General features: G+C 35.7%; 2 protein-coding genes across 8 annotated transcripts; both read left to right on the top strand.

Annotated features, from left to right (window-relative positions):
* Window positions 1–16,336: 16,336 nt before the first annotated feature.
* On the top strand, window positions 16,337–41,918 carry LOC138691616 (zinc finger protein 235-like). Of its 4 annotated transcripts, none has more exons than XM_069813767.1 (5): window positions 16,337–16,498; window positions 18,370–18,483; window positions 19,340–19,501; window positions 25,533–25,615; window positions 32,009–39,646. In XM_069813767.1, the coding sequence occupies exons 2-5, from the start codon at window positions 18,388–18,390 to the stop codon at window positions 33,135–33,137; spliced, it is 1,470 nt and encodes a 489-aa protein (XP_069669868.1). In that variant the 5' UTR covers window positions 16,337–16,498; window positions 18,370–18,387; the 3' UTR covers window positions 33,138–39,646. The 4 variants fall into 4 exon arrangements, with proteins under 4 accessions (XP_069669868.1, XP_069669867.1, XP_069669869.1 ...); XM_069813766.1 differs by having other exon boundaries at window positions 16,341–16,498; window positions 19,316–19,501; XM_069813768.1 differs by lacking the exon at window positions 32,009–39,646 and adding an exon at window positions 40,113–41,918 and having other exon boundaries at window positions 16,344–16,498; window positions 19,316–19,501.
* A 20,442-nt stretch (window positions 41,919–62,360) lies between these two features.
* LOC138691615 (zinc finger protein 235-like) lies at window positions 62,361–135,723 on the top strand. Of its 4 annotated transcripts, XM_069813762.1 has the most exons (8): window positions 62,361–62,541; window positions 88,834–88,971; window positions 93,706–93,788; window positions 104,605–104,690; window positions 107,457–107,594; window positions 111,882–112,019; window positions 123,663–123,745; window positions 130,801–135,723. In XM_069813762.1, the coding sequence occupies exons 4-8, from the start codon at window positions 104,610–104,612 to the stop codon at window positions 131,906–131,908; spliced, it is 1,548 nt and encodes a 515-aa protein (XP_069669863.1). In that variant the 5' UTR covers window positions 62,361–62,541; window positions 88,834–88,971; window positions 93,706–93,788; window positions 104,605–104,609; the 3' UTR covers window positions 131,909–135,723. The 4 variants fall into 4 exon arrangements, with proteins under 4 accessions (XP_069669863.1, XP_069669866.1, XP_069669864.1 ...); XM_069813763.1 differs by lacking the exon at window positions 62,361–62,541 and having other exon boundaries at window positions 88,734–88,971; XM_069813764.1 differs by lacking the exons at window positions 62,361–62,541; window positions 88,834–88,971; window positions 93,706–93,788 and adding an exon at window positions 102,252–102,799.
* Window positions 135,724–135,923: the final 200 nt, after the last annotated feature.

The following is a 135,923-nucleotide window of genomic DNA, read 5'->3' as shown; positions in this document are numbered from 1 at the left end:
GTTGAATACAGTGCATGCAGTTCTGCGGTGTGTAACTTTCTCCATTCTACCAGACATATTATCAATTGTAGGGTTCTTTTCATCATTAGTATCTTCATCACTTACGTTACCACACGCATTTGTTGGTGGTAAAATGGTGATATAAATGTCATTGCATTTAGGTATTGCAAGTTGGTCGTCCTGAATCATTTGTAAGGCTTCATTTAGTGAAAATCCCCTATAATAAAATGAATACTATCAGTCTCACGAAATGTTCCCTCTTATGAGTGACGTACTACATGTAGTACCGTAAACTGAGGTTCCTTTTAACACAGAGGAAACTTTGACCATTTTTTCAGAAAATCATATTTAGGTTTCTACATGCTGCACTTATTATAGATGGAGGTAATTTTGGTATGAGAATGATTTTATGATAATTTACCTCCATCTATAACAAATGCTGTATGTAGAAACCTAAATATGATTTTCTGAAAAAATGGTCAAAGTTTCCTCTGTATTCAAAGTAACCCCAGTTTACGGTACGCCTCACTTTACCATGATATGGCATAACCCCAAATTATAAACTGAATCTAATTATGCATTATTATAGACGAAGTTCATCATATGAGTATGCCCTATCAAGATCGAAAACATACCTATAACATGTGATATATACTGACCTCGAGAAGAACACGTCCTGCTCCACAGCCATGACTCACACACATATGTTCACAATGACTACGACAAACTGAACATAAGAACAAAAATTGGAGGCAATTTACAAATAACTCGTAAGGATTTTCGTATCATGGTTGCCAAACTATGAAAACTTACACAACAATATTAGAAAAATAAAACATCCATATGTAGGACGTCAGTCTTATCTCGGTTTTAATTAATCGAACTACTGTAATTTCTTGGGATATCAAATTCAATAAGAATATTATATATAACGTCTCTCCTAACCGAGTTATAGGCCTATGCCTTTTTTCTAAATCTATGAATAACTGAAGTACTGTCCCGTTATACTCCCAATCTTTCTCTAAAGTCTGTCGAATACAAAAAATCTGATGAATAGTCGATCTATTACGCTTAAAACGACACCGATTATGCCCAATAATATCATCTGCATATGGAGTTAATCTTCTCAAAAGAAAATTGGACAAAATGTTGTACGTCAACAGAAGTGTTATTCCGCGAAAGTTAGTGTCCACAGCTAGTCTTAACCCCCTTTTTAAGATAGGTGCAATTATGGAATCCTTCCATTGTTCTGGTACAATTTCCTTTTCCCAAATATTAAGTACAAGCTTATAAATTTCGCTAGATAATGCGCTTCCACTCTCTTATATTAATTCTACTGAAATTTGATCGATTCCTGGAGACTTGTAATTTTTCAGCCTTTCTATCGCAATTTCGACTACAGAAAGTGTGGGTTCGGGTATAAATGGCTCAGCAGTTTGTATTTGAATTTCGTCCCGATCATTTCTATTTGGCCTTATGTAGATTTAGTAGTCGCCCAAAATAGTTTTGCTGTTGTGCCAGAGAATGAGTCCCATTCCGAGGCTTATTTTGAAGTTTCGTAACAAGCTGTTCTTTACGGTGATGGGTTGTTAGCCCTTAGCCGAACTCCCAAGCTGGAGGACCAACTCCGAGAAGCCTAGAACAAAAGAAGCATGTGACTTGCTACATCAGAATTGAATCCTATATAAAGACAACTTGCTATGAGGGATACTTCCTTTTGCTCTTCACCAGTGTCAAGTTTGGCAGTGGAAAGTTCTCTATCAGATTATATTCATTATAGTATTCTTTTTGATTGCATCTTGTGTGTGCATTCAATTCTCATTGGAATGAAGGTTCCAACGAATCCTTTCACCGTTTCCTTATTTGGTTTCTGATCCAGTCATTATACCACATAAATTTGGTGGCAGCATGAGGGGATAATCATCACGAAAATTGAAGCCGATTAATATAAACAAGCAGAGGGAATATTCTTTCAATTACTACTTGTCGCTGGACTCCGTGATTGTTTCCTGAGCCAGATCAACGTCGGCCCTGGTTGTTCCAGTGTGACTGTTGCCTGGTTGTTCCTGTGTGACGCCTTCCTCTGCCCATTACTCACCAAGGTTTCCGGTATCTCCAGCCATCACTGATCCGCATAGAACCTCACTGTTCGACTGCTGGTAGAAGATCCAGGGATAATTGCCACAGTGCACCAGTCGACAACAAGTCCTTCATTTGGGTGAGTTATTCTATTAGTCCCGAGGGATATCAGTGATTCTTCTAGTTTTTTCTTTAATAGTGAATTAATTCTGAGCAGACAAGTATCCATGAGATCATAGCCGAGGCTAGGCTAGAAGGAGAAGATGTGAATCAAAGACTGCAAATATTAGATCTGATAACAACCCTTCGAGACAACGAATTTTCAATGAACTGTCAGTGATTTCATCAGCTAAATTGTTTGTAAAAGTTTTTTCAGGTAACTTGTCAACTTTGACTCAATTCTTGGATAATGTTGAGTCAGCTAAATCCTTAAATGATTCAGATTAAGAAGAAATTTTAGTTGAATACATTTTGGCAAACATTACAGGTAATGCTAGACGTACTTTAAATACGGTATGCATGCAAATCCTGAAAAAACTTGGGCTGATATCAAGGAGAAATTGAGACCGTTTTTGCAAAACTTGCTAACTGAAAAAACTAAATTTTACAGGAGAGACAAAAAACTGAATGAAGACAAATAGATTATAGGTGCAACCATCATACTTTGACTCACTACAATGATGAGAAATAATTCAATTTTACTAAGATAACTTTAACATCGTGTAGAGGCCTGCTTTATGTTAACGAATCCACCAAAATCTCAATTTTGCAAATCTTCCAGTTGGCAAGTTTTGCAAAAACGGTCCGCAATTAGATTTTTCGGTGCAGAGAACTTTTATGCATTACACTACTCAGTTATGTCTAGTTAGGCAAAAACTGATGGAAAGTATAACGCAGTGGGCTGCTCGAGTTGAACAGCTGATACTATTAACTCTAGATAGTAGCCTACATCTCGTTTCATGGATTCATGGTCTGAAGGAGAACAAAAAGGGGTCAAAAGATAATACTCAAATTAGATAAAAATGTTACTGTAAGTGGAATTGGAAACGATTGTGTAAGGGAAGCAGTAAAAACTACATCAGAAAACATGTCTCTGAAAAAAAAGTGATAGATTAAGCAGTAGTAGACGACTGTGATAGGCGATCTAACGTTAAAAAGGAGTTTAACTGTACCCACAGTAAGATAAAGAGAGAACAATTACATGCTGTGGATACAGTACGATGTTATAGATGTAATAGTATGGGGCATTATATGAAAGAGTGCAAAGTTCCAATATGTGACAAATGTAAAAGAGTACCGTAGGGCATGCAACAAGGGACTGTCAAGTTGGAAATAGAGGTAGAAGCAGAGGGAATATGGCAATAGGTATTAATGTTTTAAGTATGGAAAACTAAATCAAAACACTCCTGAGCAGTCGAGGTTGTGTTGTTGTACAAGTGTTGATTGCATTCAAGATCACAATTTTATGATTAAGTTTAAAAAAGAAAACTACAAGGGGTATGTAATACATTAATTGATACCGGGTCGCGTATATCATTAATAAGTAGAGATAAATTGAGAAATTAAGTTAGTATAGAAAGAGAAAAAATAAAATATGTAGGTGTGACAGGAAACACACTTCAATATTGATATGATTTTAGGAATAGATTAGATAGAGCATTTTCCATATTGCGAGTAGGACAACATATCATTACAAAGTCAAGTGAAACAGTTTGTTCATTTCTAACCAATGAAGTAGGTATACGGTACTGTCCAAAACAGCAATTGTCAGATAATACCTTTGTTGCGGAAACATAGTGAATTGTCAGAATATTCAATTTATGGTTAGTGTAATAAATATGTCTGAGAGTGAGGAAACTTTAACAGAAATACTGCTATTGGATAAATTGTTATGTGCTGGAAATTTAGAAATACAGAAAGGCCCAGCTAGAAATCAAACGTTGAAACAAACATTACGAATATAGTTCTATGGTTCTACTTTAGTACCGGTACTATTTTTGGTGTAATTTTAGTAATGTGTATTTGCTGTTGTAGTAGTTGTTGAAAATGTGGTCTATGGGCCCTTTGACAATTTAAATGGAGACAGACTTGTTCAGAATATAGAAAAAGTTGTGTTGCTTGTTGTCACCACATTATCAATAAAACAATCAATATAACCGAGTCCACACCTGTGGAGTAACGGTCAGCGCGTCTGGCCGCGAAACCAGGTGGCCAGGGTTCGAATCCCGGTCGGGGCAAGTTACCTGGTTGAGGTTTTTTTCCGGGGTTTTCCCTCAACCCAATACGAGCAAATACTGGGTAACTTTTGGTGCTGGACCCCGGACTCATTTCACCAGCATTAGCATCTTCATATCATTCAGATGCTAAGTAACCTAGATATTGATACAGCATCGTAAAATGACCCAATAAAATAAATAAAAAAAATATATACATATATATATATAACCGAAGCACAAAGGGTGAAATGAAACAGAACAGGGATGATGTTTCAGCTGAAGAAATGGAAACGATTCAGTTACCGGTATAAAGATAATGGTAGTGAAAATCTAGCACATGACAGACTAAAAGCTGAATCCTTGAAATCTTCAGCCTTAAAATAACATTGTAAATCCAAACCCAAACCAGGCTTGGATTGAGGAAAAGTAAAAGTTAAACTTCTTGAAGAAGTATTCAAACTTTTATAAAGGGGGGAAATGTGAAGTAACTACTATTCATGTTCATGTATGTATGTATGTATGTATGTAGGCATGCATGCATGTATGTATGTATGTATGTATGTATAATTATAATGTAGGTACAGCGAATATCATGTCTCTCATTAATATTCAGTTATATAATGTATGTATCTGTAACCAGTGTATATATGCCAGTCTTTTGTGAACCTCATGCATGATGCAAGTCTCTGGACCTTTCGAACAAAGCATTGCCTCGTGTCAATGAGTCATCATCACTTGGTAGCTTCTCCAAACTTCCAGAACGTTGCAATGATGGCATCATATGGAATAATCGAACCTTCGAGAAGCCCAAAACAAAAGAAAAGCCCAAACTATATCCTATATAAAGACATGCATCTTTTTATGAAGGATATTTGTTTCTACACTTCACCACCGTCAAGTTGGGCAGTGGGAAGTTCTGTATCAGATGAATTTCATTATAGTATTGTCTTTGATTGCGTCTTGTGTGTGCATTCAATTCTCATCAGAATCGTTTCCAACGAACCCTTCCACTCCGTATCTCTATGTGCTTCCTGATCCAGTCATAATACCACATTGTTATATCAAAGTGACTAAAGCGTAACACAGAGGATTGGTATGTAAATATAACTTTGATATCTTCTCACACTACACTCGGGAGTGAAAGCATACTGAAATCATTAAAACCTTTTCACATTCCTCGTCCTGGTAAAACTAGCGCTGAGGTAATTCTGGTGATTTCGGAAGTGAAAATCGTTGAATTTATAAGGAATTTTTTGTGGCGATGCACTTGATCGTATATACAAGGCATAGCAAAAACCTAAACTAACCAGACCTGACCTGTTGCAGATTCTTATGTGCAAGGTGTATAAGCGAAGTACGAAGTAAACTATCTCAGCGCTAGTTTAGACTCTATCCTCTCATTTAACCCATCTAACTCATAACGAAACGCAAATCAGACGTCAGCCCCGTGTGTTGTGTGAGGAGATATCGGTAACACTAGCGCTGAGTTAGCCTATGAAGGTAGTTGAGTTTTCGTCGTAAGTATACCTGTACAGTCCCGCGCCGTGGCGTCGCGGTCTAAGGCATCCCGCCTAGGACTCGCGTTACGGAATGCGCGCTGGTTCGATTCCTCATGGGGGAAGAAATTTTCTCATGAAATTTCGGCCATTGTATGGGACCGGTGCCCACCCAGCATCGTGTTGCACTTGGAGAGCTACGATAGGTAGCAAAATCCAGTTGCGAATACCAGCCATAACGGCTGGGGGGATCATCGTGCTAACCACACGATACCTCCATTCTGGTTGGATGATCGTCCACCTCTGCTTCTGCATGTGGGCGTGAGGCCAGCAGCCGGCTGGTCAGTCTAGGCCCTTCACGGGCTGTAGTGCCACGTATTATATACCTGTACTAAAGATGTTCATATGTTCATGTGACATTATTACTAGCTACAGACAGGTTTAGAAATTTAAATTATAATAGGGTATGTAATAGCAAATTGAAATCATTTTTTTGCTCTCCGCTCAGTTTCTGTCAATTACGCAACCTTTCCTGTCAGTTGTGATGGATGTGATCAAGAAGGAATCTGACGTTGTCCCATGCCATAGCTGCATGGTATAAGGTGCCATTGTATGGACTGGGGATATGAAATGTGAGTTGGTCTAGTCTATCTTTTATCACCCTATGCATCTCCTTCTCCTCTCCTCTCTCTCTCTCTCTCTCTCATATATAGATATATACTTTTATCTATTCTTTATCTTGCTTGACCTATTCCTTACGTACTTTTTCCTTTAATATTTAATTCCAGTACGTATATTGTATGTTACCTTACACGCAGCTGCCAGGATTTGATCGAAGAATTTTTCTATTCATAGTCAAGATGCTTTAGCACTATGCTATGAACCAATTTGAAAGTTTTACATTAAACTACCGTATTTCACTTAATATTAGGTAGTTGTTCACATCGATTTGGTATTCCTAATCAGTACTTTGTTATAGTTTTTAGTTTCTCTCAGTGTAGTCCCTACGGAACTAATCTAAAATCTGCAATCCCTGTAACCTTGGACAATTCTGTTCAATATATACTGAATATACCTCATCTTTGGAATGTGCCTGCTGAAATATACAAGCATCGTGCATCATTTGTAAGAAGAGGAAATTCATAGTGAAACATAGTGGAACACGTTTTGTCAGCAAATAGCTGGGATACACTAAGAAGATAGATAGAATAGTTCACATCGATGGATGACGCGAAATTAAAGGCCACTTTCTGGAATAAGTAAGGTGAGTAGAAAATGTTTCTCAGTCTAAATCGGAATGTAATTTTTTTGTTGCGGTACTAATGTCCCTTATATTTCAAGTTTAATTATAAGCTAAAGAGGCATATCCGCCATTGCATATGAAATGCAACAGAAAATGGGGGGGGGGGGAAACGCAATTCTTTAATTTCAATATCGTACATAAATGGTGTGAACACAAAAATAAATTTCTCCACAACATTTAGGGCCGAATTCGTAGTCAACACTTATCGTAAGGAAAACCTTTAGAGTTGCTTTTATAATCATTTCCAATTCATAAATCTCACTGAAGTGAACACATAAGCTTGCCAGCTTACTCAAATGGTTCCTCATATGCATTGTAATCAATTGATTCGCTATACAATGGATGATGATTATGATTTTATTGAGTTCTATAATGAAAATGAAAATGTGTTTCGGCAAAACAAAAGATATACCTATCAGAGATATGGAAAACTCTTTAGAGATGTATAATGATGAACAATTTAAGACGAGATACCATTTCAACAAGAACACTGTTGTGGATATTCTGGTGCCTCTCATGAAAATCACAGTACAACCATGAGAAGCTTACCAATTTCACCACTGTTGAAAATACTGGATGCTACAGCATCATTTCAGGTAGGTTTATGTAACAATAAAGCAATAACTGATAATAATGTAATAATTTTTGGCAACACATAAATCTATTCTGGTTTTGTTATTATTTTGCAGTTAATTTGTGCAGATTTATATTTATTTATAATTCATAACTAGTTCTCCTAGCTCACTTCTTTCTTCTTCTATAAAATGATTTGTCGACATTTTGTATAACTTTGAACTCTATAGTTTTACATCTGTATTTGTCTACGATAATAATGCCATTTTAACAATTTGAAAGAGCTGGAAAGCAATTTAATGTACAATAGGGCTCACATCTAGCCATGTTGCCATATTTCTCTCGAAGTCAAGGGAATGCTCAGTGGATATCAAAGGGTAACGTCTCTGCAATACAATCTAAAATAAGTGTTAAGGAAATGCTCGTTACTTGTTTCCTCATTTTATAAGTGATGACTATGAATTCGACCCTAATTTTCTTTGTGTAATCCATGATATTAAATTTTGAACGTAATATATATTTCTGTCAATCGACTTTCTAAGAAAAGCTTTCTAATATATTAAAGATATGATGCCCGTTTTTTGCCATTGGAAAGTTAATTTTATATAAAATAAAATAGTAAGTGACTGAATAATTCAGATGTTATTTACAAATATTTGAAATATTTTTATAAAATTTTACCTAGGTACTTCCCCAAATGAGAAAATTACTTTCATAGTCACTATTGTTCCCTCTTTGATGCAGAAGACGAAATGCGTGTTCAAAACTTACGATAGCCTACATTTCTGTAATTGTAGTAAAAATCTATTTTTCGGAAGTTGCGCTTAATTTCATGCAACCATCCACGGGCTGCACTGACTGGTTCGATCGCATGTTCACTCAACTCAAATGATCACTTGCCACTGTTGAATGAATTGATAACAGTGGGCTCTGCACTTCTTGTTGAAATGTCACTCTCATCACCATCACTATAGTTCGTTATTTTTATTATTATTATTATTATTATTATTATTATTATTATTATATTATTACTTTTAGGAGTAATATATCGACTATTGATCAGATTTTTCTATTCAACAGATATTGGAGTAAAAATGGAATATAAGTAAACAGCACATCAGTTATTCATAGATTTCAAAAAGGCATATAACTCGGTTAAGAGAGAAATTTTATACAATATTCTTATTGAATTTGGTATTCCCAAGAAACCAGGTCGATTAATTAAAATGTGTCTCAATGAAAATTACAGCACAATCCGTATAGGCCAGTTTCTATCTGATGCTTATCCATTTCACTGCGGGCTAAAGCAAGGAGATGCACTATTACCTTTACTTTTTAACTTCGCTCTAGAATATTCCATTAAGAAAGTTCAGGATAACACAAAGGGTTTGTAATTCAACGGGTTACATCAGCTTCATGTCTGTGTGAATGATGTGAATATGTTAGGAGAAAATCCACAAACGATCAGGGAAAACACGGAAATTTTACTTGAAGAAAGTAAAGCGATAGGTTTGGAAGTAAATCCCGAAAAGATAAAGTATATGATTATGTCTCATGACCAGAATATTGTACGAAATGGAATTATAAAAATTGGAGATTTATCCTTCGAAAAGGTGGAAAAATTCTAATATCTTGGAGCAACAGTAACAAATGAACGCAGAATAAATATGAGAAATGCCTGTTATTATTGAGTTGAGAAGTTTTTGTCATCTAGTCTGCTGTCAAAAAGTATGAAAGTTAGAATTTATAAAACAGTTATATTACCGGTTGTTCTGTATGATTGTGAAACATGGACTCTCACATTGAGAGGCGAACAGAGATTAAGGGTGTTTGAGAATAAGGTTCTTAGGAAAATATTTTCGGGTAAGAGGGATGAAGTTACAGGAAAATGGAGAAAGTTACAGAACGCAGAACTGCGCACATTGTGTTCTTTACCTTACATAATTAGGAACATTAAATCCAGACGTTTGAGATGGGCAGGGCATGTAGCACGTATGGGTGAATCCAGAAATGCATATAGAGTGTTAGTTGGGAGACCGGATGGAAAAAGACCTTTGGGGAGGCCGAGATGTAGATTGGAGGATAATATTAAAATTGATTTGAGGGAGGTGGAATATGATGATAGAGAGTGGATTAATCTTGCACAGGATAGGGACTGATGTGAGGGCGGCAATGAACCTGCAGGTTCCTTAAAAGACATTTGAAAGTAAGTAACTAATATTAATCATTCATTGATCTCAGTGATCGCAGTGTTCAATTATATGTTTATCAGTTACTTTAGTATGAAAAAAAAAAAGAAGAAGAAGAACGGCGTACTGTGTCCATGAAAATCAAATAGGTTTTTCAAGTGAATACTGTACATGCAGTTAATATAAATATTATAAGTTACTGAAAGAAAAGTGTAAATTTACGCCTATATTAGTGCAATAACTTCCTGCATCATTTCTGTAGTTTGTTTTGAAAGATGGGGACTGATTTTATGGAAGTGATCGAACCTTAAATCCATTTGAACGTCGTCATAAATTGTTATCTCTTAGGGAGTTAAGGAAAACCACAGTTTCTATTTGTCACTAGTTATGGATTCCTGAGAGAAGGAGGCAAGACTCAAGATTTTATTTCTAGGAAGAAACTGTTGGGTTCTGAAGTACTTGCTGCTCCTATGCAAGAGAGTGTCACCAAAGCAGTGTAACCCATTTGTAGTGGCAGTGACGTGCAGCCCTGCTGTAGTTCAATTGTGGCATTGAAGTTACTGAACTAGAAAAAAAATGAAGCAATCAGTCATTTGAATGAAACATTAAAATTTGTCGGAAATACCAGTAGTCCACCGAAAAAGAAACAAATTGTTCAAAAGAAGTATTCGAAGACAAAAGTTTCAAAATGTAAGCATATCAGAGATACCGGTATATAAAATTTTTGAATAAAGGGAAAGTACCGAGTTGGAAAAAGACGATGTACAGGAACTTTTGGACGACTTAAAGAAAAATATTTCTAATGCAAAAGATAGAAGTTATGAAATTCAAATTTTAACTTTACAGCCTTTGTCTTGAACGATAAAGGAAATTTTAGACATGTAAATGTAAGTAAACACAAGATACAGATCGCTAAAGGGCTAGCAAGAGAAGGAGAAATATTGGGTACTACACATAAGAAGAAAGGGAAATATCTGCCACAATCCATTATAAAAGTAGTGACATATTTCTAAGGTATCAGGTCAGCTGCTCGATGCAGGGAAGAAGGATTTCGTCACAGAAAGGCTGTTTTGACGATGAAAGTTAAACGAAGTTAGTGCTTTTTATTTATTTATTTATTTATTTTCTTGGGTTATTTTACGACGCTGTATCAACGTCTAGGTTATTTAGCGTCTGAATGATATGAAGGTGATAATGCCGGTGAAATGAGTCCAGGGTCCAGCACCGAAAGTTATCCAGCATTTGCTCGTATTGGGTTGAAAAAACCTCAACCAGATAACTTGCCCCGACCAGGTTTCGAACCCGGGCCACCTGGTTTCGCGGCCAGACGCGCTGACCGTTACTCCACATGTGTGGACAGAGTTAGTGCTGTGGAATAGGGTGGAGTGAATCTATACATAAAATTGTTTTTTATCTGCTTTCTAAATGTAATAGGTGCAAAAATCTGTGTTTCTTAAAATTATAATTTTTTTGTCTCTTTGTACATTTGTTCTATTATTTCGTTTTTCATTAGATAGCTAATGAATTGCTGGAAAATATATTTAAACTTTATTTCGAAGATTTTAAATTGGGGTTGCAATAGAGGCCCTGCAGTATTTTTTGAGGGGATCCAAATGGACAAAATAAAGGATATAGTAATTTACGTAGAATACGGTATGACAAAAATTCCATTTCAGCCCATTTATGTTTTTTAGTTGGAATTTATTTTTGTTGTCTTTTTCATTTATTTCTGAGTGGTAACTAATTCAACAGGTCCAATTACCATCTTTCTTTCTCTTCTTTGCTCTAATAAAATATTCTTTCTTGTTTTGGAACACGGCAGTCTTTATTATAATTAGGCCTACAGAATTAAATTTCTTTGCATTTGCAACTGCATATATGAAATAGTTTGTTTGCCTCTTGTTTGAATTTTCAATGGTGTCATTTTAGTTGTCATCACTATGTCGTTTGTGACAAGGCTTCATTAAGTTTGTGTATTGATCATGGTAAGCACGAATCTCCAATATTGTAATATTCTTGTATTGACTTTCGGAATTTATGCCTTTACCTGGATTTCCCTAGTTTTGATAGGAACTTTTTCTGAAATCTCCCCAACAGTAGATTCCTTTGATTTGAAGTCAGTTTTTAATTCATTTTTGACTCATGGATAACATTTCATTACGTCATGATAGATAAGTAATTGTGATGGGTTCAACCCCCCTGGAATTGCGAATACAGGTTAGAAGGTCAGATTTCTTGTCTTAATAATGGAGAAATTCTGATTTAAATACCCTGAAACATAAGACGAATGAATTTTCATTAATTTTATTATATTAATTATATCATACCTAAGAGTTTTGTGATTATTCCCAATTTTCTTATAAATTGAGATTTCCGTGACACTTCATAATGAAACAACAGGGGACCAAAAATATGCAGAGTCTTTTAACATGTTCCTGGTATCCTGTTCAGATTAAATCACTGGAGAATGTTCTCTTGCTAAAAAATCTGAACCTAAAAATTTTGTGAAAATTTCAAAATATTAATCTAGAAAATATATACTTTGCATTGTTCTTTATATCGTCACCCCACAACTTTTCCCTGGTATTACATTTTGATTCCATAAGCTTCATATTTTCACTCCATCCTACTTGTGTAGACAAATATCCGACCTGTGAAATAGGATTTTCGAAGTTGACAGTAGGCCTACTAAGACCGGTGTATTGTGTGTAAGCTGGCTCCCTTGGTATCCATAATCTCTGTATGTAATTCACAAAACTAATGATAAAGTGAGTTAAATTACCCGATGCAAATGATAAGCAAGACTTTCAAGTAATTATAGTTAACTACAAAGATTGCATAGCTAGAAAATTTGCAATCTTTCACTACCATCTTCCAATCTAAGCAACTGCAATGAGTGCTCCAGAACACCTGAGTATAAAAAATGAACTACGCACCGCATTGGAGGAAGCAATGATGGATAACGTGACATACAAAGTGTGGATTTTATTTGACAAAACAAGTTTAAAAACTTTAGAAAAAGAACACAAAAGGATTCATACGTAGATGTGGTCAATGAAGAAATAGTTTGATTAAAAGTGCATGCTTTTAAAGTGAATAAGCAGAACCATTACTACAACAAAACTAAAAACAAACTAAATATTGAACAACGAAGACTTAGTTCTCTGAAAAATCTACAATTAGGGGTGATTCTGGTGGGATATCAAAAATTCTTCTGTTACAGAGAAAAACACTCCTCATATTGACAGGCTCGGCATACGACGCACATTGTAGACCTTTATTTTTCAGAGAGTAAATTTTAACTGTAATGAACTTGTATGTGTACAAATGCCTCTTAAATTTAAGGGATTAGGTATAGCTTACAGCAGTAAAATTTTTGGAAATATTCAAATTTTTTTTCCTCCATTACTGTATCTTGTACAATAATTGAAATCAGTATGTGTAAAACACTGTCCTCCTGCTATATGAAAAAAAAAAATATATATTTTTACGATTTAAAAAAATTATTCACATATTTTTTTTCAAAATTCAAATTGGTGGCAGTTCACTGTGCAATGATGAAGCATTTCCCTCATAACTCATAAACTTGTTAACTTCTTCATATTCTCTCTGTTTTATTTTATTGCTGAAACTCATGTTGACAATATCATGCTCCTTCAACTACATTTCTTAATAAATAATATTTTTTTTATTTTGCGTTAGAAGAAAATACTTATATTTGACCATTTTTTTAAATGAATTTATTTTTATCAGACAATCTATCAAAGGTAGGGAAGTGATCTTGCATCATATTGTAGATATTGCATGGATAAATAGACACAAACAATTTCATCACAGAATGTTGGATAGTTTTTTAGTTATGTGCTAAATGCTTCATCATTGTACAGTGAACTGAATTTTGAAAAAGGAAATGTAAATAATTTTTTTAAATCGTAAAAATATTTTTTTTTAAATAGCAGAAGGATAGTGTTTTACACATACTAACTTTCATTATTATACAAGATACAGTATTGGAGGAAAAAATGTTGAATATTTCCAAAATGTTACTGCTGTAAGCTGTACCTAACCCCTTAAAGGATATTAATGAAATTATATTTAATTGCTATCTAAAGTCTCATGATCATTGTTAACTTAAACATAAAAATTCACTGACAGAACCAAATGTTGGACTAAACTAAACAAATAATTGTTTATTTCTATTGGCACAATATTGTTTAACAAGTTACCATTAGATGCACACAAACTAGCCTACATTATTTCAGGTTGAAATCTGTGATTTATGGGTGTTTAATTCGCAATCTTTTCTATAGTGTAAATGAATATCTTGTTTCGCATGTATTCATATCTATAGGCCTACTTAAGTAAATTATAATTTTATCTACTAATGTAAAATTTGTACCTAATGCCAACTTAAAGCCATAATATTTGTAGTCTAATTCTGAATGTTCCTCACTGTATTATGTTAATTGTATTTTCGTTTGCCATTGAGTAATTCTAGGTGCAGTGTGCTAATTCCAGAATTTAAATACAGAATCCTTACCATGGAACGTTCAAGTCATTACTCACGTTGCAGGTATAGAAAGTTATACTGAGTGCTGTAGTGATCATAGTTCATTTTTCAACTTGGAGAATTAAGTGAACATCTGCCATGTATTTATTTTTATAAGTGACAAATACAAGAGATGGAATATCATTTACCTACCAGTGTTTGGAAATGGTCCCTGGCAATCTGTTGCCATCCCACACCATACATTCTTTCAAGTGACGGAAGCTGTCAAAATTACTCTTCGCAACATTGACTGCAGCTCTGATGCAGTCCTTCAATTCCAAGATGGTGGTATGACATGTTTGGAAGACTTTTTTCTTGGAAAAACTATGTTATGTTCAAATGAGACACATTAGCCGAACTGGGCACATAAGGAGTGTTTATTTATTTAATGGAAATGTGAACATTTCATTTAGCTGCATTTATAATAAAGTTGTCTGATAGAAGCGTTTGAAATAAAGTAATATTATACATATTGGTTAACGGTACACAACTTTTAATACTATATCACTTCCGAATATAAAGTAACTATATGCTTTCACGTGTTAATTAACTAGATTACCTTGTTGACTAGTTTCAGCCCGTGGGCTATAATCAGAACTGGGTGTCTTCGCACTTTCTAATTGCGTTTCCTCAAAGACGTTTTATAGTTTAACCTAGACTCACTACGAGCGCTGTTCCTCGACCAAAAATTCAACACTTTCGTGCATCTCCATCTTGGGGCAGAGAGCCATGTGATTACAATATGTTTACATCACAATTCCGCTTAATTTGAAATAACATAGAAGGTTATTCAGTATTATTGAATGTGTTGGGAGTAAGTGCGTATTAATTTAATCAATAGTGTGTGTGTGTGTGTGTGTGTGTGTGTATAGTGTTTATATAGTTCAAATGAATCGTTCTCCTGTGATATACGTGAAATCACAGTGTAGGCTTACTATTGTGCTACATATGAGGCCTTTATATAGTATTTTAATCATGTTATAAGTGAAACCATCGTGTGCTCTTGTGCTGCATACAACTGTACAAATAGTGTTCTTTTATCATTTATTTTCATCGTACTCCTATATAAATTCTGCAAGTGGAATCATGGTGTATAGTTGTGCTGCATACAACTGTACGAATCAACGTAAGAAGGATTCGGAAATTTCTTTTCACAAGTTAGTTACATATATTGTATTAGGATATTGTAAAATGACTGAGAACAGTAGTACATATTTATTGTGTTAATAGAAGAGAATGTTTTATAGGAGTAAGCGCAAACTTTCTTTTTAGGTTTCCATTGCAAAAGCCTGAGCTTCTTAGTAAATGGTTATCTGCTGTTAAACGCGATAAATTTATACCATCAATTCACCACAGGCTTTGTTCAGTTCATTTCATAGAATCTTGTTTCTGGAAGAGTAATGGTAATAAGTTACTGAAACCTGACGCAGTTCCATCAGTTTTTAATTTTCCAGAGATCCATGTCTATATTTTGCAAATCATAAATAAAATTAATTTATTTATGAATCAATAGGTGAGTGCAAAATAAATCTTGTTAAGTATTTTCATACTATCTAGATATGGCCTAGTTACGTTATTTAGGCTAGATGTGTTAAATGAGGCGATAAACCGAGTGTATGGCAAGGTTAGTGAGTTATTTGAGAGGATATTTAAGTGAAATGAGGCCGAGGAATGTGAAAAGATTTAAATGATTTAAGTACGTCTCCTCTCACTCCTATCGAAGTTTCACAGGATTTTCTTTTTCATTTTTCATAAACTTTTTTTTTTTTTTAGCTATCATAAAGCAAGTGTTTCGCATTATAAATTCTGAAAAGTAGGGCGTATGAAGGAAGTATGCTTTTTTTTCTTTCTTTAAAAAGAAAAAGAAGATAGAATAGTGGCTAACACGACAGCACATCTCTAGAATATATTGTCATCACATTCACGGCAGCATTGATCTGTTTCGTTGCCGTAAGTCCAGACACAATAAATACATTTTTCAATTTAGGTCGATAAATAGGCCTACGCACGTAGTTCGATATTTGTTTTATCCGACGAGTTAGAAAATCTCTGTTCTAACGCGTTGTTTTTGTCGGATTGCAATTGTGAATGAGGTAAGTTGAAATTTTTAACGTCAACGTGTATAACTCAACACGAACTTGATACTCAAATATAACCGTAATTCTGTTTTCATTACATCTGTTTACCACTGTTCCGTGGCATGTTTTAGTTTGTGCAATTATAATATTAAACGAGGGGGAAAAGAACAGGCCAGCCTACTCCATTATCTCCTTGCCAATTGCCTTATAAATGTTGCCTAATATGTGTCATAAGATTCCAATCTGTTTTGGGACAGTTGACGAAAAAACAACAAACCATATTAGTCAGTGATGAAAGTTCAAAAACGTTTATAATTGATTATATAAGTATTGAAAGAGTGGGTTTAGTAGAGAACGGACTTATCCTCTATTTCGCCTCGTAGTTCTTCTAAGTAGCCATAATATTTATGTAGGGGAGGTATGTTACAATCCTACATATTTTGCCTATGTAAGAAGGAACACACTACACAGTTGTTTCTTGTTGACAAGCCTGAAACTCATATTTACGTAGCCTGTGTATTAGTAATTTAGAAGTCCATGTGAACCACTATTCCAATGACTGTTTTGTAATTACAGCAGTATTTATTTGGTGTTATGTGTATAGCAATTGTAGATTTTTGCTATAAATAGGCATATTAGTTTCCCCACAGGTACCTATAATCATAATTTGAGTTAATATACTGTAGTTCATTTATTGTTCCACGAAAAGTCTGATATCGTTACAATGTCCACATGGGGTTATACAGTGTGTCCGCAGAAACATTTCGGAGTTATAAACTGTTATAGCGTCGCTGTCAGTTGCCGGATTTATACGAAACTGGTATCATTAGAAAGAGAAACACAAAAATTTTTGTACCTACCTCAAAGACACTCGATGTGTGCTCCAGTTATATTACCGATTGTCCTTTATGGTTGTGAAACTTGGACTCTCACTTTGAGAGATGAACATAGGTTAAGGGTGTTTGAGAATAAGGTGCGTAGGAAAATGTTTGGAGCTAAGAGGGATGAAGTTACAGGAGAATGGAGAAAGTTACACAACACAGAACTGCACGCATTGTATTCTTCACATGACATAATTAGGAACATTAAATCCAGACGTTTGAGATGGGCAGGGCATGTAGCACGTATGAGCGAATTCAGAAATGCATATAGGGTGTTAGTTGGGCGGCCGGAGGGAAAAAGACCTTTAGGGAGGCCGAGACGTAGATGGGAAGATAATATTAAAATGGATTTGAGGGACGTGGAATATGATGATAGAGAGTGCATTAATCTTGCTCAGGATAGGGACCAATGGCGGGCTTATGTGAGGGCGACAATGAACCTCTGGGTTCCTTAAAAGCCAGTAAGTAAGTAAGTATTACTGCTACATCTGAAACCAACGAGTTTTATCTTCAATTTATAGAGTACGGTACCTCTTTTGTGACAATGTTTGAATGCAATGTTTATATGTTTTAGTGATGTATCTGATTTTGCAACTAAACGCCTCATATATTTTGTATCACACGTCTTACAAATAACACAGAGAACTGACTAGCATAGTTTGACAAGTTCAAATGGTCAAGAAAGTAGGGTTACAGTTTAGGAAAAGAAGTACAAATATTTTTTTTGCTTCAGAGCTGAGACCTTTTTTTTTTTTTTTTGCCGCTAAATCTGGCAAACATCATTAGCGAAACTTCTACAAGGCGCGCGTGCAAATTTGAATTTGCCAACTGGAATGCCTTTGGTTAACTGTTGTTTCGTTGATCGGTATTCGCATAATCGATGCTCTACTGTATGTGTAAAAGTATGGAACCTAAGAACGAGTATTGGGGAAAGCGACTTTTGACCCACATTGTAGTTCACAGCAACTTGTAATAAGTGTTTCTTTAAATCATTTTCAATTACAGGACACTTTTTCACTTGTGATGGATGCGATCAAGATAGAACCTGAGGCTGACCCATTGGGCTTACAACCACATGATAGCACACATGAAACAGAAGATAACAAGGCTTTATTAGAGGTAAACTGAAAAGTATTAGATTACATTAGATTAGATTGACTTGAAGCAGGAGTCAGGTTAGCTATACTCTAACACTGAAGCCTATCGGCTTATTTTATTTCTCCTGTCTTTATTATTCCTATGTAAAAAGTTTTGTAAGTGCATGCATCTACAAATTATAGGTAGTTCTGACGTATAAGCAGGCATTCCGAATCTTCAACAAAACTGCAACATATATATGATCACAAAACAGCTGTTTGCAATGAACTTGAAAATCAATGGCGTAACTTTATTGATATAGCAGGTGAGACCCAACAATTTGGTCAGAATTCTGATACACCACAAATCACAAGTAAGATCATAATAATATAGTTTATACAATATTTAATATTTAGAAAAATTGTCAATCACTTTATCATTATTAATAACCGTAAAAATTGCTAAACACTGCAGCCATATTTTCATGTATTGTCTTGCTTTTATCGCCAACACACACTTAGTTTATAATACATCAAAAATTAATGTTTGGTACGACCGTGAACATAATTCCCTCGACACACACTTATATGTTGTTGTTGTTATCTAATGCTGGGCTTTGGCAATGAAGCCATTAGCGTTCTTGCTCTCCAATATTTTTCTGACACACACTTATATTGTAACATTAATTTACATTGAAAATCGGCATTTGCACAAACACATGTTCTGGAATGTAGGCCTCCGCTTGACAGTTAATTACAGTGTTGCCGACGTATGGCTCCGGCTTGTAACTGAAGAAGGCTCTGCTAGTGTACATGAAGCCAACTTTAAAATAGCTAAATGAAGTTATATCTTGTGATGCCTTTATGTTCTGTAGGAAAGAAATTTATTGAATCTGCAGGTAGAGGGCATGAAGACAGAATGCGTGAACCACAGCTGTGATCTCACATCAGACATAAATGTTGAAGACACACCGATGCCTTTTAGCTTTGCTGCAGTGAAGTGTGAAGTTGAAGACACTCCAGTGGGTATCAGCTCTCCTGTGTTGAAGTCTGAAGTTGATGTAAGTAGTTCAATATCAGTTTACAGATATACTGACAGTGCATTTTGAAGTATATCAGAGGCATTAATTAATTTAGAATACTTTTAATTCTTCTCATTTTTTCGATATTTCCTCAACTTAAATTGGGTCATCCCATGTCAAACCAACTAAAAAAATAAAGAATTCAACCTGACCATCTTGGGTTTTAATTAAGTTTTCAGGAATCTTTCTCCCTGAAGGTCTAAATTACAATACATTTTTAGAAAAATCGTCATTTGTTAAGTTTTGATGTAATTCATTTTTAAAACTAGCAAAAAACACGTTTTTTGCGTTTACAGTGAAAAAGTAAGTCTTTAATTCCTGCAGAGTTTTTTACATCTTATTTGGCGAGCTTCAGTTTGATATGTAACTAGACTATCTTTGCTATAATAAAAAGAAAATTTAGGAGTTCAAAAAGTTTTTTCAAAACATTTTTGAAATAGAGTTTTCTTTTGTTTCGAAAAAAAAAATATATATATATATATATATTGTTTACAAAACCTGACACATTTAGAATGGGATCACGAGATAAAAAATTTGTTCTAGGCGTAATGTTAGAATACAAGGCTCCTACCAAACATCTATCCATGTTTGAATACATGTAATTTACTTTCTATGAAGCTGAGGTGGATGAATATAACACCAATGAAAAGAGAAACTCAAAAAGTTTAGTTGTGCCAACATTGTTTTCCTAGTTGATAACACTACCTCATAATAGTGCATAAACAAATTTGTTCATTATTGAGGCGAAATGGCTGCTATAGAGGTTAGAAATCTTTTTTGTGTGCTTGATTTCAATGTGAACCAGTCAGTCAGTAATATGCAACGGCATTATCAAACAAAGTTTGATTCCGATCCACCCAATCCGTAAATGGTATACTGATTTTAAGGCAAGATTCTTCGCAAATGGTTGCGATTTCATCTGTACCGACTACAGTTGCTGCAAGCCCTAAAACCAGAGGACAGAGTGCTAGGAAAAAATTTCTGCATAAGTATGCAGACTTTAATTGAAAACAATGATGAATTAATTCCTTCTGTGGTGTTGTCTGACAAAGTCACTTTTCATCTTTCTCGTAAGGTGAACAGACATAACCTCAGGATCTGGGGGTCGGAAAATCCGCGAATCTACTTTGAACTTGACTGTAGGCTTGATATGTACAATATTATCAAGGAGGGCACTTCGACATCTTTAAGGTACCGATACCGTAAGGAACATTTTTGGTTTCTCTTTCTAGTGGTACTATTTTTCGTACACCTCAGATTCATAGAACATAAATTACATGTGTTCGAAACCAGTAAGGCCTTTTGTATAAGCCCTGTACTTTAAAATTTTAATTGAGGTAATTTACCAAGTGTTATATGCCATAAACTTACAAAACACATATTATAAACCAAACATAAAACAAGCGTACATACAACTTCCTTATTAAATAGTAAGTTTTCTAGCACTGTATACTGTACTTATATTATTCAACCTCTCATTTCTTCTCTGTTGATTTTAAAAGTAATTTCTTGTTTGCTCTTTGAGTTTCAGATTCTGTTGGCCAGTAAATTCTTCCTGTTGTTGTAGGATCCACTTTGGCACAATACCGCAGTTTTGTGCACAACTAATATATCATAAAATTGAGATTTGAAGGACCGTGAAGGTCCATGTGATTCCAAAACACTTTATATTACTTCCTTCCTTCTACCCCTAATACACACTTATTCAACATTAATTCCAGTTTTGCCGTGTAACAAAACGAACAATGTCATTGATATCCACATCATCATGAATGTCATCAACTGTTATCATTATTTTAAACTCTTCTGAAATGAGGAGCTAAAACTCTAGTCTTATTTACAGAACTTAAGTGTGGAATTGTTCAATACCTCTTATTGCTTTTGCTGATTGAATCCTATTCTTCAAGATCTTAGCCTCTGTCTCGTGGTCATCCTTTATAGAAAATAAAAAATTAATGTTTGTGATATTCTCTTTAGACCAATTATACAGTTGGCAAGGGGTCATGATTTATTCATTATAGACCAGTTTCTGTCAGATGCGTTTCCAATTCACTGTGGGCTAAAGCAAGGAGATGCACTATCATCTTTACTTTTTAACTTTGCTCTAGAGTATGCCATTAGGAAAGTCCAGGATATCAGAGAGGGCTTGGAATTGAACGGGTTACATTAGCTGCTTGTCTATGCGGATGACGTGAATATGTTAGGAGAAAATCCACAAATGATTAGGGAAAACACGGGAATTTTACTGGAAGCAAGTAAAGTGATAGGTTTCGAAGTAAATCCCGAAAAGACAAAGTATATGATTATGTCTCGTGACGGGAATATTGTACAAAATGGAAATATAAAAATTGGTGGAGAAGTTCAGTTATCTTGGAGCAACAGTAACAAATATAAATGATACTCGGGAGGAAATTAAACACAGAATAAATATGGGAAATGCCTGTTATTATTCGGTTGAGAAGCTTTTTCATCCAGTCTGCTGTCAAAAAATCTGAAAGTTAGAATTTATAAAACAGTTATATTACCGGTTGTTTTTTATGGTTGTGAAACTTGGACTCTAACTTTGAGAGAGGAACATAGGTTAAGGGTGTTTGAGAATAAGGTGCTTAGGAAAATATTTGGGGCTAAGAGGGATGAAGTTACAGGAGAATGGAGAAAGTTACACAACACAGAACTGCACGCATTGTATTCTTCACCTGACCTAATTAGGAACATTAAATCCAGACGTTTGAGATGGGCAGGGCATGTAGCACGTATGAGCGAATCCAGAAATGCATATAGAGTGTTAGTGGGGAGGCTGGAGGGAAAAAGACCTTTAGGGAGGCCGGGACTAGATGGGACGATAATATTAAAATGGATTTGAAGGGGGTGGGATATGTTGATAGAGAATGGATTAATCTTGCTCAGGATAGGGACCAATGGCAGGCTTATGTGAGGGCGGCAATGAACCTCCGGGTTCCTTAAAAGCCAGTAAGTAAGTAAATAAAACCACAGGAAGACTTGTGAGTGTTGCTAAACATTTTACTGTCCCTCCCACACCATCACACACATTGTTCCCATGTGAGGAAGCAAGAAAAAAAAATTCTACTCAGCCTTGATGTTAAATTTTTTCTTATGTTGACAAAGATTAAGGAAGTTGAATCTATTTTTGTACTGTGATGCTGCTTCTTCAAAAAAGTAATGAAGCTTTTCAGCTTTTCGATGCTGTGTCAGCTTTAAGTCAATCATGATACAGTGGAATTAATGAACAGCAACAGTGTCATGAGTCATATAATCACAGGTAAAAACCAAGCTAAAGTGCACCAGACTTTTGCTTACCTCGTCTACATAGCATATAACAAACATAATGTATAGTCGCTTGACCATTGTTCCAGTGAAATCCTTGTGCAGCTTCTTGAAGTATAGTGTGTTCGTAGCTCGGCCGGACCGTTATAACATAACCTAAATAATATAAACAAAGTGTTAGTAAAGTTTTAATTAGGGATGATGAAATAAACAAGAAAACGCTTAATTAAGATGAAATAAAAAATACACATTAATAACTTTAAAAAGGAAGTACAGTACAATTTTCAAATTTGAATGTTTCAGTGGTCTGGCCGAGCTACGAATGCAGTGTATAAATTAATAATTCTCAGAGAAATCACAAAGTACATTAGGCCTACATTCATTTTTGATGTTCATTTTCTTCCAGATGTTGCAAATGGATAGATTGTTGAATAATGATAAATGAATGTCTTAATAGTTTTGGTAAAGTCTCAAACAAGTCATCTAAAAATTATTGTTGTAATAGTTTTCACTACAGACTTATTATCAATCTGCATCCTTTGTTTGAGAATCACATTTTCAATACTGTTCACCTCAAAAGTTCTTCAAATCTTATAACTACCGTACCAATATCAGAAACTGAAATTAAATAGTCATGTTAATGTAGGTCTACAACATTACATGTTTGATCAAACCCGAATCACGCAAATGAAGTGGGTAGGCATTAGATACAAACACATTTTTGATCACTACGTCATTGGGATCCCACTCTTAAAAATTTCAGGCTTTGTAGTTTGTAACAATACTGTTTTTTTTTCTTTCACAATTTAAAAGAAAACACTATCACTTACAGTGGTGCAAAGAAAGGACCAAATCCATAATAGCGTACAGCAGGGAAACTTAACGTGTGCAGTGTGGGCGACATATGAGAGACATAAAGATATTTAGTTTCTATTGTGACATTGTACACTATAGAGGGTCCCTCACACGTTAGAGGTTCTTTCGCTCTGCATTTTTGCCCATTGGGCGCTTTACATATTAATAATAAAAGAAAACACAATCTTAAAAATTTTTGATCTCATCAAGTTTCTTTTTATTTATCATGGATATTCAAGTTGCATATCAAATTGGAGCTCGTGAAATTCTCTTTTAAAATAAATGTAGAAGAACTCTGTACGACCTACAGAATCGGAGTTATTCAAGATTAAAAATATTAGCGCCAATGGAAAAAACGTGTATTTTTGTAGATTTTAAAAACGAATTACATCAAAACCTAACAAGATACAAATTTTTCAGCCCCTGGCGTGGCTCAGTCGGTTAAGGCGCTTGCCTGCCGGTCTGAAGTTCAGTTCGGGCGCAGGTTCGATTCCCGCGTGGGCTGATTACATGGTTGGGTTTTTTCCGAGGTTTTCCCCAAATATAATGTGAACGCAAGGTAATCTATTGCGAATCCTCGGCCTCATCTCGCCAAATATCTCTCGCTATCACCAATCTCATCGACGCTAAATAATCTAGTAGTTGATACAGCGTCTTTAAATAACCAACTAAAATAAATAGAAAGAAGGTAAAGGTATCCCAGTAACATGCCATGGAGTTAGAGCCCCATGATTTATTTTTCTAAAAATGTATTTCAATTTAGACCTTTATGAAGAATGATTTCTGATCCCATTCAGATCCCACTCTAAAAGTTTCAGGTTTTGAAGTTTGCAACGATACTGAAAATATTTTTCTTTTTTCAGAATTGTCCACATCTGTGGAGTAATGGTTAGCGCGTCTGGCCTCGAAACCAGGTGGCCCGGGTTCGAATCCCGGTCCGGACAAGTTACCTTGTTGAGGTTTTTTCCGGGGTTTTCCCTCAACCCTATGTGAGCAAATGCTGGGTAACTATCGGTGCTTGACCCTAGACTCATTTCACTGGCATTATCACCTTCATCTCATTCAGACGGTAAATAACCTGAGATGTTGATACAGCGTCGTAAAATAACTAACTTTTTTAGAATTAAAAGAAAAAACACTATCTCAAAAATCTTATTTTAGATAAGTTTTTTGATCTCGGCAGTTTTTTTTTTATTTTATTTTACCAATAATATTCAAGTTACATATGAAATTGAAGCTCGCGAAATTCCCTTTAAAATGAGAAGCAAATCAACTCTGTAGGACTTACGGAATGGGAGTTATTTAAGGTATGAATAACTACTAACTTTTTTAGAATTAAAAGAAAAAACACTGTCTCAGAACTTTTTTGATAGAAGTTCTTTGATCTCGTCAACTTTCTTTTTATTTTACCAATAATATTCAAATTACATATGAAATTGATGCTTGTGAAATTTCCTTTAAAATGAGATGCAAATCAACTCTGTAAGACTTACGGATTGGGAGTTATTCAAGGTTGACTATGTTAGCGCAAACGAGAAAACGTGTTTTATTGCCGATTTTAAAAATGAATTACATCAAAACCTAACATGATACAATTTTTCTAAAAATATATTTCAATTTAGACCTTTGGAGGAAATGATTCCTGAAAATTCAGTTTCATACAAATCTGAGATGGTGAGGTTGAGTGACTGGTTGGTTTCACATGGAATGACCCAACTGTTTTCATTTTAGATTTGAAAGAAGCTAGTAATTCGCAAACATATACTTCTGATAGGCAACAGGCAATAATCCCGAAAGCATGGAGAAAGTTATTGTTGCTAGGAAGAGGATATCATTATAACTTTGCAATATATATGACTCACTTTTGCAGGAAGATTTGTTCCATCTGGACAGAGTTAAGCGGGAACAGAAAGTGGAAGTGTCCTCACAGGAGGATGAAGTGCTCTCTGAGAGGTGAGTGTAATGTACTGGTTATGCTTCTTGCAGTCTTTCATAGCTTCATGTAATGCTTACATAGGACAAATTTCATAATGTATAATATGGTTTTGTTTCTAATATACCTACCTGTATGGTTATTCGTATTGACGCCTCAACAAATCTTGGTCCTGAAATGACAAAAGATTCAGTAAAATTAACATTACGATGGCAATTGACATACTACAACTCCTACCATATCTCCTGCTTGACGTATTATTCTGCTGTCCTTTGAGAATCATGATGTCTTTTAGTGTGCCGTCATATGTCACTGTTTTCATTGGTAACATTTCTGTTGCATCTGGAATCCTTGTGCATTTTGCTAGTTCATTGCTTTATGTGCTGCGCAGTTTGAGTGCTGTGAAAGTTGTTTTTATTTTTATTATAACGCGAACATAAACTATATCCCTAAGCAATGTTGGCAACTTTCCTGTATGAAATTATGCTATGGAAAGTATAAAAATTACTTGTATCTTCACCACATATACAAGTATACATCTTTACTTTAGTACTACTTCATAAAGTCCACGCCTGTGGATTAACTGTGAGCGTGTCTGGCCGCGAAACCAGGTGGCCCGGGTTCGAATCCCGGTCGGGGCAAGTTACCTGGTTGAGGTTTTTTCCGGGGTTTTCCCTCAACCCAATATGAGCAAATGCTGGGTAACTTTCGGTGCTGAACCCCGGACTCATTTCACTGGCATTATCACCTTCATTTCATTCAGACGCTAAATAACCTAGATGTTGATACAGCGTCGTAAAATGACCCAATAAAAAAATACTTCATAAAACCTCTTCAGTGGCTGAATGGTCAAACCTTCAGACTGTCACGCAGGCGGCCCGGGTTCGATTCCCGGTCAGGTCTGGGATTTTTTCATTGAAAAAGTGACACTTGTGGCGGACAAGATCGCAGTTGAGGTTTTTCTCGGGGTTCTTCCGTTTTTCCCCAAATTAGGTATTTGCATTATTCCGTCAGCATTTCTCCATTTTATTATCATTCCGTAGCATTCCCCAAATGCCCGCCGGCGACGCATGGAGGAGGTTGGCCTAGGGATGAATGGGATTGCTTGCTCGAAACCTGGACCAGAGAACCTTAGTGTGGTCGGCCGGTGTGGGTTTAGGAATGCGTCACCAGAGGGCTACCCAATAGATCTGAACAAGGTCGCAGTGCTCGACCATAGTGCCCCCCTCCGTTAAATTCACTTCAATTAAAAAAACTGCTTCATAAAAGAAAATATGAAGCAGGAGTTTTGTTAGCTGGTAGTTTCAGAGTTGCACTGTTGTTCACATGTTGCGGTATGCGCAGAAGAATGAAGGTTCCATTTCCAATTTCCTTAGAGATCTCCTTCATTTCTTGGGATTTGTTCGTTTTAGAATGAATATATTTAATTTTTAGCTATCTTACTTGACTTTATGACTGGTTGTGTGCTGTCTGCTTTGAAATTACATGTCATCCATCCTTACCATTTGACTTACTATTCCAGTGTTCTTTTCTATTTTTGTTAGGCAACACCATTTGAATATAATTTGTTCAGCCCATTATTTGGTCTTTATTCACCAGGAATATTTTTGTATATTTTCGTTCTAATTGTATCTTTTTTTACCCTTTCATTCCATTTTCAATCATTAGAAACCTTTAATTGTTATGCTGTCTAAATACATTATTTAATTTTGCCTATCTACAATGAACAATTGTAGATATTTAAATTAATTACAGTAACCGGAAGTTCACTTGTATCCTCATTTGATTAGCGTCTTACATTTCTTTATCTCCTTCACTTGATATCTGTGTCATTTAACTCCTCTAGCATCGTAAGCATCACCACGACATCAACATGAGAAAAATAATGCTTCTTGGTCTGCAAACATATTTCTGTTAGATTATTCACTAAATTTATCGTTGTTTCTGTGTAACACTGAACATCATATGAGTGTATCATGTGTAGATTACAAAATGGTAACGTGGATGTGCAAGAATTTATAGTTTTATTCACAACAAAATATGATAAGTTTGGGAGAATATTGTTTAAGCTGTTCTCGGTATGAAAGATCTTAAGGAAATTGATTCGGATTATGAGCCACTATTATCATTGCTATTTTAATAGTCGTAAGATTTAAGCATTCATAATTCTAATTCACCTTATTGACTCATAGCCAAAATATTTGAATTTCTACATAGTAGTGGTAAACAAATGTTATTGTCGTTGAAGTTGATCCTTGCAGTATTTTTTAAGTGTAAGATCTAGGGTATGAATGTAATATCTAATTCTTGATGTATGACACCTTTTGCTATGTGATCTCTTACAATGTTTGTGTGAGAAACCGTGCAACGATGGGACAGCATCCCTAAGGTTTCTCCCTCAACCTTGTTAGTATTAGGCCCTATAGGCAGGATTGTCTCTTCTGCGTGTGTCACATTATAGATGCTTGATTCTTTCACTGCTTCAGCTGTTGAGGTCTTCACCTGTATCCCTCAGCAGTGGCCCTCATTATACCCTGAGAAACTTGGTCCTTGATAGACCTTAGATATTAATTAATTAGTGTTCACTCCCGCGACAGAAACTCGTCTGTGAAGAGTTGGTCAGTGTGAATGCACATATACAAAACCTTCTTCAGTTACAAGCCGGAGCCATACGTCAGCAACACTGTAATTAACTGTCAAACGGAGGCCTACTATCCAGAATGTGTGTTTGTGCTAATGTCGAATTTCAATGTAAATTAATGTTGCAATATAAGTGTCTGTCGATGGAATTATGTTCGCGGTGGTACCAAACGTTAATTGTTGATGTATTATAAACTAAGTGCGTGTTGACGAGAAAAACAAGACAATACATGAAAATATGGCTGCAGTCTTTTGCAATTTTTACAGTTCTTATTAATGGCAAAATGATTGACAATTCTTCTAAATATTAAATATTGTATAAACTACATTTTTATAATCTTACTTGTGGTGTATCACCATTCTAGCCGAATTGTTGGTTCTCGCCTGCTATGTCAATAAAGTTACGCCATTGACTTTCAAGTTCATTGTAAACAGCTGTTTTGTGATCCCATAAATGTTGCAGTTTTGTTGAAGATTCGGAATGCCTGCTATACGTCAGAACTACCTATAATTTGTAGATGCATACACTCACTTTGTTGGTTTTCAAGGTTTATTTATTAATATTGCTTCTTTTGTAATAAATTAGTTATAAACATGTTTCTTTTCTCTTCGTATTTACAGGATTTAAAGTTCATTGAGTTTACACTAATTGGCACATACTTAATGGATAATGATATGTTTTGTTACGTATTATGTTGAAGGTATGTTCATTTTTTTTATAGATCTTTATACTTGGCCTTAGCCTATTTAAAATTATATTTTAGAAAATTTATAACAAATAATTTAGGATAACAGTATTGTTATGGTGACTAGCGAGGTTCAAACTAAAACTGGCTTCCTGGGCATCTGAAATATTTATAGAAAAGCACGACAGATAAACACATGAAATTAAAATGTATATGATATCCTAGATATTTCATGTCAGAGGTGAAACAATATAAAGCGGCAAAACATTGTCAATTTACTACCCACATAATGGTTAATTGATTGGAATAGGGTATTGCTAAAGTACGTCGTTATTTTATTTATTTTTGGTACAAGTAACATTTCTTTAAGTATTTATTTATTTTCCCTTGCACCATCAATAAAAAACACGTATGCTTTTAATTTTTTTAAGTTATAATTGGCTGTATGCAAGTACTTACGTGGTATTCTGAAACTTTAATAAAAGACCATTTCGGATTCCATAATAAATTACGTACATCAATACACTGAATCTTGATCATATGCACTTAGTTATGTGTCAATGTCGAAAATGTACATGTGACAACGAAATCAAAGCACTAAAATTTCAAACCATTTGCCTTTATTTCGCCTCCGCCCGCCTCCACTCAGCGTTGCCAAACCTACCAATGCTCCTGCTTGTAACTGAAGATGGTTCTGACATATACCAATTGGTCCCTTTATACAATGGGCCGGGTTAATAGCTTAGTGTGATGCAAAGCTAAATGCATCCAGTACAATATTCCAATTTTTCAGAGTGATATGAAATAAAACAAGAGGTATGTAAAATACAGAATACCTATTGATAACGAAAGTAACAGAAAGTAACTAATTTATAGAATTGGTAAAGAAAGTAACCAAGTGTAACGAATGTAATCTACTCGAATGATCGTGAGTAGCGAAATCATGCGTATTGTTCTGCTTCACTTATTTATTGTTGGTGCCACTACCTGAGCTGAGTGTTTGTAAGTCAGAGATCACTTATGCTAGTGTAATACAGTGTAGGACGCTGGGAGAGAAGTTGCTGCACATTCATTGCAAAGAATATCAGTGAACTTAAGAAACGCTAATGCTTGTTTCTACTATTCCAAAGACATGGAAAACAAGGATATTTTTGTTGTCACTCTGTAGGAAAGTTTACCATGTTTAAGTCTACACAGATGATTCATTGATGTTCCTGGTAATCTATCTTTTCCAGGACGAGAGATGGCTTTTTACTTTTCTCTCATCCTGGTGGAGTGACCAAATTGGAATGGAAGTTTATTTGTTGCCACTACTTAAAGAACACACACAAATTAATCCAGCAGTATTTGGTAGATCAGTATTGTCTGTAGGAAGCCCAAAAATTACAATCCCTAAGAAAAGACCGAAAGGTATTACTTAGTGAAGAAATAAGAGACCTACAAGATTTTGTAGTCTCTTGATCATCTCAGCAATATCTCTTAATGGGAAAAAGTGATTCTGCCCTCTACATTTCAGGGTAGTTCACGAAACATGGAGCAGCTACACCAAGATGTTAGTCTTTTGTTCAAAGCATGACAAACCTTACATTTTCTTAACTTTCAGCTATAATCGGCAATGACCTGCAATAGCTACTGCAATACTCCAACATGAAAAACTCGCTGATCGTCCTGACGTTGTTACTTGCGATTTCGCATTGTAACTCAAGAAGTGAAGACAGATAGGTTCAGGGAAAAGTATTTTGCAAAAAAGAAACAATCAGAGGGAGTATTTTTCACTATTATGGAAGCAAATAACTTTCAAAATGGCTGGTATTGTTCATTGAAAATTAATCTGAACAATTTTTATTTGAACTTCTTATGGACTTGTTATATAAATTCTACAATACCTAAGAAAATAGCGCTGGTATGGTCCATCCAACGCCACTTTCTGAATCAGGGTCTTCAAATAACCGCAACAAAAATTCATTCGCTTGTGTTATTATTATCTTATGTTGGAAAGTAGGATGTATCTTAAAAATTCTTTAGATAACTGGGACACTTACAGTAGCATCTACACTTTGAAACTGGCGAATGGCCATTCAATTGTGATTTGATTGGAAAGTCTTTTTTACAGATTCCGGAGTATTAAGTAGACATGCACGAATATTTCACATTCACATACACATATAATCATCATCATCATCATCATTGGCTCAACAACCCATAGAGGGTCCTAGCCTTCCACAGTGTTTTATTCCAGCCATCTCTACTTCTTGCCTTGACTGTCCACATTCGTCCACCAATAAAGTTGGCATCTTCGTATACATTATCCCCCATCTGCTCCTTGGTCTTCCTTTGGATCTGCTTCCTCCAGGATTGGATGTAAAGGCTGTTTTAGCGGGTCTAGTATCGTCCATTCTCACCAGGTGTCCAGCCCACTGCAATCGACCAATTTTAATAACTGTTATAATATCTGGCTCCTTAAACAGGTCGTATATTTATTATATCTAATTCTCCATTCATTATTTATTTTTACGGGTGCATAAATTGCTCTCACAATTTTCCTCTCGAAGATACTAAGTCTTCTGGTGTCCTGTTTGTTCATAGTCCAAGTTTCCCAGGCATACGTCAACACGGGCCTAATAAGCGTCTTCTAAATTCTTATTTTTGTTGAGATGGTTAAGAATTTCGATTTAATATATTTCAGTAATTCAAAGTAACATTTATTTGTTATAGATATTCTTCTCTTAATTTCAAGACTGGTGTCGTCATTATTGATCATGGAGCCAAGATATATAATTTTTTTTACATACTGTATTCAAATTTGTAGTTTTCAATTGTAAGATAAGTTGGTGCTTTATTAATTAGGTTTCCTTTGCGGCTCGAGATCATGTATTTAGTATTGCTCTCATTAACTCTCAATCCTATTATCTTTGCTGCCTTTTCCAGGGAGATAAATGCCTCTTCTAGTGCTTTCTGTGACCTAGCAATAATATCTAGGTCGTCTGTGAATGCCAGAACTTGAACAGACTTATACACATATAATATTACATATATATAAATCTACATGTAATGCTTAATATATTTTGATCTTGCCATTCATTTTAGCATTGTGGATAATGTTGAGAAGCCTGTGTTAGAAGAACGCGACGGTTTTGATGGTGAAGAAGATAAATTGACACAGTGTGGTAGCAACAGACCACACGGTTCAGTCCCACACACAGGCGCAATGGCATTTAATTGTGATGTGTGTGGGAAAACTTTCAGAAAAGCATGGGATTTGAAGAGACATGCACGCATACACACAAAGGATAGGCCATTCAAATGCAAGTTGTGTGGAAAGTGTTTCTCAGAACCTTCACATTTAAAAACCCACGCACGCATACACACAGGAGAATTACCATTTAAGTGCCAAGTGTGTGGAAAGTGCTTCTCTGTATCCGGAAATTTGAACAAACATATACGGATACACACAGGAGAATTGCCATTCAAATGCGATGTGTGTGGAAAGTGTTTCTCAGATTCGTCAGTTTTGAAGAGACATATTCGCATGCACACCGGCGAAAGGCCATTCAAATGCGACGTTTGTGGAAAGTGTTTCTCTGAATCGTCAGCTTTAAGCAGACATACAATCATACACACAGGCGAAAGGCCATTTAAATGCGAAATGTGTGGAAAGTGTTTTTCACGAGTGGCATGCTTAAAGCAACATGTACGTATTCACACAGGCGAAAAGCCATTCAAATGCAAGGTGTGTGGAAAGTGTTTCTCAGATGCTTCGGTTTTAAGCAGACATGCACGGATACACACCGGAGAAAGGCCATTCAGATGCGATATATGTGGAAAGTGTTTCTCTCGAGTGGGACACTTGCAGCAACATATACGCATTCACACAGGCGAAAGGCCCTTCAAATGCGAGGTGTGTGGAAAGTGTTTCTCGGAATCGGCAATTTTAAGTAGACATGCACGCATACACACAGGTGAAATGCCATTCAAGTGCGAAATGTGTGGGAAGTGTTTCGCACGATTGGGATACTTACAGCAACATGTACGCGTTCACACAGGCGAACGGCCTTTCAAATGTGAGGTATGTGAAAAGTGTTTCTCAGAATCGGCAGATTTAATCAGACATGCTCGCATTCACACAGGGGAAAGGCCATTCATATGCAATAGGTGTGGAAAGTGTTTCTCACAATTGGGACACTTAAAGAAACATGTACACATTCACATTGGCTAAAGGCTATCAAATGCTATGTCTGTGAAAAGTGTTTCCCTTGTCTCGTCAGCTCAATATTCATTGTCGCCTAGAGTGAAGCCAGAAACCATTTAAATGCGATGTGTTGAGTTATGTGAAATCGGGAAGCCTAAAGAAAAAAGTTGTTCATACAGGTGAAATGCTTTTCAAATGTGATATCTGTGGAATATGTTGTATATATAAAATAAGAACAAAAATTGGAGTCCACAGCAAGAATGATGGATGTTACTTCCCTGTCGAAATTGAACCAAGACTGTCAATGCATAGCTTAAGACATATAGAATGTACAGCGGGAGATATATGGCATTAACACTGATAGTCACCGTCCAGTAATGATCGGAAAATCACAGTTAAGCTTTGACCGCTAAGCATTTCAAACTTTCAATTGCTTCTTCTGAAAAATGTATTCCAAATGACATCCATCATTCTTGCAGTGGACTCTTCAATTTTTTTACACCTAGACTGGCGTTAATATACATTTATTGTCTATAAATTTCTGCGGAGAATTAGGAGATTTTATACTCAAATACGGTGAGAGTTTTGTGTTATGGGCTGTCTGATCGCGACTGTTTATTGTGGAAGTGGTGCAGTGATAAGCGGAAAAAATTAAGCTAGTGTCTCTGCCGCAAAGTTACTATTTTTGATTTAGTGTTTATATGTTATCTGAAAACGTGAAATTACACTGTATTTAAAACTGAGCATAACAGTCACGAACATTTCTCAGAAGCAATATACAAGGTGGCCCACATGAACAGTTACTAGCTAATATCTTTCAAATGGATCAATGTAACTAAATGCTGATTTCTCACATTTTTTGGAAGGAGGCCTTCATGATAGTGTCATTGACAACATTTCAGTGTGCTGGATTGCGATACAGATTTATATCATTAAATGATTTCACTGCCTCTCAAAGAGATTGTTGTCTGTCTCCAATGTGAACCGTAAGCTCAATTAAAATTCATTACCATTCACTCAACATGAAATAGAAGCTCACACCTGTGGAGTAACGGTCAGCGGGTTTGGCCGCGAAACCAGGTGGCCCGGATTCGACTCCCGTTTGGGGAAATTTACCTGGTTGAGGTTCTTTCCGGGGATTTTCACTCAACCCAATACGAGCAAATGCTGGGTAACTTACGGTGCTGGATCCCGGACTCATTTCACCGGTATTATCACTTTCATTTCATTCAGACGCTAAATAACCTTAGATGTTGATACAGCGTCGTAAAATAAGCCAGTAAAATGAATCAAATAGATTTATTTAACGCACTAGATATCAGATTCAATTCCTTAAATATTATGTTACTGTATCAGTAAACATGATGCCATGGACATAAACAAATAACAGTCAAATCACAGTAAACAAAAGCGTTTTACTCGTAATAGTTGTTAGATCTACAATTTCTGTTCTTAATGTAGGAACATTAAATTTTGTACAGAAGTATGAAGTGTGGGAACGTTTTGAAAAGCTCTTAATGCGCATTATTCGGAAATATAAAAACATATTGGATATTCCATTTAAAATAAAAAAGTTGGCATTACTTCCGGTTAAACCGGAAGCAGAAAGACTCTGTAATACCATTATTGAGTTCTCAATGTACGCCTATCCCCACTCATTGAATTTCATTTCAATGAACCACATACTAGAAAAGTTATTTAGGTGGTACGGGACATTTTATTAATCAGTATATACAGCACCTTCAACTTAAGACGCAACCCAGGCACCGGCAGGTGGGCCATACTCTCAAGCGGTAACATCCAGCAGTGTTGTGCGGTAACTGAACTGCTAAATGGCCCAGCATGCATTCTTTCTACCCGTATTTAGTGTTTATCTTCAGTAAAATTAATTTAACTTAATGGTGTTTGTTTCCATACATTAAGACATAAGATGTTCAAAATGACCTCAGCCAGCTTCAATACAACGCTCACACCGGCGAAAAAAATGCTAAAATTTTAATCATAAATATATTTACAGTGCGGTCCAAATCTCCTGACCTTTGGATCGTGTTTGCTTGTATGGCAATAGCCAATAGGAACAGCACTGTGTTGCCACATACGAATATTGGTTGATGGCACTTGTAAAAATAATAAGTGCGGTCGTATAAGTTCTTCATGACAGGTTGTCTGCATGTGATTTTTCTGAATATGTAGAAACAAGAATCTCATTTCTGCGCCCAGTATTTCGCATTTTATGCATCTTAATTGCGTGCAACTGCATTTTATGGTCTTCCACAAGTGATGTATACACAGCTGCATGCCGATAAGACAGCCTTTCGAAGAACCAAGACTATTAACTGTAAATAGTAGCTATCCATTCAGCGTCATAAGCATTAGATAATAGTACATTATGCAACGAGCCTATAATGAAGGTAATTAAGAAGCGAGTATGGATATTTATGAAACGAGCGCAAGTGAGTTTCATCATTTTCATACGAGCTTCTTAATTACCATTATAGGCGAGTTTCATACGACTTTTTATGCTTGACCATATTTCTAACTTGATATTATTAATTTTCTTTATATCTGACCTTGGCCAATGTCCCGTATGTTGTGAGATGTGCGCAGACGCGAAAGTATTGATTTTTTCCGAGGAACAGATGTTCACAATGACCTTGCTAGGCCATAAGAACCTACAGAGATAACATTAAAAATAAATTAGACATTGAAAAACGAGATGACAAATTGAATTTATTTGAATATTATTTACAATTAACGCTAATTATTATAGTAACAGAACATAACCTTCTCCGACAGTTGGATTTCCAGCCTCCGTGACTTTTCGCTAATTCTCTTTCGATTGCATATCCGAGAATAATCGATAGTTGCGGTTTTATAACGGTACAAAGCTGACCTCTCATTGGCTGAACAGTTGTAACCTGAGTCGTCATTGGCTGAAAGACCTGACCTTTAATGAGTAGGTGTACTTTAATGAGGTCCATTAAAGGTCTGCTACCAGGGGCCTGTTTCTCAAAAATACTAGTTTAGTAGTTCACCAGTTACTAGTTACCAGAGCATATTTCACAAGCTCTAGTAGATTCTGTTTCTCAAACTATTTTACCAGTCTAGTAACTTGTGACAATTTTTCACTAGTCACATGATCTCTTTCACTAGTCGGCTAATTGAGTTCATTTGTTTACAGCCATTGGTAGGTATTGTTATTTGAGTTTAGAAGGCTAAGTTGTTTGTGTTTTGGTTCTTACTTCTCTCTTCTCTTGAAATTCCATCAATTGAAAGCAAATTAACTATACTCAATATGATTAATGAATCTAAGGATATATCATTCGGTGCTTTTTCAAGCATAATAACAAAAAATGATAAAGTAAACGAATGGACAAAAGATTTGTAATATGCGAGGCTATGGAACTGCTACCTCAGAACAAAGATTATGCATACATTAGGGACACTTACTGGCCCAACATTAACCCCTTTACTCTCACTGTTCCCAAATGGGAACATGCATTATTTAGGGCGTAAATGATTTGAGAGGACCAATAATCATCTTATTTTGTTTCTTATGTGTCAATAAGTAGGAATATATAAGAATCACCAACATTTTTAATTAAAAATAATTTGGGCATAAATAATTTGGGCAATTCTGAAATATATTCGAATCATTGAAAGTGTCTTGGGATCAAATGGGTTAAGAAAGCATCTTTGACGAGTACCAATTCAAGTTCACAGTATCATAATATGAACACATTATGTAGCTAGTGGGTCTACTGGCGACATGAATGCCACTTATGACTTGAAAAATTACCTAATTTTTTTTTTTTGAGTTTTACGTTTGGTCTATTCGTAAATTAGTGTCGTTTTGTATTTAATCTGTAGGCTAAAGTTGACAATGTCAGAAGAACTGGCAGTGGAGGAGGAAAGCCAGCAAAAATTGCTGCAGTTGATGATTTGGTATCAGATTATTAGGAAAAAAATTCTGCATGTGTTGCTGGTCTAGGGCAGAAAAACCAGATGGCATTGGAAAATAATCAACATCCCGATTTGTAGAGCAATTTGTATTTGAAGCTTTGCTGATAATGCATGACTTCTATTTGTTTGTCTTATTATGGCAGGTCCCAATATATTTAACAACTCTCCAAGCTTTTAAGCACTTTATTTAAACCGTTCATTATATTTAAACAATGCTCCTGTAAAGGAATAATAATTGTTCCTTCTCGATATAGTTTTAGCTCTTCTCACAACAACTTCTTTACTACTTCAATCGGAATCACTAAACCACATATTAAAAAAATAACTACAATATTTTGTTTTGATCATCTGAGAAAGATTGCCACTGGTAACTGATAATATAGAAATCACCAGTCTTTAGAGTCTTGTAGGAATATTCCTGTTGAATACTAGTATAATCAACTAGATTAGCGTTTTGAGAAACAGAATCTCTTAGGAACTGGTGAAATCGACCAATATTACTAGTCTGTGAACTGGTAACTACTACTTTACCCTTGTAGTTTCTAGAAACGCAGACTTGTAAAACAAACTATTGTTACTACTGTACAGACTAGTATTACTAGTCCGTGAGTTTTGAGAAACAGGCCCCAGGTGTATAATTACTACATTTCGGCATGGTCGAGCATAAAAATAATTATGAAGCGAGAGCCGAAAATGCCAGCTCTATTTCTGTTTCCTTTGTGTACAGGTACTCGACTTGCTTTGTGTCAGTCAGTGAAATCAATAATTCGTTTGTAGTAAACATTTTCTGTGTGTTTTTATCAGTTTGTTATTTTATTTGTTTATTAGTAGTATAAAATGAAATTATGCCATTCAGCAAGGCCAGTAGGAGTGAAGGTAATAGATCCAGTGGCTTTAGTAGCAAAGTTTGGAAAATTATATTTAATGTCTACAATTTCTTCAGATAATATTCCTTGGAAGAAAAATGTAAAAATCATAACTTTTCTAAGTGTCAAGAACTACCGATGTGTGTTCAACAAATGCATCAACCGTGTCACGTGTGTGCAGATAAGTGCAAAAAGCAGAAACACAGGATGCTAAAAAAATTGTTTGTCTCGTCTAGAAAACATTAATATACGACACCAAAAGAGTCACGAACTTAAAAGACTTCGAAAACACACTATTGGCTTTTCTGTGGAATTGCAAACATTAATTTAAAGGTATGATTTGTTAATACATTATCGCCATACTGGAGAATTAGCACGGCCACTTTGAACCGTGCCGTTACGTTTACCACCAAATTTAAGTAAATACACAATGTCACCAACATAAGAACATGACGTTGGTGTGTGGCGTAGTTGGCGGGAGAAATTTTTTCTCTCTCTGTCTACCTCCTTCGTTCTGAACATTATTGAGAGATAGCACCACTGTTAGCGACAATGTGTATTTGCGTAAATATTGCGAGTAAATTATGACGAGTGCCTTAGATGAGAGGCTCGGGACAGAAACAGTTTTGCTGTAGCGCATGCGCGGACCTCTCATGCAGTGGGAGCGTGATCTTTACTTGAATTTATTTTTGCGTGTACTTGCAGATTAAATGATTGAGATCCCTTCTTGCTCCGGTTACAGGCCTTGCATTTACGAAGGTTATGTTATGTTAGCTTAGATTAGGTTAGGTTAGCTTAGGTTAGGTTAGATTAGATTAGCTTTGGTTAGGTTAGATTAGCTTTGGTTAGGTTAGATTAGTTTTGGTTAGGTTAGCTTAGCTTTGGTTAGGTTAGGTTAGCTTTGGTTAGGTTAGGTTAGGTTAGGTTAGCTTTGGTTAGGTTAGCTTGATTTGATTCGTCCATGTAGTAGTTAAAATTATATAATATGACAGTTTTTGATTCGTAATATTGTTAAAAAATAATAGGCCTATAATGAAAGCGGTGAATAATTTCATGGTCCTTAAATTTTTTTTCGTAAAAGGCTAGGTATTTTTCGATAGGCCAGAAATAAAACAGCAACGCCGTCATAATTACGTACTTTACGCTTTGGCGAACATTAACCGGAAATTTACTTTCCGTCATTTTAATTGTATTCCGTGAAACACACCTTTTTTCCTGTTAATTTCCTTGTGATAACCTAGTTTATTATCTTATTACATCTTCATTTTCTTTTAATGCATTCAAAAAACCGCCATTGTAATACATAAAACCTTGAACTAGACTAATGGAGTGAATTATTTAAGAATATAGTCGCGAATTTGACTACCACCATTTCGATTATATTTTGTTTGATACGGCTCGGTACGGCCCGGTGACTAGTGGCCAGCGAGTAGAGTCGACTATCGATATTGGTCTGCCGTGCGTATTATCCAGTTGTTCCTACATTATTTATTATAATTTATGAATATACATATTATTAATTTATCATCCTCTGATTGAGCTTCTGGCTGATATGTACATCAATTATCAGGCAGTAGATCTCACTTAATGATGTGTGCCAGAGGAAGAACAATGTTTTATCAACATACCTATATTGTATTCCTAAGTAAAACGTTATTGTATATGGCCTATTTAAAGTAAATATGATACTCTTTATTATTTTATGAATCTCCTATTTGTTATTTTAATTTTTTCTGCAACTGCTTCTGCATATTCTTAGGCTTGCAAAAGAGTAGTAAAGTAGATTCTTGATTTATTAATCGCCTAATAATACAAATTTGATTTAAGTTAAACGAGCTTAAAGGAACAGCATCTACTTTTCTCCCAGTGGCTAAAACTAGACTGTCGAATTTTATTGGACATTCGACAGTTTGAAAAAATCATGACATATGAAGCAAAGAAATAATGAATATTTTGCATATCAAAGTAGGTACTGTAGTTCATAGTTTATTTGAGTGATTATGAAAGAGGTAAGAAGTGGAGTTCCTGTGGTTTACAATTTTTAAGGACAATCTTATTTCCCTCCATTTCTTCGCCTCTTCAGAACGTTTTTCTTCTCCAATTATTCGGGATCGTACAATAATTTGTATTTTCATCTCCCTTTTGTAATTTTTCTGTCTCCACGTCCTACTAGAACACAGCGGTGAACAGACTGAAACTAGCCCGCTGCGGTAGGATGGTGCATGTGTGACAGGGATGATGAACAATTCAGCATCCTTACCGCTACGGGGTAAGATTGCAGGACGCTGCGGTATCTCGCATTCTGGGTGAAGCCATGATATTCTGGACTGTTCAAACAACACAGGTACCCGTAGGTATTGATAAAATTAGTTTGTTACGTTTACTAATTTTCAGTGGAAAGAACTACACATAAAACAAATGTTGAAAGGAATTAATTTTCAGGAATATACGTACGCATGGAGAAAATTCCCTATGTGATTATATTAAATAAATGACCTTGGCAACAATATGAGATAATGATTAATTTTTCGATGATTTCCGATATCACGGCTCATTAGATCATAATAGAATATTTTTTCTTTCACTGGAAATATTTATTCTATGTTCTGAACGTAGAAGTGAGAAAATTGTGGTTCATTTTCATGTTAAATTCTCATAGAGGAAAACTATATCGGTAAATATTGCCAGTTTTGCCTTACCTATAATTTCAGTTGTATTGAATTGTCCATTTGTCCAGTTCTTTATCAATTACTTCACAATTTTACAATTCATGCAAGGTGGATGTATTATCACAGTCTAGTATATACAGTTACGAAGGTCAATACGTAGTAAATATGCATCCATAGATAGTTGCTAAACACAAGGCTCATTAATATCGCCTCATTACTGACAATGTGAAATATAACCGGCACAGTCTAGCACCCTCACAACTCAAACTTCGTGACTGTATATACTAGACTGTGGTATTATTTTGTGGGGTACCTACTTGCAGAAATAAAAATTAGAGATAGTTTGCAAATAGTTAATAGGAAGTCAGTTGTAAATGCAATATGATATTGTCCAAGAGGAACCAGTGCACAGGTATTTCTGAAGATTTTGGAAGTGAAATTCGTGGAATGTATAATTAAGTTTGAAATGAGATGTACGTCATAACAGAGTGATTATGTGGTGGTTCCTACTGAAAGAAGGAATCGTAGCAATGTGAAACATATCATACGACGTTATGTGAAATAATATAATTAGTATTGATGGAATCAGTACTAAAATAATAAAACAGAACAAATAGCGTAATAATGAAAGAAGCACATAGGGCCGATTGCAGAAACAATATTTACACAGTGGTTAAGGTTAAACAACACTTATGTATGGTTGCCTCGTTGCGTAGACGATGTTTAATAATAGACACATTCTAAAACCGATGTTTGAACATTCTCGAGGAGCTATTTAACCTCAATCTCATACAAGAAACGAGCTTATCAGTATAATTTATGAAGAACGTTAATTATATTGATGTGTTGAGACTGGGGTTACCAGGTTTGGTTTAGGAAGAAGAAGATAATTAAACAAAGAATCAATTATATGTAATTGTATTGTACATTATAGATATGTAAGACTATTACTAGCGCAGGGAATGATTGCTACGGAAAAACAGCAGTGGCGTTACTCTCTGTTTTGACAGCATATAGATAAATACAGTATGGATACTTCGCTTCGGTACCTTTGATGTAACAGGACTGATTTTAATGACCGTCAAACCAGTCTGAGCGTGAGATTCTACTTTCTCCCTGGAGTTGGCACTGACATCACACCAGCTAGCAGTCGATGTAGCAGAAATAGAACACATACAATTAATACATCTAGGTACATTTTGTACCCAAATAAAATAAATTGGTCCGATGAAATAATAAATCCGTCATTATCTATAATGTCTAGATACTAGAGTCCCTTTATAATGAGAGATGAGACGTTGGCCCCATCAACAATTAAAATATGTACATATTTCCATTTTCTTCGCTAACCAAATCATTATGTAATGATTTGGTTAGCGAAGAAAATGGAAAAACAAAACTCCTATGAGAAGTTAAACCATATGCTTATACATTGTATACAAATATTAAACGAATTTGATACATAATTTTATAATGAATTATATATAATTTATTATACATAAATTCATAAAAATTTATTCTTACAACTAGTTTATCACTGACAAATAAGGAAAAGCTGTTAACTTGAACCTATATGACGCAAAATGTTACTGGATTATGTAGACGATGTTTGGATACTGTGTCTCATCTCTTATATTCAATCATTATCTTTGCCTGCGCTTGATTACACTAATCTCTAGCACTTGAAAGTGGAACCACAATCTAGTATATACAGTAACGAAGCATGAGTTGTGAGGGTGCTAGGAACAATAGACTGTGCCGATACTATTTCGCATTGTCTGTAATGAGGCGATATTAGCGATCCTAGTGGTTAGCAACTATCTATGGATGCATATTTACTACGTATTGAGCTTCATGACTGTATATACTAGACTGTGGTGGAAATAAACACTGGCGCACAGGGAAACAAAACAGTAAAATTCGCTCAGTGTCCATTTTATGTATATTCGCTGGTTTTGATGTGTGTATGTAGGCACACTGAGGGAGTGAGAGGTGCAAGACGACGCACAGTGGGTATCTGACCGATTTAGGCAGTTAGAATTATTTTTTCACTTCACTTGAGGCTAAACGTGCTGTCTTACTAATTGATTCTATATTTAGCATTATGAAATACTTTTTATGAAGAAAAATATTACTTTTACATTATCAAGCCATTTAATTATTCATTAAAATCAAAACATAAGTTTAACCTATTTTATCATTACTTCAAATTTGACTCATATTGATCAGCCGGATGGTGGTGGTGGCGATTGTGAGAGCCATTATTGATCAGAAACTTTATTTGTTATGTCAGTAGCTTCTTTGACAAATCAATAGCGGGACAATAACATGGCTGAGAAGAATCAACTTTTTATTTTACTGCAAATTTCGTTGACGTGGTACAAAAGAATTGTAAGAAATGTTTGTATCGGGATCTAATAATTCTGAAATCTTTGTTAATATTGAGCTTGTTGTGATTCGTCACATCCCTACTTACTCATGGCTTTTAAGGAACCTGGAGGTTCATTGCCACCCTCACATGAGCCTGCCATCAGTCCCTATCCAGAGGAAGATTAATATAGCCTGCACAATCATTTCATCACCCTAAAGTCCATTTTAATATTATCCTCCCATCTACGTCTCGGTCCCTTCAAAGGCATTTTTCCCTCTGGCCTCCTAACTAACACTCTATATGTGTTTCTGCATTTGCCCATACGTGCTACATGCCCTGACTATCTCAAACGTCTGGATTTAATGTTCCTAATCATTTCAGATGAAGAAAACAATACGTGCAGTTCTGCGTTGTGTAACTTTCTCCATTCTCCTGTAACTTCGCTCCTCTTAGCCCAAACGTTTTCTTCCCAAACACCCTTAAAATCTATTCCTCTGTCAAAGTGAGAGTCCATGTTTCACAACCATATAGGTTTATTTTGGACTTTCGTAACAAGCTGTTTTCTGCAGTGATGGGATGTTAGCCCTTCGCCAAACACCCAAGTTGGAGGACCCTCATCGACTGTCGACGACTGCTTATTCAATATATTCGCAGCTACCCTCTATATCTGGAGGCCGTCTCCCATATCCATAACCTGAGGACCCATTTGCAAATTAACACAAAAATGTTGTTGTCACTGTACTGAGGGTCATTGCACCACGAGTGCAAGAAAGAACTTTCCAGTTCCTCCAAGAGGAAAATGGGTACAGTCTAATTCGACCACAAAATGAAAAGAATTGTCTGATGTAGCTAGAAACGTCGTTTCCACTTCGGCCATATATGAAATATGAAGTTGTATTCACAGCCACATAGACCTATGTCTAGGTCACTTAGCAACTTGAAGAAGTGAACTCCATACTTCATGGTATGTTTTTGACACTATTTTCATATTATTACAATATTTATGAGAAGTTTATTTTTGACATTACTCTCTAAAATCTACTTATGGGAACTTCAGTTCTATGAAAGAATAGAATGCATGCAATTACTTTTTATCTTTCTGATTTTTATTGTCTGAGTTGATTTCTGTACATGTGTAATTTAGGACTTTTATTAATGAATCCATAAATTGAAAAATATTTGGGTGCGAGCTGTAAAACTGGAATTGAATATCTGGAATTACTAAAGAGCATTATTTTGTAGTGTGGAACATGATGCTTGACATGCTAACACATAGACAAGAGGGAAATTGTGCTGATTCGCTTATGTAACTATCACAGACATAATACTTTCCTTCCTTTCTCGCCGGTTAGCGCGTCTGGTGGCCCGGGTTCGATTCCCGGTCTGGACAAGTTATCTGGTTGAGGTTTTTTCCGGGGTTTTCCCTCAACCCAATATGAGCAAATTCTGGGTAACTTTCGTTGCTGGACCCCGGACTCATTTCACCGACATTATCACCTTCATCTCATTCAGACGCTAAATAACCTAAGATGTTTATAAAGCGTCGTAAAATAACCTACTTAAAAAAAAACTCGTTTCTCGCTTAACATTGACTGGAGGATAGACATGGCAGACAATAAGTGAAGCACTGATTTGGTCGAATTGGAAAGGAATTTTGTGTTAGTTACTTCTCCCTAATCAATATTTTTATTAGCAGAAGAGGATATGATACTACAGGTTATGCTACTGGAGCTAAATGACAGCTGTGAGCAGTATTGGATGAAGATAAGACGAAGACCATGGTTGTCGCAAGAAAAGTAAAGAAGATAAACTTGCGAATTCTAAATGAGGCAGTAGAGCAAGTGAACAGCTTCAAATACTTGGGGTGTACTATAAACAGTAACATGAGCTGCTGCCAGAAAGTCAAAAGGAGGATAGCAATGGCAAAGAATGCTTTTAATAGAGAAAGGAGCACTTTCTGCGTACATCTGGAAAAAGGAAGAGACTAGTGAAGTGCTTTGTGTGGAGTGTAGCATTGTATGGGTCAGAAAATTGGACATTACGACGAAGTGAAGTGAAGTGACTAGAAGCACTTGCAATATGGTTATGGAGAAGAATGAAGCGTGTGAAATTTACAGACAGAATAAGAAATTAAGTTGTGTTGTAAGAGTGGATAAAGAAAGAATGATGCTGAAACTGATCAGAAAGAGAAAAAGGAATTGGTTAGGTCACTGGTTGAGAAAAACCTGCCTACTGAAGGATGCACTGGAAGGAATGGTCAACGAGAGAAGAGTTCGGGGTAGAAGAAGATATGAGATGATAGACGACATGGAGTTATGTGGATATGTGCGGAGACTGAGAGGAAGGCAGAAAATAAGCAAGATTGGAGAAAGCTGGGTTTGCAGTGAAAGACCTGTCCTTGGGCAGAACACTGAATGAATGAATGAATGAATGAATGAATGAATGAATGATGGATGAATAAATCAATATTTCTTAGTCCTTTCTGAACAACAGTTCCAATTTCCTGGGAGATCTAGCATACGCCCAAATTTCAAGCTCTATCTGAAATAACCCTTGAGTCAGCACTGTCGGCAGTTGTATTTACCGGTACTTTCCTTTGTATGATAGGATTTTGAAACACAAAGATCTCTCTGTCAATACATTTCTATCCTTTCTGTAAAAGTAAGTCATCTTTGGAATTTTTAGAGTGTGAAGTAAGTTTGATATTGCAAAATGATAAAGCAGAAAACTCTGTCTGTACCGGTAAGTGAAAAATGAAATTAGTCTTGTTTCTAGCGGTGTATAAAGTGAAGTTACCTATAGTTACTTGAACTGCATAGAAATTGTTATCAGTACAAACATACGACAAACAATGATAAGTGATTTTTTTATATGAAATGAGCTCTTATTTGCATTTTGCGTTGTAACTAATGCACAAGAAAATATGTTTCGTATGAAGTGATGTCTAAATTGTTTTCCCAATTTCATAAATCATTTCTCGTTTATAATGCTTTAAGGCCGCAGTGCCTTGACGAGTATATTAACGGGGTTATATTGTAGCCTACACATATACTAGGTCATTCAATAATTAGTGGCAACAGTGTTTGTATGTGGCGCTATCAGCGGTAAATGATGCAAGCTAATAACAGTGAGAAAGAAGAGCATCTGATGTGTATTATCTTTGAGTCTGAAAACAATAATCTCAATAATAAGAGATTTGTAGTGAGTTTAATTTGTAGACTCTTATCTGTAGCGCTCTAAAATGTTTAGCAAATACGAACAAAGCTGCTTCATTGAAATTCAGATTGCAAGATGTAAGAATCTCGACGATGCCATACAGCATTACTGGAAGCTTTTGGTAGAAAGACTTCACCATATCTTACTGTGGCTAGGTGGGCGCATGGATTTCTCAAAGAGAGGGAAGATGTTCATCAAAAACGTGGAGCTGGCATACTGTAATCGACAAGTGAATGCTGTAAGAGCGCCGTTGTTATGATTTTGGCTGAATCCTTCTCACTCATTCAGTACCTGTTGGAAATCGTGTGAATGGCGCATAATAAGTTACTTTCTGAACAGCATTTACAACCAGCGGAGCCACTGGTGTGACTCTGTCGGTTAAGGCGCATGCCTGCCAGTCTGAAGTTGCGCTCGGGCGCGGGTTCGATCCCCGCTTGGGCTGATTACCTGGTTTAGTTTTTTGCGAGGTTTTCCCCAACCGTAAGGTGAATTCCAGGTTATGTATGGCGAATCCTCGGCCTCATCTCGCCAAATAACCTAGTAGTTGATACAGGTCGTTAAATAACTAACTAAAAAAACAACCAGCGGTGCGCTGTAAACGTCCAAATCTTTTGAATTCTCATCCTATTGTGCAACATGAGGGTGTCGCTTTCACATAGCTGCCCCTGTGATTAATTTTCTTCGCAGATGGAACTGGGAAATTCTGGAGCATCCTCCATACTCCCCAGATATGAGCCCATGTGATTTTGACCTTTTCGCGACAATGAAATTACCACTTAGAGGAGTTCGCTTTAGAAGCAGACAGGGAATTAAAGCAGAAGTAGAGTAGTCTGTTCGAAGATTAGTACAACAAGACATCGTCTCCGTGACGTGTGGAAGCTGGTTCTTCATGTTGGAGGAGATTACTTCAGAGAACTGCTACAATGTGACTGTTCCAAAAATGTTTTTTTTTTTATTGTTAATTCAAATGTTACCGCTAATTTATTGAATGACCCATATACTCCCAAGCGCTTGTCTATACATAAACACAGATGCTCAAGCAAACACTGTCTAAGAGTTTATACAGGGTTACAGCACAGTCTAGTATATACAGTCACTAAGCTTAATACTTACTAAATATGCAAACGTAGACAGTTGAAATATGCATCCATAGATAGTTGCTCACCACAAGGATCGCTACTATCGTCTCATCACAGACTCTTTCCCTAGCAGACCATAAAATGTATTATACTTTCGATATCGTGTTCTTTTGAAAAAATTAACACCTTCCTGCCACTATTTAAATATGAAATACATAAGGTTTATATATTATTTTCATAAAATATATATTATATTCCACAAACTCACCTTCCTGGATCTTTCGGAAGAAGGATAACTCCAACCTATTTTTCTTACAATTTATAGTACTACAAACGTCTCCTTGTTCCATATGATTATTGAAATTATTGTATTTGAGCCATTTACAGTTATTACAACCGATAACGAACATTTCACAGTTTACATAGCTTTTCACAAAAATGCGAAATATTTTTAATGTTTTAAATTTTATTAATGGAATTACACTACATTTTAGAGAAATATATGTTACTGTTTATGCATTCCAACTAATTTACATGGTTTAAATGCCACCCTTCGTGATCGAGTTAAGCCTGTCACATGGTCTGCCTTACGACCTGTATTAGATCACGATGGCTGTGGCACAGTCTATTGTTCCTAGTACTCACAGCGCCCCAAGCGGCTAGCAACTATCGCGAGATTTGCAAAAAATCATCCCAAGCTTCGTGACTGTATATAGTAAACTGTGGTTACAGTCTGATTCCGTACATGAGATATATACATAGTGGAATTCATAACGACATTCTCACTACTTCTATTGGCCTAGGTATTCTATATTTTGTATAGGATTTAATTAAATTCAGAAAAAATTCGAAAGTTCCAGCCAAATACATAGCAGGCCTATACGTATATATTTTGTAACCAAAGTGAATAAGCCTCTTTCACCAACTTACGTTCTACAGATTAGTGTCAATAACTAAACTGTCTGTTTCAGTCGTGATGGATGTGATCAAGAAGGAACCCGAGGTTGACCCACTGGCTATTCAGTCGAGTGATAACACTGCTGCAGATGAGAAGAAGCCATTATCGGAGGTAATTTGAAGTTCATGTCTATGTTTGACATGAATGACAATGTACAATACCTCATTGATTCTAGTTCACGTTAACACTTTGTTTAAAAACTTAAAATTGTATTAGTCGACATGTTAAAAGTGATAAAATTTAAAATAGATTATGTACCTTAGACAGACGGCCCATTTCGATGCCGGTGCTGCGTCATCTTCAGTGTCCTACGAGCTACTGTTGTTCCTGCTGATCTTGAATTACTCTGCCATTTGCATTCGTCCGTTGTAGGGGTGTGGGGGTGTGTTACTCTTATGGTGGGGGTGGTTGTTTGTGTGTTATGTATTATGATATTGAATAATGTGTGGGTATTAAACTGTAGTTGTGTATTAAGTATATGTTGTGTTTGTGTTATTATATGTTTGTATATTTCGTATTGTTCTAACATGTTTTACTGCGGACTTTTTGGTGTGATGTGTAGAATTTTCATATCTGTTTCTATATTATTCTAGCCATGATTATTGTTGATAATATGTTCTGCGTAATTTAATGTGACGTAGGGTTTGGTTATAGCTTTAATGTGTTCATTATATCTTGTTTGAAAGGATCTTCCTGTCTGTCCTATGTAAAAATGTGGGCAGCTATTGCATTTTAGTTTGTAAACGCCAGTTGAATTATATTTATTTGTATATTTGATGTGATTATTTAGATATTTCTGTGTTGTATTATTTGTTTCATATGCTATCTTGTATTTTAGTTTTCTGAATAAGTTGCGATTTTGTAAGTATTGGTATTGTGATATGTTAATGTTATGTATTTATTCTCACGCTGTGTTTGTGTTGGTTCTGTTTTTGTTTTTCCTTTTTTATTAGTGTGTATATCATGTTAGGTTTATATCCTTTGTCTTGTGCTATATATTTTATTGTGTTTAGTTCTTCAGTGTAGTTGCCATACATTATATCTAAATACTCACATCAACATTTCTCAGAAGAAACAGGAAACAAGTGGCATTCATACAGTCCTCTCTGTAGATTGAAAACTCAAAAAAGTTTCATATCCATTGTTCAAAAATTAAAACAGAAAATCAATATCCCGAATTTAAAAGAAAACTTACAAATTAAACCAAACCCTTTAACTCTATTAAATATAGAATATAATCTAAATTTAACAGAAGAAATACTGAAATCAGAAGTAAACACTGAAATACTGACACAATTGCCTTTAGAGACAATTAATATTAGGTACCCTCCACAAAACTGGCTTCATTTATACACAGACAGCTCCTTGATCTCCAGAGAATAAGGTGCCAGTGCAGGTGTTATGTGCTTTCTCTTCTCACTTTATAGATCTCTTGGATATGGAACAACAAGTTTTGATGGTGAAATCATTGCAATAAGCGAAAGTCTAAGGAATCTTCTATGCCACATCAATAAATTTAGGAATGCAGTTATATTGTCAGACTCCAAAGCAGCTATTCTATCAATAATCTCTAAACACACACCTTCATCTCAAACAGCAGAAATAACTAAAATGCTCTCTCAATTAATATCACTCAATAAAAGAATTGTATTCCAATGGATACCATCCCATTGTGGAATCCCGGGAAACGAGAATGCGGATGCTTTAGCAAAGAAGGGCAGCACTGCTACTTACAGACCTGTTACTAAATCTGCGTATTACTCTGTGAAAAGATTTATTAAATCTACATACTTAGACTACAACAAACAAAATTTGATAACACAATCCCAAGGGAAAAAATGGAACTCTCTGCATCAAAATCCACAGTTAATTCCCGATTTACCACGAAAATCGTCTGTTGCTGCATTTAGATTGGCAACAGGCCATGATTGTTTGGCCAAACACCTGCATAGAATTGGAATATATCAGTCCCCAAACTGCCCATTGTGCAACTCAAACCAAGAAATGGATTCGGAACACCTCAAAATCTGTGCTTCAGTGGCTGCTCATGATAATATCTTTGAAAAATATTGTAGTGCAAGAGGTGAAATGACTTTATTGTCAAACGCCTAGCATTAGAAAACAACAACAACATTTCTCAGAAGATACCATACTATTGTTGCATTGTGAGTAAACAATAAAAAAAGGCTTCAGTAAAAATTGCTTCTTTTTAAAAGTATTTTCCAGTGGTACCTTCAATGACCTATGTTGTAATTTGAAATTTCGAAGTTGACCACAGGTATCCCTACTTCCGGTTTGTTACGGGAACTGGTACCACAGTCTAGTATATACAGTCACGAAGCTCAATACATAGTAAATATGCATCCATAGATAGTTGCTAACCACTAGGATTGCTGCTATTGCCTCATTAGAGACAATACAAAATAGTACCTGCACAGTCTATTGTTCCTAGTACCCTCATAAACTCGAGCGTCGTGACTGTATATACTAGACTGTGCTGTTACTACCACCAATCGATTTTTTACAAAGGTTTTGGTTATCAACATTTTTTTGAACAACCAGTATCATATAGTTTTCGAGGAAAATGGCTGATATGGGTGGCCTGAAACACCTGGTATGTATCATATGTGTATATATATATATATATATATATATATATATAGACACACACATTGTCTCTGTCTTCTGCAGGAAGGGAATTTATTGGATCTCCATGTATCTGGAATAAAGACGGAATGCGCGGACCACAGCTGTGACCTCACATCAGAGATTAAAGTTGAGGAAGTTGCAGTGGCAACTAATTTTTTTAAGACAGAGTGTAAAGCAGAGGTGAGTGGAGGCCATGAGGTGAGCCAGCTGTTCTTCTTCCATTATTATTATTGTACCATTTTTGTTGCATGTAGTTTCTATACTACCCTACAGAGAGATTTTACATATGCCAGAGCCATTAACATTATTACAGCACTTATTTTACTATACAGTGAATCTGGGCCTGACTTACAATTTCAGAGGCATGGAGCTTAATTTTCTTTATGAGGCCCCTTCTTTTCATATGTGATAAATAGGGCCTATCTTATTTCATTTAAATTCAGTCATCTATCTACCTATCTTTAAGAAGGAAACAAGACTAACTGTAGTAACTTTCGAGGAATATCACTTTTGTTGACGTCGTACAAAATTTTGTACAATATTCTTCTGAGAAGATTAACTCCATATGTAGATAAAATTTTTGAGGATCATCAGTGTGGTTTTAGGCGTAATAGATCAACTATTGACCAGATATTTTGTATTCGACAGATATTGGAGAAAAAATGGGAGTATAAGGGTACAGTGCATCAGTTATTCATAGATTTCAAAAAGGCATATGACTCGGTTAAGAGAGAAGTTTTATATGATATTCTTATTGAATTTGGTATTCCCAAGAAACTAGTTCGATTAATTAAAATGTGTCTCAGTGAAACGTACAGCAGAGTTCGTATAGGTCAGTTTCTGTCAGATGCGTTTCCAATTCACTGTGGGCTAAAGCAAGGAGATGCACTATCACCTTTATTTTTTAACTTTGCCCTAGAGTATGCCATTAGGAAAGTCCAGGATAACAGAGAGGGTTTGGAATTGAACGGGTTACATCAGCTGCTTGTCTATGCGGATGACGTGAATATGTTACGAGAAAATCCACAAACGATTAGGGAAAACACGGAAATTCTACTTGAAGCAAGTAAAGCGATAGGATTGCAAGTGAATCCCGAAAAGACAAAGTATATGATTATGTCTCGTGACGAGAATATTGTACGAAATGGAAATATAAAAATTGGAAATTTATCTTTTGAAGAGGTAGAGAAGTTCAAATATCTTGGAGCAACAGTAACAAATACAAATGATACTCGGGAGGAAATTAAACACAGAATATATATGGGAAATGCCTGTTATTATTCGGTCGAAAAGCTTTTATCATCCAGTCTGCTGTCAAAAACTCTGAAAGTTAGAATTTATAAAACAGTTATATTACCGGTTGTTCTTTATGGTTGTGAAACTTGGACTCTCATTTTGAGAGAGGAACATAGGTTAAAGGTGTTTGAGAATTAGGTGCTTAGGAAAATATTTGGGGCTAAGCGGGATGAAGTTACAGGGGAATGGAGAATGTTACACAACACAGAACTGCACGCATTGTATTCTTCACCTGACATAATTAGGAACATATCCAGATGTTTGAGATGGGCATGGCATGTAGCACGTATGGGCGAATCCAGAAATGCATATAGAGTGTTAGTTGGGAGGCCGGAGGGAAAAAGACCTTTAGGAAGACCGAGACGTAGATGGGAAGATAATATTAAAATGGATTTGAGGGAGGTGGGATATGATAATAGAGAATGGATTAATTTTGCTCAGGATAGGGAACAATGGCGGGCTTATGTGAGGGCGGCAATAAACCTCCGGGTTCCTTAAAGCCAGTAAGTAAGTAAGTTGAGTGATCTATCTCTTTTAGCCATGTATTTATTTCACAGAGGTTTTTATTAACTCTCTATTTTGAGGGGAAGTATTAAAAATAAAGTTTACCATAAGGTATCAGTGATTATGTGTGGCCACAAGACAGGTCAGAGCTGATTGCATTGGTTGTAGTATGGGTACCGGTGCTATACCTAGTTTACTCTAGTGCAGTAATTCAGAAGTTTGAAAATAGTGTTTTTTTTTCCTAAAAAAAATACGAAAAAAATACTTAGGCTTTCCACATATTAGTAGCTGTGGTGTTGCTCAGAGGTAGCTAGTAAATTGAGGTGCGAATGCAAATCTGAATATATATATTTTCTGTTCTCTTTAATAATTTTATTATAGTTCCCATGACTTTCATATGTAAACTAACTGTAATATCATTATTATTAAGTTTTTTTTTCATAATGAATTATTTTGCAATAAAATAGATATTATTTGAAATTTGAACGAAATTTATAATTTGTTCTATACACTTTCACTGACACACGAATATTTTTTGCCAGCAGACTGCGTAGGATCTTGTCCTTTGTTCCTCTTTTTGTTTAATGCATTAGAAGCACTATCACTCCTGTTGTAACAATATCATGATGCAAAAGAAGCTGTAATGTTCACAAAATTAATGAGACATTCAAGGAAAGCCTTGCTTGGTAATAGCACACAGCTCATTATATCTGGGAACAGTGATCCTATCTATGTCTTTGGATACGATTTGGAACTACTTTCAGGTTCCGTTTTACTTGACCTGTTTCGTCTTTAAATAACGGTTGTTTCAAAGCACACTTTAAGGCAAAAAAGAAATCAATGGTTTTTTTTTTTTTTTTTCAGTTGCGCATTATACATTTAAATTCTTGAAGTGATCCTCTTTTGCCAAGTCTTGTCATGTTGGGCAATTGTATAACATTTGCAATATTTTCCTCTCATCTACACGAAAGCCGCCCACTATACTGTATTATGCCAATGTGATTATTCATTTATAATTGCATTCTCTTCGACATTAGACAGAAGTCCATACTCTGTGTACATTAGTTACCCTTTAATAAGGTATTAAATGCTCCGGAGAATTTTTTAAGAAAGATCTGAACTTCCTATCGATATAGTGATGATTTTTTTTATTTTGTAAAACATTTATTAGGTTCATTTATTCCTCGTACATATTTCAGTCTTCTAAATATCAGTTTCAAATTATTGGGACGTGGAGTAGTGAAACTAACTTCAGCATAGTTACCTTATGTGAATATTTCAGTTTTTATAGACAAGTTTGTTACGTAATAACGACCAAAAATTCGACTCCTTACCATCATACGATTTGAACACGCCATGTCAAATTTTACCGACTTTCTTACAAGAAGTATCCAGGAAACAGCAAGCAGAAATTAGGTACAAAACCTTATACTACTCGAGGAATAATCGAAGCGAATGATGAATAAAACAAAATGCTGAGTACTAAATATTATGTAAACTCAACTTAATCGCATTAATTCTATAATATATAATCAAATCGTGAATTAAAATAACATGGCGGTATATTATATTATAACTCCATTGTGACATCGTCAATGACAACATAACTTTGCATCGTATCTTTATAATTATAATTATAAATGATAATTATCATTTATTATTCATGTCATGTTCCAGCTAAGTGTAATGTTAAACTATTACGTGGTTGTTTTGTGATATGGTAAATGTGTTAATGTAGCGATAATTCCATATATATATATATATATATATATATATATATATATATATATATATACATACTAGGTTCAAAAAGTTCCCGGAATTTGCTAGCATCATAGAAACAACGTACCTTAAACACTATTCTACAGCATTCCCTTCAAAATAGTTGCCTTCCGCAACAACACACTTTTGCCAACGCGTGTAGAGTTCCTGGAAGCAGGCCTGGAAGCCATTTTGTGAAACCCGTCTTAGTGCTCTCGTCGCGTTTGCGATAACCTCTTCAGCATTGAATCTCCGTCCTTTCAGGTGACTTTTCAGACGGGGAAACAGAAAGTAATCAGGTGGTGAGAGATCAGGAGAGTATGGTGAGTGATCCAAAGCAGTTATGTTGTGCCTGGCAAGAAAATTCTTTACAATAATTGCGCGATGAGCAGGTGCATTGTCATGCATAAGGAACCAGTTGTTTTCTACCCACTTTTCTGGACGTTTCCTTCTCACTGCGTCCCAGAGGCGACGGAGGGTTTCTACGTACAATTCTTTCGTTACAGTACGACCTTCTGGAATGAACTCATGGTGCATGAGACCCTGAGAGTCGAAGAAAACTTCCAAAATAACTTTGCTTTAAGTGTGCTTAAATGCGACAGGCTCATGTCAGTAGATTTACTGGCATATGAAAGAACTCCTGCGTGACAAAATTCCGGCACATCTGGCGATGCTGATATAACCTCTGCAGTTGCGAGCGTCGTTAAATAAAACATAACATTTAAAATAACTTTGCCTTTGGAAGTGTCCCTAGGAAATTTTTGCTTCCGAGGAGATGTTTTCGATTTCCACTCAGATGACTGTCGTTTAGGGACTGGGTCGTACAAGTAGCACCAGTTTCATTTTGTTTAAGAAATCACCATCTTCATCAGCCATACTGATCATGTCCCCAGCAAAACACAGAACTTGATGTTTGTACTTTGCTCTGTGGACATAATTACAAAATGCGACGAACAAACAAAACACTATGATAAACAAATGCCTACAACTCAAAACCAATAATTGCCATTATCAACAAACTTGAAGGAAATGACATCATGAATGTTACCAACAAAACAAATGTATAATATCCCTTGTTATATATTAATACGAAAAATGGTAGTAAAATTCCGGGAACTTTTTGAACCTAGTAGTATATATATATATATATATATATATATATATATATATATATATATATCAGTGGCGGCTCCTGCATATCTCTTAAGAGGAGGAAAGAAGTTAACAGCGCAAAATGACACATTCTTGAGAGAAACATGCTACAAATTAGCCTACATACATACATACATTCATGTAAGACCAGGTAGTGTTGGGGTTGGCCTTCCCTTCTGTATAGCAATAATCTGTTCTTGTAAACTGAGTTTCCTAAATTGTCCAAAATATATTATGTTTTCACTTCCATTCATTGTTGGATAATTGCACAAATAAACAATTACAAGGAAATTCACAAACTCGCAGCATTTTTTCGCGCACACTACAGCATCACACGTGTTGAAAGAGACTAGCTACTAACACATAATCAGAACCGTTTTACAGAAGTGGGAATGGGAAATAATCTGTTAGGAAAGTGAGAACAGAGAACACTGCACCCACTCAAGTGGTCTGTGATGCCACATGTACATTTTACAAGTTCAGTATCACATGCTTTTGAAGAATGTCAGTTCTTGTAAAGTCATACTACCATTATTGTTCAAAGCTGCCGGTGGCCGATTAATTTTTTTGTGTTAAAATGTCGTTTGGAGTACTTTCAACTTCAAATATATATGTACTAAACTGACGATTTGGCTGTTGTCTTATCTAGTAGACAATAAATGGAAGTGAAATTCAGGGCCAAAAAGATCTGCGATACTAACGTAGAACTACTTTCTCTTTGTTTTATATAAGTCTAACTTCAGCTTTCAGATATCCTCGAAAGTTTCAAACCATGAATAGTAGCTTATATAAAATACAATGAATAATATATTTTGATTTATGGTTTTAAAAAAGTTTATATGGTGTCTTTCATAGCTTTGCGTTATTGTGTCTCTTCCTAGATGTGTTATAGTCTAGTTCAATGCAGCATCGTTAGAAGGCAGCGGTAGCGAGCTAGTTGCACAACCAGTCGGATTCTATTTCCCGCCCATGCACTGATTCCAGAGAGTTTGTAATATACTTATATATTACAAACTCTTTGGCTGATTCAGAGGAGGATCTCCTCCCTAACTGTTCATTCGCTTGCTTTAAAACTCTGCATCTTTCTCTGGCCGCTAGTGCGCTGTTGTCTATGTGTGTTAACTGCAGTAAAGGAGGAAAGGATTGGCTTTCCTCCACACAAACAATCTCACGTCTTTCTCACAGTTTTCTAGCAGCACATGAGCACGCGTCCTTTAAAACTCGATCAATCGAGGTTTTCTTATAGCTGTGAACTTAAAAATTATCGAATCTTCCTCGAATTCAAGGCACATATTTCATTTGGTATTTACTTTCAAAAGAAGAAAAATGTGAGGAGGACGTTCCTCCCTTCCCTCCCACGAGAAACCGCCACATATATATATATATATATATAATAAGAATTGAAATGTCTCGTAACTGTGATAAAAGTATTGAAAATTGGTTTATAACGCCACATTGTCAGTGATAAAAGTGTGCAATATTCGTTGTGACTGGTGGATATTCTACCTTGACCAATAAAATGTTCACATTATTTCATTATACCTATATGGTTTCATTTGAAACGATTCCCCGATACCGCACAGTGTTTCCACGTTTTGCTTAGCTAATTGCCACGCTGATACATATACCAGTCATCAAAGTTCTCGACGATTTGTTTAATTGATTATTTTACAACGCATTTTCAACTGCTATGGTTATATATTGTCTCTATGAGATGGTGATAATGTCGGCGAAATGAATCCAGGGTCCAATGCAACGCTGAAAGTTGCCCAGCATTTCCTCTTAATTGGTTGAAGGAAAATATCGGGAAAACCTCAACCAGGTAACTGCTGACAGAAGAAGTCCTATGTATAGGGGCAATATTAAAACAGAAAAAAACAGAATCTATTGTTCTTTTGAGAATTCTCTGTGCACACTTTCCCAGAGGCAACACCTTTGACTTTTACTACACACTTCTAGATTGTTCGTGATCATATTGTACTGTGTTATGCTAGTCATGCACGGTGTTAGGAAAAAGAGCGTATAATATTTTGTGAAGAGGTAGAATAATTCATACAAACAAAATAAAAAATGTAATGAATATGCGTCCAAAAATTAATATCTTTGAAGAAATAAGGACTCTTAAATTGGTAGGTAACCCTAAGCCTACTGTAACAACCAGGGTTGTAGTCCCAAACTTTACAGTGCCGGATCTGTTTATGTTTTTTTAACCTTTGGGGAAGGGGGAAGATTTGGATAAAAAAAAAAAAAAAGAAACAAGACAAAGAAAAAATTCCATAAAGTAAGACTGTAAGGAGAATGCAAGGCAACACCAATCAATACCTACTCCATTTAGCTTCTGAAGCTCAAGTAAACCGAAATGGTCACTGTAAAGGTGATCATTCTGCGCAATGTAATAAGCTGATATAAATTTCGTTTTTATTGCTTCACGGTGGGCTGTACTCGTTTATTCGCCAACATCTTCAATTGATTGCTTTTCAGACGTATCAATAATTTTTGTGCTATGTTTTAAGCATTGGATTTCTTGTGTTCAATGATTTTTTTCGTAGTGACTTAAGCTGATTTGATCTGATCTGTTCAATCCGTAGTAATTTACTGAATATGAGCGCCATTCATTAGATACACAATACACTCTTTTTTAATCCATCTAATGTAGTTACTTCATGACACACTTTACAGCCTAGCTCACACTGCTTACAGTCAATCCACGGATAAGCTTCTCTTTTTCTTGACCACATATTTTCTTCATTCCATACATTCGGCCACTCACTTTGCAGGCCGACTTTTTGGCTTTTACTATTTTGATCATTCTTCGCAGCCATACTGGAACTGTATCTTTTATAAGCTTAACAGTATCTCTGGTTGAATTAATAGGTTCATCAAACAGAAGCGACGGGCTTGAGATATCAATAATATCAGGAGAGGAAGCTTTTGTAACTCCACTGGTAACAGCAATGGCACGAGAAGAGAAGTTAGTGCTTTAGTTTATGTTTATTTTGTTCCATATTTACTGAAGGGCAATAGATAAAAATAAAAGTTTCAAGCAGTCTTTTAGTCACGTTATAGGGAGCAAATTAACTTTTTAAAATTCACTTCGTAAAATAACTGGGAAACGAACACAACACACTTCGGTAAGTAACACCATAGACAATCTTCTGTATCATACAAAGACACGAAAACTAACGATATATGAAACGAAACGAAAGTGAATTAGGAATGTGATTATTTCGCGCAGTCGCCCTAAAGTTTAGTTTGGTGGTTGTCCAGTCACTGAATCTACCCCCATTTCTCACCACACTCTCCTAGTGGTCTCGCGACCCTCTACTTTCGCACTTGTTTCGATTTTCTAAATGTTAAAAATGTTATGTTTTATTTAACGACGCTCGCAACTGCAGAGGTTATATCAGCGTCGTCGGATGTGCCGGAATTTTGTCCCGCAGGAGTTCTTTTACATGCCAGTAAATCTACTGACATGAGCCTGTCGCATTTAAGCACACTTAAATGCCATCGACCTGGCCCGGGATCGAACCCGCAACCTTGGGCATAGAAGGCCAGCGCTATACCAACTTGCCAACCAGGTCGACTCGATTTTCTAAAGGAAGCATAGAAAATATAATCACTAAATATTCTGACATTAACTAAGATATCGTTAGCTGGGAAAGTATTGTGATGCCAAACAGATTTTAAAATTCCAAACCAGTGCCGGAGCACCGCTCCACCTTCGAACACAGTGCCAGAGCTTCGCTCCACCTCCACTACATCCCTGGTAACAACAGCATATATTTTAATGTGAGCTCTTTACTCGTTTCTCTTTGGATATGTCCCATCTATTTACACTTTAGTGCACTGTATTACAATACGATGTAGTATACAAGCAAAATGCTGACATTAGAAAATATGGTGTTAAAGTAGCAATTTCACAGTCCTTGTTTCTTGAAAAATATTTATTTTAAGACCCATGTTTATTACACTTTTTCCTTGTTTTTAAGAATGGAGCTACTACCACGTTTCAAAATATTATATTCTTTTTCTAAACATCTCGTATGTATGTTACATTTCACCACTCGAATTATTTTCCTTTCTGTGATTATAAATTAAATTATTTAAAACAAATGCTTGCCAGTTATATTGTGATGACATTTTATTAAAATGAAATTAATTTATTACTCCACGTGAAAATAATGTAAAAATTAGTTTTCCGACGTTACGTAAATTACTTTTAACATATGCGTAAAATATGTACCATATAATTTACATGGTCAAACCAGAAGCTACGATTTTCGAGCTTAACAGACAGTGTATAGTATGTTCCCTCCTTCTAAACAGCAAAAGAACTTTTCCCATTCCACATGAGAGTCGTTTTCAGCTCGTAGACACTACTTTGATAAACCATGATTCCACCACTGTTAAATGAACATATAACTGCCCACACCAACGAGCTACGAGTAGAGAGGAAAAGGGAGTAAGACGCATATGTCATACAGAGCGATAAGCATTGCCAAAGCCAGTGGGGCACCAATTCTCAAATGAGGCACCTTTGCCCATATATGCTGTATATTATAAATTAAAAAGGACTTCAATGAAATTCCATTACCTTGAATTGTAATCCTGTTACCATTACATTATACAAGGGCTATTCATAAAGTAACTTCCGTTTATTTTTTTACAGACCTGTGAATGAAGTTACAGAATTGGGTTACAATACATTTATTTTTCCACATAGTTTCCAGTCACATTGAGACACTTGTAGCATTTGACAAGCTTTGAAATTCCGCAATCGTAGAATTCGGCAGCCTGCGACTGAAGCCAACCTACGACGCTGGTTTTCAACTCTTTGTCATCGTCAAAGCGCTTCGAGTGAAGGCACGTCTTCATGTGCATGAAGAGATGGTAATCGCTAGGCACCAAATATGGGCTATAGGGAGGGTGATCCAATACTTCCCAGTTGAACTCTTGCAGTTTGGTCGCAGTAGGGCGCGCTGTGTGAGGCCGGGCATTGTCATGCAGGAAAATCACCCTGGAGCTCAACATGCCACAACGTTTCTTTTGAATGGCCGTTTTAAAATTTTTTTGTGTGTTGCAGTAACGCTCAGCCTTAATTGTGGCATTCCTTTCCGAGAACTCCACTAGCAAAATTCCTTTTCTGTCCCAGAAGACAGTTGCCATAAGTTTCCTCGTGGAAACTGTTTGACGACACTTTGTGGGTTTTTTCGGGAAGTGAGTATGGCCCCACTGCATTGATTGAAGCTTTGTTTCTGCATTCACATACCACACCCAAGTCTCATCTCCTGTCACAATCTAATCGACAAAAGGATCACCTTCTCCTTCGTAACACTCAAGAAAGGACATTGCTGCTCCCATCCGCTGAGCCTTTTGTACCTCAGAAAGAGTTTAGACACCCATCTGTCAGAAATTTTCCGGTAGCTCAAATCTTCGGTAATCACTTAGTACAGAAGAGTATGACTAATCTGTGGAAAATACTCACTAAGCTCCGACATGGTAAAACTGCGGTTTGCTCTAACCGTTTCGTCAATCAAACGAATCAGATCTGCACTCACTATACTAGATCGACCACTTCCCTCTTTATCATGGACATTGGTTCGCCCATTTTTGAACATACGGCACCTTTGTCTTACACCACCATCACTCAATACCTCTGGCCCATAAACTTCACAAAGTTGGCGATAGATTTCACTAGCTATACAGTTTTTGATCACAAGAAATCTTATTACAGAACATACCTCACAACTGTCAGAATTTGTGATTGCAGCATACATTTTGACAGCACGTGGCTCAGATAGGAACAAAACACAACCTTGACTTTACCGCTGCTTGACGTGTACTGCTGCAAGGTACACTCCACCGCAAGAACGGAGCCACTGTCTCTGTTGTTACGCACGCTATATGAAAACGGAAGTTACTTTATAAGTAGCGCTCGAATATGTGTTACATTTTTTTAATTGGGTTATTTTACGACGCTCTATCAACATCTCAGTGTCTGGATGAAATGAAAGTGATAATTCCGATGAAATGAGTCCGTGGTCCAGCACCGAAAGTTACCCAGCATTTGCTCGTATTGGGTTGAGGGAAAACCCCGGAAGAAACCTCAACCAGGTAACTTGCCCCGACCGGGATTCGAACCCGGGCCACCTGGTTTTGCGGCCAGACGCGCTGACCGTTAGTCCACAGGTGTGTACTACATGTGTTACATAACGAAGAAATATTCTTAAAAAAATATACATGTCTGTCAATGTAAAAATTCAAGATACATTTCTTTTATCCACCTAATATTAGTAATTGACCCTAAAATGGGAACGAAGTATGCTTAGATGAAACAAGTATGGCTTACTTTTCACAAAGCTATAATGTGATTAAATGCCTCAGTTGGATGAGTTTTCAGTACATTGAAAAACTTAAAAACCATTCATGGGAACAGCCTGAAAACAGAAAAAAATAGTAGCATTGATGAGTGCACAGTAAGGGATAGACAAGTCAAGGTGTGTATTCTTCGAACTGACGACAGTGATATGATAAGCAGTGTACGGTTATGGCTTCGCTCAACACCAGAAAACTCAGCTTAGCCAAGCAAGAAATTTTAAACTTTAACGTAATGTTTAATTTGTGTTGATTTTTCTTTGTGTATCCTTCGCTGTACTTATTTTTGAAACACAGGGAATTTTGGTGCAATATCGTGTCATTTGACGATCTAGTGTAGGTAATTTCATTAGCAAACATTGTCAACACTGATGCTAACTACAGAGTTGGTTTCCCCCGAAAGTGGCGGTGGCATGTGTTTGTGTGCTGTGTTTGAGACTTAGAAAAGAAGAAATTGTTGCAATTGCATTGATATCAAAATGGATTGCCACAATTATGATAACGTATCAGAAAGAAAATCTGAAGAATCTCCAGTACTGATCACTTTTCCTATAATAAGGTGTGAAATTGAGGTGAGTGCTGCCTTTCCACATGGAATAGCTATAAGTAATTAATATTTTAAATATCCTGATGATAATAGTAATTGTGTGCATCGTTTCCTCTACTATGTCCAAGATTTCAACTATAATTTGATTAATTTATTTTAAATAAGTAAACTATTAATACGGTCCTTAATTTTGTTTATATACAGAGTATGTTGAAGTAATAGAAGTAAATTTTTATATTGTTGCCATTTTGGAAAAAGTACCGAATAGATATTTCACTTCGCGCTCCGCTTATACATCTTCAAATATTTTACAACTGTTTCCTTATTCATACCAACATAATAGAAAGCTTCACTCTAGCATACACTCGAATTTTTTATATTGTAAGTGTTAATATCACGATACAGTTCTTTCGTATTTCTTTACGAATCTAATACAGGTTAGGTTAGGATATCTTATGCTTTTGGTATACCTTGCATATACGAAGCTCTGACAGGTTAGGTGAGTTATGGCTTTTGTTATGCCTTGCATATACGAATCGGTGACAGGTTAATTTAGGCTTCTGGTATGGTTTTCATATATTGAAACTTGACTAAGAATGTGCCTTTTGTTGCTGTTCTCCTTCCTATGGTAACGCAATTGTAAAGATTTAGCAAAAAATCGGTAGACCCTATGACCGTAGTCTTCAAGGTAAGACCATCATTATCAGGTAGATTAAGTCAGAGCAGTGTATATTAGAGAGCACTGCATTCTCGATGGCGGCAGCCATATTTACTCCTTGCTCGGCACAGAAGCATAAGCAGTAATGCTAGAACAATGGTGATTAAAGGAGATGTCATACATGTTGTAGTTTATTGAACACAGGAGACAAGAATTAACAAACTTTATTGTCATAGCGAAATGACTCATGGGAGATAACACTTTATTATTTATGTTATGTCAGGGGCGGTTATTCAGGTGAAGTAGGTGAAGTACCATTTCACCTATTTACGTGTAAAACACAATTTTATCTTGTATTAATAATTAATTCTAGTTATTACCGGTTCCGTATTTCTAAAATGAAAAAACCTTTATTTTCAGTAGTTATTAATAGTGCTTAGTTATATAAATAGTACCTGTAACTGTCCGCTGAATAGAATAATGTCAACCGTTACGAGCGCCGAGCAGTGTATTGAAACCTATAATACTGTAGAGGTGAAAATGTTTGGGCTCCCATTCTCATACAGCACTTGGTTTCCATGGTAACGTGACGTCACGCACTGTAGAAAGATTGCATGAGTGAAGTGCGTTTCTGAGTCTTTCAGTTACGGAGAACTGTCAGACTTGTAGGTGGAGTGACCAGTTTGCAGATCGAACGGTGCAGAAGGGTTGAAGCTGGTCTCCAAGGCCGGGGGCTATTGTTGAAGGGCTGTGAAATTTTATAGTGTGTAGGCCTACTACCTGACTCGAGAAAAGTATCCTCATTCCTTGTGTCTAAGCAGCCACCCCTGCAGTGGTAAATTAGCTGGCTCTATGTTATTTTATCAGGAATGTACGCCACATACATTCGTAAAGTTTGAAAGTTGTCTTCCGCCGCATGTATTATTTCTTCTCATGTGTTTGCCAGTTTTGTTCCAGCTCTTGTATTTGAAAGTTTAACGCGTGCGTAAATGTACACATGTACTGGTAGTTTAGTACTTATTAACTTATTATTTAATGTATTTAGAGTATATTACTGATAAGTGTATATAGTGTATTAATCCTACATCGTAGTGTATATTGTATGTTTAATCACTATAGTGCTATTATACAAATACTTAGGTACCAATACATAGAAAATATTAATAAATGAGTGAGAAATATGTATCCCGAAAATGGCATGGTTTGTAATATATTATAAAAATTCCATTTTGCAGACTTAAATATGAGGATGGAAAAGATGTTTTAAATTCTTGACATCCTACAGTTCCTTTTGTTCTTTGTTTTCAAAAAGTGATAAAAATAGAGAAGTTGTATAAAATTACAAAAACAAATTATTCCGATGAAAGAAGCTTTTCTCTTTGAAAAGATTGAAAATTTCATTTGGAATGCTACATAATAGGAGATACTTTCATCATGCCCATAGCTTTGCATAGAGATATACCGTCCACCCTCAGTTGAACTGAGACATTTTATGAAGACATTATTGACAGGCTTGCTGTTTTGAAAGATAGGAGGATTGACTTTGTATGCAAGAAATTGGGTGAGTCCTGAAATAAATTAATTTTCCCGTTTGCATGTGTTCTAGAACTATTAAAATTGCACGTAGTTTACGAATAGTAGGCCTACTCATTATATTGGTAAAACTGTTCATGCATTTGTGTATGTGAACAGCACTTCACCTATTTTCTTTACGACGAGCCGCTACTGTAGTCATGTCCATTTCAATAGGGATAACATCAACAATTTTCTAATGCAATTCTCACACCAACATTTCGACCGCCACATTTAGCAAATTGTTGTCGGGCATTTGCTATAACAGACAATTTTCTTAACAATAAATATATTCTAGTTCTAAAATAGTGATAAGACTTTTTCAAATATATTATAACTAATTGAGAACATATGAGTTGAAGTGTTAATGAATAAAGACTTCAAATCTTTTAGTGTCAATACATTTTCTACCAACGTTTCACATTTTTCTGCATTTATAATTATGTCAAACACGAATTTATAAGGGTATACGTGACTTTTCCATGTACGACTTGAGAGTCACTAATATGCTAATAAAATGTATAGATTCGTCCCTGTTATCAGTTATTAGATATGAAATACAGTTTTCACAAATATTATATAACTTATTTTGTTTTATTTTGAACAATACTGATCCCAACAAATAGTAAAGAGCTTGTTGTTCACTCAAGTCAATATTTCCATTTTCAGTTAAGTTAAAATTTAGCCTTTATCAATTTCTTTTGCTCAGATTCATCTTCACTAGACCTTTCTGTTTTGGGTTTACTTACATCTATACCTAGAAACTCAACTAATTGTTCAGAATCGCAAATTTCCCCAAAGGTCTTTTTCCCTCCGGCTTCCCAACAATACTGTATATGGATTTCTGGATTCGTCCATACGTGCTACATGCCCTGCTCATCTCAAACGTCTGGATTTAATCTTCCTAATTATGTCAGATGAAGAATACAATGCGTGCAATTCTGCATTGTGTAACTTTCTCCATTCTCCTGTAACTTCATCCCTCTTAGCCACAAATATTTTCCTAAGAACCTTATTCTCAAGCAGTCTTAATCTCTGTTCCTCAAAGTGAGAGTTCAACTTTCACAACCATACATAACAACCGGTAAAATAACTGTTTTAGAAATTCTAATTTTCAGATTTTTTTTATAGCAGACAAGATGACAAAATCTTCTCAGCCGAATAATAACAGGCATTTTCCATATTTATTCTGCGTTTAATTTCCTCCCGAGTGTCATTTATATTTGTTACTGTTGCTCCAAGATATATTAATTTTTCTACCTCTTTGAAGGATAAATTTCTAATTTTTATATTTCCATTTTATATAATATTCTGGTCACGAGACATAATCATATACCTTTTTCTTTTCGGGACTTACTTCCAAACCTATTGCTTTACTTGCTTCAGTAAAGTTCCCGTATTTTCCCTAATAGTTTGTGTATTTTCTCCTAATATATTCATGTCACCCGCATAGACAATAAGCTGTAATGCTAATTCAGTACAACAGCAATTGATTACACATTGATTAACTGCACACCAACACGGCATTCTTTACGATAATGATGGAAAATCACACTAGAAATCTGTGTTCCTACGCAAGTCTTACGGTGTACTGAGTCTCTGCAGGAGTAAATATGGCCGCCGCGTCGGCATTTGTCGAATCAAAAGAATGCGGTACTCTCCAATATACACTGCTCTGGATTAAGTTAGCTTCTTAGAAGGTGACAGCGATTGAGTGCAGGTTATTAAGGTGGTGTGGTGGTGAGTGTTTGTTAGTGACGTTGTCAATACTGGTGACTGAGAAGTTATTCTAATAGCCAATAATATTTCATCACACTTTCTACATTTCGTGGCCTTGGTTTGACAAGGTTCTAACTCTTTTTTTCTATACTTCTGAGATACAGAGCTTCAAAGTTTCAATTTGTTGTAATATGAACATTTAATTTCTTATACTTATGAAATGTTACGTATGGCATTTTAAAGCATTGAACTTATAATTACATACCCTCATAGCCTAATATGACCACTTATTCATTTCATTTAAAATATTTAATTTTGCAGTTAGAACTATGTCCTTCCATAATGAATTTTCAGTGTGAGACAAGGTTCTAAGTGCTGATAGAACTTTCTCAAACTATTTTTATTCATTACATAAAACATAACTTTGAAAAAATAATTGCTCTCTTTTAATTTATTATTGGATAACAATAAAATTGGCATTAAGTAAAGTACAGAAATTAAAAGTATATTTTGTGAAAACAATCAGATCTTTGTTATATCACTTTTCATGAAAGGTCAAGCTCACTTTCCATGCCTTCTATTTTGGTGCATTTTCTTGATTATATAATTATGACATTAATAGTTACATATGTATTTTTGTTGTTATTAGGCTTATTATGATTACAATGTCGCTTGTATTATTTAAATTTATTTATATATTTTATGTTGTTTATGTTATACCATATTTTTAAATGAAACAAATAATTACACAATTAAAAATATTCCTCTTGGTTTAAAAAGCAGTTTCTTGGAAGTGAAGATAGTCATCAAATTTATTATTGACGAATAAAAAAAATGTGTATTTTAAGTAATAGGGATGAGTAAATGTTATGAACACGTGAAAAAATGGCTAAGTGGAAGACAGAGGGATTGAATATAAAAATCATCTTACATATTGTTTGGCTGTTCTATATAAACAAAACTTTTTTCATTGTGTAAATTTTTGTCCATCTAAATGCAATTGTTGGCATTATAACTCTGTGAAACAGTATGTCACCCAATTGAAGAAATTTACTGAGATGTTGAGAATTTATTACTGAAGCCAAGTGTTCTTTCCAAACGCTGCCTATTTGTCCTTTCCTTCCTCTTCATTGAAAAAGTAGAAAACTCTTAAAATTTATTTAACTTTGTGGTCTACTTCACTCTGTTTCGTTCTCATTTAGTTCTCTATTTTGTCTTATTTCAGGCATATAACGGTAAGCACACAATTTAATAGTAAAAAATCCGTACTCTTTGAAAATTATGAATTTTTCAATGCAGAGCTTTTTAGATATCACAAATTTCATTGTAGACCACATGTTACGACTGAGGTTAGTTTCATTACATATAATAAGTCAATTACCTTCTTTGGGGTTGTTTCTTCATGATCATTATCAGATGAAGTAGGAGGAATGTAATCTTCAGGGTAGTCATCAGAACTTTGATATCCCTATTTCATTATGCTGATAGCTGTTTCTTATAGAAAAAAAAATGTACCAGTCTACTGGTATTTCTTTTCAATTAATTATAAATAATGTGAAAACATTACTCATATTTATCAATACGACATGAAAATTACAAATAAAATATATCATGCTTAGCTGTGCATAACACAAATTAAAGTCCTCAATCTCTGCGAGAGAATAGTAGCAGCTTGCAATTAGAACTTTTCAGAAGTTGTCATCAGTTAGAACTGTGTCACAATACTATTGCGTTCATTTTTCAACAAATTGTGCTGAAATGTATTTATAAGCTAGACAGTATTATGAAGAGTGATAACAAAATGAAAAACACATTATTGCCAATTTTGTTAGAACCTTGTCAAACCAAAGCCACGATATATTCTCTAGAATATTCTGGCGTTTCTCAAGATTACTTAATAGATGTGCACATTCTCGACCTACAAATAATTTCAGAATATCATATTTCGTTCCCGACGCACATTTAATATTTATAAATTTCATTGGGAAATAGTACGTAAAACAGGAATTATTTTCTCGTACCTTTCAATTCAGTGTGTTTAAGGAATAATGTATAACATTTATTAGTGCCTATTAGGGAGATGTGGGAAGTTGCTCGTAAAATTAATTTTTATCAAGATGCGTAAAATACGCGTAAAATGTGTAATTTGCTATGAATGTAAAAAAAGTAACAAAATCACAACTTGCTCTAATAAATTAAATAAACATTTATTAGTGCGCATTAGGCAGACGAGGGAAGTTGCGCGTAAAATTAATTTCTACACGATGCGCGTAAAATACGCATAAAATATGTAATTTACTAAAAATGTAAAAAAAGTAATAAAATCACAACTTGCTCTAATAAATTAACTAAACATTTATTAGTGCGCATTAGGCAGACGAGGGAAGTTGCGCGTAAAATTAATTTCTACACGATGCGCGTAAAATACGCATAAAATATGTAATTTACTAAAAATGTAAAAAAAAGTAATAAAATCACAACTTGCTCTAATAAATTAAATAAACATTTATTAGTGCGCATTAGGCAGACGAGGGAAGTTGCGCGTAAAATTAATTTCTACACGATGCGCGTAAAATACGCATAAAATATGTAATTTACTAAAAATGTAAAAAAAAGTAATAAAATCACAACTTGCTCTAATAAATTAAATAAACATTTATTAGTGCGCATTAGGCAGACGAGGGAAGTTGCGCGTAAAATTAATTTCTACACGATGCGCGTAAAATACGCATAAAATATGTAATTTACTAAAAATGTAAAAAAAAGTAATAAAATCACAACTTGCTCTAGCAAATTAAATAAACAAAGTGTCAAATAATCGTTAACTCGAGTTCCCAGGTTCCAACGTGCGTTACTTGCGGTAATTCATACGTGTTCTTCATATCAACTGTTATAATATCTTCTATCTTTTGAAACAATTCACCGGTACCGCACAGTGTTTCCGCGTTTTGCTTAGCTAATCGCCACGCTGATACATATACCAGAGGTTACTGGTATTAGTCATCAAAGCTCTCGACGATTTGTTTAATTGGTTATTTTACAAAGCTTTTCAGCTGCTATGTTTATAATGTAGTGTCTGTATGAGATGGTGATAATATTGGCGAAATGAATCCCGGGTCCAATGCAACACCGAATGTTACCCAGCATTGGCTCTAATTGAGGGGAAATACCGGGAAAACCTCAACCAGGTAACTGGTTCCATCTGCTGACAGAAGAAGTCCTATTTATAGTGCCAATATTAAACAGAAAAAAACAAAATCTATTGTTCTTTTGAGAACTCTCTGTGCACACTTTACCAGAGGCGACACCTTTGACTTTTACTACACACTTCTAGATAGTTCGTGATTGTAATCTGATAGTCTAGTCATTCAGGGTGTTAGGAAAAAAAGCCTATAATATTTTGCGGAGATGTAGAATTTATACAAATAAGATAAAAACTATAATAAATATGCTTCCAAAAATTAATATCTTTGAAGAAACAAGGACTCATAAATTGGTAGGTAAGCCTAAGCCTACTGTAATAACAGCATATATTTTCACTCGTTTCTCTTCAGATATGTCCCATCTATTTACACTTTAGTGTACTGTATTACAATAGGATACAAGCAAAATGCTGACATTTGAAGATGTGGAGCAGTTAAAGTACCAATTTCACATTCCTTATTTCTTGAAATAAATTAATGTTAGATGTTGTTACAGTACGAATTTCACAGTCCTTGTTTCTTCAGAAATATTTATTTTAGTACTCATGTTTATTACGCTTTTTCCTTGTTTTTAAGAATGGACCTACTATCACGTTTCAAAATATTATATTCTTTTTCTAAACATCTCGTATGTAGGTCTATGTTACATTTCACCACTCAAATTATTTTCCTTTGTGTCATTATAAATTAAATTATTTAAAACAAATGCTTCCTAGTTATAATGTGATGACATTTTATTAATATGAAATTAATTTATTACACCGCGTGTAAATCATGTAAAAATTAGTTACGTTTAACATTCGCGTAAAATATATACATATCGTCGCTTAAGAACCAATACTGCATAACTGATAAAATGTAAATTTTACAGGAGAAGGGAAAAACCGAATAGAAACCATAAAAATAACTCAATAGTCTTGAAAAGTGGTGTATGGCTATGAAATAGCTTAACTAATTTGTAACTAAGTGAAAATGGATGATCGTGGCCATAGACATTTGGCCATGTCACTTACGCAGTATTGGAACTCTGCCGTTGACTACATTTTGTTAGTTACGTGGTATTGTGAGACAACTTTAGCAGCTTCAGTACACATGTTGACTATCGTTTTCTTTGCGTTAAAACTGTCTTCTGGAAATATTATTCGTGCTCTTGTATATGTCAATGTGTTATCTGAATTGTTGTCCTACCGTCTGATTTGAGGTCAAGGTCGGTAGGCTGTACTTGAGTCAGCAGTAGATCTACGTTCCAGACAATGATTGCTGCATTCTTACAGTCAATCAAATGCTGAAACTACGGGAAAGGAAAAACGAAGACACAGTTCAATGTCTATTGTAATAATAATAATAATAATAATAATAATAATAAAAATAATAATAATAATAATAATAATAATAATAATAATAATAATAATAATGACAATCTGATAACAGGTACTTTATTTTCACACTACGTATTTGAATAGATAAGTATAATTGTTACTAAAACGTTGCTGACAAATATAATTGTATAATAAAATGATGATTAATAATAATAATAATTATTATTATTGTTATTATTATTATTGTTATTATTATTGACAATGGACTTCCTGCGAATAATGAATAGAAAATCATATAAAAATGTAATAATGATGATAATAATAATTTTCAGGCACAATATTCGTTAAACACAATAAAGAAATAATTATAGGCCTACACTGGAATAATAAAAAGTAATCCTTGACTAACCCTATTGTGGAATGCTATCATAAAAACAAAGGCAGTCTCTAGTAATAACATTCTTCAATTACTGCAGATGATTCCATTTTGACTCATTAATCTTCAGCCTATCATTGTACAGTTGTGGAAAAACGACATTCCAGGAGAGCTTCTTAGGGCGCCTAGGCATCTCTTGGAAGTCATCATTGACATTGCACTTGAAAAGTATTATACCATCAGGGCAATACTGAATGACTCTTAAGTCAGTGACCGTAGAGTCATTTTCATTCCTCCCAAGCCGAATAGAGTCGTATACCACAAATCTTTAGTCGCAAAGTTGGTGAAGAAGTTATGAGTCAGATAATGGACTTCATAGGGGAATGGTTTCTTCCTAGCCTCTTTAGAAATAATCAAAGCATACAGGGTAGGAAGTGTTATTTCACGTCCTTTCTGTTTACATTCAATAGAACTATGGACGAAATCGAATTCCATTTGCGTATGTCCTTTTTCCAAAACTTTCTGTGTTATTGTAACACCAGTATTAATGGCTAATCTTAATAAGGCATTTGCCATTACTACGTTTCTATTCTGGTAATTACAACCATCAGAATACAGAATAACTGGGGGTAGACGATCTTTCAGTTGCTTGGTTAACGTAGACTATCCTACACGCATGATGCAAAAGTTGACGCCACTAGATCAGACTCTGCCTCATCAAACCAGTAGCATACTGCTTCCCGAGTGGCTAGGTTGTACATTGTAAAATTATGCACAGCTAATTTTCTTTTATAATACATGGAACTAGCCTGCACAAATGGTCCCATCTTAACTGTTTGAAGATCCATTGTATAAACTATACACAAATTTTTCTGCCCATTTTCTTTGTCTTTGTATTTTTCATTTCTTGCCAATTCTTTCCTTTCATTATGAGTTTTCCATTCTTCTTCTTTGATATTTCAGGCTTTATACACAGCTGCAGCAAACATTACAATGAATCTTCTTGGGCCTAAAGAGACTGAGGTTAGACTCCTGAAACAAACTGTCGAAAGTATGTCGGCTTAGGTTACTGTCATCACATTTTTCTTAGTAAAGCACATATAATTGTGACTGTGACTGCACAATCGGTTCTAGATACAATTTTGTGGACGTTCGTCTACAATAATGTGACGGTAATTTAGGCAGGCTACTGAAGAAAGAAATAAGAAATTCTTTCGAATGCTCTTTTTTCTGTGATTTTGCACGAGGACATGACTCATTTTTTACAGAAGGGACGCCATCAGTACTACTAGCTAACCAATGTCGCATAGTCCATTCTTCAATTTCCATTGTACACAGAAACATCTTTTTGCAAACCAGAATTTTTTTCTCATGTTATACCATACCTTTGTTAATGTTCACAGAAGTTTCTCCCGTGTTGAATGCAGAACATAGCACAGATTGTATTTCATTCTCGCTAAACTGACCGTCGTCCGATTCATTTCTTTTCTTGTATCTGTAGGTCTATATAAGTTAATAATAAAATAATAAATATCGTACATTTCTGTGAATGAACTTGCAGTAAGATTCTACGTGAATTCAGCTCAACTAACATTCAATTGACATTAGAGAAATAATTATATTACATTTACCTTTTAGAATAATTGAAACTGAACACTTCTTTAATCTTCTCAGAATAATACACACTGTTGACACGATTTCACAAGGCAGTAACTAGAACCAGCTTCCGTACTGAGGGTGCGCAGGGAGTAGACATAACAGCTTATCTGTTGTCAGATACGCGGTTTTTCCAACAGACTTCTCGTGACTTCAGATACGCGGTATTGTACCCCCTCCTTCGCACGCAGGCCATTCATGAAATCAAATTCCCGTGCTTGTCAATTCATGCAGATGACAGTGGAGGTACCATCTGTGCAAAAAAACAGTTTTGACCAAAAATGTCAGTTACGCGGTATTGTTTCTTAAGCGACGATATAATTTACACGGTCAAACCAGAAGCTACGATTTTCGAGCTTATCAGACATTGTACCGTATGTTCTCTCCTTGTAAACAGCAAAAGAACTTTTCCCTTTCCACATGAGAGTCGTTTTAAGCTCGTACACACTACTTTGATAAACCGTGATTCCACCACTGTTAACTGAACATATAACTGCCACACCAACGAGCTACGAGTAGAGGGGAAAAGGGAGTAAGACGCTTATGTCATACAGAGTGATAAGCATTGCCAAAGCCGTTGAGGCACCAATTCTCAAATGAGGCACCTGTGCCCATGTATGCTTATACGTTAAGTTAAAAAAGGACTTCAATGAAATTCTATTACCATAAATTATAGTCCTGTTACCATTACATTATATATGTGTTACATAACGAAGAAATATTCTAAAAAAAATAAAACATCTCTGTCAATGTAAAAATTCAAAATACCCACTTAACATCAGTAATGGACCCTAAAATAGGAACGAAGTATGCTTAGGTGAAACAAATATCTTTTATACATCACAAAGCTATAACATGATTAAATGCTTCAGTTGGATGGGTTTTCAGTACATTGAAAAACTTAAAACTGCTCATAGGAACAGGCTGAAAACAGAAAAAATGGTAGCAAAGGACAGGAGAGAAGACAAGTAAAGCTATGATAAGCAGTGCACCGTTATGGCTTTGTTCAACACCCGGAAACTCAGCTTCGTCTAGCGAAAGAAGTTTAACTTTTAACATAATGTATAATTTGTGTTGATTGGTTTTTATGTATACTTCGCTTTCAATGAGTTGGAAAAACTCGTTCGCTGTATTTATTTTTGAAACGCAGGATATTTTGGTGCTATATCGGGTCATTTGACGATCTCGTGTAGGTAATTTCATTAGCAAGCATTGTCAACACTGATCCTAACTACAGTTGGGGTCCTCGAATGTACCGATCGAATGTTTTGTGTGCTCTGTTTGAGACCTAGAAAAGAAGAAATTATTGCAATTGCGTTGAGCTAAAGATGGATTGCCATAATTATGATAACGTATCAGAAAGAAAATCAGAAGTATATCCAGTGCTTATCATTTTTCCCATACTAAGGTGTGAAACTGAGGTGAGTGTTGCCTTTCCGCATGGATTACCTATAAGTAATTTTTTCAGTATCCTGATGATAATAGTAACTGTGTATATTGTTTCCTCTACTATGTCGTAGATTTCAACCGTAATTTGATTAATTTACTTTGAAATAAATTAACTGTTAATATGGTCCTTTATTTTGTTTATATAAGACAATGTTGAAGTAATAGGAGTATATTGTTAAATTCTTGCCATTTTGGAAAATATATCGAATAGATATTTCACTTCCCGTTCTGCTTATACATCTTCAACTGTTTCCTTCTTCACACCAACATAACTTAGAAAGCTTCACATTAGCGTGCACTCGAATTTTTTATATTGTGTTAATATCACGATACGGTTCTTTCGTATTTCTGTTACGAATCTAATACAGTTAGGTTAGGATACCTAATGCTTTTGGTATGCCTTGCATATACTGTATGCTACTTGTAACTGCTTTGTAAAATTTCATAAAAATCTGTCAGATAGGAGAAAAGTTTCTAATTTTGTCTAAATGCGCCCCCCTATAAGGGGTATTTCCCTTATACCTTCGTAACGAGAGCTTGCATACAAAACATATATGCTACCAGTAACTACTGTGTAAAATTTCATAAAAATCTGTTAGGTAGCTGAAAAGTTATTAACATGTACCGCTAAATTTGCATTCTAGACCACTGTGGGGCGGTTGGAGAAGCTCCGCATTAACACTGCTTATCATTGTAACCTAAACGCATTGTTCTGATGTTACTATGGAAACAATTTTCGAAATGAAATAGACCAACTACACGTTTCCAATATTCGTTGCATAGATGTGTTCTTCATAGGAGTATATTTATTACGCTGTTGCAATTTAAGTATTAATAAATTAAGAAGACTAATAATTAAGTAAACATAAATAAAAGCAATATCAAATAGACGTATATAACCCAGCGCTTGCAAACACAATCCAGCAAATTACCAACACTCACTGAAAAGAACAGACCGATGCTAGTTGTAGGCCTATTTCTCTTACAGCTATATTGCTGTGTATAGAAGAGTGAGAAAATAATCTTTGTCATTACTTTACATTGTATTATTTTTCTACCTGATAGTTTGTTCTTAGTGCGAACAACAACTTCAACAGCAAATTTGTTTTTAGACTTCGCGTCCTGATTAGATTCACCTACCCGGAAATATTTGAATCGCTTGTGTAGATGTTGGCTGGGCATAAATTTCATAAGTATGCGTAGGTGGAGACGGGTTACGGTTCGATTCTCGGTGATCGCTCTCTAAAGAGAAATAGATTCTTAACACTCTGAATACAAGCCACTTTCTTGCGCACAACGAACTCAGGAATATGTTACGCGTGTTCCTGATAAATTTTGTGATTCAATTCGTTTCAACAAACTTGATCCATTCCGAATTTAATGTTTTTAGTATTAACCAAATATATAAATATTCTTAAATGAAATGTCTGTGATGAAACCCTAATTAATTTTGTAGCTCAAACCCATGAAATAAAATTGTTACTTCAATTGAACCTTAAATCTACACATCGAATGGTTTACTACAGGGACATTTTTTTATTTTTACTTCAATTTTTATTGCACCTGAGTTTTCGAAAATACTTCACTCCCACCCCTTCTAGTAATGAAGTTCAACCGTCCTCCACACAGAACCAAGACCGCCTTAAATAATTAATTATATATTATATAATATCTTATATTAATTAAACAAACCGATATTTACCATTTATATTGTTATCGTTCTTTAGTGATCCTGTATAAATAATATTGAAATTATTTATATTCTGTTAACGTTCTTAAGCGACATAAATAACATAAATTTAATATTAGGTTTGGAACAATACAGTTGCATAATACTGGTTTTAGTTTTTTTCTTTTTATATTATTATATTATACTATCTTCAAACACAATAACATGAAAAGCTGTGACGAGGAAATGAAACTCAGACGTTTACATCTAAATTCCGACGTTTTTCCGACAGAACTACGAGGGCACAAGTAAAGAAACATTTGCGGAAAAAGTGGACCAATCCCCCTCCAAGATTTTCTGATGATTTGTACAAGTTCGTCCAGGATGCGGGGGGCAAAGGCTAATTGGGATTTCTCGGTTCTGATCAGGTCAAAAATCCTGATAGAACTAACATTTAACACTTGCGGTGAATTTCGGTGAAGTCCGGAGGGCCCAATTAGTCAAATCCACTCTCTCACCGCCAAGCTTGGGCCCCTGGGATCTATTAAGATGCGAAAGAGACAGTGGTGTGCGGAAAGCAATGGGAAGTTAGCGCATTTATCCTTCCCAAGAAAAATCGCAAAGGAAGCTTTTAACAGAAAAAGGAGGAACTTCTGGGGACCTCTGGAAAAAGAACTAAGGAATAGACTAGTGAAGTGTTTTGTGTGGAGTGTGGCACTGTGTGAGGAAAAAACGTGGACATTACGATGAAATGAAGAGAAACGAATAGAAGCATTTGAAATGTGGAGAATAAGAAATGCAGCTGTGTTGGAAAAAGTGGATGAAGAAAGAATGATGGTGAAACTGATTACAAAGAGAAAAAGGAATTGGTTGGGTCACTGGTTGAGAGGAAACTGCCTACTCAGGGATGCACTGGAAGGAATGGTGAACGGGAGAAGAGTTCGGGGCAGAAGAAATCAAATAATAGACGACATTAAGATATGTGGATTATGTGCGGAGACTAAGAGGAAGACAGAAAATAGGACAGATTGGAGAATGTTGGGTTTGCATTGAAGGACCTGCCCATTTATGTATGTCCCATGGTGGAAGAATACTGGCGAGGCGGTGCGCAGCTATCGTCCCCTCTCATTTGCACAGATGACGTCACGCTGGGACCAATATCCAGCCTTGCCTTCAGTAAAGCATTACATTGAGGCGGTTCTGATCTTGATTATGTTACTCGAAGGCATCGTTGATGAAAATAAATATTTGTTACGGGACATTATAATTATGAACAATGATAATATGCTGATGATACAGCAATAACTCTGTGCACTTACTTACTTACTTACTTACTTACTGGCTTTTAAGGAACCCGGAGGTTCATTGCCGCCCTCACATAAGCCCGCCATTGGTCGCTATCCTGAGCAAAATTAATCCAGTCTCTATCATCATATCCCACCTCCCTCAAATCCATTGTAATATTATCCTCCCATCTACGTCTCGGTCTCCCCAAAGGTCTTTTTCCCTCCGGTCTCCCAACTAACACGCTATATGTATTTCTGGATTCGCCCATACGTGCTACATGACCTTTACTATGCCTAAAGCCGACATTAGGGAGTATTTTCCAGTCTTTTTGCATCCTACCTCGAATGGGGATCACTTCAAACTACAGATTTTAATTTCTCAACTTGGAGTTTTAAAGCAGAACAAGCTTGCATTGAATGAGAGGACACTGGATAAAATCTACTGGTCGTTTCTCGTCACAATAGAAGCGTGTATTAGAATAGTACCAACTAAATATAAATATCTCTAATATTTATATACGGAGAGCTGTGAAAATGAGGACACACAAAGTAGAAGAGGGGATAAGCAAAGTGAAGTAGTCGGTCTGCATGGCGCAGTCGGTCGAGTGCTATTCGCTTTATGACTCTTAATACACATAAAAAAATATTACACTTTGAACAATTTAAATTGTTTAATTAAACTCAATTTGTGAGTCTCATTGTAACTGTATACGCGTTACTACCGCTTGTTATATTGTAGCCTATGCAATGCAATTCCTCCCATGTGAAGTAGAGGAACATGTAATCTCCTATGTGAATATTAAGCATATATTTTTGTAGTTGTGACACGCTGGCTTATTAAGCATAGATTATTGTTATCAATTATGTAGTCTGACTGCACAGAGATTGTATTTAAATGTGTAGAATAAATAAATGAACAAAATCCCACTAATAAATGTGTTTATTCTTCCTACTGAAAAAAAATTATGTTTTGCCCATAGGAGATATTGTAGGAACAACGACGATAATGTTTTTGTTACATTCATCTTAAGCCAGATCACGGCGGGTACAGGGTGTGAGGGCGATCTCCTCGTGACTGCCATCTGTGCTGCAGGGAAGAGTGTTGCCGTCTGTTGCAACTGCTACTGAATTCACTGCGATATAGCGATCTTTCCTAGGAACAAAATCGATTTCTTACTAAATAAAAATAAAGAAATGGAGAAGGAAGCTTCTGTTCTTTTAATCTTAAGCACTTAGTGCGTGAACTTACTGTTATCGAACATCTTCCACCCTGTATGAATTTTTGTACCACCTTTCACAGTTGAGATGCAGCTCTTCGCTTGTTTCATTCCGTATGAACTGAAACAACCCAGAACTCACCACGTGGAGGTGGCTGCATGTCGAGTTCCGCCCTGCCCATCCCAACCTCCCTACCATTGGGCAGTGCATTCAATTTTTGTGGTTTGCAATTTTTTTAATTTTTTTTTATTTTTTATTTGTTTATTTTTTTTTTTAAATTTGGTTTTATTTAACGACGCTCGCAAAAGCACGGGTTATATCAGCGTCGCCGGTGTGCCGGAATTTTGTCCCGCAGGAGTTCTTTTACATGCCAGTAAATGTACTGACATGAGCCTGTCGCATTTAAGCACACTTAAATACCATCGACCTGGCCGGGGATCGAACCCGCAACCTTGGGCGTAGAAGGCCAGCGCTATACCAACTCGCCAACCAGGTCGACTATATATAGGCCTAAATGTTATGTTTTTTATTTAACGACGCTCGCAAAAGGAGGGGATATCAGCGTCGCCGGTGTGCCGGAATTTTGTCCCGCAGGAGTTCTTTTACATGCCAGTAAATGTACTGACATGAGCCTGTCGAATTTAAGCACACTTAAATGCCATCGACCTGGCCCGGGATCGAATCCGCAACCTTGGGCAGAGAAGGCCAGCGCTATACCAACTCGCCAACCAGGTCGACTGTATAAAATGTTATGTTTTTTATTTAACGACGCTCGCAACTGCAGAGGTTATATCAGCGTCGCCGGTGTGCCGGAATTTTGTCCCGCAGGAGTTCTTTTACATGCCAGTAAATCTACTGACATGAGCCTGTCGCATTTAAGCACACTTAAATGCCATCGACCTGGCCCGGGATCGAACCCGCAACCTTGGGCAGAGAAGGCCAGCGCTATACCAACTCGCCAACCAGGTCGACCAGAATTTGGATCCAGGACCGCAGCCGCGGAAGTGTTCCCCTACTTCCGTTCAGACGGTTTTCTAGAATACTCGAAAACTTTTTCCAAAGCTTCCTCGTTCGGGGTTTTTTTCCAAAGTCGAAAGGGTTCAAATGGTCTCTGTTCCTCCGACATCATGCCAGAGTCAGAGTCGTCACTGTCATCCTGCCGACTTGACTGGGGAGGACTGTCGTCTGTATTGTGTGGGGGGGTAGTGTCAGTGCCTAGGCCGCCCGCTGTAGAAGGTCCCGCCATCGCTTCCCCCTGAGGGTCCTCAGGAGGAAGATCAAACGTGACCCTCGGGCGCGGTCGGTCGGCCCCCTGGTCTTTCTCAGTACCCCTGAGAATACCATGGGGGGGGAGGCGGGGGTAGTGGCGGTACTGGTGTAGGTGGTGAAGATGGCGGTGGGTGTGTGCGGCGTGAGCGGCGTGATCGTCGTCTCACTTGTTGTGGGTGTATTTCAGTGCAGGGGGGAGCATAAAAGTATTTGAATTTTGTACAGTACCGGGGGTATGTTGGGGAAGGCTGAGGCGATGAAGGCGGAGGGACAGGCTCAGGGGGCGTGGAGGCACCCCTCCTGTCCCCTGGACTGCCACTACTCCAGAGGTAGTAGCCCCCCAGCCCTATCGCCCCAACGATCCCCACAATTTTGACCAAATCGGGCTTACCGAACGAAAAACGGGGCCCGCCTTCCGCTACCGCTGGTCCTTCCTTCCGCGGTCCAACCGCATACGCAGGTCTTCCCGCCGTCTGGAAGGCTCCCATACGAGAGCCCCCAGCAAATGCAGCTGCCTCCGTGAAGGGATAGCCTCCCTTCTTCAGCAAATGAAACGCAGTTCGCATTCCGAACATACCGAACTATTCTTCCGAGAAAAGCAAACCACAGTGTTTCCATGGAAACGATCCGTCTTGTCGTGTCTGTCGGCCATTGTTGATGACGTCGGCACGACAATACGCAATCGCACGAGTACGTTGAAATACCGATACAATAAAAGATGCGAACGTTTTCACATCTTCTATCTTTAAGATATTATTATTCCCTACATTTATATTAGAAAAGAAGATTAGGCCTATTATTTTATATCTTGACGAGTATTAAATACTGACAAATAAAAATTGAATAATGTTTATTATAATTCAGTTTGCTTACTAATACATAAATAGTATACCAAGATGTGCTGCTACTCTTTCTTTACTTCAGACAGTGATACATGTAACAGGACTTCTGTCTTGTGTAAGCATTTCATGTACTAGCGCGTTATTTTGTTTATTTATTTACTTATTTATATGTTTATTAATTTTTTAAAACCTTATTGATTTGTTTTAATTATTTACTTATTTATTTATTCATTTATTCACTAATTTATCTATTTATTAATTCATTTATTCCCTCCTTCATTTACTTTTTGTTTTATTTAATCTGGCAGAGTTGCCATCAGGCCTTCTCTACCACTACATCTCAAGAATGCAAATAGACATATACAAAAAACAAATGCAGAAAGAAGAGACAAATAAAAAATTGAAATAAAATTACAGATACTTATACAAAAAGCACAAGTGCAAGAAGAATGAGAGAAATATCACAATCTTCACAAAACGTACTAATGCAGTATATATTAGTGATTAAGAAAAATGATTAAATATCTAGAAGTAGTCTACGTAGCTGACTGTGCAAATGTAAAGCGGAACAAAACGGTTGCAATTTGCAGGAAGTTAGAGTACTCAGTTCACTGCATTGCACTCTACACCGTGGGGTGACGGACAGCGTAATGAACGGATCCTGGTTCAAATCCTGGTTGGGCTTTTTCCGGGGGTTTCCCTCAGCCATAAGAAGCAGAATTCAGTGTAGGACCTCGAACTCCTTTGGCCAAATTGTTAGGTCTCGCCTGCTATATCAATAAAGATATGCCGTTGATTTTCAAGTTCATTGTAAACAGCTGTTTTGCGATCCCATAAATGTTGCAGTTTCGTTGAAGATTCGGAATGTCTGCTACACTGGTTGAGAGGAAACTGCCTACTAAGGGATGCACTGGAAGGAATGGTGAACGGGAGAAGAGTTCGGGGCAGAAGAAATCAAATAATAGACGACATTAAGATATGTGGATTATGTGCGGAGACTAAGAGGAAGACAGAAAATAGGACAGATTGGAGAATGTTGGGTTTGCATTGAAGGACCTGCCCATTTATGTATGTCCCATGGTGGAAGAATACTGGCGAGGCGGTGCGCAGCTATCGTCCCCTCTCACTTGCACAGATGACGTCACGCTGGGACCAATATCCAGCCTTGCCTTCAGTAAAGCATTACATTGAGGCGGTTCTGATCTTGATTATGTTACTCGAAGGCATCGTTGATGAAAATAAATATTTGTTACGGGACATTATAATTATGAACAATGATAATATGCTGATGATACAGCAATAACTCTGTGCACTTACTTACTTACTTACTTACTTACTGGCTTTTAAGGAACCCGGAGGTTCATTGCCGCCCTCACATAAGCCCGCCATTGGTCGCTATCCTGAGCAAAATTAATCCAGTCTCTATCATCATATCCCACCTCCCTCAAATCCATTGTAATATTATCCTCCCATCTACGTCTCGGTCTCCCCAAAGGTCTTTTTCCCTCCGGTCTCCCAACTAACACGCTATATGTATTTCTGGATTCGCCCATACGTGCTACATGACCTTTACTATGCCTAAAGCCGACATTAGGGAGTATTTTCCAGTCTTTTTGCATCCTACCTCGAATGGGGATCACTTCAAACTACAGATTTTAATTTCTCAACTTGGAGTTTTAAAGCAGAACAAGCTTGCATTGAATGAGAGGACACTGGATAAAATCTACTGGTCGTTTCTCGTCACAATAGAAGCGTGTATTAGAATAGTACCAACTAAATATAAATATCTCTAATATTTATATACGGAGAGCTGTGAAAATGAGGACACACAAAGTAGAAGAGGGGATAAGCAAAGTGAAGTAGTCGGTCTGCATGGCGCAGTCGGTCGAGTGCTATTCGCTTTATGACTCTTAATACACATCAAAAAATATTACACTTTGAACAATTTAAATTGTTTAATTAAACTCAATTTGTGAGTCTCATTGTAACTGTATACGCGTTACTACCGCTTGTTATATTGTAGCCTATGCAATGCAATTCCTCCCATGTGAAGTAGAGGAACATGTAATCTCCTATGTGAATATTAAGCATATATTTTTGTAGTTGTGACACGCTGGCTTATTAAGCATAGATTATTGTTATCAATTATGTAGTCTGACTGCACAGAGATTGTATTTAAATGTGTAGAATAAATAAATGAACAAAATCCCACTAATAAATGTGTTTATTCTTCCTACTGAAAAAAAATTATGTTTTGCCCATAGGAGATATTGTAGGAACAACGACGATAATGTTTTTGTTACATTCATCTTAAGCCAGATCACGGCGGGTACAGGGTGTGAGGGCGATCTCCTCGTGACTGCCATCTGTGCTGCAGGGAAGAGTGTTGCCGTCTGTTGCAACTGCTACTGAATTCACTGCGATATAGCGATCTTTCCTAGGAACAAAATCGATTTCTTACTAAATAAAAATAAAGAAATGGAGAAGGAAGCTTCTGTTCTTTTAATCTTAAGCACTTAGTGCGTGAACTTACTGTTATCGAACATCTTCCACCCTGTATGAATTTTTGTACCACCTTTCACAGTTGAGATGCAGCTCTTCGCTTGTTTCATTCCGTATGAACTGAAACAACCCAGAACTCACCACGTGGAGGTGGCTGCATGTCGAGTTCCGCCCTGCCCATCCCAACCTCCCTACCATTGGGCAGTGCATTCAATTTTTGTGGTTTGCAATTTTTTTAATTTTTTTTTATTTTTTATTTGTTTATTTTTTTTTTTAAATTTGGTTTTATTTAACGACGCTCGCAAAAGCACGGGTTATATCAGCGTCGCCGGTGTGCCGGAATTTTGTCCCGCAGGAGTTCTTTTACATGCCAGTAAATGTACTGACATGAGCCTGTCGCATTTAAGCACACTTAAATACCATCGACCTGGCCGGGGATCGAACCCGCAACCTTGGGCGTAGAAGGCCAGCGCTATACCAACTCGCCAACCAGGTCGACTATATATAGGCCTAAATGTTATGTTTTTTATTTAACGACGCTCGCAAAAGGAGGGGATATCAGCGTCGCCGGTGTGCCGGAATTTTGTCCCGCAGGAGTTCTTTTACATGCCAGTAAATGTACTGACATGAGCCTGTCGAATTTAAGCACACTTAAATGCCATCGACCTGGCCCGGGATCGAATCCGCAACCTTGGGCAGAGAAGGCCAGCGCTATACCAACTCGCCAACCAGGTCGACTGTATAAAATGTTATGTTTTTTATTTAACGACGCTCGCAACTGCAGAGGTTATATCAGCGTCGCCGGTGTGCCGGAATTTTGTCCCGCAGGAGTTCTTTTACATGCCAGTAAATCTACTGACATGAGCCTGTCGCATTTAAGCACACTTAAATGCCATCGACCTGGCCCGGGATCGAACCCGCAACCTTGGGCAGAGAAGGCCAGCGCTATACCAACTCGCCAACCAGGTCGACCAGAATTTGGATCCAGGACCGCAGCCGCGGAAGTGTTCCCCTACTTCCGTTCAGACGGTTTTCTAGAATACTCGAAAACTTTTTCCAAAGCTTCCTCGTTCGGGGTTTTTTTCCAAAGTCGAAAGGGTTCAAATGGTCTCTGTTCCTCCGACATCATGCCAGAGTCAGAGTCGTCACTGTCATCCTGCCGACTTGACTGGGGAGGACTGTCGTCTGTATTGTGTGGGGGGGTAGTGTCAGTGCCTAGGCCGCCCGCTGTAGAAGGTCCCGCCATCGCTTCCCCCTGAGGGTCCTCAGGAGGAAGGTCAAACGTGACCCTCGGGCGCGGTCGGTCGGCCCCCTGGTCTTTCTCAGTACCCCTGAGAATACCATGGGGGGGGAGGCGGGGGTAGTGGCGGTACTGGTGTAGGTGGTGAAGATGGCGGTGGGTGTGTGCGGCGTGAGCGGCGTGATCGTCGTCTCACTTGTGGGTGTATTTCAGTGCAGGGGGGAGCATAAAAGTATTTGAATTTTGTACAGTACCGGGGGTATGTTGGGGAAGGCTGAGGCGATGAAGGCGGAGGGACAGGCTCAGGGGGCGTGGAGGCACCCCTCCTGTCCCCTGGACTGCCACTACTCCAGAGGTAGTAGCCCCCCAGCCCTATCGCCCCAACGATCCCCACAATTTTGACCAAATCGGGCTTACCGAACGAAAAACGGGGCCCGCCTTCCGCTACCGCTGGTCCTTCCTTCCGCGGTCCAACCGCATACGCAGGTCTTCCCGCCTTCTGGAAGGCTCCCATACGAGAGCCCCCAGCAAATGCAGCTGCCCCCGTGAAGGGATAGCCTCCCTTCTTCAGCAAATGAAACGCAGTTCGCATTCCGAACATACCGAACTATTCTTCCGAGAAAAGCAAACCACAGTGTTTCCATGGAAACGATCCGTCTTGTCGTGTCTGTCGGCCATTGTTGATGACGTCGGCACGACAATACGCAAGCGCACGAGTACGTTGAAATACCGATACAATAAAAGATGCGAACGTTTTCACATCTTCTATCTTTAAGATATTATTATTCCCTACATTTATATCAGAAAAGAAGATTAGGCCTATTATTTTATATCTTGACGAGTATTAAATACTGACAAATAGAAATTGAATAATGTTTATTATAATTCAGTTTGCTTACTAATACATAAATAGTATACCAAGATGTGCTGCTACTCTTTCTTTACTTCAGACAGTGATACATGTAACAGGTCTTCTGTCTTGTGTAAGCATTTCATGTTCTAGCGCGTTATTTTGTTTATTTATTTACTTATTTATATGTTTATTAATTTTTTTAAAACTTATTGATTTGTTTTAATTATTTACTTATTTATTTATTCATTTATTCACTAATTTATCTATTTATTAATTCATTTATTCCCTCCTTCATTTACTTTTTGTTTTATTTAATCTGGCAGAGTTGCCATCAGGCCTTCTCTACCACTACATCTCAAGAATGCAAATAGACATATACAAAAAACAAATGCAGAAAGAAGAGACAAATAAAAAATTGATATAAAATTACAGATACTTATACAAAAAGCACAAGTGCAAGAAGAATGAGAGAAATATCACAATCTTCACAAAACGTACTAATGCAGTATATATTAGTGATTAAGAAAAATGATTAAATATCTAGAAGTAGTCTACGTAGCTGACTGTGCAAATGTAAAGCGGAACAAAACGGTTGCAATTTGCAGGAAGTTAGAGTACTCAGTTCACTGCATTGCACTCTACACCGTGGGGTGACGGACAGCGTAATGAACGGATCCTGGTTCAAATCCTGGTTGGGCTTTTTCCGGGGGTTTCCCTCAGCCATAAGAAGCAGAATTCAGTGTAGGACCTCGAACTCCTTTGGCCAAATTGTTAGGTCTCGCCTGCTATATCAATAAAGATATGCCGTTGATTTTCAAGTTCATTGTAAACAGCTGTTTTGCGATCCCATAAATGTTGCAGTTTCGTTGAAGATTCGGAATGTCTGCTACAGTATAATTTGTACGTGAATACACTCACCTTGTTGGCTTTCAAGGTTTATTTATTAATATTATTTATTTTGTAATAAATTAGTTATAAACACGCTTCTTTTCACTTCGTATTTACAGGATTTAAAGTTTACTGAGTTTACGCTGATTGGCACATATTTAATGGGTAAAGATGTGTTTTGTTACGTATTATGTTGAAGAGAAGCACCTCCCAGGAACAGGCGTGAAAACATACTGTAAAACAAAGGAAGTGTAGTTGTGCTGTTTATTTAATACATTTAATACAGTTAATACAGATAAGTAAATAAATAGAAAGAAATCAAATAGAATAAATTAATAATACACATAAGAAAACAACTGAGTATATAAGAATGATTAATAAATTTAAATACCGAATGAGCAGTAAGAACTCGTATTTTGTCCTTCCCTTCTTATAAAATTCATTATGCCAGAACGTCCGCTATTTAAGAATTTCCTGAGAGAGACATTCGTCCTTTGTTATGACACACACAATCGGTTGAAAGACTGGGTAAGATAGTTTGTGATGTTTGAGCTGCTTTTTATGGTGAAAAAGAGAGATGCTTGTAACAGGTCCACACTGGATACAAGAAAGCTACGCTGGTCCTGTGAGAAGAAGGCAGATTATTTTTGATGGAGAGCAAAATGAAAATGATGTTGCCTCCTGTAACATTTGTTCGTCTTGTCTTGCATTCCTGCTATCACTTGGAACTTAAAAATATAATCCTTTTCTTTTATCTGTCAACAATAACAAATCATAGCAATATGCATCAAGCGAAGATCCGTAGACATGCTTATGTTAGGAAAAAGCAATATAATGAAAAAGATCTGCTCTGCGGCTGGGTTAAAAGTGCTTCTAGCAGGTCATATTCTGACACCATATGCAACTTTTGCGAACCCTTAAATTTTTCTTTTCGAAAAAAAAAATCGCCTTTTTAAATATTCCCTACTATTTAGTCAAGGAATATTGTGCTTACTGTGAACATCTGCATAATAGACCATGTAATCTCTGGATTCAGAAAATGACTAGGGAAGAAACTGGTTGAAGAGAGTAAAAATCTGTAAATTTTAGCTGACAAATGCACTTCCTTAAGTAAACAGACAAATTTGATCACGTAAATAATAACTGTCTTAGATGGAGAAGCCATTATTATTTTCATGGAATTAAGTGCGCTAGAAAATAAAAAAAACTACGACAGTAAAGGAAGCTTTTTTGAAGTGCTTAACTTCTTACTGTTTCGATGAAGAATTTCTTCAAAAGTCATTACTGAAGGGAGAGATGTAAAGCTTGGAGTGAAATCTGAAGTGGGTAATTTTATAAAGGAACAATTTCCAAACATTATTTTAGGGCACTGCCTTTACCATAGGCTTGAACTTGCAATTAGTGACACAGTCTGTGACAAAAATTCAATCTTTCTGTTTGAGTCTTACATGGATAAATTTCATTATACTGTGTTAGTAGCCATCAGGAAAAAAAAAAAACATAAGAGTACTTTAAAGTGTAGACAGTGAACTGGGAGTGCAGTTTAAAGAAATCGGCAAATATTTTACATTCGTTTGGTTTGCAGTAGCTCTAGAACAACATCGTCTGTGTGGAACTCTCACAGTGCTACTGCAAAGGATTTTGAAAAAAATAGTAGAGGGAGAAAAGAGACAAGAAATGTAAAGGGTCACGGAACTATTGAAATAGCTAACATCACAGGAATTTCTTTTTGATCTAGCTCTGTTTTGTGTTGTTTTAGAAGAGCTTTCCAATCTATCAAATCAACAACAGGAAGGAATGTGTACTCTACCAAAGGCTGATAGGTTCATTAAAAGAACAATTGTCATTATAAACAACAAAAAGGTCAATATAGCACAATTTGCAAGACAAGTTCAGGAAAACAAAAATTCAGGCCAGTTCCAGAATCTTCCAAATACACGAATTTGACAATAAATAATATACAAGTTCACAATGTTCCTCACTCATATATACTGAAGGGACATTACCAGAGGCTTGTTTTCAAAGTATTTGGTAGCTCAACGGTATAATGTTTGAGTACTTACCGGTACAAAACAAAATGCTACTAGTACACCAACACAGAATAAGTGAAACCAATAAAAGGAGGGTAGGGGTGTTAAGAGTCAGGTAGGTAGGAATGTTTGGAATGTTTCTTTTTATGCAGCAGGCAGTTCAGTGGAATAAAAGCAGACAATGATGGGTTTTCACAGTTTTCCTTCATACACAAGTAATTTCTAGCCATCCAGTACAGGCAACAAAAAAATCATATGTACTGAACAATCCAAAGTCTTTCTGTATTTGTTTTACAGAAGTATACAAATTTTGGATGTAATTCAACACAATCTTAAATATATGCTACAATATATATACAGTAGTACTTTATATGCAGTAATGACCGAAATATGCAAAAAAATGCATCTTTAGCATTTCATTCATCCCAGGCATTCATAACATGTCAAAAAATGCTTTTGCAATCAAGCTGTTGCATGCGGACATATAGAGAGCAGCTTTTAATATTTGGAGTCGTCTTCTAACACCCTGTAATAAAATGCTCTTTTAAGACGTCTGTTTGTAATGCAGGAAGGGAATTTCTTGAATCAACATGTGACTGGCATAAAGAAGGAATACGTCAACCAGAGCCCTGATCTCACGTCTGTTATAAAATTAGAGCAAGATCCGGAGCCAATTTCGTTCCCTGTGGTGAAACGTGAACCAGAGGTGAGTGGAGCACAAGGAATGCACTGTGTAATCTTCTTCCAGTGTTTATCTTGTATTTTCATTGTAAAGGACACTACATCTTAACAACAGTACTTGCAGTGCCTTTCACGCTACGATAGAGACTAAAAAACACTTATCACTATTTGCCATTACAAGTTATGTCATGTTGCAGAGAGGTAATGTTGAACTGTTATCTGGGTTTATGTTTTAGATATGAAAATGAAATCGCTTGTTACGCTTACTGTAGTCTTAATAGTTCCCAAGCTACACATTCCCACAGTGCGCTTGAAGAATGTTTTTCTTAAGGACACGACTTCATTCTGTCTTCTCTGTGTGTTTGTCTAAAATCTCTAACACTATTTGTTATTTTCAAATAATTGACTTTTTTTTTAGAAGTGGGTACAAACATTATCACCTGTCCTTGTTTTTCACCAATTGTTTTTTAGTATTTACGTATTGACAACATATCCTTTGTGGAATATTACTGTATCTTACCCATAGAGAAAAGTTATTTTGTAACTTTACGATAAATTATGTAGCTAATTTTGAGTGGCTTCCAGATATGGTTATAAATTTTACAAAATATTGAGATATATATGTAGAGAAACGTAAAATTACAAACTTTGAATTTATTTTTGAGTTACAATAAGTCAAATATATTCAAATGAAAAAAACATGCAAATGTTGAGTCTTTTGACTTATTTTAATGTAAAATACTGAAATAGTTATTTTACATTATCTTGCATCATCAATATCCTACATTAATTTGTACCCAATGACATAATATATAATACAGCCTAAATTTCATATCTAATGTAATCCACGAATGCTTTTTCAGGCACAATTGAGTTTGAATATTAGCACTTACACCAACTCACATTCATTTAATATTTATCAATCCATAGTATTTAATTTACATTCATTTTTTTCCACAAAGATTTTTTACTTTAACATTATTCTATCCCAGTTAAAGAGTCGTATTTTCCAGTTAATTTGTATTATCTGTATTTTTATGTATATTTCTTGTTTATTTCATTTATGATATTCTTCAACCACAAGATCTGTTTCATACCAGATATTTTATTTTCTTTTACACATCTTGACCTAGTACACATGTAAAAACATGGTTATTTAATTAGTATTTATTCATAACGGTGTCATTCCTACAAATCAGTTGATTTTATTCCTGTTCACCTTTTCACCAATTAATAGTGATAACACGTATTATTTTTCATACGCCGTTTTATTTGAATATGCATAATTGTATACACCACATGTAATGATGCCTTTTATAATAATCCGTGGCGCTACAGCCCGTGAAGGGCCTAGACCGACCAGCCTGCTGCTGGCCTCAGGCCCACGTGCCTACGGAGAGGTGGACGAACATCCAACCAGAATGGAGATATCGTGTGGTCTGTGGTCTGTGGTTCAAGTTCTCAGTTCACACTTCGTTTGCCTTGGCTTGTTCTTCTAGCTCAGTCACTCAAGTTCACAGTATCTCGAACCACAGACCTTCAGAGACAGTCCACTGAACCTCGAACTCAGGTCCCCCAACTGCGGTCCACTGCACTCAAACTTAGGACTTCGGATGCTCGCCCAGCTGCGGGCACACTCAAGTCGGACTCCGGTCTCGAAGCTGGCTTCACTGCTACACAAGACTGGCTGGCTTGCTGTTCACCTACTACTGCAACTAACTAAACTGCTAAACTGCTCCTTAAGTTCACTCGCGTGTCGTATTTATAACTAAACCATAGTTACCAGAAATTTCTACAGGTGTCCAGAGATAGCTCTCTCGAATTATCTGGATATCTCCCCTCTCTGCTGCGGTCGCCGCTCTCTCTCCTCTCCTCTCTCCTCTCCATGCCACAGGACGCAGATGCGCGCACTTGCGCCGAACTACGGCCGACCTTGTAATCTTTCTCCCGGCCGTGAGATCGTATCCCAGCTCTGTCACAGTATTTAATTTACATTCATTTTTTTCCACCGAAATTTATTAATTTAAAAGTTTTGTATCCCACTTTAAAAAGTCATATTTTCCAGTTAATTTACATTACGTTTATTTTTTATGTATATTTGTTCTTTATTTCATTTATCATATCTTCAACCACAAGATCTGTTTCATACCACATATTTTATTTTATTTTACACATGTTAACCTAGTACACATGTAAAAATATGCAAATTTAATAAGTTTTTATTCATAATAGTGTCATTCCTACAAATCAGTTGATTTTATTCCTGTTCACCTTTTCATCAATGAATAATAATAACACGTATTATTTTTCATACGCCGTTTTATTTAAATATGCATAATTATATACACCACATGTAATGATCCCTTTTATAGTGTTTTTAAACTTACATCATTTTCCATTATTTTAACCTTGGACATGTCTTTATATTTGTCAATATTTAATATGTATTGCTTATTTATTATATAGATATCGAATTTTATGTCTGAAGATGCCCACAACTGGGCAAAAACAGTAACGCTAATGTAATTGTAAAATTTTATTTCAGTATTTTACATTAAAATAATTCAAAAGGCTGAACATTTGCATGTTTTCTCATTTGAGTAAAATTACTAACTTCAATTGCCAATTTTGAAATTACTAAAACTAAACATAATATATTTTAATTTTCTTTTACTTCTTATGAGTATATTTCAACTTACTTATAATTCTCGAGAATTCGCAAGTTGACGAAATGGTTGAACGAATTTTCTACCAAATTTTTTCTCAACGATGTAATGATCATTATGGTCATGTCAAAGGAATCTTTATGTACTTTAGTATAATTGTATAGTACATGATTTTGCCTGGCAGAAATTATGGAGCTAAACTGGAATAAATTAGACATTATTAACATTGTTATGTACATATGCGCAACATTTAATTATCAATAGAATATGTTTGTTAGCTGCTGGTATTATGAGCACAGAAGTACTATCAAAAGCAAACTGAACCAGAGAATTATACAGAGTGGCTGTCAAAAAAACCTTACAGATTGGAAGGGACAATACGGCACACATAAAGAATAGAAATTCTTTATTACGTTTTGTGTTTAAATGCGCAGTTAATAAGATAATTAAGTGTGAAGGTTCAGCAGTACAGCATCATCGTCGTTAACACACTGTACTCATGATAGAGATATAAGAGGTCAATGAACTCGGTGTGTTTGGGTAGGTGAACTGCTTTCTGCCTCGACATTGCCACTAGTTTGATTTGTGCAGTGGCCTGAAATTATAGGCTTTTGAAATTAAATTTACACAAAAACCGTCCACGCTATTCAAACACTCTAGAGGGATAAATTATTCTTTATTAGATATTCTATCAAAAATCACGATCTTACTCACAATACTAACCTAATAAGAAGTTGTTAAACATTTGGGAAAAAGCTTTTTTTTTTTTTTCTGAAAAAAACTATGAACTTTCCACCAATATGATACTATAGTTTGTTGTTTCACACAACATGAGCTATTTGCTCTGAAACTCTGCAAGGCTATTTCACTTGCTAATTACTAATTTGGCCGTCTCTTCAGTTTTGCCAACTAATACCAGATATCTCCAAAAGAGGATAAAATCACACAATGCCGTGTACTATAATAATAATAATAATAATAATAATAATAATAATAATAATAATAGTAATAATAATAATAATAATAATAATAATAATAATAATAATAATAATAATATAGTATTAACAATAACGATGTCTTGCTTATTTACCACATCTCATCTTTATGTTGGGAAAGTGTATTCTAAAAGATTCAATAATTTGTGAACGAGTATATTTTTCATCTGGATCTCTCGCACATTATGTTAGTAGATAGTAGATTAGTGTATGATCTATTATTAAAATGTATTTTGTCTGAGAACATGAAATTCATTGCTTTGATTAAACAGTTTACGACAGTTGATTTTGAGCATATTCTCAGGGCTTTCAATATTTTTTTAATTATCTGGCTCCCATCGCACTTAAAACCAACAGAGCCACATAAATAAAAAGACATAAAAACCCTGGGAATAAGCTCAAAACAAAATTCCATAGTCAACTCAGCAGATGATAGAAGGAAAATATGGGAATTTTCAGATCTTGTACACATTTTAATGTGTATGAGGAAGTATTTTCACGATAAATTCGAACTTCAATGTCAAAGTCAAATATAAATTTCAACTTCAATAGAAAATTAATATTTGAGGAGAAAAATTCGCTCCGGCGCCGGGGATCGAAAGAAAAGTAGGCACATTTAAATAATTTTGAGAAAGATATGTCGTTAATTTCTATAACAAATATAAAACTCTTCATAGCTTTGTGCCTATGTATTCGATATGATTATCCCATGTTAAACTGGAGTCTATAAAAATTCCTAGAAATTTTGTATAGTTGAGTCTGTTGTTCTTATTTATTAGGCTAAAAGTTATATTGATAGTTTTTTGTTATTAAGCATGACACTATTCAATTAAAACCATAACGCCTTCTGTTATAGAATATCGTTGTTAAGAGCTGGTAATTGATTTAGAGCAAAGCAAGAACATAGGAAAGTAGTGTCATCTGCATACATAATTGTTATTGCTTTAAGTACGCCATGTAAACTCTGCGTCAAGAATTGTCTTCTTTAGGTGAAATTCTACTACGATTCACTTGCTGTTCTTTGGTATCTAAAATCCATGCGCTTTTGTTCATGTAAATTGTGCTATCTTTCGTTTTATTTGCTCTGTATTTTTTTAGGAAGAGCAGAGTGACTTGCACACAGTGATTGAGGAGCCAAGGGGGGAAGTAACGGCACAGGACAACGAGGTTTTGACCGAAAGGTGAGTGTGATGTGTGAGTCTTCACGTAGAGAGTTGATTGTATTTGAAGAGTATTTTGAATGAGGATAATAATAATTTTATGTATGGCATTGTCTATCTAAGATTCTATCCCCCTCCCCATCTGAAATCTTAAATCATACCCTGTGCATCTGTATTTATACCAGATCTCCAGGGTTTGGTTCTGATAATAACTGGAAATGACATCATCCACGTAGAGGTGAAAGTTGCTCGTCAACCATAATGCATTCAGTAGGAGAGTATATTGCTACGGACTTCTCTCAATAATATACTGAAAGGGTTCTCCTCTGCTTCTTTGACCATCCGGTACTCCTCCTTAATTAAGTATTGTTTTTTTCTTTTCCTTTATTAATTGTTTATAGTCACGTCTCTTTTGTGCATATTCTTGTAGATCTTCCGCTGATGTAGTTTTGATTGACTGGTGTAGAGCCTCCAGTACAGTTCTTCTTACATTGAAGCATGCTGCTTCGAACCATGGCTTTGCCTTTCTCTCTTTGATGGGCATAGTCGCTGTTGAGCTTTGTATTGTCTCTTCGAATCTTTTTGCTGATTTGTTTAGGTTCTCTGTCTGAATAGTCTCTATGAGGTTGGGGACTACTTCGGCCAGTTTTGTTACATTGTCGGTGATTATCCTCCGCGATATGCGGGTGTCAGGATGCTTGTTCTTATCTGTGATGCCAGTTTGTTCTTCTAGGTGGAAATTTGTTTCTACCGGGAGATGTTTCCTTGTAATGATGTTTTCTAGTACTCTTTGGCAGTCCAGGGTTGCTCCTTTCATATTCCCGAAGACGAGATCTATTGTACTGCTCCCATTTGGTCCAATGTATGTCTTGGTGTCTTTGTTGTTAATCAGTGTCAGTCCCTCCGATTCTAGGAAGCTTATTATGGTGGTTGTTTTCAGGTCTGGGCGATCGATTCGGCAATTTAAATCTTCTGCCAATATTAGCATCTCGTTTCTTGTTACTTTCAGTAAAGCGTTGCTTAGCTCGTCTACAATATGGTCTTGCCGGAGTTCTGGTTGAAAGTAGACACCTATGATGCAGCAGGTCTTTGTTCTTATGGCGAGTACGTGGTCCGTTTTGTGGATCATTTGGAAAGGCGAGAGCTTAGGGTGTATCAGACAGGTGATTCCACCCTTTGGTCTTCCAAGTGGGCTTTGTTCTGCTAACACATGTATTGCATAAAAACTGTTGGTGTCCCATTCTTTCCTCAAGAAGGTTTCTACAAGAATTATGAGATCATAATTTTCGAATATATTGTCATCTGTTTGGTCGACACATTGCTATACCATCTGTTCACGATTTCATTCACTACTTAGAGATAGTGGCAACTACGTGCGAACGAATGTGCGTTGTGTGCGATATTGAACTATTTAGTTCCTAACTCGTTGATTAGTTCAAATGAACGAACTAGTTCATATGAACGACTCAAGTTCATGTGCGGGAACGAACGGCAATGGTAAAGTTTAGCGGTCCCTGCTTAGGTCGTTCTTGCACGCATGAAAATAACAATGGAATTTACAATCTTTGGACAGGAAGTACTACGTGACTCAAAAGGATGACGGAAATAACAGAAGGCTAAGGGTTTCATCTATGGAATTATGGACGTAGTTTACGAAGGTTACACCAGAGTCGCATTCGCGAAATATGTCTGCAGTTTGAACGTCTTTGGTTTGAATCCAGTGAGGGCAATATTTGCTCGATCCCGGACATTAAATTATTATTTTTGGGTACAGCAGAGTCGCATTCACATTGAAAATAATACATATTTGATAATATACACAATTAGAACCAAAAAAGAGATGTATATTACCAAAAATTTTACCATATAGATTTCATTACTGTTACAGTGCCTAATATTGTAATTAAATGAAATGAAGTGAGGGCAATATTTGCTCGATCCCCGACATTAAATTATTATTTTTGGGTACAGCAGAGTCGCATTCGCATTGAAAATAATACATTTTTGATAATATACAAAATTAGAACTAAAACCGAGATGTATATTACCAAAAATTTTACCATATAGATTTCATTAGTATTACAGTACCTAATATTGTAATTAAATGAAATGAAGCGTGCTTCATTACGAAATTCTTGTACATTCATTTATGCATGAGTCAGCAGCATCAGTAGCATCGCACGCATATTTTGATGTTTTAAAATTATAGGTTATGTTTACTCTATCACTACTTTATTTCTACATTCGCAATTATGCAATTATAATTAAGCATAACGTTATGTATTACGACTTGTAAAGGCAATTTGTTTACACATCAATTGCATTTATTCGTTTCATACAGTACCGGTACTTCAATCTGAAGTCTGATTAGTTAAATATGTTACTAGGACTAAACTAGCGCACATACTCCTTGGATATACGAATTAGTTTGGTTAATTTAGATTTTTATTATGCCTTGCTTATAAGAACAAATGCATTTCCACAAAAAATAAATTGAACGGTTTTCACTTCCGAAATCACCAGAACTACCTCAGCGCTAGTAGTCAGTGATGTATGCAATGGAAGGGAACAGGAACTGGCCACCCTAGCCCCATTATTTCTTGGCTTAGTTGCTTTATGAGTGATGCTTCATTGGTCTTCGGACACTTGACTAAATGACAGCTGTATTGCAATAAGGCGACCTCAAAGCAACCAGATTTACAAGGTTATGTTGTCATGTCGAATGTGAATGTGATAGCACAATTATTCAAATTACAGACCACTGTATTAATACATGTATAAATATATTGCTGAATAATTTTTTACAGCGAAAGAAAGCATTTGTGTTGAGAAATCTTCACATATAGGCTACTAGTTATAGACAATGATAAAGCATTTCCAGAAAATATCAGGAATGCTTAATGTACTCAGTTCAAATTAAGGCCATTTCTGTCTAATTTTGATGTTCTCCAATGCCCCGTCATTCCATAACTACGTTATGATACAATATAGGAATTATAGGTTATGTTTACTGAATTTACCTTATAAGTTATTTCTATATCCGCAATTATACATTATAATTAAGCATAATGTCGCGTATGATACCCCGCCCTTTCAATTTGTATTTTAAATAACTTATTTATTACGATACTGAGTTGTATTGAATTGTATTTATCGACTATCTACAAGGGGAAGTAATATACGGTAGGCCTAACCTATGTAGGCTACATTTCATAGAAGAGACTGTGGTGAATTTTCTACCTACAAGTAAGGATGGTAATTGTGTTCTGAAGTCTATCCTAAATATATTCTTCTTTATTAAATCTCAAAATAGCTTTCGTTCTCAACTTAAAATCATTTTAAGGGGCGTATTTTGCGGGCTACCGGCGGTAGCCCAAGGAAATTACAAAAGAAAAAGTTTATAATATAACATAATGTAATAATTTTGTATTATTAGTTTTACCATAGTAATTAAAATTAAAGTAATTGTTAGATATATTTTGTGTAATAATAGGGTCAGCGGTAGCCCAAACCCTTTAACCAGTATACGCCACCGTAAAAATGTTGATGCAAACAGGTTATATTAACATGCTGAATTAAAATTAACACAGTTTTATAATTATACCTGCAACATATTATGCAACATACAAATGGAACTTATGCACACTTTACATTAAATAAACATTTTAATTGTATTATTTATTTGTTTCTTACTATATTGGGTTGTATTGAATTATATTTATCTACTATCTACCAGAGGACGTAACTAATATCGTAGAAGGTACTGTGGTGAATTTTCTACCTACAATTAAAGAAGATAAATGTGCTGAAATGCCATCAGTTTAAAGTAAATCAACTATAGTGAATATGATTAATGAATCAAAGGATAATTTATTCGGTGCTTTTTAAAGCATATTAACAAAAATGGTAAAGTAAACCAATGGACAAAAATGTTTGTAATGTGTGAGGCTATGGAACTGATACCTAAGAACAAAGATTATGCATACGTTAAGGAAGCAACTTTGACAAGTACAAATTCAAGTTCACAGTTAGTATCATAATATGAACATATTATGTGGCCAGTGGGTCTACTGTCGACATGAATGTCACTTAATATGTTTTGATGAAAAATTCGCTATTTTTTTTTTCAGCTTTACATTTGATCTATTCATAAATTAGTGTAGCTTTATATTTAATTTGTAAGCTAAAGTTGACAGTGTCAGAAGAACTGGCAGTGGAGGAGGGAAGCCAGCAAAAATTACTGCAGTTGATGAATTGGTATTAGATTATTAAGAAAAAATTCTGCAAGTGTTGCTAGTCTAGGACAGAAAGACCTGATGGCATTGGAAAATAAATCAACATTCTAATTTGTAGAGCAACTTGTATTTGAAGCTTTGCTGATAATGCATGACTTCTATTTGTTTGTCTTGTTATGGCAGGTCCCACTATATTTAACAACTCTTCAAGTTTTTCAGCACTTTACCTAATCTGTTCATTATATTTAAACAGTGCTCCCATAATGGAATAATTGTTCTTTCTGGATATAGTTTTAGCTCTTCTCACAACAACTTCATCACTTGAATCGCAATCAGTAAACCACATATTAAAAAAATAACAACAATATTTTCTTTTGATTATCTGAGAAAGGTTGTCACTGGTAACTGATAATATAGAAATCATCCAATCTTGTAGAGTCTTGTAGCAATATTCCTGTTGAATACTAGTATAATCAACTAAATCAGCATTTTAAGAAACAGAATCACTTATGAACTGGTGAAATCGAACAATATTACTAGTCTGTGAACTGGTAACTACTACTTTACCCTTGTAGTTTCTAGAAACACAGACTTTGTAAAAATTTTATTTAATAAACTAATATTACTACTGTGCAGACTAATATTATTACGGTAGTCCATGAGTTTCGAGAAACAGGCCCTTGGTCTAGATCGAGAAGGCATTGATATCAGTCTTCAGTTTGAACCAGTCAGGGCTATATTTGCCAAGTTCGGTCTCCGATATTTAATTATTATTTTTGGCTACACCAGAGTCACATTCGCTTCCAGCGAATATCCGTCTTCAGTTTGAACGCAGTCAGGGCTATATTTCCCTAGTTCGATCCCGACATTTAATTATTATTTGAAGGGCTCACAACCAGAGTTGACCAAGTCCACCCGTGATCAGTTTGTGGAGTAATACAATCTCGGATGAAGAAAACTTAGATTTATCCATTGCCATAACAAACAAAGTCCAGAACTCATTTGTTACTCCACAGAGGACAGCATTTCCTATGGAAGGTGAATGAAGACTCAATATCTCAGAACTATTCCAGATGAACTTGGTCCACTCTGGTTGTGAACCCCTATGTAGGTATAATGAAATCGCTGGAAAAATCTAAAAACATGTATAGAAAATGAACCTCCCACTTTAAATGTCAGTCCACAGTTGGGGCCCACTGACGGCTATATTTCCTCAGTTCGAGTCTCGAAATTTAATTATCCTTTATTCTAGGTATAATACAATTGCTTGGAAAAAAAAAGTATGCACAATTATCCTCTCACTTTAAACTTCAGCCCACAGTTTGAACCCAGTGACGGCTATATTTCTTTGAGTTCGAGCACCGAAAATTAATTATTGTTTTATTATAGATATAATACAATTGCTGGAAAACCTAAAAAAAAAAGTATACAAAATTACCCTCTCACTTTAGACGTCAGTCTACAGTTTCAACCCAGGGCGATTATATATTCTCAGTTCGAGACCCGAAATTTAATTAAATTTATTACATTATTGTGTATTATTCATTATTCATTGTGTATACAAGTTTTTAGATTTTTACAGCAATTTAATTGTACCCTCAATAAAAGTAATTAATTTTCGGGGCCCGAACTCGGAAAATATAGCCGCCACTTGGTTCAAAACTGTAAACTGAAATTTAAAGGGAGAAGTTCATTCTGTATACACTTTATTTAGATTTTTCGAGCAATTGTATTATATCTATAATAAAGAATAATTTAATTTCGGGGTTCGAACCGTCGACTGACATTTAAAAGAGAGGTTAAACCGTCGATTGACATTTAAAAGAGAGGTTAAAGTGACAGACGTTCATTGTGTAAATATATTCATAGACAATTAATATAATTGCGTTTTTTATGTACCTATAATAAAGAATAATTTAATTTCGGGGTTTGAACCGTCGACTGACATTTAAAAGAGAGATTAAACCGTCGACTGACATTTAAAAGTGAGGTTAAAGTGACAGACGTTCATTGTGTAAATATATTCATAGACAATATAATTGCGCTTTTTATATACCTATAATAAAGAATAATTTCATTTCGGGGTTCGAACCGTCGACTGACATTTAAAGGAGAGGTTAAAGTGACAGACGTTCATTGTGTAAATATAATCATAGACAAATTAATATAATTGCGCTTTTTATGCCACTCTAGTGTCGACTTCGTAAACTACGCCGTCAATTGCATACATAAAACCGTCAGCCTTCTTTTATTATGACAGTGCTTTTGAATCCCGTTGTACTTGCATGCGTGCAATAACGACCTAAGCAGGGACCGCTAAACTTTACGAGACGATAAAAGTCACCCTCGGCTCTCTTTTTCCGCATGCGCCATCGGTGTAGTATTTCCGCTTCCGGTGTGATGCCGGGCCTCGTTGTAAACATAAAAATTGTTTTATTCACCGCATTCTAGATTCACCTTCGTCACGATCATATATTATTTACATCGGTGATACAATTTACGTAATTATAATAATAGTGCATTGATAGATTTCACAATTATTACTCCAGCTCCTGTTATCCAAATCAAACGTTATTTTCGTATAATTGTATTCCAGAATATTTCCTCATAAGTCTTGATAGGCTATATGTAATAAGAGTTAATTTCTGATGGTAGTATTGATATTAAACTTGGCTAACACAGTATTCCATCTACAACTTCAGAGGGGCGGCAAGAACTAGCGCTGAGGTAGTTATGGATATTTCAACTGTAAACCAACTTACGAATCTCGTGATATGCAAATAAATATCACCAAACGTAGGTGCCAATTTCAGAGGGGCTGCAAGACACTTTGTGTCCAAATTTATAAAACCAGGGGCATCACATCCAGTAAAATTAAGAGTGATCTCAACCTTGTTAACAATTCGAAGAGATATTCCTATGTAAATAAAGCGGCAAAACTAGCGCTGAAGTAGTTCTGGTGATTTCGGAAGTGAAAATTGTTGAATTTATAAGGGTTTTTTTATGTAGATACAGTTGATCGTATATGCATCATAGACAAATATATGCATGGCGTAACAAAACCCTAAACTAACCAAATCTAACCTCTCACAGATTCGTATATGCAACATGTATATAAGCGGGGAACTACTTCAGCACTAGTTTAGCCAAAAATTGAATTAATTTGTTTGAAAGATGAAGTAGGTTATAGGCCAAAGATTATTATTTGAACTCTATAGAGAGTAGTGGTTTGGTTCGACTGGAACATCTCGGAAAAAAGAAGATATATATATCTTTATTATTACCGGTATAGACCTATATTCATTATTATTTATTATTCCACAGTTGAGTAACAAAATGGACAAGGAACCATCCAAAAGAACAAATCGGGACACCCTTAGAACAACAGCATTTTAAATATCATGGTAAGTTAGGAAACATACCACTAACTTTATGAGTTCCTGTAGGCCCTAAATGTTTTTATCCATCTAAATCACTGATAGAGGAGGTCAGCTGTCGAACATGTTAGTAAAGCAATTCACAATGCCGCTATCTTTCCTGAATTTGAGATTGGTGAATCTTCACACATGCAACAGAGTGACTCCACTTCTCTATCCATGATCCACATTTTTGTAGTTCAGTTCAAATCTATGAACTATTGGGATCGAACAGTAATGGTCCTAAGTCTTACCAAGCGGAAATAACACAGAGCTAACAGTTAATTAACAGTGTATGGTAATTATGTAGTAATAATCGGCCAGGCCTCCATATTCTCGCAATAGAGGTCCAGGGCACCTTCGTTATCATATGTATTTTCTTTTATTAAATTTCGTTTGTATATGATTAACTTGTCATCCAGTATCCACTTTACACCCTGGATCTCTGTTGTAGTAAGATGATGGCCTGGCCGATACGACCTGTCGATGGTTTGTTTCTACACAATTATTAAAATATATGTACATACTTGGTAATGTATCTATCCTGGATCTCTATTACGGGAAGATGGCCTGGCTGATGATTACTACTTAATTACCCAAAATTTAAAACTAACCATTATCAACACTCGTTTTTAGGTTGATTTTTTTTTGTTATGATCGTCGTCGTAGGTGTGTGTTCGTTAATTGATTAGCAACGGCTATATAACTACTGATAATGGATAAATGCTTAATAAAGAAAATTGTCCCCACTGAAAGTGCAGTGAACGGGAATACAATGATAAATTGGGTTATATTAATGACAGTGAAACTAATGGCTCTTCGTCGGGTGGCGATCAAAACCTTGTAATTCCAAAACTGGAAATTTTACAAGAGAAAGATATAATATTACTGATACGATATCATGTTCACTTGCTCTATTTTATGTACATGTCTTAAATGTCTGTTTAAATTCGACTGTTTACTAAATATGGTACTGCAATGTTTGCATACCACAGGCATTATTACAGAAGTTTGAAAACTAATCCATCAATCTCGAATGAAAGTAAAAGAAATCCAGTTCACAATTACTGCGGTAAATAAAACATTTTTATGCTTACAACGGGGCTCGGCGTCACACCGGAAGCGGAATTTCTTCACCGATAGCGCATGCGAAATAAAGGGAGCCGAGGGTGACTTTTATCGTCTCGTCTAAACTTTACCATTGCCCGAACGAACTAGCTCTTGACAATGAACTATTTACTGTCTGAAACCATTACTTCCCTTTCACGGCATCATTGATCTCTGTGCTTGATTTGTTCCAATTGCAATAAAGTTTTGGTATGTGTTCCCGCCGTTCCCGGTGTTCGACTTTCGTACAAGTGCAGTAAATATTGTTGATGAGGTAAGTTAAAATTATTAGTTTTAAGAGATATTACGAATTTAACCGTACTTAAGTTAATATATGGGGCGTGCTTCCGTGCAGGGGCAACGCCAAAATGGCGCCAAAAAAAAAAAAAAAAGAAAGAAACTACATAATATAGCAATGAAGTATCCTGAACAATTTTGAAGAGAAACGCACTATTTCCGAGAAAAAAAATATACCATCACAACACCTAAAAAAACGCTCAAGGCAGAAACAAAAAAAAAAGTATCATTTATCTATCTCATAACCTCTCTTTCCACTCCCTCGCACACTCTTCTACACTCTCATTCTTCCATCCTTTTTTACCTTTCTCCGCACACAGCTACTATATTTCTACTACCTAATTTTATGCCTACATTACATATCTTATCATTAACACACATTTTTACTTACCTTGCCAGTGACTCGAACGTTCATTTCTATTCTCCATAGCCTTAACCATTAGGCTACAAGAACACTTGCGAAAAATACGCTTCAAAATTATAGAAAACTTCAACCCAATCACAAATCTTCTTTGACGGCAACGACCTGCAGAAAGAAAAACGTTCCGGTGAATTTCAATGTTGTGAAGGCCATAACTCGGAAATAAAGCATTTCCGGACACATGTTGTAATGAACTATTTTGATTGTCTACATGTGGGAAATACATACCTGAAATTCTGCCCCGTATTTTTGAAACAGTCTGTATGGGATAAGTAAAAATTAAGGGTTTTATTTTATTTTTTGACATGTCATTTTTCTACTTTTTTCTTCCTAAATATGGATTTTGGACCATTGTGCAGCGGTCCATTGCTAATTGGTAATTACTATTAGTCAGTTGACAAATGGGAAACATTACTTTAATTGAAAATACAGTAGTGTAACTACAGTATGTTTATTACTGCAGATGTTCAGAATGTGCTTCATTTACTTGAAGACAGTGTCTTTCCCGATGCTGACATTCTTCCGTTATACTTACTTAAAAATGTTGCAGGTGGGATATGCTGGATAACATAGGTGATCCTTCACTTCAAGTCATATATTATATAGATGTAAGTTTTGTGTGAAAAAAAGCTGTTTCACAAATCACCATAGAAATAAATAAGAGGTGACCGTGAAGGCCGTGACAGTTCCAACCTAGTGTACACCGAATATCTCATTTAGTTTCTGGCGAACTGTTAGTGCATAATGTGCCGTGCTCCTTTCTCTTGAAACCACATTCATATTCGTTTGTTCAGTGACAAGTCTTACAGCAACTCCATTATAATGCTGTCCACTATGTCCCTATATGTGTCTTGGTTAGATTTCAGTCAAAGAAATATGGTCCCACAACCATATTACCTAGTATTCCAAACCACATCATAACTTTTCAAGCAACAGGGTTGCAAATTCTGACACGCGAGAAGTTAATGAGATGGTATTTAAAAGTGGATAATAGTTAAAGCATTGTTTTGAAAGTATCATTCTTGAATTCTCCCTCATTGATTACTAATTTGGGTGACATCGATAGGAAGAGTAGTGTTATACAGTGAAGCATATGAGCGCGCTTACCCACACAAACGTACTCCTCCTATTGATTCTATAGAGAAATGGGATCTCATTTTGTACACGAGGAGTCTGCATTTCCAATTCATAGTGACTTACCGCTAATATCAACATGTCTTATGTTCCTGCGTATAGCAGATAATTTGTTCAGAACAAGTTCGGAGTATTCAGCAAACTATGTTACAACCACTGTAAATAAGACTTGTCTAACGTCTTACATCCTGCAGATGAATGTCACTCTCTATAAATTCCTGTTTCAGTTGAGATGGATGTGATAAAGATGGAACCCGACATCAACCCATTGCCTATGCAGACAAGTGATGCAGAAGAGAAGCCCTTATCAGAGGTAAATGAACAGTGATATTATGGTCTGTCCAAAACTACTTCCGACCTGACAAATGGCAACCATTCAAATCAACCAATCACGAGAGACGCGTAACCATGGTAACAGGACGGTGTTTCCGTGTCTGTGTTCTCAAGTTGCACGTGAATACTGCGGACCAGTGGTGAATATAGTACCCGGAATGACTTTGAGTTGGCTGGTTAGCGCGTGCTTTGTGTGAATTAAAAATATTATTTAGTTGTATTGTTGTTTTAGTGTATCGATAATTATTGTGTTTAAATTATATAAGACATGTTATCTTTGTTGTTATTGGTGGAGTGTGTGACTAGTGTGTGTTTTCTAGTTTGTGCGAGGTTTTCTAAACAGGTGACTTGTGCAATGTCCAAAGGAAGAAAAGGTAGGCAGAGAACAAAGAATATTGGACAAAGTGCCCCGTTAAAGAGTCAAGCGCGAGAGAAGGTGTGTAATGTAAGAGAGTATTTTGAGAAGGAAAAAGATATTTGCGGGCCTCTTTTACCATTGGCGTAAGCCATAATGAGAACTACTGCTTATGTTAAAATTAATAAGGGCAATGTCATTGATATTGGAAAAGAAATATGCCGTGTAGATTTTTCATCATAAATATTTTTACAGTTTACAATTTTTTCAACGCCTTTCTAACAATATTACATTGAAGAATACTGGCACTCATAAAAGTAAAAGCTTCATATTAATTTTAAACTTGTTTTTACAGTTTACAGGCCTTTCGGCGTTTTGCTAACGGTATTACATTGAAGACTACTACCACTACTACTAACACTTCTACTACTACTACTACTACTACCACTATCACTATCACTACTACTACCACTACTACTACCACTACTACTACTACTACTACTACTACTACTAATACTACTACTACTACTACTACTACCACCACCACCACCACCACCACCGCTACTGCTACTAAAATAATATTGTAATCAATTTTAATGCTCATTGTTCAACAAATTGGTTAGAAATATATGTGTTCATGTCAGCCGTTCATTACTGAATCTATCAGCAGTGTGCTCGCTTACACGAAAGATGGGCAATATGACAACACTGCTCCACCTTCTCTGTAAGCTGTCAAGTCGGAAGTAGCTTTGGTCAAAGTATAGGTGATCTTTTCTATGTTCGAAATACATAACACTGTAAACTTTGACACAATACCTATAAGCTACATGTTTCAATTTATAGTTAGCAGACTGAAGTAGGCCTACACTAACAAAATTCAAATCAACAGTAACTAGTACTGCTCACCAACACGTAACAAGTTACATTCTTGTATTAGGCTATTATAACAGTTACAGCTGGTCCGCAGAACCAGATTTTGCCAGCTGTAGTAGCTGCTCATATTCATCAGAATGCTTCATGGACTAAGATATAATATGATAATATGATATGATATTAGTTATAGTTCACAGACAAAAAAAAGAATATACGTACATATAATGATTAAAACCTTAGATTGCATACTTTATAATTCACATATAGATATACAATTTTTAATATAATTTCTAAACTTAACATATTTTGTATAATATGTTTTATCCTTTACTTGCAAGTAGTTTTGTGCAAGACTCAACTCATTTTAGTATGTTGATACAATTATTCTTTGTTCACTTGCCTAAGATGTACTTCACGTTTCAATCTGCACTGTGCAGCTATCATATATAAATCTTCCATTATTCTACTATATTTAAAACTTTTGAATATATATGTTTTATTTTATTTATTGATAGTACTATTCAAAAACTAAACCTTTTTTCTTATCTAATTTTTTCTCATTCAATTCTAGCTATTTCATTTATTCTTTCCATTCTAATTTTTTTGGCCAAAAAAAAAGATATAGACCTATTTGCGTTTGTAACTTTATGTTATTATTATTCATAAGTTTTTTATAGCAATTTCTTTATTCATTTGTAGGAACTTTTCATTTGTAAATTTCATCCATATTTCTTTTGTATATTGACATTCAAAAACAATATGAATGTCATCTTCTCTATGTCCACATAATGGGCACGTGCCTTAGGGTATATTACCTGTATTATTTCTTAATCTCTGAATTGGTGGACTAAGATATCGCACAGTAGTTAAAGTTTTATGACAAAGTATCTTCCCCAATGAAGACTCATCGGCTAGTGAGCCTGCCAGATTCAATTCTTTAACTGGAAGAATAGTTGTTTGTTTATTTTCACCAGCAAGGAGATGTTGCTGCTTAAAACAGGTACTGATTTATTTCTTACCTTGGTCATAGCTTTGAGTTACAGCTTCAGTAGCATCCATTCGAACTTGTCTCGCTGTAGTAATATAAGAAGAGATGTTAGAGATCACAATTATTTGCTACTTGAGTCAATATTAAACAGAACAACTCTATTACTATTCTGTCACCCACTACTCTCAGGAAAATCATTTAACACAACTCATTTCAAACATATTTCACATTTCCCGGTATACTTTTCTTGTTATAGATTAAGTGAAATATACTTCTATGTGGAAATATAGAAAGAAGTAAATATGTATTTCAACAAAACAAAATTATATTACAGAGGTATTCCCATATATGGTGCATTACTAGGCTTTTTGTGCAACTTATGTTTCACTATTGGCTCTGAAGTGTGTTCACATGCGTTCGTTGACATCAGGTTCTAATAATAGAGTTGTGAGACATTGAAATTGTCTCTGATTTTTTGTGAAGAGTTACATATAATATATTTAATAATAATTATGTTTTGTGTGTTACAGGAAGGAGATGTATTAGATCAGCACTTCACTGAAATAAAGACGGAATGTAAGAGCCACAGCTACGATCTCATATCAGAGATGGCAGTTCATAAAACACCTGTGCTAATTGACTTTCCCGTCATGAAAAGTGAAGTTGAGGTGAGTCAGTTTATGAAGTGAGTTTGTCAGTAGTTCTGCCTCTGTTGCATACTGGCTGATGGTGTCTGATAGATTCAGGTGACCAGGGGATACGATTTTTCTGTCGTGCTGTCCATTTCTTCATCCTTTATCATTCATTAATCTTTTCCACCCCAATTTTATTATAGAAATTACAATCCTGAACGTTCACTAAATTATATACATTTTGATGATTTGATCCCCTTTGATGTTTGCCATGTTGCTTTTAATTTAATTGACAGTGCAGTGTGGAATAGAGGTCACTCTCAGTTAATCCCGTGGAAGGTGGCCAAACTGGTGGTTTGCACCTGGTTTGAGAAGTGCATTTAATTGTGATTTTTTAAATTAATTAGTTTATTAGCCAAATTCCACATATTTGATGTCTATTTCTTGGCACCAATTGTTTGTAACTACGTCTTAGTATCACAAGTTACAAATACTACTTCATAGTTCCTTTTCCATCCTTCTCCTTCCCATCCTAGCATCATTACACTGACTGTTACTTGGGGACAGAGTATTATTCCTGTCTTCCACTCCAACACCTTCAGTAAACCAATGCACAAGATTATGAACAATAAAATCATTCTAAACGGCATTTCTTGCAAGTTGAGAGGGCACGAAGACATTCTTTTCCCCCTCCCTATTCCCCAGATACCGTTAGCGACCGAGCAGTAGCTGTTACTTCTTATACCTGCACCCCCTACGCTGTACACAGAACAAAATAAAATATTTAATAAAGTACACTAGGGGATATAAAATGCAGCCATACAGATGTTTGACAATGACTTGTTTCAGTATATTTAAGTGTCATTTTTATAATATTTTCAACTGGCTACTAATAAAATTAACGAATGTTGGTTTGAATGTTGGGGAGCGACACAGTGCAGATTGTCCCAGTGTGTATGTCGCAGTGTAGCAACTAGCGGTGGAGAAAACATTTATCTTTTGCCCTGAGTGTTTTGAGATTTGTTTCGTCCTTACAGTTTACTTCGTAGTGTTTTGTGAATATCGGTAGAGGAAATAGTGTACATAGTGTAGTGTTAATTTCTTATATAAGTACATAGTTTTTTTTATTTAGGCTTAGGACCGTATTTTATCGTAGTTTGTAAATTATTTAACGAACATTATGGCTTCCAGCAGTGTTATAAAACATAAAAAAGGTAAACCAATGCGAAGTGGTCAGAAGAGATGTGTGTTGAATTTATTCCAAACGTGATGTGCTGAAAATCCAACTTACAGTTTAGAAAAGGTGGCTGAGATGACGGGGAAATTGACGGGAGTGGGAAAAGCAAGTGCTTATCGCATCAGAAGAGAGGCGAAGATGAATGACAATAAATTAAAGAGTGCGGTGAAATTTCGCAAAACTGTTCCACTATTAGAAAAATACGCACAAAACAGATTATGAAAGTCTATAAAAATATTTCTAGTTCTAATTTTGTTATAATGCATGTCATAATACAGGCTTTGTATTACAGTATAATGTTATTATTCATAATTCCACTTAAATTCACTGCATAGTACTATAATTTGTGTAGCTGAACATAGAAACGCATTACTGCTGGTTCAGTAGACCTATGCTTATTAAGATCGAAATACTTAAATTTAATATGTCAGTTGTACGGCTGTTTTAGTATTTATTTCTTCTTACGTTACAAATAACTGTTGTATATTGAACTCATTAAATATTTTTAATATGGAAATTGTTGATATAGACAGTAATAAAAATAGAATTGATTTCTTGGTATAGACTTTCGAAATATAGATTTTGACACTTTGTGTTGTAAGTCAATTAGTCGAACGTTTTTACGACGGACTGTAGCACCTTCCCCTTCAATGACGGTAGAGAGTGTGAGTAGAGGGGAAAGCCTATCAACCAAACTGAAATGGGGATTAGACGAGGGCTTTCATACAAATTATGTGAATGCTGACTCTGGAGTGTGTTTACGTGCATTCATTGTCATCAGGATTTAGTAATAGATTGAAGAGACATTAAAATAGTAACACGTGTTTCGTGAACAATTTTATAATTGAAGGTTTCAGAGCCATAGCAGGCCAAGCGCCATTTATTAAAAACGGAGAAAGAAAGGGTTAAAGTTAAGTAAATACCATAATTGAAGGGTTCTGAGCCATAGTGGGCCAAGCGCCATTTATTAAAAGCAGAGAAATCAAGGATTAAAGTTATGTGATTACTATAGTTTCATGAAGATTGACATATCATTTAGTTTTAATGTGTACACTTTTATTTTACTTGCTATGTTTCCATTAAATTATGGTAATAACTTCATTTTAACCCTTGTTTTTTACGGTTTTAGTAAATGGCACTTGGCCCACTATGGCTCTAAACCCTTCAATTTAATGAAGATTGACGTATTATTTAATTTTAATGTGCATACTTTATCCTACTTGCTATATGTTTTGTTAAATTATAGTAATCACACAGTCTAATACATACAGTCGCGCAACTTCAACACTTTTTTTTGCCAACATTCGCGACACTAGCGCCCAAGCGGCAGGCAAGGCACCGGTTGATACAGTCAGCACGTGCTTTTAAGGGATGCGAGATGTTATAATAACGTTTTAATCATGCTTCGGAATAAAGACAATGTGTGCAGTGCTGTAAATTGCAGTAACAGGTTTAAATCTCCGAATTTGTCGTTCTTCAGATTCCCTAAAGACCAAGAGAGGTAAGTGTATATCAGAAAATCCTAACTCAGTAATAACCAATAATCCACATTGTCGATAGCCTATGTATTGTATTCTATAAAACATTTATTAGTTATCAGTTACCTATTTATATGTCAGGAAGGACAATTTAAATAAAAACAAAGTAAATACCTGTTACAGCATTTATTTTGTTGCAGGGATCATATGTGTAAATGTGTAACCATTCCGATTTTGGATAATGTATCCACAGTTTTTAATGCAATTAGGCCTAATTCCATAATTTTTTAATTCGTGTTTTTTTCTTTATATTTTTTTAAGTTGAATGTTATATTGCATTCAAGTAGGGATCATGGTGTTAATTTTTCAAGAATTCATGTAGTATTGTAATCCTTTTGCAAAATATTCACTTCTTGAATAAATCCAGACTGTGTCGATAAATTTCTGATGTGTTGGTGCAGATTGATGTGACAGACGTATGAAGTTCTCAAGAAATAAAAGAGCGATTTTAAATTTAATATAAAATAGCAATCTTTTCTGTAATAATTTGCATGACTGTTATTGGTGTTGATTTTACAGTTCCAGTGATTATTTATTGAAAATAGAAGTACATTTTCTGAGTTACTTGAAGTTAATTTTTTTAACAAAATTGTGTGTTCATTTATTTGTTCTCACCTACGTCATATTAACAGTAATTACATGTAAATTACGTACTATATAGGTAGGATAAGTTTAAATTAAGCCTATGTGTGAAAACTGGGAATGTAATGTAAAATACGGTAAACTTGCCATAAAAAAGTTACATCATAATATCAGCAGTATTTGTGACTCAAAATAATAAAGGAATTACTGGTTCTTAAAAAATGTAAATAATAATGAACTTCATAAATCGGTGTCTATCATATTAAGATTTAAATGCTCTGCTTTTTTATTTTCAAGTTTACCTCAGCGGTCGAGTTTACCTGAATTTGCGGTATGGAAAATAGTTAATTTCTCAGGAAATACGGAGAGGAATTCACCACGCGATGTACCCTACGAGATATGCCGTACAATTTTGAAACTATTAATTTTGACTCTTCTCGCAGGAAATATAGAGATCCAATGATGCATAAATATATTTAGGAATGAACTGAATTAACCGTCCACGTATGAACAATTACGGTATTTCAAACCATGATAAGTGATCAGGGCCATGATTCAGCTGTAATGAGCAGAAAGAATTACGTTTATTCCCAGCTTCTGAAACTTGTAGATTAGCTGCGTGTGAAATACTTCTAGGATTCTAAAGTAAAATGAATAAGAATCATATACACTTACTGTATTGCATAAAAATAAAAAATAAATTACGCAAAACCCGTTTTCTGATGTATCACATGTTGTCTGCACACTTTTAACTTGCCTGCCGCTAGAGGGCTACTGTCGCACCAGCTGTCAAATGTTGCCATATTTTATACGTATGAGTTGTGCGTCTGTATGTATTAGACTGTGGTAATCACTTAATTTTAACTCTTATTTTCTCCATTTTTAATAAATGGCGCTTGGCCCACTATGGCTCTGAACCCTTCAATTATGATATATTTAATAATTATTATGAATTGTGTGTTGCAGGAAGAAAATGTATTAGATCTACACGTAACTGAAATAAAGACGGAATGTATGGACCGCAGCTATGATCTGAAATCAGAGATAACATTTGATGATACTCCTGTGCCAATTGACTTTCCAATCATGAAGAGTGATGCTGAGGTGAGTGCTGTTTACGAACTGTGTTGGTCGGTTGGTCGGTAGTTCTCACTGTGTTATATACTGGCTGATGTGGCTGCTACACTTAGATGACCAGGGAGTACGATTGTTGCTCTGATGCTGTCCATTTTTTCATCCTGCTATTCTTTGTGAATTTTTCCCACCCAATTTTTCTGGTAGAGACTGCGATGCTGAACGTTCACTAAATCATACACATTTTGAATTTTTAATTACTGTTGATAATTTTGACCAGTGTTCACTCTGATTTAATAATCAGCCCAGTGTAGAGTGGGATCAATCTCAATTACTCTGGTGGTACGTGCCAGTTATTTTGTGCCTGGTGTAGGAAAAACGGTTAAGTACTGTATATTTTTTTAATTCGTATTTTGGCAGCTAAAATCTACATGATTATTGCCTATTTCTTGGGACAAATTGCTGGTAAATACACTCGAACATTACAATTTACGAAGACACCTTCAAAGTTGTGTTACCATCGTCCTCGACTCTGCAGTAGCCACCTCACATTGACTGTGACATGGTTAGGGTGACTAGATTTACATCGATAAAAAAGAGGACACAAAGCTTCAAAAAGGAGGCCATTGTTAAAAAAAAAGACGGAAAATATGTACCTAGATTTAGAATTATTCCGCCGACTTAGCTCTATGGTAGTGTGTCTCTAGACTAGCTGGCCCGGGTTCGATTCCCGGTGGGGTCAGAAATTTTAATATAAAATTTCTACCTCGGGACTAGGAGAGATGGTGGTGCATAACTTCTAATCACTAGATTGTGCACCCATATGCCTGGGTTAAATCCCAAATCTCTGTGCAGTGCATATGAAGCGAAGGCATATATCACTGTTTATAGTGATTCATCCATCGGATGGGGACGTTAAGCCTTGCGGCTCCATTGGTGCTATTCGACAGGAGTAGGCTATGTGCCGGGACCCGGTTTCCCCTTTTCCCTTCCTCATCATCATCATCATCATCATCACTCATTCCCGACACTACACTTATAAGAACACTTACACATACACTTACTCTAGTACATGACATAACTCTTCACAGATACACATCATGTACAGCATGACCCACCGAAGTGGTGTACAACTAGAAAATGGGTCATAGTTCTGCCATTTATCGGCAGCATGCAGAACCCCAATCACGCAAGTGAAGTGAGTGGGCATTGGATATACACACACACACACACACAGATTTAGGCTTGCCCCTATATTCTACTTTAAATTACGTCAATATTTATTTTATTAAAAAATATTTACAGTACAGATTTAGGCTTATATCATACTTAAAAGTATGCTAATACCTATTTTATTACAAAATAATTACGAAAGAACTTAATAATAATAATAATAATAATAATAATAATAATAATAATAATAATGTAAAATCTGTTAGCTACATGCGAAAGTCAAGGGAACATAATTATTAAAGAGAACAGAAAATATCTATTTAGATTTATATTCGCACCTCGATCTCTCGATTTACTAGCTACCTGTGAGCAACGACCATAACAAGGAGGAGCAAAGAGAGTTATGATCGTTAGCAAACGGTATATTCCGTTGATGCTGCTGCCACCTACAGGAAAATTACATGAAAAAGGTGTCGAATCAAAATAATTTCAAAATATCAGGCATACAGTAGTAGTAGGTTAATTTACGACTCTTTATCAACATCTTAGGTTATTTAGCGTCTGAATGATATGAAGGTGATAATGCCAGTGAAATGAATCCGGGGTCCAGCACCGAAAGATACCAAGCATTTGCTCATATTGGGAAAACCCCGGAAGAAACCTCAACCAGGTAACTTCCCCCCGACTGGGAATCGAACTCGGGCCACCTGGTTTCGCGGCCAGACGCGCTGACCGTTACTCCACAGTTGTAGCATACAGGCTACGAAAAGGAGGCCATTTTTTCATTTTTAAAAAATCCACCCATACCCTGGACAAAGGCCTAAGAAGGAGGACATGTCCAGACAAAAGAGGACGTCTGGTCACCCTAGACATGGGGAGGATCTTTTTATCATGTTATCGAGTCCAAATTCCTGAAATAAATCAAGAGACGGGATTGGGAACAATAATATCAAACCAGACTTTGGAAAAGTAAAAATTCAAAGACCATAAGAGAAGTAATTGAACATAACAGTAGACGCAACAATCACCCTGAATATTCACACATGAGATAATTTCTTCCATTGTTCCTTACACGTTCTGAATTATTTTTCCTTCATTTTCAAACTCTCTTAGAATTTTACAAACCTCCATTTGTTTAGCTTATTTGTATGCTTGCTGTAAATCCAGAAATATCTGAAATAGTTTCGAACTTTACTACCAGAAACTTTCCGTTACCAATTTTACCAGAACAGTTTGATTACTTGTCACCTTGGTCTTCCTGAATCCTACTCACATACGACCATCCATCACACCATTCGAGTGTCATTTTTATTTACTCTTACACTTGATTGCTTCTTTATGGAATTCTTATTCAGAACGGGATGTTTCTTAGAAAATGCCATATTATTTTCTCTTTTAATTTGTTTAATTCGTTTCCATTTTTCACCGACAGTGTTTGAACTTTTTCCTGAATTAAGTAGGATTGAAAATCAAGTCTATTGCATATGAACTGCAGTGCACTGATTCTTGAACTGCTATTGTCCTATAGGCTCCGTGCATATAGCAATGTGCTGCTACAGGCGGACACTACGAGAACTACTTATAGGCTTGTCTTTAACAGCTGTGTGTGATCTGTGTTGACAGCCGACTGCTGGAAGATTCGAGTAGGAGTGATTTTATACGCATTTATTTAATCTTTCATAAAGTGTTGCCTTTAGATTGCTATTTTAAATGTCAAAGCGGTCCAGCAAAATTATGTGCTGTGTTTTTAGCTGTAATAATAGATATTGTAATATAGAGCAAAGTATGAAGTTTTAAGTGTTCTATCACGACCTGACGAAATGGATTTATTTGAAAAGACGGTGGATAATAGCAGTAAATCGGAAAGAGTGAGTTTAAATTAAGTATTTCGGATTTAAGTGTTTTAATTAATACCTAATTATGTTTTTACAGAACTTATCGTAATCGAGAAGTTTACAATATACAAACAATAACTATTGCATGCAAATAATCACGTTAATGTTATACTTACAAAATAAGCAGCTGTAGGCCATATTTTTGAACACATCATTATATTCAGTAATTATACTACTGGGTTCAAAAAGTTTCGTATTAATATATAACATGGGATATTATACATTTGTGTTGTTGGTAACATTCATGATGTCATTTCCTTAAAGTTTGTTGATAATGGCGATTGTTGGTTTTGAGTTGTAGGCAATTGTTTATCATAGTGTTTTGTTTGTTCGTCGCATTTTGTAATTATGTCCACAGAGCAACGTACAAACATCAAGTTCTGTGTTTTGTTACACAAAACTCCTGCAGAGACATTAAGATTTTTGGAAGAAGCATATGGCGAAGCAGCAATGAAGAAAACTCAAGTGTATGCCTGGCATAAACGCTTTTCTGGTGGCCGCGATAGCATCAAAGATGACATACGCAGCGGCCGACCAACAACTGCAACAAATGAAGCAATCGCTCAGCGTGTGCGTAATGTTGTGAGGGACGACCGACGTAAAACCATAAAAGAGATAGCAGCAGAGGTCGGAATATCAGTCGGAAGTGTACACAATGTTCTTCACAAGCATCTCAACATGCATTACGTGTCTCAGAAGTTAGTTCCGAAAATGTTGTCGGCAGAACAGAAAGAAAGAAGAATGACTCTTGCTGGGGACATGATCAGTATGGCTGATGAAGATGGTGATTTCTTAAACAAAATTATTGCTGGTGATGAAACTTGTTGCTACTTGTACGACCCAGTCCCTAAACGACAGTCATCTGAGTGGAAATCGAAAACATCTCTTCGGAAGCAAAAATTTCCTAGGGACACTTCCAAAGGCAAAGTTATGTTGGAAGTTTTCTTCGACTCTCAGGGTCTCATCCACCATGAGTTCATTCCAGAAGGTCATACTGTAACGAAAGAATTGTACATAGAAATCCTCCGTCGCCTCCGGGACGCAGTGAGAAGGAAACGTCCAGAAAAGTGGGTAGAAAACAACTGGTTTCTTATGCATGACAATGCACCTGCTCATCGCGCAATTATTGTAAAGAATTTTCTTGCCAGGCACAACATAACTGCTTTGGATCACCCACCATACTCTCCTGATCTCTCACCACCTGATTACTTTCTGTTTCCCCGTCTGAAAAGTCATCTGAAAGGACGGAGATTCAATGCTGAAGAGGTTATTGCAAACGCGACGAGAGCACTAAGACGGATTTCACAAAATGGCTTCCAGGCCTGCTTCCAGGAACTCTACACGCGTTGGCAAAAGTGTGTTGTTGCGGAAGGCAACTATTTTGAAGGGAATGCTTTAGAATAGTGTTTAAGGTACGTTGTTTCTATGATACTAGCAAAGTCCGGGAACTTTTTGAACCTAGTATGTAGGAAAGTCTTTATGATAGCCTGTATTATATAATTACAGAAATAGGCCTATATGACAAATACGGAAACATAGTATCATTACATACATATTTTACAATTACAGAATCATATTATGAATATAGAAGGAATTACAAATACAGAAAAAGAATATAAATAAAAGTACATTACAATATTGTAATAGTCCTAAAGATATAACATTACAAAGACATATAACAAAAAATAATTTATACTAATTACAACAGAAATTACAAAACATTTAATAGAAACCAAAGCTACATTTTATGAAATGCATTTGAAGTGATTTTCTAAATATCATCTGCCTTTTAGTTTGGCAAACATTAAAAAATATGCTTAGATTAATATGTCACATTTACACGAATTATTTTTATAGGGCAGACGGCACTTTATGGACACCTTCCAAATCATCTAGAATCTGTAGCGAACATTTCATAGGAAGGTGTAAATCTAAAAATCCTTCTAGTCCATATGTTCCAAGCAGCTTTCCTGAATGTTACAAAAGGAAGTCAACAGGAACAGACTCTCTCAACAGATTTAAAAGACTGAAGAAAAAACTGAAATAATTTCACTGCCGGATACATGAGACCCTTTGGAAAATAGTGGGTCTATTCTAGTGACCATCAAAACTGATGCCCAAACTCAGACAGATAGAAATTATGACAAGGAAAGCAAATTTGAATTCAGTTGTGTGGTGGATGGAAACAATGTCAGCACACAAGCATGCATGTTCAGCTTTCCATGCATTATATGCCAAACTTAAGTGTTCCAGTAATCTGTCTGGGCCTGACTCCCCATATGAAAAAAGAGGATTATGTGGTTATAGTTCAATATCTGATGAATCACAATGAAATGTGCTGGCTTGTGTTAAAACAGAAATTTGTAATTTATTTTTGAACCTACTGTCAGACAGTACCCAGCGTAAAATTAGTAAAGAAAATAAACTTTTAATATTCTTAATGAAAATGAAGTTGGCCTTGCCATTTGCTGCCCTTGCTGTAATTTTCAATGTTCACCGTAGTACTATTTCTAGAATATTCCAATCTGTTTTACCTACACTTGCACAAGCAACTAAAAAGTTTGTTTTCGGCCCAGCAAAGATACTATTAATGCAACATTGCCTACTGTTTTTAAAGATAATTAAATCTTAAAGATAAGATGATTTTGTTTTATATGCAGGTACAAACATTACCTGTCTTGATTTATTTTTCACCCATTGTGTTTTAGTATTATATATATATATATATATATATATATATATATATATATGTGTAGAGAAACGTAAAATTACAAACTTTGAATCCATTTTCGAGTTACAATCAGTCATATATATTCAAATGAGAAAACATGCAAATGTTCAGTCTTTTGACTTACTTTAATGTAAAATACTGAAATAGTTATTTTATATTGTCTTGCGTCACCAATATCCTACATTAATTTGTACCCAATTACATAGTATATAATACAGTCTAAATTTAATTTCTAATTTAATCCACGAATGCTTTTTGAGGTACAATTGAGTTTGAATAAATATTTGTCATTTACGCCAACTCACATTCATTTAATATTTCTCAATCCATAGTATTTAATTGACATTCATTTTTTTCCACCAAATTTATTACTTTAAAATTTTTGTATCTCAGTTTAAAAAATATCATATTTTCCATTTAATTTATATTACGTTTATTTTTTATGTATGTTTGTTCTTCATTTCACTTATCATATTCTTCAATCACAAGATCTGTTTCATACCACATCTTTTATTTTATTTTGCACATGTTAACCTAGTACACATTAAAGATATACATATTTAATAAGTTTTTATTCATAACGGTGTCATTCCTACAAATCACTTGATTTTATTCCTGTTCACCAATTAATAGAAATAACACGTATTATTTTTCATACGCCGTTTTATTTAAATATACATAATTATATCGACCATATGTAATGATGCCTTTTATACTCTCTTTAAACATATCATTTTCCATTATTTTAACAATGGATATGTCTTTATATTTGTCAATATTTAATATGTATTGCTTATTTATTTTATAGATATCGAATTTTATGTCTGAAGATGCCCACAATTGGGCGAAAACATTAATACTAATATAATTGTAAAATAACTATTTCAGTATTTTACATTAAAATAAGTCAAAAGACTGAACATTAGCATGTTTTCTCATTTGAGTAAAATTACAAACTTCAATTGCCAAATTTTAAATTACTAGAACTAAACATAGTATATTTTAATTTTCTTGCACTTCTAATGAGTAGATTCCAACTTACTTAAAATTCTCGGGAAAGTTATCAACTTCACGAAATGGTTGACCGAATTTTCTAACAAATTATTTCTCTACGTTATAATGATCATTATAGTCATGTCAAAGGAATCTTTGTGTACTTTAGTATAATTGTATAGTACATGATTTGGTCTGGGAGAAATTATGCAGCTAAACTGGAATAAATTAGTCAGTATATCTATATATGCGCAACATTTAATTATCAGTATAGTATGTTTGTTAACTGCTGGTATTATGAGTACAGAAGTAGTATCAAAAGCAAACTGAACGAGACCATTATACAGAGTTGCAGTGAAATTCCTTGCATGTTGAAAGGAACAATATGGTAGCGGTACATAGAAATGAATAGAAAGTCTATATTATGTTTTGCGGTTAAATGCACGGTTAATAAGTAAATTAAGTTTGAAGTTTCAGCAGTATGGCATCATCGTCGCTAACACACTCTACTCATGATACAGATGTAAGTGGGCAATGAACTCTGTGTGTTTGGGTACGTGAACTGCTTTCTGCCTCGACATTGCCCCTAGTTTTATTCGTGCAGTATCTTGAAATTAGAGGTTTCTAAAGCTAAATTTACCCAAAAATCGTCCACACTATTCAATTACTCCAGAGGGATAAATTATTCTTTATTAGATATCCTATCAAAATCACGATCCTACTCGCAATAGTTACCGAATAAGAGGTTGTTAAACATTTGGGAATTTTTTTTCTGGAAAAAAAAAAAAAAAAAAAAAAGAAAAAACTATGAACTTTCCAGCAATATGATGTTATATTTGTTATATACAACATGAACTATTCACTCTGAAACTCTGCAGGGCTATTCACTTGCACCCTGTATACCTGCTAATGCAAAAATTGTGGCTTGACAATGACATAGTATAAGACAGCGTTTCTCAAACTTTTTTGGAATGGGGACCACTTTTTAAAGTCAGAACACTTCCGCTGACCACTTACTCTTGTTCCCTTCGAAAGCAAATTTATCACTTTCGTAGCATATTTTAATATCAGTATACTTATATTTAAAATTGAATTAAGGATCTGTACTTTGGTCCTCTGTTATGAATTCGGGTGGTCTCTGGCTGGGTTACAAGCGCAGCGCCAGATGTGCAGAGAAACGATGTCGAGAAACACCACGTGTATAGTGCTTTAAATCCCTGTTTTGCTGCTGAGAGTGGAGTGGGAAGTCGATAGACGGGTAGGGTAATAATTTCATAAAATGTCAGTACTGTGAGAAAAAGTGAAATTCGATTGCCATGTGTCATTTCCAGACTCTGATATTTTAAGCTATAGTGAGATACGCAATTCGTTTGAATTTTATTTTTTCTTCTGTCTTTTTTGAAGGACCACAAGCGCAGAACTCGAGGACCACAGGTGGTCCGCGGACCATAGTTTGAGAAACGCTGATAAGACATTGTCAGAAAAATGTGGGTTTTACCAATTTCGTACAAAGATGTGAAGTTACAATTAGCAAGTCTGACAGTGGAACTAGCGAACTGGTATCCAAATACTGGTTGGGGAAGTAACCTGGTTGAAGTTTTTTCTGGGGTTATTTCTTAACCCAATGTGAGAAAATACGAGGTAACTTTCGCAGCTGGACACTGAAGTCATTCTGCTGGCATTATCACCTTCAATTTACTCAGACACTAGATAACCATTGCAGTTGATAAAGTGTAGTAAAATAAATCACTTACAAAATCCACCAAATCAATGACTTGAAATTTAATTATTCGTTCATAGATAATTTCTGCAATTATATAGTAGTTAAATAGTTATTCTATAACAGCCATTTTCCACCAGTTTGCCGTGCCAAACTCTAAAGATCTGTTGGTGTATGGCAGAATCCCTAATGCAGCTCAAGTCAATCTACAGTAAACACAGTGTAGCCAGATAGAAGTACATAGTGTCCCGACTCATGTTAACGCATGGAAGTGCCGCAGCACTGTGCTTGTGTACTTTTAGGCTGTTAAAATACCTGATTATGACATTCTTGCTGCTTACACTAAATGTGCGCTATTATTGAAAGTTTTTGCTATTTGCCAACAATGGAAAAAGGGAAAAAATGTTTCCATAGCATAATAATAATAATAATAATAACAATAATAATGATAATGATAATAATAATAATAATAATAATAATAATAATAATAATAATAATAATAATAATTACTCACAACAGACTACCTGTGTTAAATTTTCGAAACTTTCCTTGTTGGCTTTGGTGATTTGTAAGCATGCAGTTATCTGCGAATGTTTTTTCATTCGGAAGAAGAATCTACACTCCATGTAATGTAATAATAGCTTTGAAAATGCATCTTTTTTATGTTCCAAACTGCAACCCACTTCAGAGGGTGAATCACAACATTATCGAAACTTTCTAAGCACTCAAAAAAAAGTCACTTCACATTTCACTTTCAGAATGCAGCTTTTGTTTTAATTTGATTTCAGTCTGAAGAAAAACTTCATAAAGACTTTGGGATGGCCTAGTTAAAAGGGGAATGCCACTATTAGAGCCAAAATCTCTTATTTCACTGAGGTGGAATCATTTGTGGGCACCTGACTTTGTTCACGAAAAAGTTGTACTTATAGTTTACGATGAATAAATTGGTAGAATGTTTTAGGACGTATCCAGCCAAATGGTAACTAAATATCTCTTTCTAGTATCAAGCTCAACATTAGATATTTATAATTCTGGTACATGAACTCTTCCAATCTTGGTAGTGTGGTTTCTATTCCTGAATTACAACCCTATTTTTCAGTGATGATTCCACATATCTGATTAGTCCTTATTACATTGCTCTTCTTTTTTAGCAAGTAATCTCATTTGATTTACACAAGAAGTGAGTGGTGTATCAACTCTAAACTCACAGTTCCCTCCAGATGACAAAGTTTGCTTAATAGGGATGTAAATACACTGCAGTAAATGTAAATAAAGAAAGTCTACTACAGATGGGTGGTGGTCACAGGTGAAAGACCGCATTATCCCGAAATGGCGTTCCAAGGGACCTTGGCTAGATTTAGACGTCAAAATATATTTGTACCCTTTGTCTCCTAGCCATTCACTTAGCTGCAGAGGACTCTGAATGGATACTAACAGGGATTCCATTGTTCCAGACGGTGCGAAACTATTGCCTTTAGTTTTTAGAAGCTGTAGAAAATTACGTAGTATATTGTGTGAGTCATCATTCTTATAGAATGCTTTTGATGGTATGCGTGAATGTAATGCGTTTGAAACTTTATTAAATCTTTTGTGAACTTTTCAGTTTGTTCAGAGCCCTCAAAATCCACCGACTTGGTTTGTCGAAAAAATCTTATTCCATCAGCAACACTTCTACTCATGAGTTGAAATGCAAGCATTGGTTTTAAGTGGGATTGGAGCCAGATAAATAAAAAATAATTTATATAAAATTGAAAATATTTTGTTATGATATATTTATGCATATACAATTACCTCATTTATTTGTATCTTATAGGCAAATTCACTCCTACAACCCTCGAAATACCCCTCCTGCTTGGGAACAAAAGCTTTAGATTATATGAGTGTGCCACAGATATTTAAATTACATTTTTAGTAAGCCACGTGCTGAAAAACGTTGAAAAATGCTGTTCTATAAGGAAAATTAATTTCAATTTATTTTGGCCATTAGACATACAGTTTCAGGCTTCGTCAGAATACATTGAAAAACATATAATACATTTGAAAAAACACTAATAAAAGGAACAGTAAATTTAAATAATACAAGGAAAAGTGAAATAATTTGATTTTTTTTAATGCATAAAGAAAACATTTCACCCTCAATATATTAATTGTAACTAATTGCAATTAAATGTATTTATTAAAAACAATATCATACAAGTTTGTGTTGAAAATCTCACCAACAGAATAAAAAGGATTATTTAATAACCATTGAAAAATCTAGTTTTGAAGCCATTCATTGGTAGCTTATAGTATTGACTGGGGAGCTTATTATATAATTTCATCCCCATAATTGAAAAGTTTGTGTCGGTCTTGTGTAATCTACTATATGGGATATTAATTTGTTCACTATTTCTAATTTCATGATCATTATATTAGCCACTAATGAGTAATTGTCTATATTTTGCCGAGTTTAAAGTATTAGATCGTATATATACAAATTTATGATTATTAAAATCTATGCTTGTCTGAAAAGTGGCCGACAATATTCCACATAGTTTGTTTTACATAACATTCTAATGGCTTTCTTTTGTAAAATCAAAACACTTCCAATTTGGGTTCCATTTCCCCAGAAAATTAGGACATACCTGATTATCAACTGAAAGAAAAAAAAGTAGGCACATCTTAAATAATTTTGAGAAACGCGAGTCGTTAATTTCTTTAACAAATGTAAAACTCTGATAGCTTTGTGCATATGTATTCGATGTGGTTATCCCATGTTAAACTGGAGTCTATAAAAAGTCCTAGAAACTTTGTATAATTGAGTCTGGTGTTCTTATTTATTAGATAATTTAGGCTAAAAGTTGTGTTGAGAGTTTTTTCTTGATTAAGCATAACACTATTAAATTCAAACCATAATGCCTTCCATGATAGAATATCGTTGTTAAGAGCTGGTAATTGATTTAGAGCAGAACAAGAACATAGGAAAGTAGTGTCATCTGCATACATAATTGTTATTGCTTTAAGTATGCCACGTAAAATCTGTGTCAAGAATTATCTTCTATTAGGTGAAATTCTACTAGGCGGAATACGATTCATATGCTGTTCTGTGGTATCTAAAATCGATGCGCTTTTGTTAATGTAAACTGTGCTGTCTTCCTGTTTTATTTGCTCTGTATTTTTAGGAAGAGCAGAGTGACTTGGACACAGTGAACGAGGTGCCAAGGGTGGAAGTAACGGCAGAGGACAACGAGGTTTTGACCGAAAGGTAAGTGTGTGTGCGAGTCTTCACGTAGAGAGTTCATTGTGTTTGAAGTTTCCGTTTTCTTGACTGTGTAGAATCAGCTTCAGAAGAACTGTCTGTCTGAATCATCCAGCAATAATCAGTTATCACATTCACATTCCACTTTCCTTAGTATCTGGTTTCCATAAGTGCTGTTCAAGCCTTTCTTCTTGTAATTCACTAAAGCTGTCTAGGTTTTCAGTAACATAATAAAGATGGACATGCAAGAAGTGGACCTTTACACTCATATTGCAGCCCGGGGTCTTGAAACGCTCCAACTTAACTTATACAGTTTCTTTATAATTGAGGTCCTAATTTCCTAGGAAATTATGAACTACCATTTTGAGTCCATTCCAAGATTTTTTCTGTGAAGCAATTATCACGTTTACAAACTCACTGTGTAACACTGATTTTCCCATTTTATTTATTTGCTTGTTTGTTTATTTGTTTGTTTGTCTGTTGCTTCGTTCATGCAATCTGGTGGAGTTAAAGCCATCAGTCTTTCACTTTCACGCCACTAGAAATTCAATTACAATAATACGTATGATGGTTCTTGAAAAATGTTGTTTCACCAGGTTCTGATTTCTTTGTGTTTGGCCACTGTATACTCTTCCAGTGTGTAAACCTAGCCTTACTGTCCCACTCACACAAGATACATGTTGGTGTTGTTACTAACTAATGCAGAGTTCTTAACATTAAAGCCATTAACTCCCTTGCCCTCCAATATTTCTCACACATAGTTTACAGCAGTGATGTCACGAAATCAGTACGGCAATTTATGATTTTGAAATTACGGGATAGCCGCATGCTTCTCTGTAAAAGACTGCACATAACTCTATGACTACCCTGCGTACAGGCAGGGTTGTACAACTTGTTACAGTGAGTAAGGGATTGTAGTTGAACGGGAAATCGTATTCATAACAAACAGAGAATTTATGTCTGAGATACGTCAGGCACAATAATAAGCAGCAATATAAAAGTGTAATGAATTTATATAACAACTTCTACGAAAGACAACAGAATAAGGCATAATAATTATTATTATTTTAATTTGAAATATTTATTATAGGCTACAAGTCCACTCCTGTGGAGTAACGGTTAGCGCGTCTGACCGCGAAACCAGGTGGCCCGGGTTCGATTCCCGGTCGGGGCAAGTTACCTGGTTGAGGTTTTTTCCGGGGTTTTTCCTCAACCCAATATGAGCGAATGCTGGGTAACTCTCGGTGCTGGACCCCAGACTCATTTCACTGGCATTATCACCTTCATCTCATTCAGACGCTAAATAACCTAAGCTGTTGAAAAAAAGCGTCATAAAATAACCTACTAAAATAAAAAAAAATAATAAAATTTATGATACAATATAATTATGATTTTTTTATTACTTCTTTATAAATTAACACTATTTCACGTTAAATAATATAGCATATTCTTCTAGGCGAAAATTGTATGTACTGTATGTAAATTACTTGAATTATGTTGCGTAACGAAACATTGGAAGAAAGATCCATATACTGGTATGTAAATACATGTGCATATTGAACAGCAAAAAAGGTAATTATTTCCTAAGCTTTTATTTCGTTAGTTATTTGTTAGAATTGCAATGCATACTTATAATGTCCAAAAACATTTTCTTGTATTACAAGAGTTCATTTTTCTCACTTGAAGTACTTGCAGCACACACATGACGTTTGAAATTTATTTTTGGATATAACATTCTCTATATCAGGTAATAGTACGTTAGCAGGTGCAGTCCTTAAAACTGAAGATAAATTATTGCCTATCAGTCGACTTCTTAGACCAAACTTGTTAAGTTTCATGAAAAAAATAATAGGGTTACACCTATATGTACTGCCGAACATTGATATTATTTCTGAAACATATTTTTATGTTATTATTTAAAATAAAAAGTAAACATTGAAGTAATTGAAGATAATGTGATGATGACTTCAATGGTCTTTACTTGTTAGCATGAAATCGAGTGATGCACGGTATTAAATTTGTACTTTGCTATGACATCTGGCATAAAACTGCACGTAGGAGAGGGATATCAGGGGAGGTAATGTTTGAGTGCGTGCTGTGCTGGAAGGAAATTGAACAAAAGCATGTAAGGGAACTAGAATGGGATGAGGTCGCTAGTTTAGAGGAAAGGGCTGGACATCACTGTAAATATTTCTGATCTATGTCTTTCTTAAGACAGCACACTGGATAAAATGGTGAAGAAATAATTTCAATTTTGTTCAAGTGTTTGTAGGTAGCACTCTTGATAATAGTCCTATACCACATATAAAATTAAATGGTATTATTATTAAATACATAGTCTTTTTTGTTTATATATTTGTTTTCGTTTATTTATATCTGATGTGTTTCTCGTTTCTTTAGGAAGTGAAACAAATATTAATTTTGTTTATAAAGACCAGGACTCGCCTATTAAGAGCCTACAGGTGGTTGGGCAGTAATATCTTATAAAACAGGCGTCACAAAGTTTATTAACAAACGCCATGTAACTTTTAAAATAAATTAATTAGAACTAAAGGAAGGAATAATTTTACGCTACTAGGATTTCAACACACAACCCATGGTAGGAAAAGCACACATCCCTAAGTCACACACACACACCTCGTAAGGTTAACTACATTGTAGACAGACGAGTTTCAATGAACAAACAGAACAGCAATACCTTTAAGTGGAGTTCGTTTACACGTGTGAACTGCACGTAGAACTTAGAATTTCTAACTATCAAGAGTCGGTCCATTCTTTTTGCTGTGAAGCTTACATATTATTATGTGAAATCATTAGTGACCAATAGTAGGATTCTTTGTTGTGCTATGCTGTAGTTATTATTATTCTGAATGGTTTCATTAATTTGTCCATCTTTATTTTCCATTATCAAAAAGAGGCTCAGCAACATCTGCATATATTTCATACTTCAAATTGTATAAAATGGAATGCCGCCTTAGGTGCCATCAATAATAAAGTAGGGGTCAGATCAATCCTAATCAAATTCTAGAGTGGAGTAACACGGGGAAGCTCATAAGAGACACAGAACCAAACATATACTGTATTCATCAAAGGAACACTCAAAATCGTTAATTCTTTCATAGCATTCTACCCTGGGTGAGATCTGTCTTTGCAAACCCTGTATTCTCCAATCTTTCCTAATTTCCGCCTTTCTCATAGTGTCCGCTTTCAACCCATATGTCTCACTGTCGTCTGTTGTCTGAAGGTTCTGGTCAGTTTCCTGTCCGGCAAACTTGAGAATATGTGGCAGTATCCACTTTCCCTTCCATTTCCAGGTGATATAGTGGATAATGCAGCGCTCATTTTATGGAGTGTGTGTGTCAGGCACTTTCATACAAACACGCTCTGACTTTCTCAGTACTACAGTTGTAGATCTTTGGGTGCTTCAGGGACGTACCTTCTGGTCACCTGGGTCAGGCAGGAATAGACGCCTATGATCTTTCTGCTTCATTTTCCTCTCAGGAGTTTGGAGATCGTTCACACAACTGACGTCATTTATGTTGCAGAACAGTCGCAGAGGCCACCTTAGAAGTTGTGTTTTCTCTAGCAATTTTGTCCACAGTATCCACCCCTGCTTTGGTTTTGTTATAGTCGAGTATTATTTGTGACTTGAAATTATTGTCTTTCTTTAAACAAGAAATGTCATGATGCTGTGATGGCAGTAGCACAACACAATCTTCTTCTTCTTTTGTTTTGGATTATAGACTGTCAGTCAAATGACCAATAGCCCAAAAAGAAACAGAAAGAACTTCTCTTCCTTTCCCTACTGTGTACGTTTGGGAATATGAACTTTCTTTCTTTTCCTCACCAGTGAGGGCTAGGTTTTGAACTAAAATCTTCTCTATCAAATTACAGCTTATGAAGAGTTGTTCGTTGTTACTCTTCGTCCTATTCTCTAGAAAGCTAATATAACATCTTGGGAAGTTCTCATTCCTTAGTTCTTGTCTGTTCTCTGGAGACCCATCCGGAATCCCTACTGTGTGAACTTGGTGGTATGACAATGACAGGTATTTATACCAAATTTCTAGGGTCTTGTTCTGATAATAACTTGGAAATAACATCACCCACGTAAAAGTGACTAACTAAAATGCATTCAATAGGAGACTATATTGCTACAGACATCTCCAATACTTCTCTCAATTGAGTCAATTTATGCTTTTATGTCATTGAGTGCGAATACACTTGTCATTAAAACAGAAAAAAACTATTTACTGGACCTATATTCCTTTAGAATTGTAAATTACATTGTTGAAGAAGTTTGAAAGTAATGTTACTAGTTTAATATTGGCAAAACAACAAATACCGATAATACCAATACTAATTTTTTTATGATAATGATTTTTATGAAATGAAATCAGTACTGTTCTCCAAATTTTCAAAATTGTAAGTGACAAAATTAACAAACCACGAGTGTCACTTCAAAAATAATGCACAGCAGTGTTCTAATTTATTTTCTATTCTACACCTTTCTAATTTATGGAGGTCATAGATACATCCTCCCCGCTTATATTCAAATTTATTATAAGTCCTTCCCGTGATAGCACTCCTTCAGGATGGCTGCTGTACTTGACATTCGTCAAAAGCAACGTGCTGTTATCGAGTTCCTGTGCTTTAAGAACGAGACAGTGGGAAACATTTACAAGAAGTTGTAAAAATTGTATGAAAGTGTAGCTGTAGATCGCAGTATGGTTAGTTGGTAGGCAAGCAGATTTTCTGGTGAAAGAGGGCACGCCAATATTCAGGATGCTTGCAGCGGCTGACCCTGCACTGCAAGAAGTCCTGACAAAGTGCAGCGCGTTAACAACACGGTTGTGGGTGACAAAAGCGTAACAGTGAAAGAATTGTCTCTCCTAGTTGGAATAGGAGAAGCAAGTGTGTGTGGAATATTGAAACATTTGGGGTTAAAAATGATTTGTGGCAGGTGGTTTCCGATGATGCTGACAGAAGGCCGCAAAGAAATCCGAAAAACAGTGTCCAGCGAAATTTGGACAATTATGAGAATGGTAGAGATGACTTTCTTGCAAAATTTTTGACAGGATATGAAACATGGCTCCACCATTTTCCACTGAAGACAAAGAGCCAGACAATGGCATCATGAGAATTCACCAAAGAAAAAGGAATTAAAATCTGTGCCTTCAGCAGGAAAAGCTATGACTACTGTGTTTTTGCGATTCAGGAGGACTCTTTTGGACATCATGCCACACAGAACCATCATTAATTCTCAAGATAATTCAAGCTCAACTGAGTCGTGTTCGACCACATCAGGAGAAGCATAATGTTGTCCTATTGCACGACAACGCATGGCCACATGTCAGTCACAGGACCACAGACCAGATCAGGAAAGTTGTATGGATAACACTGAAATACGCCTTACAGTCCAGATCTGGCACCATACAACTAACATCTCTTTGGTAAACTGAAAGAATCTCTTCGCAGAACGAGATTTGTATATGACGAGTCCTTTGTGCACGCTGGTAAAAACTGGCTCAGACGTGTTGGTCCAGACTTTTACCGTGCTGCTATACAAGCCCTCTTTCAGAGGTGGCGTAAGACAGTTGAAAGGGACGGGGATGATGTGGAAAAGAGATTTTGTGCCTAAAGAATGTATCTACATACTGTGAAAATAACAGAGCTGTAGGACAAAAACCTAATTTTTAAATATATGTTGTGCATGACATTTGACGTGACCCTCGTATAACATCGTAAATATGACAAGTATTAGGGTAGAAAACGTTATAGCCTATTTGCAATCCCGAATTCCGAAACAATCGCAGAAAATAGCACACTCCTGTCGAAAAATATGACTTTGGACAAAGGGGTTGTACAGATAAAGACCAATTTGGCGAGACAATTTAGAGACATCCAAAATTACTCACAAATATATTACACGGATGCATCACCAATGCTATTGTACCTCCTGGTGAGATAGGTTTGTTTTGTTTTAAATATCCAATAATTGAATCGGGGATTGCAGTAACTGCACATGTCACGAAAGGTGAATTTTGCAGTAGACACAAAAACTGGTATTACTGGTGGTAGGTGACATCATTGGCTATAGTAGTGGCTTCTTCAGACAGAAGCCTAATCAATGTGTCGTTTTATACCAAATTTATGGGAATCGAATGAATTGTTAATGAAATAAACCAATATATATTTGCATGACATTTGCTGTTTCTGCAAGTAATCAAAAGCATAGTGTAATAATTTTACTTCAACAAAAGTTTATTTGTCAAATTAGGGATATAATATATGCATAGCCCTACTGTGTAGTTAATACATAAGTTCAGGATATAAATCAACTTATTCTTCCACAGTAGGCCACTGAAGAATATTATTGTAAAATTCTTGATATTCATGTGGTATGTAACGCATAAGTTTGCGTATATCGTCAAGCTTCTCTCTTTGAATTGACAAGATTTTCTGTTAATATGCCAATGAAGAAGGTAAATATGGTATTCTCCTTTGTACTTACAAGCAAGCATTGTCATGGGCACAGATAAAAGATTTAATCTTTTTTGCTTTCCATGATTTTAATGATGTCAAAATTTTGGCCACTCGAGCGCAATTACGAAGGCTGTAAAAATTAATTTCTCTGGAGCCGTTTACCAAAAGAGAACAAAATTTCATGGAAAGTTTTATTGGCAGAGATACAGCAATTATTGAGTCATTTTTCAACGTATTCACCACCAGAATAGAGACATTTGTCATTCAGTGGGATGAATTTTTGTATCCTTGTGTCGTAGATGTCTGCCGTCTGAAATCGGAACCAATGTGTTGACACATGTTTTTGACATGTGTTCTTTCTGCATGTTTCCAGGATTTCACTGGTCTGCAAATGTGAGACGGCTATACTGACATATGTTGTTTCAGCTTGGAATGATTGTCCTATATCAGCAGTGTATGAAACTCGAATAAACTCATTTCGCCACAAATAGTGACATATGCTGTTTCTGCAATCCCTGATTCAATTGTATGTATATTTGTTGCGATTGTTGTGTAGACTCAGAGTATCTTTCCTTTAGGATTGCAGCTACCAATGAGAGGAATGTGTTATCAGAATTCGACAGTCTTGCACTAGAAGAGAACGAGACTGTATGTGAGATTCCCAAGAATTCAGTTTCCTCGGGAATACCTTCACGGTCTCTTGAAGACGGGAAAAAATACGAATCTGAAAAGTCTAAAATACCTGTCTCCAATCCTGCAAAGTTGAGCGGACATTCGTCCAAGGATGCAGTTAAAAGGCATAAACTAATGCATACAGGTGAGAAACCGTTTAAGTGTGATGATTGTGGCACTCGATTCCCGTGTTCAAACCATCTGAAGTTGCATAAACGCGTGCATACAGGCGAGAAACCTTTCAAGTGTGATGTTTGTGGCATTTGTTTCTCTCAATCAAGTAGCCTAAAGAGGCCTAAACGCGTGCATACACTGGACAAACCTTTCAAGTGTGATGTGTGTGGCATTCGTTTCTCTCATTCAACTGGCCTAAAGAGGCATAAACGCGTGCATACAGGCGAGAAACCTTTCAAGTGTGATGTTTGTGGCATTTGTTTCTCTCAATCAAGTAGCCTAAAGAGGCATAAACGCGTGCATACACTGGACAAACCTTTCAAGTGTGATGTGTGTGGCATTCGTTTCTCTCATTCAACTGCCCTAAAGAGGCATAAACGCGTGCATACAGGCGAGAAACCTTTCAAGTGTGATGTGTGTGGCATTAGTTTATCTACTTCCAGTAGCCTAAAGACGCATAAACGTGTGCACACAGGCCACAAACCTTTCAAGTGTAATGTATGTGATATTCTTTTCTCTCATTCAAGTAACCTAAAGTCGCATAAACGCGTCCACACAGACGAGAAACCTTTCAGGTGTGATGCTTGTGGCATTAGTTTCTCTCATTCAAGTAGCCTAAAGAGGCATAACCACGTGCATACAGGCGAGAAACCTTTCAAGTGTGATGTTTGTTGCAAGAAATTTTCGCAATCAGGTAGCTTAAGAAAGCATGAAGTTGTGCATACAGGCGAGAAACGTTTCAAATGCGATCTTTGTGGTAAGTGCTTCGCAATCTTACAAACATTAAAAGGCCATTTGCGTCGGCACACAGGGGAGAGACCTTTTAAATGGACTGTTTGAGTTAAGACTTTCTTTAATACGAGTAGCATCAAACTCCATGAACTTCGGCACACAGGCGACAAACATTTGAAATGATGCTTTTGTGGTAATATTTTTTGCTGTTAATATCCATAACAGCACACGGTGGAGAGACCTTCAAGTGTAATGTTTCTGGTTAATGTTTCTCTTACGTGGGTAGCATCAGATACCATGAACTCCGGCACATGAATAGTTCTTTCAAATTTTAATTTTGTGGTTATGGTTTTCTGTCTGCTACATAATTTAAAGTCCCATTTACGGCAGCGCACGGGCGTGAAAGTATTCAAAAGTGATGTTTCTCGATAGTGTATCTCTCAGTCGAGAGGCCTATGATACCATGAACACCTGCAGACGGGAGAGAAGGTTGTCAAATATGATGTTTGTGGTAATTGTTTTTCGCATTCAAGTAATTAAAAATCTCATATAGAACCGCACACAGGCGAGAAAACTTTCAAATGGGTGTTTGTGGTAATTGTTTCTCGGTGTTACGTAATTTCATATACTACTGCACACAGGCGAGAATCCTTTCAAATGTGACGTTTGTGTTAATTGTTTTTGCTGTTACGTAATTTAAATTCACGTCTACAACTGCATACAGGCGAAAAACCTTTCAAATGAGATATTTCTGCTAATTGTTCATCGCAGTTACGTAAATAAATTGTATATACAACTGCACAAAGGCGGGAAACCTTTCAGAAGTGATGTTTGTGGTAAGTGTTTTTCGCAGTTAATTTAAAATCCGTTCAACATCTGCACACAGGCGTGAAACTTTTCAAGTGTGATATGTGTGGTAATTCTTTTTCGCAGTTAGGTATTTTAAAATCCCATCTACAACTGCACACAGGCGAGCAACATTTCAAATGTAATGTTTGTGGTAATTGTTTTTCGTAGTTACGTAATTTAAAATTTCATTACTGCTGCACACACGAGAGAAACCATTGAAATGTGAAGATTGGGGTAATTGCTTTTCGCTGTTACATAATTTAAAATCCCATCTACGACTGCATAAAGAAGAGAAACCTTTCAAATATGACGTTTGCGGTAATTATTTTTCGTTGTCACTTAATTATAAACGCCATCTACGGCTGCGCACAGGCGAGAAACCTTTTAAATGTGATTGTTGTGTTAATTGTTTTTCGCAGTTCCGTAATTTTAATTACATCTACGGCTGAACACGGGCGAGAAACTTTTCAAATGTGATGATTGTGGTGATAGTTTTTCGCTGTTATGTAATTTAAAATCCCATTTACGGCTGTACAAGAGCAAAAAACCTTTCAAATGTGATGATTGTAGTAATTCTTTTTCTCAATTACGTAATTACAAATTTCATCTACGGCTGCTCATAGGCTAGAAACCTTTCAAATATAATGTTTCTGGTAATTGTTTTTCGCAGTTACGTAATCTAAAATCCCATCTACGACTGCACACAGGGAGAAACCTTTCAAATGTAATGTTTCTGGGAAATTGTTTTTCGCAGTTACGTAATTTAAAATCCAATATTCGGCTGCACAGAGGCGAGAAACCTTTCAAGTGTGAGGTTTGTGGTAAATGTTTCTTTCAGTCGGGTAATCTAAAAATACGTGACCTTCGGCACTGAATCATGTCAAATGTTCCTGTTTTGTCATTTTGTTTTCTTATATGGTATTAATTTCATTTTATTATGTTTGTGGCATGTGTTTCTAATGCAAGAATTAATGACCTATTCTTATTAATTCAAGAATATATTTTCCTTGAAGTAATAAAAATTGTGTATTGATATCAATTACTTTCTTCTCTCTGCATAGAACTGTAAAAATTCATGAACTCTTGTTACGCACTGGCAATGACACTTCTAAATGTGATGGCTCTCATCTTTGTTTGTCTAGTAGGTGTATCTTAAGTATCAATGTACTCAAATATATATTGTAACAAACCATTCTATTGCGATTTTTGTGGTGTTTCCCTGGTCGGGTTGCCTAAAATCCATGAACACCTGTAGGCGAGAACCCTTTCAAGTATGATATCTATGAAATGTGGTTCGTTTAGAAAACTATTTTAAATATGTCTTCTAACATATAAAGGGAAAGATTTTGTAGTGCGATGACTGTGGAATGTGTTTCTTTCAGTCCTGTAAGCTAAACCTTCATGGACCCTAGCACACGTAAGAAACCTTTTGGGCCTTGTTCACAATAAACTGGGATCTGAAACGAGAACGGAAATAATTATCAAATACGTACATTGAAAAGTGAGCATTCGTAATTAATGAACTTGCAGAGAACGTGAAATTTGATTCACTTTCTCGTCATCATAAGCTATTTCCTCGTGTTTCTTCTAGTAAATAAGCCGTGATATGAATTCTTCCTACAGCGAGTCCATCTAAACAATTCAGTAGAATCATTTTCCGTGTTATGCTACTTTTATCTGAATATGATACCTCGTGAATTGAATTCTTATATATTTTATGTCCTAAACTATCAAGGAGATGAACGTGTGTATATATTAGCCATTGGTCAATTATGCACATATTATATCAGAATGCGTTATATCGAAATACGTGTTGTTACTGACATCTATATGCATTGCCGTTTCCGTTCTTGGATTGTTGTGAATCAGAAAGCACTTTTGTATTTTTATAATGTCGGATACTTGTAAAAATTTTATTAAAGTAACCATAGTTTTAAGATATGTATCATGTTATTTGTTATGTGTACTCAGTCATGACCATGAAAATTTAGTGAAATGTCGCTTTTTGGTACAAGACTAGAAAATATAACGGGCTTTATGAACTATATTCTACTAAGTATACTGTAATTAGTGGAACAAAATCAATCAATATGAATAAGGAAACAGATTAATTTCTTCAACTCTGACATACAACAATTAATAACCTATACCAATTCAATAAAGAATATATTTTCCTTAAAAAATAAATATAGGTAGATATAAATTATCTGTAGCGAAGCTTTCATGAATGAACCATTGGTCTGTCAAATATCTTATATTTGAAATAATGAGTCCTGATGATTTTATAAAAAGATTTATTTTCATCCTTTACATAAACCATCATATCTCGCAAATCCTTCCCTTTCCAGCTGGAAGTTTGCTGGTACAATTAAATTCTACAGATTGTTCAAATTCACTTTCTTGCTGAAATAGCCACTCTCACTCCACTGTTCAAAATGACTGAAAAGTTGTTCGTGTCATCACTACGCCTTCGTTATTCTTATTCATTAAGTTTTCGAGATCTGAAATTTAGTTGTTAGATGAGTGTATGGAGAAGCAGTTTTAAAGTTACAGAGCTCAGATGTGTGAGAAGGTTAATGTTTTTATGAAACAATATTTCCTACTTTTATTAAATCTACTGGTGCCTAAAAATCTCACTTATGCTTGCATTTTTCGTTTTGTGCAAAATCTCGGTCACGGCTTAAGAAAGAGGTATTTTGGACAATTTTCATCAATAAATCCGTTAGGTATATGAGGTAAAGGCGTAATAACAACATATTTTTTATAAATCTTGATTACACAAAACAACTTAGGAAATTTGTTAAATGTACAATTTTTCCTGTATTAAATAAAACTATTATGGTATGGTATAGTGCCTTTTTCACTTGCGATTGTTAATTAAAATTTGAACGAAATTTATAATTTGTTCTGTATGCATTCACTGACACTCGAATATTTTTCCGAGCGGACTGCGTAGGATCTTGTCCTTTCTTCCTCGTTTTCTTTAATGCATTAGAAGCAATATCACTCATGTTGTAACAGTATCATGATGCAAAAGAAGCTGCAATGTTCACAATAATGAGGCATTCAAGGAAAGTCTTGCTTACTAATAGCACATAGCTCATTGTATCTGGAAACAGTGATGTTCCTATCTATGTCTAAAGATACGATTTGAAACTACTTTCAGGTTCTGTTTTACTTGAATCGTTTTATATTTAAATAACGGTTGTTTCAAAGTACACTTTAAGACAAAAAAGAAATCAATGTTTTTTCACTTGGCGCATTATACATTTAA

This window comes from Periplaneta americana, chromosome 16 (assembly GCF_040183065.1).
Source record: "Periplaneta americana isolate PAMFEO1 chromosome 16, P.americana_PAMFEO1_priV1, whole genome shotgun sequence".
NCBI classification, from domain to species: Eukaryota; Metazoa; Arthropoda; class Insecta; order Blattodea; family Blattidae; genus Periplaneta; species Periplaneta americana.
The sequence above is the reverse complement of the archived record's forward strand: the minus strand, read 5'-3'. Positions and strand labels throughout refer to the sequence as shown.

Bases quoted from the DNA above. Each gene is read 5' to 3' on its own strand.
- LOC138691615 (XM_069813762.1), top strand. From the start codon at position 104,610: ATGGATGTGATAAAGATGGAACCCGACATCAACCCATTGCCTATGCAG. The intron at 104,691-107,456 runs GTAAATGAACAG...TGTGTGTTACAG, and splicing joins AAGAGAAGCCCTTATCAGAG to GAAGGAGATGTATTAGATCA. The intron at 112,020-123,662 runs GTGAGTGCTGTT...CTGTATTTTTAG, and splicing joins TCATGAAGAGTGATGCTGAG to GAAGAGCAGAGTGACTTGGA.
- LOC138691616 (XM_069813766.1), top strand. From the start codon at position 18,388: ATGGATGCGATCAAGATAGAACCTGAGGCTGACCCATTGGGCTTACAA. The intron at 18,484-19,315 runs GTAAACTGAAAA...TATGTTCTGTAG, and splicing joins ATAACAAGGCTTTATTAGAG to GAAAGAAATTTATTGAATCT. The intron at 25,616-32,008 runs GTGAGTGTAATG...CATTCATTTTAG, and splicing joins GATGAAGTGCTCTCTGAGAG to CATTGTGGATAATGTTGAGA.